Genomic DNA, 144,179 nt, shown 5'->3' with positions numbered 1-144,179 from the left:
CTATCAATTCCATTTTAAAAAATAAACCTCTTATCATCAAAAGCCCCTAATGCCTTCTTATTTATCTCTTCTGTATATAATTGATGTTTATAACTTCTTATTCCATTAATCTTTCGAAACCCTTCTTTCCTTGTTGTTAAACAGTTATAATAATCCTTAAAGTTTATTGTTTCTTTAATAACATTTTTCTTTACACCTTTTAACTTCTTATCAGTCTTTTCAATGTTATTCACAATGTATTTATAAGCATAAGCCTTTGACCTCAATCCCACAAATTCACTAATAACATATCCTCCTAATTCATCCTTGAACTTTCCAATCACCTTTTTATTTTTAGAAGAGAACAACTCACTCTCTGGACTGTAATTACTTGTATCATGGATATTAATGTCCTTTTTCATGTCTGAATAAACATCATCAGTATTAATTTTCAAAATAAAACTATCTGTATCCATATAAAGTAGATTAACAACATTTTGATATTTCTTCCTCAATTTATTGTAAAAGTAATCATGCATCAAGGACTTTGATAAATCAAGTATTGAGGTACCAATGTAAATAGGTTTGTCCATCTCAACGATTTCTCTCATCAAATGTATCGCACAAAAGTTTTCCGTAAAAACTTCTACTCTCGAGAAGCTTGGTCTGTTGATTAATTTTGATGCTTGTTTCCATGATGTTGATAGACGAATGCTTTGTCTCTTTCTAACATTCTCCATCGTTTTTCCAAATACAGCATTATTCATCAACTTATAAAAGTCTTTCTAAAAATCTAATCAAGTCTAATCTTGACTGTTCTTCTTTGTGTATTAAAATCAATGTACTCTTTCAACCAATGACTGATTAAACTTGAGAATCCTATGTATCTTTTCAACGTGGAGACCCTTTGAAAGACATTGTCTCAAATTTCTTTGATGGAGTACATAATTTTTCTTGTTGTATAGTGTTGTTAGAAGCTTCTCTGACGCTTTACCCTTTACATTAAATGATTGTTGATAATCACTTAACCACTTCTTCTTTGGAATTTCCTTTTCACAAGCAAATGGGAGATCTTTGTGTAGGTTATGGAGTTCCTCTGGATATTTCAAATCAACTTCAAAATAATAACCAACTTTTTCTTCATCTAATTCAGCTTGTGTAGAGATACATACATTTTGTAAAACCTTTTTGTAGTCTTTTTCCTTTACCCATCTAAGTTTTCCATAAGGAAGAGCCTGAGACATTGCCCAGCCATAGAGGTTGTTCGCGTCATAGTACATCAAGTAAGAACAATCTTTCGTTTTTTTTTTTTTTTGTTTTTTTTTTTTTCTGTATACTGAATCGAGGCTCGTGAAAGAGCTAACATTTATTTCACAAACAAATCAACCAGACAAACAAAATATACAAATAGAGGGAGCGGAAGACAAGATGGGGAGAGAAGGGGAAGCACACAACCACAACATTTGAGAGCAGGGAGAAGTGTGGGAGGGAGAGGGCTTGGGGGCAGGAGGCGTGGGTAGGGGGGGGGGGGTGGGAGAAGTATAAAACACAAGGGGACCGAAATTAGCGGGGGTAGAAAAGATCAAGGTTTTGGATGGGGGAGGATAAGAGATGGTGGTGAACAGCTGTTTTAAAGACCTGGAGGGTGGAGTGGGATTGAAGAGAGTGAGGGAGTTTGTTCCAGAGGTAGGAGAAAAGAGGAATGAAGGCGTGAAGGTGAGCAGAAAGTCTTGATTTTGGCAGTTTAACCATAAGAGGGTTGCAGGCAGATCGTGTGCGACCTGTAGGAATATTTGGGGGACAGAGCCCAGAGAGGGCTGGGGGGGGGGGGCAAGGCCAGAGAGGAGTCGGTAGAAGATGGAAAGACCACCAACCTGCCTGCGGTGAGTGAGTGAAAGGCCCTTGGAGTTAGCTTCATCGCGGGAGATTCCAATGATTCTGAACGCTTTGGTTTCAACAGCGTGAAGACGGGCTAGGTGTGAGGCAGGAGCACCAGACCAGAGGGGAGAGCAGTATTCCATAGAGCTGCGGATGAAAGCCTTGTATGTGGTGAGGAGCTCAGGTGTGCCAAGGAAGGACCGCACGACGGAGGATGCCCAGTCGGCGACTGGCTTTGGAGGCCAGATTTGAAATGTGGTTTTCCCAGGAAAGATCATGGCAAATAGTGAGACCCAAAAGCTTGAGTGACAGAACTTCTTGGAGAGGATTATTCAGAAAGTGGATGGGAGGGTTTTCCAGTCGGTCTTTTCGGAGAGACATCGTAAGAGTGTGAGATTTATCAGGATTGAAAGACATGGTCCATTTGTTTGCCCAGTCTCTGATTTTGTCCAGGTCTGCATAGAGTGAGGAGGCTGCAGACTGCCGAACTGAGGGATGAGGAATGGAGCGACAGAGAGTAGAGTCGTCAGCAAAGAGATAGAGAGGATTTTCAAGAGAGTCAGAGAGATCATTGATGAAGACCAGAAAAAGCACAGGGCCCAGAACACTACCTTGGGGAACTCCAGCCTGAACAGGAAGAGGAGATGAGAGAAACCCATTCAGGGCCACACGTTGACTACGACCAGAGAGGAAGTCTGCCAGCCATGCGTGGAGATTTCCATGGATACCAAAGGAGGAGGGTTTGGTGAGCAGAGCAGGGTGCCAGACCGTATCGAAGGCACGTGAAATGTCAAGGGAGACGGCTCTAATTTCCTGTTTGGCGTTGAGGACCTCCATCCATTGTTGAGAAAGCAGAAGCAGCATGTCCAGAGTAGAGTGACCAGGTCTGAAAGCTAATTGATGATCAGAGATCAAGCCATTGGAGAAGAGGAAAGATTTCATAACTGAAGCAATGATGGATTCCATGACTTTGCTGATAATTGGGAGAAGGCTGATTGGTCTGTAGTTGCTGGGATCTGTTTTTGCACCTTTTTTGTGCAAAGCGGTGATGTTGGCTGATTTCCAAGCAGATGGCAGATGACCTTGAGCAAAAGAGAGGGTCAAGAGAAAAGAAAGAGCGGAAGCACATGATTTTAGGACCCGTGGGCTGATGCCGTCAGGACCAGTTGCAGAATCAGAGTCGAGGGTTGACAGAAACTTTTTCACCTTGTCAGGAGGAAAGGACACAGAGTCCAGGAGCAGCTGGGTACGACTGGGTACGGTGGGTACAGAGAGGGATGGGTTTGGGACACAAGATTTAGAGGCAAACACAGAGTTGAGGCATTCAGCTTTTTCACGTGCGGAGTCAGCCGTTAAGCCGTTTGAGGTGAGGGAGGGGATGGAGGGGGAACAAACACCAGAAACAGATTTGACCAGACGCCACCAGGATTTGGAAGAGGGAGACAGATAAGAGAGTTCGGTCTTGTGAACGGTGAGATATTGTTTCCTGGCTCTCCTGAGGGTGGACACACACTTGTTTCGGGCTTTGTGAAAGGAAATGAGATTTCCTTCCGTTGGATTTGCTTTCCAGGAGACTAAAGCAAGTTGTTTCAGGGCAACAGCCTCACCACAAGATTCCATGTACCATGGACAGGAGGAAGGGTATGACAACTGAAGACGAGATGGGATAAATCTGTGCATGAGAGAGAGCAATTTACTTTGAAAGAATTCCCAGGATGGGTTGATGTCAGAGGCGGTAGAGATGGGAGACCAGTCCAGATGATTGATGGCTGCTTGAAGACCGTGCCAGTTGGCCTGAGTGAAATGCCAGACTCGTCGCCGCTGAGGAGGCTCTCTGAGAATGGTCAGAGAGATGTCCACTTTGACAAGCACATGATCAGATGAGCCGATTGGAGCAGAAGAAGAGCAGCAGACATTTTCAGGGAAGTTTGTCCTAACCAAATCCAGAAGAGAAGATGCTCCGTTGACTGAGATCCGGGTCGGGAAATTGACAGATTGTGTCAGTCCCAGTGAGTCGCAGAGTCCCAGTGAGTCAGACTCTGTTCTTCTTTGTGTATTAAAATCAATGTACTCTTTCAACCAATGACTCTGATTAAACTTGAGAATCCTATGTATCTTTTCAATGCGGAGACCCTTTGAAAGACATTGTCTCAAATTTCTTTGATGGAGTACATAATTTTTCTTGTTGTATAGTATCGTGTTGTTAGAAGCTTCTCTGACACTTTACCCTTTGCATTAAATGATTGCTGATAATCACTTAACCACTCCTTCTTTGGAATTTCCTTTTCACAAGCAAATGGGAGATGTTTGTGTAGGTTATGGAGTTCCTCTGGATATTTCAAATCAACTTCAAAATAATAACCAACTTTTTCTTCATCTAATTCAGCTTGTGTAAAGATACATACATGTTGTAAAACCTTTTTGTAGTCTTTTTCCTTTACCCATCTAAGTTTTCCATAAGGAAGAGCCTGAGACATTGCCCAGCCATAGAGGTTGTTCGCGTTATAGTACATCAAGTAAGAACTCTCTTTCGTTGAATCATAATTCGGAAGATATTTGTTATTTGCTTTTGCATATCTGCTCGAGCATACTTGTGAAATTCCACCTCTTTTTGCCTTTTCAATCATTAAAAGCATATCGACATCGGTTATCAAATCCAAACCTTGTTTTGTCATTTTTAACATTGCACTCCAAGCCAATCCAGGAGCAGTGTAATAGTGAGCAGGATCCAATCCATATCCAGAATGACAGATTGTTCTGAAAGCCTCAAACACATCAGCCAACAAAAGCACATCAGTTTTGAGATACAAATCGTGATACCAAGATTCTTGATGTTATATTTTTCCCAAACATTTTGTGCGTGTACATAATCTTTATCAGATATATGACTATTATTTAATTTATTATACAAATTTTCTTTTGAAGGAAGTTGTGTTTCATTGAATCTCTCAAATGAGTTCATATAGTCATAGGGGTAAATTCCCTTTTGTGTTAGTAAATCTTTGTCTGAAAAATACTCTGAAAGACATGGGAACTCTTTTAGATTTTGAACCAAGTTAGCCAATGGACTTGTCATGAATTTAAATGTATCAAGAAATCTAATATTAGTTATATCATAAGTATTTTTTTTATTTTATGTCAAATCTTGTTTTTATAAAGATTGTTTTTGTGAATGAAATGTATTTCTGATCTGTGTTTGGAATTGCTGAGATACTTCCAGAAGTCTTTGAGAGTTCCTTGATAAATAGATGAGTGTCATAATTAGCATTGTTATGAAGAAAGACAGGAATGAAAGAGGGGAGTTTATAATTAATATTACAACTTTGATGAGCCGGACCTCTATATTTACCAGTGAGATGACAATGGTCTCTAACCTTTAGACCTTCACCAATTTTCTCCTCACAAATATGACAGACATTGTTTTTTATAAATTCCCTTTTCTCTTCACTTGTCAAGGACATTGGTTTATTGGTTTCTCTCATTATCTTTCTTAACCGAACACAGTCTTTTTCTAGTCGTTTCACAAACTCCTCTGGTGTATTTGAGCCTCTATACACCTCTAATTTGTTATATTCGTCACCAACGGATGATTTGATATTGTTACGGACACGACTTATTGAGATGTTATGCTGGGCCGAGCGGAATGGCCGCCGTGTTCGCACAGTTTACCCGATTATACTCGAACGTTGGCCGAGTCGCGCTACGCTAGATCAATGAAGGAAAGGACACAACGGCTGGGTTAAATGACGCGACACCAGGGGTACAGTTCTCAAGACCTCCGGAGGAGGTTATAATATGGGTTTGCAGAATGTTTAGATAACACGGACAAGAGGTACAGCATAGAAAGGTGGGCACTTAAACACGGTCTTATCTTAGCCCCGACAGACCACAGATAAACGGGACAAGACTGACTCACACAGGGATTGATGGCAAGGAGGGGCAGGTAGTGGAGGCTCAAGGTGCACCTTGGCTCAGGGGCAGAATCGACCCGGTCCGGTCCAAAGAGGCGGGAGGTATCCAGCGCTTGGAGGTGGCGACTTCTCTCTCCAAGCTGGGGGCGCATCTGACGTCACCTCCGGTAAGTGGCTGCGTATATCCAGCGGGGAGTGACACGCCCTCGGCTCGTTAGCTCCGCCCCAGATGGAATCGGTCCGCCGCTTCTTATTGGGTGCGGGGGGGTTACCGGGCTCCGCCCTTGACGAGGAGCTGACAGTCAGCCCCTGAGTGGTAACCCCGTCGGAGCACATGGTCAATGGCGGCTAACCAAGCCGGAGTGAGGACGCGCACTCCCCGTGCCGCGGCCGCGCCGCCCCCTGCTGTTGTTGTTGGTGTTGTTGTTTCATGAGATGATGGGAGGATGCGGAGATGAGATTGTGGGGAGGTATTGGGAGGTCCTAAACTTACTACTGGTGCCATACAATCACATTCTGGTGCAACGAAGAGTCAGAATTAATGGAAACGAGTCCTTAACTGACATAGACTAAGAATAACTAGCAAGATGTCCTATAGTTGTCTACGTGAGATGCGGTGAACCAGGGCACGACATTTAATGGGGGAAAAAGGGGAAGGTCGGTTCTACAGAGTGTTGTTTACAGACAATGGGATTGGGGATAGTTGGGGAGTATTGGGGAAATAAGGGAATATTTACAAGCAGATATGGATGGAGGCCAAATCCCATATCCGCAACATTGCACCCTTCTCTACCTCGGGGCGTCCCGACCCGATAAATTTTTACCTACTTTAGTGTGGCACTCAGATGTAGTTCCCTCTACTATTAACTCTACCCTGAGTGCGACAGTTTTACAGATGTTCACAAATGAGTAAATATGTCCCCCTGCGACGTTGCACCCTTCTCCTCACAGAAACACACCCACAGGATAACCGAATCGCGGAAAGAATTCTCAAACTAAACATACAGCCGGTAGGGAGCATTATTTACACAAGACTACACTGATATTTACACTACGATCCAGGACCTGTTTTTGGAGGAACACATGCAGATGTTATGCATAGAGAGAGCACGCATGCCAGCATCGATACACCAACCCACGAGTGCTCTGTGGCCTTACGGCCTTTAATAATGTGCAGAGCACCCCTTCCAAGCACCAAAAGCACCACCCCATAATGTACAGTCAGCACCATCCGGTGCACCAATAAAGTGTTCAACAATCACCGGTGGTGTCGCAGCCGGCCGATGTTCTGCCGCTGGTCTTGCCTTCATGTGGTGCACTTGGCCTTCTTGCTTCTTTAAAAATAAAGAAAGGTGCCAACCGCGTCCATTTCTGTATTGTGGTGTCAGGGGGCCAACTATTAGTGGTTCACCTGTATGGCATAGGTGCCACGTTGACCCATAGGTCCATCCATGGGTGGTGCTTGCCCGCAAAAGAACTGCGGTCCATGGTGGGTGGCCACAAAAATTGCGGTCCATATGGTGTATCGATCCAGGCAGCAAGCAGCGAAAGTACAGGCCCACAACTGCGGAGCCAGCACCTCTCTCTCCTCTCTCTCTGCCCCAAAGCCAGATCCTCGGAGGTGGGAGACAAAAGAAAAGACAAGTGAGTAAGGTGGTAAGGGCGCAAAAGTGCACGCAATACAAGATGATGCACACTGGGGGCACATGGGAACCAGGTGAGACAGGTACGTTCCTACCGTACGCCCCCCCCCCCACCAGGTAACCTACATGGCCCCTCCCTTACCCCTTACTGTATCCACACAACACAACACTACCCATAAACATCTACTTTACAAATCAACAACCGTCCCTACTGTCTTCCCCGTTCCTCCCATAAACCAAATTCGTCTTCTCTCCCTCCTAACCAATCGAATTTGCCATTTCCAACTCTCATCACAATTTGCCATCTCCAATTCAACATCAAAATTTGCCATCACCAATTCATCATCAGTCCCTCCTAGGGAGGGAGAGATGGAATCACCCCAATGTCTCATCCACGTCGTGATGCGTCTCACAAATCCACACAGCAATTCTCCTTTCCTGCACACAGAACAAAGAAAACACAGGTGTGGAGTCATCATCACCACAGGTAAGTGGCTGCGTATGGTGCGACAGGTTCATCAATCCTAACTATTTCCTAAATGACTTTAACAACTTTACATTACCCGGGGTCTTTCTCCTGCCAAACCATTGGCCCTCTTACACTATGGGTTCTAAAAACCAATTCCCATTGACCAAACTGTGGTGCTTTTCAATTTGGGGTCTCACTCCCCCGATTCATCTCCCGGTGCCCTCGCACAATTTCAGGGCCGCGACGTGTAGCTCTCCCCGCAGGTCTACCCACCTGCACACCTCCACCACTGCAGTTGCCTCCGAGCTTACCTGCTCCTTACCCTAACCTAACTACCTGGGGAAGGCCCTCTGGCGCTCTCCCCACTCAGTGCCCTCTCTGGCACTGGGCTACCCGGGTCCGTCCTCCGGATCCTCGGGCCCCACTGACACTAACGGCTCCCAGAGCCCACCTGCGGCCTCACCTGGCCGACATCCTCACAGTGGTGGAGTGCCCAACCAACTACACACACTAACAGGCTACACGCCCAGCCATTTCCACAACACTAATGCACCCATCCACAATACCATTCTGCAACCGCACCACAAATGCCAATATCCAACCACAATTTACCTATACCCTCTACCTAACACTTACACTACCCGCCCCGGGTACTCGTGAAAGGGGTCCACTCTTCCCCCATCCACACCTTCGCACCATGCACACCACTCCGTACCACTTACTCCAACTCTCTCCACACCACTCATTCTCTGCTCCATATATTCCACACACCTGTACTTGCACACCTGTGCTCTCACACCTGGTGCCACCTGCACCCTTCTCTCCCCAAGCGCATTCGCGCTGATCCACACACTTACTACTCACACACTGCTCCACACACCTGTCCAGTTGCACACCTGTGCAATCACACCTGTTCAATTCTCAACCACACGGCATCATCTCATCTAACTACTCCCCTCTGAAACTTGCGCTTCCCAGTCGTCCCTTTAAACTATTGCGCTCCCTCGTCATTATCATCCATACTAATCTACCTGCGTCCCCTCTACAGGTATCAGTCACTAACTAATCTTAACGTTACCTACTGTCATCTTCGCTAGATCCCTATCAATATCCTAACCCACCCGGGCTAGTTTTCACTGCCATACACCCCATAAACTATAGCTCCTTTGCCCCACTATAGGAAGGGTGGCAGGGATGCCACCCTTACCCACCGGGCCCATCGCTCACTACCAATTTTGCACATCAAATTTCAACAAATCAAAAATTTGCCAATCACTACCCATCATCTGCCAATCATTACTGCCAATCCTTTGCCAATCATCAAATTTTGTTTTTCTCTAATTTTGGGGCCAAAACACTATCCTCATCACACAGTCTACTCACTAATGCCTCTCGGTGCGCCAATTCACGTCTACAGCCTGGCTTCGTACAGCCGAGCAATGAACGCGGGTTGTTTGGTGCCAGCGGCTGGATACGTCCCGCATTCGGGGCAGGGACGGGGGCTTACCCGGGCCGAGATCCCACGCACCACCTCGGCGCGGAGCCATCCAATTGCCCGATCTCGACCTGCCGGCACGTCTCAACTAAACGTGGTCGCCATGACGACCCTTCCTATCCAGCTGCCCGCTCCGCCTAGTGGAGCCCGGACGCGGCCGTTCCAAGCGAGGCCCGGCACGCACCGAGGGCCCGATTCGGCTAAAAGTCGACCTAACCTCTAACCCGGTTACCTTCGATGCCTCACCTGCATGCTTACACCCCGCAGCCCGTTCCTTGCTCACACATCCAGCCGTTTCCATGCTCCTCGTCGTACCTTCTCTAACACACCCAGGTACACTCATTCCACTCCCAGCCTTGGTCACACACCTGACCACCGAACACCTTGGCACACATTCGTCGCTCGCACACCTCACCAACACACCTCTTCGCGCCCCCTCCTCGGTCACCTCTTCTGTGACAATCACAGGTGTGCCCTCACTCGCACACCCAACCACGTGCCTCACTACCAATTCCAGCGTGCATTCCCACTCACGCTCTACCATTCCAGGTGTGCATCCTTCCATTCCAGGTGTACATCCTCGCTCACCTGTCACAACCAACTCACGCTCCTTGTCACTCTCACTACTCTCACCTCCATTCTTGACAGCGCACTCACCCTTACTCTTGACAGCACACTCTTTCCTCATGCACCTGTCCGTTACACACCTTTCTCGCGCACACTCTCCCGTCACACCCTCTGTAACACTCACCACAGGCGTGCATTCTTCCTTGCCTTTGACAGCGCACTCTTTCCCCATGCACCTGTCCATCACACACCTTTCTCGCGCACACTCTTGCGCACACTCTCCCGTCACACCCTCTGTAACACTTACCACACCGCGCTTCCATGTGCTCCCTCGCACACGCGCTACGACCGACTCACTCTCGCCAGCACCCTCACTCCTTGGCACGCACTTTTTCCTCACACACCCCAGAGTCGGACTTTCTCGCACACCTCCTTTTTCGCACACCAGACCTGTCGCACACTTCACCAACGGCCTCTCACGAACACCCGGGTCCATCTCGACCCCCAAACTCCTTAAATCCCCTGGCGCATCATACGCACGACCATATTGGTCACCACTTACACCGGGTCCTCTTCCTCTTTGCTTCTCCTCCATCACCTGCGAATCCCTCATCCGGTTAATGAGCACATCATCACGATCCAAACACAGACTTTGGACCAATTCTTTTATCTCCTCTTTTATCTCTTTCTTATCCCCTCTCCATCGCTTCTTAATTTCGCTCACCCCTTCTTCCACTTCTTCTAATTTCTGCTTCACCTCTTTTATTTCCCGGTACGTCTCCTCAAGCTCGTCCTCCAAGGCTACCTTGACCGTTTCCATGTGCGTCCTCACCTGCCGGTCCTTCGTCTCCATTACCTCTATCACCTCGTCCAACCTCGTTGTCAGTCCCTCACGTACCATCTGACATTCCCTCTTCGTCGCTACCAAGTCATTTTTTAGGTCATTTTGTGTCGCTTTTAACCCTCCTATTACCGCTGTGTTCTTCTTTACCTGGTCCGTTAGTTCTTTTTGTCCCTCTGTCAGTTGTTCTACTTCCTGCGTCAGGTCCTCTATACCCCCTTGCAATTTTACAGTCCCCTTTCTCACCTCCTTCTCCATGCGCTCCTTACAGTGCCTCACCTCCTCGCGCACTCCTCCGACCTCCTCACTCACACCTCTTCTGATCTCTTCTCCCATCACTTGCATCTCCTGCCCAGATGCCACCCTCATCTGCTCCATTTCCTCCCTGTGAGCATCCAGTTTGGTTTCTACCCCCATTCTGACCCCTCTATCTGCTGCCCCATTTGGTTAACTTCCCTTTCTGCTTGGTCCCTCATGTCCCTCAATTTGCCTTCCATACTGTTTTCTAACCCCTCTAACCCCTTTTGCATCCCTTCCATTTGATTCTCTTGAGCGGCCATTCTGTTTTCTACCCCCATTAACCCCTCCTGTATTTCCCCTAATCTATTGTCTAATCCCTCTATTCTACTCCCTAACCCTCCGATCTGGGCCCCCATGTCCTCCCTCAATTTCTCGCTATTGGACCCCATCCTTTGTTCTAACCGTTGGCTATTGGCCCCCATGTCGCCCCCCAATTCGTCCCTCATTGCCCCCATACTGTTTTTCAAACCTCCAATTTGGTCTCCCATTTGTCCCATAAGGGCCCCCATCATTCTGTTTTCCATTTCTTCATTATTCTTGTCCATAAGGGCCTTCATTTGTATAAAAAAAAGGTTCAAATCTACCAGCGGCGCCACTACGGTCGCGGGCGTGGACGCCGTGGCCATGTGCGAGGCGCCATTTTGCGCGCCCGTAACCTCGTGCGCGACGACGCTATTTTGCGACCCTGCCACCCTCACTGCTTCGCTCTCCTCATGTCCCTCATTTTGGTCCTGGATCGACCCTGCCTCACTCTCCTCTACCGGAACCCAGCCGTCTTGGTCTGCCATAGCGCGACTTTCAAAATTCGGGTTTTTATTTTTTTTGTAAAACACAATCAAATTTCGCCGTTATAATTTCGAGCGCGTGAAACGCGCTCCGGGACCGATCTCAATCCTCGACACCAATTGTTACGGACACGACTTATTGAGATGTTATGCTGGGCCGAGCGGAATGGCCGCCGTGTTCGCACAGTTTACGCGATTATACTCGAACGTTGGCCGAATTAATGGAAACGCGCTACGCTAGATCAATGAAGGAAAGGACACAACGGCTGGGTTAAATGACGCGACACCAGGGGTACAGTTCTCAAGACTTCCGGAGGAGGTTATAATATGGGTTTGCAGAATGTTTAGATTACACGGACAAGTACAGCATAGAAAGGTGGGCACTTAAACACGGTCTTATCTTAGCCCCGACAGACCACAGATAAACGGGACAAGACTGACTCACACAGGGATTGATGGCAAGGAGGGGCAGGTAGTCGAGGCTCAAGGTGCACCTTGGCTCAGGGGCAGAATCGACCCGGTCCGGTCCAAAGAGGCGGGAGGTATCCAGCGCTTGGAGGTGGCGACTTCTCTCTCCAAGCTGGGGGCGCATCTGACGTCACCTCCAGTAAGTGGCTGCGTATATCCAGCGGGGAGTGACACGCCCTCGGCTCGTTAGCTCCGCCCCAGATGGAATCGGTCCGCCGCTTCTTATTGGGTGCGGGGGTTTACTGGGCTCCGCCCTTGACGAGGAGCTGACAGTCAGCCCCTGAGTGGTAACCCCGTCGGAGCACATGGTCAATGGCGGCTAACCAATCCGGAGTGAGGACGCGCACTCCCCGCGCCGCGGCCGCGCCGCCGCCTGCTGTTGTTGTTGGTGTTGTTGTTTCATGAGATGATGGGAGGATGCGGAGATGAGATTGTGGGGAGGTATTGGGAGGTCCTAAACTTACTACTGGTGCCATACAATCACATTCTGGTGCAACGAAGAGTCAGAATTAATGGAAACGAGTCCTTAACTGACATAGACTAAGAATAACTAGCAAGATGTCCTATAGTTGTCTACGTGAGATGCGGTGAACCTGGGCACGACATTTAATGGGGGAAAAAGGGGAAGGACGGTTCTACAGAGTGTTGTTTACAGACAATGGGACTAGGGAATGGGGGATTGGGGATAGTTGGGGAGTATTGGGGAAATAGGGGAATATTTACAAGCGGATATGGATGGAGGCCAAATCCCATATCCGCAACAATATAATAACATAAACCACAAGGAGTATGTTTTTGATATTTATTTGTGTATGATTCTTCTGGATCTGGAGAAGCAGTATCAATTTTTTCTAAAATACTTTCAAAATCAGCATGTATAACAAATGGATGTTTTATTGTTTTCTTTTCATCTTTGAATGAGATCTTTGAGCCTTCTTTAGGCATGTTCATTACCGTTGATTTATGTTCACCACAATAATTTGAATGTTTATCTAATCTTTCTTGTGTATGGAAGAAGTTAAGACAACGCAAACAAATATATATTTTATTTGTTCTTTTACATACTTGTGGTTTTATTAATTTTGTAATATCTTTGATGTATGTATAATGTGAATTTTCCTCTGAATTAAAATAAAGAAGATTAATATGAGTTTGATTATAATTTTCAGAAAGCTTTAAAATCTGAATGTTGTTTGTTTCCGTCAGACCATAAACATTAACTGATAAATTATTCATCTTTTCAAATTTAGGAATATCATTAAAAGCCATTGGAAAATTTTAATCTTTTGTTTTCAACGTATTCTCATATTTTTTATAATGAGATACTCTTTCAACATGGTTATCTTGAGGATGTAGATGTGCAAGAATAGACCAGAGAAAGCATTTATTGTCTTTATTTTTGATATTGATAACTGCTTTTCTATTTTTGATAACACTGGGTAAATCAATGTAAGAAGAAGCGTTTAGAGGATCTGATTTAAGAATATGAATGTCAATAAATAGTCTCTCATCTATATTCCAACCACTTCCAGTAATAGTATGCTCAAGTTCTTGTTCTTGCTGGATAAGTTCAACATAAGTGGGATTAATCTGATTGTATGTTGTTATAAAGTGTGTGCCTGTTCTCATGTAAGCTAAGTCAGTGATGCTTTCACCAGTGAATGGATCTTCTTTTGAGATTTTTATTTTAATACCCATATAGAACTTGATTGATTTCAACTCAATAAGAGTCTTTTCAATAAAATCTTTCACAGAGGGTTTAATGATATCCACAGCCTCAACAATTGAGTTGGGGCCAGGAGGATGAAAGTCAAATATGCGTATTCTGATATGTCTTTTGAAAGCACCATCAGTGTTCTTAATAGTAAACAATTTTGACAAGTGTTTGTTTGTTTTAAGATGGGCTTTGAAACCCTTCTTTAGGATATCTCTATTACAGAGACTACAATGTTTTTTGTTCTTAGGAAGTGGTGATAATTGATTTAGAATGTTGTAAGTGTGTTTTGCGGTGAGAATATGTCGTTTATAATATTTTACTTCCTTCTCACAAGTATCACAATCAACCATATTTATAGCGTGAGAAAACGTGCTGTTTTATATATGAAACTATACTTAGAGTTATACACTTTTTGAGCTTTTCAACTCTGTTTTATATATGAAACTATACTTAAAGTAAAACACTTTTTAATCACAAAATACAACACTAAAATCATCATCATCACTATCATCAAAGTTCAATGAGAACACAGTATCATCTGTGTACACTTTTTTTTTTTGTATACTGAATCGAGGCTCGTGAAAGAGCTAACATTTATTTCACAAACAAATCAACCAAACAAACAAAATATACAAAAAGAGGGAGCGGAAGACAAGATGGGGAGAGAAGGGGAAGCACACAACCACAACATTTGAGAGCAGGGAGAAGTGTGGGAGGGAGAGGGCTTGACTGAATTATCATCACTAAAATTACTATCACTATCACTCATTGATTCACTATCATCATCAATAAAGCTACTCTCATAACTATAATTTGAGCACAAACTATTAGTATCATAATTATCATTAGATCCTAGACTCTCAGTATCACATTCAGATCCTAGACTCTCAGAGTATTGACTGTCAATATCACTCATTTACATACCATTAAACTTCCATCAATATCTATATATTTTCTTTCATTAGAACTAATAACCACAATATTTTTTACATTAAATGTTATTTTCAAATAATCTCTAATAATCAGGGTACGGAATGATAGTTCACCACTAATATTCATATTATTAATTTCACCCACATCTTTGGGTCTATTAAAGAATCTACAAATGTTTCCTCTAGAATCGTTGATGGTCTTATCATTCATTTTCAAAGCTTCTTTATCAATGACCTTTTCAAGCTTTGAGTAAATTGCCAGTAGTAGTGGAGAAACTTTTGTTAAATTTACTTTAATGGAGTTATTAATTAACATAGCTTGTCCCTGTAAATTTAATAAAAGGACACATGTTATTCTCCATTATGGGTTTAATCCAAAAATTTCCACATTTATCTTTGTTCAATTTAACATCTTTGACATATTTTTCTGCTGGTACCGAAGTAGAGATTGATTGAAATTTGTCTTTTGTGTTTTGAAACATCGTATTTATTAGCTAATAAACTTGCATTTAGTTTAAGTAAAAATTTACTATATAAATATGACAGAAGGATATTTAGAATTTCCAGACTCTCCATATGATAAATTAGAGAATTGTCTGGCTTGTGATAGAGTGGGGCTTAATGATGAGGATTCATACAAACAATGTTTATTCTGTGATTATCTTCTAATTAATGATAATAAAAAAAAAATATATATATATAACTCTTTTAAATTAGAACCAAAAATGAATTACTTTACAAGATTAATAAGAGAGATGAATGTGAAGTATTATGATGATAATACACCATTTCTTTCAAGGGAAGAGACTCTTTGTATTGAGGAAATGTATAAGGGTTTAATGATATTTATTATTCAAAATAATTTTAATGGAAATGTTAATACAAGATACTATATAAATAAAATAATGAATTATTTTGAAATTAAACCTGAACTCAGGATAAAATATAGAGTTTCTAAAATAGCTCAAAAAAAGTTAGATGACTTGTTTTCCAAATATATAAATGAATGATTTTTTACCCGTTTGGGAAAATAAGATAAAATTTAATAACCATAAAAACATTCCAAATTCATTGAGATGTCTAATAGTTGGTTCCAGCGGATGTGGAAAAACCTGTTTACTTTTAACGATGCTCCTTAGTCCTAAATTTTTTCGATTATGATCATTTAATAATTTTTACGAAGTCAAGTTTTCAACCCGAGTATCAACTACTCTCACAGGGTTTCAATGCGGGTCTTAAAAAGGAAGACATTATCAGTTTGTTTAAACTTCAAAACAAACTAAATGATTATAATATTGAAGATATAATACAATTATTTTGTGATACACAGAAGTTAAAACCGAAACTAAAACCCATAACTTGTATTCTCAGTGATAATACGGATGATATACCTTCACCTCAAGATTGAGATAAATCAAAAAAGAACCTCGTTATTTTTGATGATTGTGTTAATGAGAGAAACCAAACAGTAATGGATAGCTACTATACAAGAGGGAGACACTCTTCTTGTAATTGTATATATCTTAGTCAATCATATTTTCAACTCCCTCAACGCTCAATAAGAAACAATGCCAATACTTTTATTTTATTTAAGTTAAATTCAATAGATGTAAATAATTTTTGGAGAGATAATTGCTCTACGTTATGTAGTAAAAAAAGAATTTGAAAATTATATGAAACACACGATTGGTAAATATAAATATATTGTTGTGAAACAAGATGAGATAGTAACTGATATTTTACACACATAAATGACAACAATTATTATTAATCTTGTGGGTAAATCTGCTTCAGGAAAGAACTTTCATAAATCTAAACTCTTGAATAGTAAAAATGAAAAGATTGTAAGTTTTTTTTTAAACACCCTATGATTCGTTTTGTAGGTACTACAACCAGAGCAATGCGACCAGAAGAAGTAGAAGGGAAAGATTATTACTACATTTCAATGGAGGAACATATGTGATTGAGGAACGAAGGTCAAATATTTGAGGAGGTCTCTCTTGGTTCTACAAAATATTCACATTGTAAGAGTGAGTTAAATAAAGTAAAATCTAATGGTCTTGGGATTTTAGAAACTAATCCTGAAGGAATGAGACAAATTATTAAACATTTGCGTGGTGATGGAGTTAAGATTTTATCATTCGGTTTTGATATCAATGAGGAGACTCAATGCAAACATATGAAAAGCAGAGATACAAGTATTAGTGAAGAAGAAATAACAACTCGTATTAATACCAATAAAGAATTTGATGAAATATTTAAAGAAAAAGATTTATTTCAACACATTTACTATAATGATAAAGAAAAGGAAAATTTTCCCATTGACCTTTACAATTCATTAAATGATATTTTTCAAAAAGTAAATACAGAAAATGAATACCGAAGAAAGAGCAAGAAAGTTTAAAGAACATCAAGAGTTGGTTTCAAAAGTTGTAAAGCAACAGGAAGAGATAAAGAAGAAACGGAGACAGAAACTAACTGGTGAAGAAGCCTTTGAAAGGAAACAAAAGAAATTTTTTGAACCACTTTTAAAAACTCAACAAACGATTTCACCTACAGTTTCCACTTTAGAATTTACTCTGAAAAAACTTCAAATGCTCAAAGATTTTAGTCAAATGACAGAGCAAGAACTTGGAGAATTAGAATATGATGATGAAGGATTATTTCGTAAACTTGAGGAGGTAAATCAACCCCCTAATTATGTTGTGGAAGCTCTTCAAAACAATGAATATTTGGTGGATTCAAAAACCAGAGCAGGCCTCATTCCAACAGAAGAACCAGCACAGTTCTATCTTGTGAAAGAAAAGGTATTGATATTTAATGATAAATTGGTGTTCTTAAGTTCTGCTCAACCAAATGCTGAATTAACTCCAAGATTAATATTTCTTCTAACAAACTCCGGATTCAGCGGTTCAAAATATTTTGAGGAACCACTTGATATGGAAAGAGAGGAAGATAGGGTATATATTGATTTACTAAACTCACTTGATTATGGAGTTTCTGTTGCTGGTAAAAGTAAGAAGAATGAGAAGGAGAAACATATTATTGATGCTTTAAGTATCAATTTACCAAGTAAGCTTGGTTCGGGTGTTAGCTTTCTTCCAAATGACCCATCACAATTAGTTAATAGAATATTATTGTTGTTAGGTAGTAAGAAGGCTGGAAACAAAAATTGTTTTAATGAAACATCCGCCATTTTAGACCAGTTGATGAATATGAAAATAATCAATAAATATCAATACAAAGATATTTTATTAGATATTAAATAAGATGAGGAGCACAATTCTTAGTTTTAATTTCACAACGAGTGATTACACAGCTTCATTCCCTTACCCACTACAACATGACCCCACAAAAGAATATGAGGCTTCTTTATTGTCGATGGAAACTTATAATACACTTTTTTATATCACAGAGAAAAACAACAAGTTTAGTTATAATCCAGGAAGTGGATATAAAACTATAACCGTTTCACCCGGAGCTTACGAGATTTCTCAAATATCTTCTGAAGTCTCTCGACTTATGAAAGAACAAGGTGATGAACCAAAAAATATTGTAATAGATATTCAAAAACACACTTCAAAATCAACTATTAAACTTAAAAATAATTGTAAAGTTGATTTCACGATTGAAAATTCATTCAGAGAGTTATTGGGGTTCTCTTCTAAAAGGATTGAAACTAACGGGACGGTTTACAGTGATAATGTCATTCAAATATCCTCCGGCATAAATTCTGTATTAATTCATTGTGATTTGATTGATGGTGCTTTTAATGATGGAATAAGAACAAATGCAATATTTTCATTTAGTGCATACTCAACCCCGATTGGTTATAAATTTAATATGGAACCAAAAAATCTTGTATATTTACCTGTGTCAGGAAAAACCATATACAGAGTAAATTTTAGGATAACCGACCAAGATAATCGTATGATATCCTTTAATGATGAAATTATATCCATCAGAATTCACCTACGTGAAGTTTTTCAATAAATAAATAATGGTTATTGTGAGAAAACACGAGTTGGGAAAATATAAAATTATTACAGGGGATGGGATGTTCCTTTCACCATACTATAAGGGTGAAGGTATGTTTCTTGATAGAAGATACTATAAACCAAAGAGACAATGGGGTGTGGGACATCAATTCAGAAATAAAGGAGATGGGATAATTGATACTCTAATGGGTATTGGTTCAACCATCCTTAAACATAAAGACCTAATTCGTTCAACTGCTTCTGCCGTGGGCTCAGTTGCGGGTGCTATAAAGAGTATAAAAGATGCTCAAAAGGAGTCTCATAAATTACAAGCAATCAAAGAAATAAAAAAAGGTAAAACTCAACTATCTTCACAAGAACGACAAAAAATCATTAAAATACTTGGGTCAGGGTTTCAACAATTTTAATGCTATATAAATACAAGTATGGAAGCGATTGATAGTATCTATGATTTGGATGATACGATTATCATTTCAAACTCCACTAAAATGGAAGACTATTTTAAGGTAAATGCTATAACAGGAACAGACTGGAATTCAAACTGAACAAAAAGTTTTGAAATAAATAATCAACAAACTTACTTGAATTTAGCTGATAGTTTCTTGCTGTGTAAATTTAAATTCACTAAGGCTGCGAATAATACTAATGCTACACTCGTAAATGATTTATTCTGGAAAATGTTTGATAGTGTTCGCCTGTATATTGGAACACAAGAGGTTGAAGCAGTTGATTATGTCTCTGCTACATCTGAAATGATGAAATTTACACTATATTCGTTTAGTGATATAATTGGGTAAGGGAGCTGTTGAAGGTTTTATTCCTGATATGTCAACGGGTACAAATGCTGACCCTGGTTATAGTCAAAGGAAGTCAATGTATAATGATGATACAAAAGCAGAGAATAGTTTTACCGTAGCAGTACATCTGAAAGGTATATTTGGATTTTGTGATTATGATAAAGTTTTGTATGGGCTTAAAATTAGATTTCAACTACAAAGGAATGATAATGTAAATAGGTTGCTTTTTGTGGCTGAAAATGCTTTTGGAGACAATAATAAATTTGTTATTAATGATTTGTGTTGGTATATTAGTGAATATACTCCTAATCTTAAAACGGAAGAGATGTTAAATAGAAGACTTAACTCAAAGAAACCGCGAAATGTATCATACCTTAAAAGAAGATGTCAACACGTTAAACTGGAACACACTACTTACACATGGATTTGGGTGTTCTTCAAGGAAAGCCACGATACCTCTGGCTCATTTTTTTTAAACCAGATGGAGGGGAGGGTACTGATTAGAATAATGCACTGAGTGATAATGCCAAGGTGAAACAACTTCGGGTTTCTCTTGATGGCACATTTTATCCGCGAGATAGATTGGAAATTGATTGGGAAAAAAATGATTATGCGGAAGCCTACAAGTCTTACCAAAAGGTGTGTGAAAGCAACGGTAATAATGATCCTATTTTGGATATGGTTGCATTTCAAAAACTTTATACAATCTACGCAATTGACCTGAGTTCTCAAAAAGAAACTATAAAGTCTAATAGAGTGGATACTTCTCTATACATTGAAAGAGGAGAGAATGAAGAAGTTGACGCTTATTGTTTGCTTTTGGAGGAAACAGAATTACAGATTAATACAGATAATGGGGTTATGATTAATATCACATAGGTTTTCTCTCATAAATAAATGAGTAGGAAAGAACCAGTATATATTAATCAAATCAATCTTAATAAATTAACATCTTGTATTCAAAATCAAAAGCCTTGTATTATTAATGTTAAAAAAACAAACAAACACCGTTTAGAGGCCATTTCTCCCCGCAAAGCGGGGGTTGGCCTTTTCGGGGACCGTGGTAGTTGTTGTTTTTTGGTCCCCTTTTTGAAGCAATGTTTTACGGCCGGATGCCCTTCCTGACGCCAACCATTTTTGCCACCTTCAACGACAAACAGGGAATTACCAGTGAACTGGTACTCAATTAGCCGACCTCGGAAGGATGACAGGCTGAGTCAACCCCGAAATGTATTATTATTATTAATGTATTATTATTAGTATTATATGTATTATTAGTATTATTGTTATTAGTATTATTAGTATTATTAGTATGTGTATTATAATACCAATAAAATGTATTATTAGTATTATTAATGTTAATACAATTCAAAGAAAAGGAGCAGTAAGAATTGATGTTTTACTCACAAGAGAGCAGGTAAAAACACTAAATGATGCTGGCTCACTTCAAATTAAAATGACAAAACCTATGTTAAAGAAATATTCAATACAAGATGGAGGATTTCTCCCATTTCTAATTCCTTTATTTGCTGGTTTAAGTGCGACGGGAGCATTGACTGGTGGTATTTCAGCAGCTGTAAAAACTGCTCACGAAAGGAAGGCACAACGAAAAGCTCAAAAAGAATTGGAAAGACATAACAACGAGTTGGAGAAACAAATTAGTGGAAGTGGTGTAATTGTGGATTTTGCTCAAAAACTTGAAAGTTTACCTGTTAAAGCCAGATTGTTAGTTGGAGATATGCTTTCCTCTATCGCTCAAGCGGGTGTTAAACTAACTAAAAGGGGTAATGGGTTATATCTTTCTCATAAATAAATGGATAAATGGTTTAAACAATTTGGAAAGAATACAACGTCAAATATAGAACTTGCTAAGTATTGTAAAACACTAAAAATTGATAATGTGGTAATCGGTATGAGAGATGAATTAGCAAAGTTGTCCAAGAATACAAAGAATATTATTATGAATTTAGACACCCAGAATGGTTCTCATTGGGTTTGTATTCATAATAGTCAGGATAAATATTATTTTGATAGTTATGGTATGCCACCACCTGTTGAAGTAATACAATTCTTACAGAATGGTGTTTATCAAATGTTTCAAGTTCAAGAAATTAATTCTAAATGTTGTGGTCAATGATGTTTATATGTATTATTTCAACTCAACAATAATGAAAATTTTTATGATGTCATTTTAAATCTAATATAAATGACTTATGTTGGAAAAGATGGTTCTATCTTTGGAGAATCCTCTCAGGATATTGATTTATCAAATTATTATACAAAGGCACAGGCTGAATGACAAAAATATAGTATAAGTAAAAATATTAATATGAAGAATACTTATAAATTAATTAATTATCCAAACCCTACAGATGTGAATGACTTAATTAGATTCAGTGATTTATCACAATATATATCTTTAAATAAAACAGCACGTTTTGTTAAACAAGTAAAATTTACAACCACAACACCTGGTTATACTGACCATACACCTTTCCTCATTCAATTTAACTACCTGCTTACAATTGAATTTTATAAAGAAGGACATATAGTTAACGTGTGAATTAATAAATGGGGGTACGATATGCCTGATTTAGGGTATAATTGGTCTTTTTCAATAAACTTAGAAGACCTACATGATTTGAATCAGTCTCGTAAAGAAGAATATTATCCGCTTGGTGAGGATAAGGATTTATGTGGAAGTACAATTAGTAAACAACAAATACATGATTTTAAGAAAAGAAAAATATATGATAGTATAGCGATGGTTAGCATGACAAAGAAGGATGGTAATGAGATAAGGCTAGAAAGCCGAGGAATACAAACCAATTTGGTAGTGGGAAGATGGGGTGGTATTACCTGTCATAATATTAATCTCACATATATTTCTGATACATAAATGGCAGGAAAAAGACTACAAGAGAATTATAATTTTTGTATTCAGGGATACCTACAAGAAAAGGGTGCTCGGTATTACATACCTTATGATGTGGAGCATATACATGCGAATTTTGTCAAACAAAAACTGGCCTTATACTGATATTGCTAAACCCACAAATAGAGACTTGTTTAAAATATGAAATAAAAATGAACTTCTCAAAGTTATGAAATATAAAACTCTTTTAGAAATCATCAACAAATCTTATTGGTATCCTATTATGAGAAAAATAATTATAGATACAAGAATATCTCAAAATCCAGATGAGTATATGTATAATATTATTTGGGGCTCAAGCTCAAGGATAGCAAGGGATGAGGAAGGAGTTGAGGAGAAGGAGGAAAGAGAGGAAAGGGAGAAAAAGGAGAAGGAGGAAAGGGAGAAAAAGGAGAAGGATGAAAGGGAGAAAAGAGAGAGGGAGGAAAAATATAAAAAGATGGAAATCAGTGAGATTCGTAAAAGATTGAATGTATTACAGCAAATAAATCGATCTCAACTCACCGGTATTTAAATTAATTCTCTTATTTGTTTTGTGAACTTTTTTACCAGTTGCCTTTTCAATTATACCTATTTGATATTTTTCACATTCGTTATGTTTTCCATTTATATACCAAGGTTTATTACACCTCCACTCTTTAGTCTGGTTAATACTTGGTTCTATCATTTATTTATTTATAAAAAACAATGTCTGTCATATTTGTGAGGAGAAAATTGGTGAAGGTCTAAAGGTTAGAGATCATTGCCATCTCACTGGTAAATATAGAGGTCCGGCTCATCAAAGTTGTAATATTAATTATAAACTCCCCTCTTTCATTCCTGTCTTTCTTCTTAACAATGCTAATTATGACACTCATCTATTTATCAAGGAACTCTCAAAGACTTCTGGAAGTATTTCAGCAATTCCAAACACAGATCAGAAATACATTTCATTCACAAAAACAATCTTTATAAAAACAGGATTTGACATTTTAAAAAAAAATAATACTTATGATATAACTAATATTAGATTTCTTGATACATTTAAATTCATGACAAGTCCATTGGCTAACTTGGTTCAAAATCTAAAAGAGTTCCCATGTCTTTCAGAGTATTTTTCAGATAAAGATTTACTAACACAAAAGGGAATTTATCCCTATGACTATATGAACTCATTTGAGAGATTCAATGAAACACAACTTCCTTCAAAAGAAAATTTCTATAATAAATTAAATAATAGTCATATATCTGATAAAGATTATGTACACGCACAAAATGTTTGGGAAAAATATAACATCAACAATCTTGGTGAGTATCACGATTTGTATCTCAAAACTGATGTGCTTTTGTTGGCTGATGTGTTTGAGGCTTTCAGAACAATCTGTCATTCTGGATATGGATTGGATCCTGCTCACTATTACACTGCTCCTGGATTGGCTTGGAGTGCAATGTTAAAAATGACAAAACAAGGTTTGGATTTGATAACCGATGTTGATATGCTTTTAATGATTGAAAAGGCAAAAAGAGGTGGAATTTCACAAGTATGCTCGAGCAGCTCCGCAAAAGCAAATAACAAATATCTTCCGAATTATGATTCAACGAAAGAGAGTTCTTACTTGATGTACTATGACGCGAACAAGCTCTATGGCTGGGCAATGTGTCAGGCTCTTCCTTATGGAAAACTTAGATGGGTAAAGGAAAAAGACTACAAAAAGGTTTTACAAGATGTATGTATCTCTATACAAGCTGAATTAGATGAAGAAAAAGTTGGTTATTATTTTGAAGTTGATTTGAAATATCCAGAGGAACTCCATAACCTACACAAAGATCTCCCATTTGCTTGTGAAAAGGAAATTCCAAAGAAGAAGTGGTTAAGTGATTATCAACAATCATTTAATGTAAAGGGTAAAGCGTCAGAGAAGCTTCTAACAACACTATACAACAAGAAAAATTATGTACTCCATCAAAGAAATTTGAGACAATGTCTTTCAAAGGGTCTCCGCGTTGAAAAGACACATAGGATTCTCAAGTTTAATCAGTCATTGGTTGAAAGAGTACATTGATTTTAATACACAAAGAAGAACAGAGTCAAGATTAGACTTGATTAGATTTTTAGAAAGACTTTTATAAGTTGATGAATAATGCTGTATTTGGAAAAACGATGGAGAATGTTAGAAAGAGACAAAGCATTCGTCTATCAACATCATGGAAACAAGCATCAAAATTAATCAACAGACCAAGCTTCTCGAGAGTAGAAGTTTTTACGGAAAACTTTTGTGCGATACATTTGATGAGAGAAAGCGTTGAGATGGACAAATCTATTTACATTGGTACCTCAATACTTGATTTATCAAAGTCCTTAATGTATGATTACTTTTACAATAACTTGAGGAAGAAATATCAAAATGATGTTAATCTACTTTATATGGATACAGATAGTTTTATTTTGAAAATGAATACTGATGATGTTTATTCAGACATGAAAAAGGACATTAATATCTATGATACAAGTAATTACAGTCCAGAGAGTGAGTTGTTCTCTTCTAAAAATAAAAAGGTGATTGGAAAGTTCAAGGATGAATTAGGAGGATATGTTATGAGTGAATTTGTGGGATTGAGGTCAAAGGCTTATGCTTATAAATACATTGTGAATAACATTGAAAAGACTAATAAGAAGTTAAAAGGTGTAAAGAAAAATGTTATTGAAGAAACAATAAACTTTAAGGATTATTATAACTGTTTAACAACAAAGAAAGAAGAGTTTAGAAAGATTAATGGAATAAGAAGTTATAACCATCAATTATATACAGAAGAGATAAATAAGAAAGCATTAGGAGCTTTTGATGATAAGAGGTTTATTTTTAAAAATGGAATTGATCGTCTCCCTTATGGTTATATAAGTATATAAGTGATAATATATATAAGTGATAAGATATATAAGTTATAAGATATATAAGTGATAAGATATATAAGTGATAAGATAATGGGGTTCGGGATTTTAAGGGCTACCGCCACCTTTTTTATAAATAAATAAATGATAGAACCAAGTATTAACCAGACTAAAGGGTGGAGGTGTAATCAACCTTGGTATATAAATGGTAAACATAACGAATGTGAAAAATATCAAATAGGTATAATTGAAAAGGCAACTGGTAAAAAAGTTCACAAAACAAATAAGAGAATTAATTTAAATACCGGTGAGTTGGGTAAAAAAGATGGAAATATTTTTAAGTGGACGGAAAACTTTGATGGTTGTCAGGAAAATATATACTTTAATTTTAAAATGGTGTGTGGCACTGGAGGCGCTCAAACAAGGACATTGAGGGAGGTTTATCATTTTATCTTAGCTCAGTTAAAATATCGTAATAAAGAACCAAACTCAAACATCTTTTTTGTTAATGTATTAGATGGTGATGGTAGTGGTAAGATAATTAAATTATTTCCCACACATAAACAAATATTTGTAGGGTCATTGTTTGAGTGGTCTAATGAACAACATTGTGGATAGGTACTACAGCTTGTATGTCAAAAGGCCAAAAGGTTCGTAAGGGGGAGAGAGGGAACAAATATTTGTAGGGTCATTGTTTGAGTGGTCTAATGAAAAACATTGTGGATAGGTACTATAGCTAGTATGTTCGTAAAGAACAGGGTGGGAAAAATAGAGGTGTTTCGGGGAAATGAGGGTGAGAGAAAAATTAACATGTAAGTCAATGGGAAAATGAGGGTGGTCCAGGAACAACATTATTATCCTACTAACGTCCCACCCCTGCGGGGCAATGTCCCACCCCTGCGGGGCAACGTCCCACCCCTGCGGGGCAACGTCCCACCCCTGCGGGGCAACGTCCAAACCCCTGTGGGGCAACGTCCAAACCCCTGCGGGGCAACGTCCAAACCCCTGCGGGGCAACATCCCACCTCAGCCGGGCAACCTCCCCCCTCAGCTGGGCAACGTCCCACCTCTGCCGGTCAACGTCCCACCTCAGCCGGGCAACGTCCCACCTCAGCCGGGCAACGTCCCACCTTAGCCGGGCAACGTCCCACCTCAGCCGGGCAACGTCCCACCTCAGCCGGGCAACGTCCCTCCTCAGCCGGGCAACATCCCACCTCAGCCGGGCAACCTCCCACCTCAGCCGGGCAACCTCCACCTCAGCCGGGCAACGTCCCACCTCAGCCGGGCAACGTCCCACCTCAGCCGGGCAACGTCCCACCTCAGCCGGGCAACGTCCCACCTCAGCCGGGCAACGTCCCACCTCAGCCGGGCAACGTCCCACCTCAGCCGGGCAACGTCCCACCTCAGCCGGGCAACGTCCCACCTCAGCCGGGCAACGTCCCACCTCAGCCGGGCAACGTCCCACCTCAGCCGGGCAACGTCCCACCTCAGCCCGGCAACGTCCCACCTCAGCCGGGCAACGTCCCACCTCAGCCGGGCAACGTCGCACCTCAGCCGGGCAATGTCCCACCTCAGCCGGGCAACGTCCCACCGCAGCCGGGCAACGTCCCACCTCTACTGGCCCATGCCCCACCAATGCGAAATAAATGTCTGCATGAATGCACAATTGAGTGCCCAAATAAAATAACAAATGAAAGCACATCAGAAAGCACAAAATTAAGTCTTTTTTACTCAAGAAGAGAAACTGTATAAAACAATTGAGCACAGTTTCCACCAACGTCGTCCTCCGTTTATTGTAGATAGTGGACGACAATGTGTCGCCAATTGCTGTGTATTTGTTTTATTTGACAAAATCAAAAATGCCTCTTCCTGGGAACTCCCGATATTGACATGGTTCTTCAAACTGGAAATGAATTGTACAGACTATATTCAAGTTTCTTGAAAAATCACTCCGAGGTTCCTCTCATGTCCAAGTTACCAGAGGTAACAGAATTACTTGTTGCAAATTTTCTATTAAAATGTGGAGAGTCTTTCCCTGGACTGCTGAGTGACAGGCCAAATATTTCTGCTGACTTTCCTTTCATAATTCTTTGGATGATGCCTTGAAAATAACTTGTAGAATATCACTCGTGCTTCGTAAACTTCGTAATAAGACCACCTTTGCAGTTTTTATATGTGATGGATGATCCATATCGGTGAAATAAAGAAGTTTACAGGAAGTTTACGAAAACTTTGAGGCTAACAGCATCAATGAGCACAGCGGAGGATACACAGTTTGGAGTGACGGGAATAGATGCCATAGTTTCCCGTGAGGACACTAGGTAGAGTGAGACCCTCTGCACCAAATGAAATTGATGACGTTTTCATCCTACAAATGAACTCCACACAATACCCTTTTCATCTGCTCACTGCAGAAATTTGTACAGATTTGTGTCAAACTTGAACTGGGAAAAATATGTCAACAATATTCTTCACAAACCAATGGCAATGCTGCATTAGGTGATACCTGCAAAAGCTGGCCATGCGCTGCATCCACATAGCTGGCCATGCGCTGCACCCACATAGCTGGCCATGTGCTGCACCCACATAGCTGGCCATGCGCTACACCCACAGTCGGCATTTGCTCATCGTAGTTAACCTTCTGTCTTGCCGTGACTTTACTTTCGTTTTCCATCTGAGCTTTTTCCTTTTCCAACTCATTACCTATTTCAGCCAGTCCTTGTTCTTTGCCCTCTCAAATATCCTCCAACTAGGCCATCAATCTGGCCTCAATTTCCGGAGGATAGGCCTGTTCTTCGGCCTCTCTCCCCTGCCTTTTTAAGGGAAGGATTTTCTTCAGTTGACCAGAACATCCAGTTATCTCAAATGAAATAGGTTCAAGCATGGGCGACTGGGTTGGAAATCCTAGCTGTCTCTGATGTGCTACAACCTGACATATTTATGTTTTCTCCAAGATGGTTGAGATATTCAAGATCGCAGGTCCACCCAAATGAGTTTAATTCAAGTGGAGGTGTATGTTTGAAACGCTGTCACCAGAGCCCGTATGAAATGTCTGAATGGGTAAATCTGTCTGCAGAAAATGAGAGACATGGCACAAGTACCAATTGTGGAAGTTCTGCTCCATTGCTCAAATTTGGAACAGACATGGACAAGTGGTAATGAGATCTCATTGACATGTAACAATACGGATCAAGTATTCACAGTCGGCGTTGAAGGGGAAAAATGGAAAGAACTGCGGACAAAAAAAATCAAAGACAAAAAAATTGTCAAAAGCAGAAAAGAGCAACAAACGCTGTTAAGAAAGCGTTGAGAAACCCGTATGCTGACGACGATAATAAAGTATGAATATGACTAGGGCCGCAAGAAGTCTGTTAAGGGTAAAGAAAAGGGTAAAGAAAGTCAAACGTAGCAATGCACACAGAGAAACCGTGAAACTACGAAATGTTGAGGCTGGATGTAAAATGCAAGCCAAAAAGATGGAAATGAGAAACGTTATAGCAAATTTCAAGGAAAATGTTTCTCATGGATCAGATCATATCATGGAATTGACTTGTAGAAGAGAATCCTACGAACAAAAGGACTTCCTGTTAAAAGCAATGTCTGAAAAATGCATCACCGGGACGTATTTCCATGAGTGGTCCACAACCTGCTCTGAAGAATGGCCACTGAAAAGAACCTCGTTTGTCAAAACGATGGATTTGTTTACACCGGCCACCGGAACATTATACGTGGAGAGCCGCCAGCAGAAGCCACCTATATGAATTTACATTTGGAACCTATTCCTCAAAAACTTTGATGTCTTCATTCATTAGAGCAGCATCTCACGACATTGCATATTCCATTTGCAAAATTGAGTGGGCTTCCTAAAGGTGGACAGTATGGATTCCATGGGCCTGTTGTGTCAGTTCTCTCCAATATAGAGTACTAGCAGAAGTACCCGGCGTTGCCGGGCGGGTGAGGGGTTTGAAGGGAGGTGGAGGGGATTGGCGGGAGGGGGGAGGGAAGGGGAGGAGAGGGAGGGAGGAGGGGAGAATGGGGGAGAGGGGAGGAAGAGGAGGGGAGGGGGAGGCAGGAGAGGACGGGGGTTTACATATATGCTGGTGGGTGAATGTGGTGTTCGTCACATTTCTGAGTTAACTGTGATGCCCATCAGGAAGAAGAAGAAGCCATACTACCAACTTCATACACTTCTGGAATTGTTTGATTTATTTGTATTCAAATGTCTGGTGATTGTTTTGTATGTATTTATGGGAATGTTTACTTGTATATAGCTGCCATTAATTTTAAAAAGGCTTAGGCACTATCGAGTGATTTTTATTTTTTTTACTTCAAAAAACGACCTTTTTTTTTCCAATTTTTTTTTTTTTGGCCGAAAACACTCCCAGGCACTCACTGATGAACCTCAAAGTTTGACGAAGATCCGTTCAGCCATCTCTGAGAAAAATGGCGACACAGACAGACAGACAGACACACACACACAGACAGACAGACACAGACAGACATCTCTCTTATATTGTAGATTTACACAAGTATTTCCCCATAGCCTGAATCTCCGACAAGGGACATCATCTTTAAACATTTGTCAACTCTGCCCATGTCAAAAATGCTCTCAACTTTCTAGTTGCCGACAACAAGTGGAGTAAAAACCACTGTTTAGAGACCATTTTTCCCCGCAAAGCGGGGGTTGGCCTTTTCGGGGACCGTGGTTGTTGTTGTTTTTTTTTAGTCCTCTTTTTGAAGCAATGTTTTACGGCCGGATGCCCTTCCTGCCGCCAACCCTGTTTGTCGCCTTTTTACGATAAACAGGGAATTACCAGTGTACTGGTACGAGGTGCCGACCTCGGAAGGATGACAGGCTGAGTCAACCCCCCTGGCGTTAATTCACTGATCGACCGGGATTCGAACCCGGATCCGGATCCGGATGTTGTTAAATTCAACGAACACTGGGTTAATTCTCTCCCTGCTATTGTCGAAGAAAACCAAGACTAAATAAACGACATTGACACGGACGAAGCATTGCCAGATTAGACAGAAACCAAGATCTCTAAAAACAAAACCCGAGAACCCGACCCGGAAGACCATGGAATGCGCATTGTGCATGGACAGTTGCCTCCAACCTGTAGTTATCAGACAGGAAGTTCTTGATCACCATTTTGATGATATCCTTCGTTTTGCTGCAGCTGAAGGCAATAATCCTGTTAAGCTGTTAATAGATGAATAGTTTCCAGTTTTGTCCCCAACTGCTGGACCAACATACCATGACAATCCTAATACTAGCTGACTATTTTTTTTACAGAACACAGATGACATTTTCTACGCACAGTAGGCCTACCTATCATATGTGTACCAGATGTTGTCCAGCGTTTGTGTTGCTTTAAGGGAAAACTTATTGAATGCATTTCCTAAAGGTGGTAAAATCACAGCCCAAACATTAATACACAGAAACGCTGAGATGTGATGAACCACATTTGGAGGCCATTTCTGAGATGTGATGAACCACATTTGGAGGCCATTTCCCCCCGCTGAGCAGGGTTTGGTCCTTTTTCGGGCACCATGGTCCCCTTTTTGAAGCAACGTTTTATGGCCAGATGCCCTTCCTGCCGCCAACCCTGTTAGTCGCCTCTTGTGACACACAGGGAATTACCAGTGACCTGGCACTCAATTTGCCGACCTCGGGGGGATGACAGGCTGAGTCAACCTCCCTGGCGTTAATTCAGCGATCAATGGGGATTTAAACCCAGGATCTTAAGCCCCTGTCACACCTTGACGATTTAGCCAGCGTATGCCGACGTATCAAAATTGAGTGCTGGTGTGAGTCATACGCTGGCATACGTCGACAAATTTTGTGCATGCACGAAATTTGTCGACGAGCTCGGCGTACTACGACGTATGCCAGCGTGCTTCAGCGTGCTCTTAACGTAGCCAAATTTTTCATACGTCGGCATACGCTGGCTAAAACGTCAAGGTGTGACAGTGGCTTTAGGATCCCAAGCCGGCACCCTAACCGCTAAGCCAACACGCCCTTCTGGCAAGCATCCCAAATGATTTATTTGCAATGCTCAGACACCTGGGAATGTCGCATGGTTCTGCCCATTTTCGTCACGTGACATGAGATGGCCAGAGATTCTTGAAGCAATTCTCCAAGAAGAGGGACACTCTCGTCGTGCGAATGACTTTTACTGGCGTGAAAGATCCGTCATCCTCAGAAGGAATCCAAAAATGGCTACAAGAATGTTTGATCACAGATTCCGTAGTTTTTTGAAAGATGTCATCATGTCACCAGCCAACCCTATCGGACGATCAAAGACTATTTCTATAGGATTGAGTTTCCACAGCTTGGTTCTCCTTATACGCTGCACCCACGATCATGAGACATGATCTTTGGGAGACCTTATCTGTGGGAGACTTGATCTGTGAGAGACTTGATCTGTGGGAAACTTGATCTGTGGGAAACTTGATCTGTGGGAGACTTTATCTGTGAGAGACTTGATCTGTGGGAGACTTTATCTGTGGGAAACTTGATCTGTGGGAAACTTGATCTGTCGGAGACTTTATCTGTGAGAGACTTGATCTGTGGGAAACTTGATCTGTGGGAGACTTTATCTGTGAGAGACTTGATCTGTGGGAGACTTGATCTGTGGGAAACTTGATCTGTGGGAAACTTGATCTGTCGGAGACTTTATCTGTGAGAGACCTTATCTGTGAGAGACTTGATCTGTGGGAGACTTTATCTGTGGGAAACTTGATCTGTGGGAAACTTGATCTGTCGGAGACTTTATCTGTGAGAGACTTGATCTGTGGGAGACCTTATCTGTGGGAAACTTGATCTGTGAGAGACTTGATCTGTCGGAGACTTTATCTGTGGGAGACTATCTGTGAGAGACTTGATCTGTGGGAAACTTGATCTGTGGGAAACTTGATCTGTCGGAGACTTTATCTGTGAGAGACTTTATCTGTGGGAAACTTGATCTGTCGGAGACTTTATCTGTGAGAGACTTTATCTGTGGGAGACTTTATCTGTGGGAAACTTGATCTGTGGGAAACTTGATCTGTCAGAGACTTTATCTGTGGGAGACTATCTGTGAGAGACTTGATCTGTGGGAGACTTTATCTGTGGGAGACTATCTGTGAGAGACTTGATCTGTGGGAGACTTTATCTGTGGGAGACTATCTGTGAGAGACTTGATCTGTCGGAGACTTTATCTGTGGGAGACTATCTGTGAGAGACTTGATCTGTGGGAGACTTTATCTGTGGGAAACCTGATCTGTCGGAGACTTTATCTGTGAGAGACTTGATCTGTGAGAGACGTGATCTGTGAGAGACGTGATCTGTGAGAGACTTGATCTGTATGAGTCTTGATCTGTGGGAGACTTGATCTGTGGGAAACTTGATCTGTGGGAGACTTTATCTGTGAGAGACTTTATCTGTGGGAGACTTGATCTATATGAGTCTTGATCTGTGGGAGACTTGATCTGTGGGAAACTTGATCTGTGGGAGACTTGATCTGTGGGAGACTTGATCTGTGGGAGACTTGATCTGTGAGAAACTGATTCTCGGGGTCAGACATCCGGGCACTTTGTCGCCCCATAATGCAATGTCCACTGTAACGTATTATTCTGACTTGTATTTGCATTGTTGTTGTGGTTTATCGGACGCGCTTATTCGTCAGACACGAGTGAATCATCACCGCGTCAATAAACGCGCTTTCCGCTTCCGGCACGATGGAGTCTGCTTGAGTTCGTTACATGGTGTCAGAAGTTCGTTGATATTCACGCCATAAGCCGCCATTCGTCTCCATAAATATGGCATCTCCGAACTTTGATCATCCCTCGATCGACTGGGAGAGTCTGGATCTCTACCAGGAGTTTTGCCGGTTCAAAAATCACGTCAGTTTTGTCTTGTCAGGGCCGCTCGCAGACATAACGAAGCCTCGTCAAGCAGGATGGCTCGGAACGTGGATCGGCGAACAAGGTCGTCAAATCTACCAAACTCTATCTTGGGAGGAAGGAGAGAAAGACGACCCGCAGGAAGTGCTGAACAAATTCCAGAACTATGTGCAGCCCAGAAAGAACAAAAGAGTTGCCAGACACCGACTGAAACAAAGGCGCCAGCGGAGTGGTGAGTCTTTTGATCATTTCATAAAAGATCTGAGGATAATTCTCATGGATTGCGATTACCAAGACCCAGACGACATAATCGTCGATTGCATCATTGATGGCAGCCATGATAAGAGGGTCCAAGAGAAATTACTCGATAGGGGTGAGGAGCTCTCACTAGCTAAAGCTATAGAAATTGGCCAACAGCTAGAGCTCTCGCAGAAACATATGAGAATAGTCCGAGATGAAGATGCTCTCATCTCAGCCCTCAGATCTGAAAACGAACGAACTCAGCACCAGACTCAACGTTGTAAGAGCAAGCCTGATAGGCATACACAAGCCACCGAGCTGTTCAAAGCTGAGAATCGGTTTCGGAATGACGGTCCCTGCAGCAAATGTGGCCAGTCAGTGCACAGGCAAGCCAAGTGTCCAGCAATTAATTCTAGCTGCTCCTACTGCAAGAAGCCTGGTCACTGGTTTGCGGCGTGTCGGAAGAGACTGCGCGACCTAAAGTCCCTTGATGAGGAGACCAGTCTAGATCATGTAGATCTTCCTCAAGAACTCGTCAAGGAATCTGAAATTTTAAGGATCTCCGCTCTACAACCAAGCATCAATACGGCTACTCATGACAAGTGGGCACAGACCGTCACGTTGCTGGGTCAGCCGACTCGGTTCCGGATTGACACGGGTGCAAGGTGCAACACACTAACACTCAATGACTACCAGTTAGTCCAGCACCTCGCAGGCGATCTACAATCGTCGCATAAAGTTCTTAAAACATACTCGAACCATACTATCCATCCTGTCGGTACCGTGACACTCCCTCTCTCTCACAAAAACAAGACCGTTAGAGCCAGTTTTGAGGTCATTGACCTCGATCAGGAGAATGTAATGTCAGGCGCTACCTCGGAAGCCCTAGGCCTCATTGTCAAGCTCGATAAGTTGTCTCTTGTTCAGCCTCTAGTCAATGTGTCTCAGGAAGCAGTAATCTCTGAGTTTCCAGAAGTTGCCAAGACAACTGGAACTCTTCCCGGAACTTATCGGATCAAGCTTGTAGAAGGGTCACAGGGAGTAGTTCACGCTCCTCGCAGACAGCCTGCAGCATTGAGAGAGCAAATAGTTGACAAGCTACAAGAGATGGTCACCGAAGGTCACATCGCGAAGGTAGAACGACCGACTGAGTGGGTGAGTTCCATGGTAGTAGCTCTTCGCAACGGCAAAGTCTGCATCTGTATAGACCCCAAAGACTTAAACAAGTGCACAAAACGTGAGCACTACCCAATGAGAACTGTTCAGGAAGTTTTAGCTCAAATCCCTGGAGCCAAAGTATTTTCTGTGCTTGACGCCCGCAGTGGGTTCATGCAAATTCGCCTTGACGAGCCTTCTTCATTCTTGACCACGTTCAATACACCTGTAGGGAGATACCGCTGGCTGCGTCTCCCTTATGGATTGCGGTGCTCGCCGGAGATATTCCAGCGAATCATGGACCAGATGCTAGAAGGGATAGAATGGGCAACAGCGGTAATGGATGACATTTTAGTTGCTGGTCGTGACATCACCCACCACGACTGTGTACTGAAGCGAGTTATGCAACGAGCTACAAGTTATAACCTGCAACTAAACTTCCGAAAATGCCTCATCCGGCAAACCTCAGTCCCTTATGTAGGCCACCTGCTTACTGCAGAAGGAGTGCTACCAGATCCATTCAAGACGAAGGCAGTTGAGAAAATGCCACGTCCAACAGACAAACAAGGCGTCAAGCGTTTCCTTGGATTCGTTCAGTATTTAGGGAAGTTTATTCCCAACCTAAGTGACACAAGCAAGCCTCTCCGTGATCTCTGCAAGGCGGACGTGGAGTTCTCCTGGCAGTCAGCTCAGGAGCTGTCCTTCAAGAAGCTGAAGCAAGCATGTATTTCGGCCCCGGTCCTTCAGTACTACGATGTAAGTCAGCCAGTTGAAATACAAGCCGATGCCAGCCAAAACGCTGTAGGAGCCTGTTTGCTCCAGAATGGCAACCCTATAGCGTTCACATCACGCAGTATGACCGATACTGAGTGTCGCTACGCTATGATTGAGAAGGAAATGCTCTCAATCGTCCATGCAACAGAAGCATTTCACTACTATATCTTTGGAAAATCAGTAGTGGTATATAATGACCATAAACCCCTTGAGGAAATCTTCAAGAAGCCTCTCCTATCTTCTCCCATGCGTTTACAGCGTATGTTGCTCAAGCTTCAACGGTATGACTTGGAGGTTAACTACTGCCGTGGTTCTGAGATGGTGCTCCCCGACACATTGTCCCGTGCACCTCTACCGGACACCGACTCAGAAGCTGGGAAAGACCTTGAGCCTGTGAACATGTTCCAGTTCCTTGCGATCACGAGTGGGAAATACCTCGAAATCCAGGAAGCTACTCTGAGTCAAATGAGCCTTCTCTGCGGTGTCATTGCAAGTGGATGGCCTGACTCCCGAAAGGAAGTCCCAGCACAGGTCCGTCCGTACTTTGACTCCAGAACGCAATTGGCAGTCTCAGACAGTGTTGTCTACAAAGGCATGCGCCTTGTCATCCCGCCAAGCCTCAGACCCAGAATGCTGAGCTTGATTCATGAATCGCACCTCGGAGTGAACAAGTGTAAGCAGCGTGCTCGCGAGGTCATGTATTGGCCCTCAATGAACTCTGACATCGAAGAAACTGTACGGAATTGTTGCAAGTGTGCAGAGTATCAAAGCGCTCAGCAACGGGAGCCTCTCTTGCCGACTTACACGCCTGATCTTCCATTCATCGAAGTTGGAAGCGACGTTTTTGACTTCGAATCAAAGCAGTATTTGCTCACGGTCGATTATTACTCCAAGTTTGTGGAGGTGGATTGCCTCAAGGACATTACAGCTCGTTCTGTAATCGAAGCTCTCAAGCAGCAGTTTTGTCGACATGGTATTCCAGCGAAGCTGCGAAGCGATTCCGGAAGTCAGTACACGTCAGAGGAATTTTCTCAGTTTTGCAAAGAATATGGCATAACTCACGACATTGTGTCCCCCAAGCACCAACGTGCCAATGGAGAGGCAGAAAGAGCGATCCAGACAGTGAAAAGGCTCTGGAAGAAGTCAGCAGATAAGTACTTAGCCCTGCTAGACTACCGCACCACTCCACTTGAAGGAATAAACTTGTCCCCGGCTCAGCTCCTAATGGGAAGACGCCCCAGAAACACACTGCCTTGCAACCGCACTCTTCTCATGCCTGCGCGGTATGACCATCACCTTGTGAGATCACGCCTTGACACACAGAAGGAGAAACAAAAATACTATCATGACAAGCCATCTATGTCAGATTTGCCACCGCTCCAGCCGGGTGACAGTGTTAGGATGTTGCCAAACCCGGAGGCCAGGCATTGGATTCCGGCTGTAGTTGAGGCGCGCCACAACAGCCCCCGGTCATATTTGCTGAGGACCCCAAACAATGTGTACTGGCGTAACAGGCTCCATCTCCGCAGAGTGCCTCATTCAGCCAATGTTGGCCCGGTGGGAAGTCAGCCACTCTCTCGCTTTTACTCTTCCCAGGACATGAGGGACTTCCCTGATCCCACCACTCAACAGGACACCCCAGTGGGGAACTGCTGCAAGTCCCCAAGTCCAAGTGAGCAAGCATCTGAATCCCAAAGTCTCCCATCAGTGTCATCGCCTCGAGCCACTGCATCTCCCAGAAATACCAAGTTCATCACAAGGAGCGGCAGAGCAGTTAACCCTCCCAGACGTCTGGATCTTTAAATTTGAATCAATTGATTCACGTGATCTGAATGTGATGCTGTTTGTTAATTAATTCATTGTAAGTTTTACTTTATAGAGTTATTTGCTTTGCTGGTTTCCTTTAAAGTGGCTTCCTTGAAAGAAAGGAGGATGTAACGTATTATTCTGACTTGTATTTGCATTGTTGTTGTGGTTTATCGGACGCGCTTATTCGTCAGACACGAGTGAATCATCACCGCGTCAATAAACGCGCTTTCCGCTTCCGGCACGATGGAGTCTGCTTGAGTTCGTTACAGTGGGAGACTTGATCTGTGGGAGACTTGATCTGTGGGAGACTTGATCTGTGGGAGACTTGATCTGTGGGAGACTTGATCTGTGAGAAACTGATTCTCGGGGTCAGACATCCGGGCACTTTGTCGCCCCATAATGCAATGTCCACGTCCGGGTAATGTGTTAACACAATGCAATGTCCACCATATGACACGGTAATTGCACAGGTCCGGGTACTCCAGCCTGGGCTTTTTATTTAAGGAAGGGGGAGGGAGGAAAGGTATGAAGAGAAGGGGAAGGGGTGGGGGAATTGGCAGGGGGGAGGAGGGGGCGAAGAGAGAGGAACGGTGAGGGGAAGGAGGCGGGAGGGTGGAGGGGGCCGGGGGGGGGGGGGGGAGAGAAATGAGGCAGAAGAGAAAAAGGGAGGAGGAGAGATGAGGGGGGGGGGGGGGATTGACTTTTTCGCACAAAAATGTTCGTCGATGAAAAAATGCGTACGTGAAAACCAAAAGACAGCTCTGTCTACTGTAACGCCATGGCATGCAAAAGCAGCCTGAATAGTGTTCACCAAGTGGTGGTTCACCTTGTTAATCATATTCAAAAAGGATGTCATAACACACTCAAACACCCAGTTTTCATCCTTGCAATCTGTTGGAGGTCCAGTTGTATGCATGCAAAGTTTGGAGCTGCTTGGTTTCATGGTTTTTGGAGTTATGGAGGAGACAGACCGACGGACAGACGGACACTGCCTTTTATTTTTATAGATGTACCGTACAGAGCTTTAATGTAAAGCCTGGGTTGTCCACCCTTTGCATTCAAAGAAAGGGAGATGTGTTATTCATGCAAATATACAATGTACAATGCAAGTATACTTGATGCACGGAGCCACGGATCACGTCATGGGATGTGACGTCACTTTGGGGCGGGGATGTGCTGCAGTGAGTTCATGTGCATGGCTTTATTATCTGATATCCATGAGTCATGACTGGTTTGCTTTACACTGTAATAAACAGTTGAGCCTTTGCTGTTGTGGAATCCTTGAAAGCGCCAAACGCGACCGAGAGTCATTGCGTGTCGCAAAGAGCCTTGGTGTGGGAAAACTCGATGATGTAATAAATAAATTAGGCCTCAAATTTTTTTTTTAGTTTCCTTTGAAATATCAATTTAATAAACAAATTCGAGCATAATCTTTACGTACAAAGTGAAGTTTTTCATTTATACCTTGCTTTCCGTGTGTTTTTCAAAAAGTATTTTGGTGCACTATATGATGTCCATGTTGGTATAGTTAGTGTCAGCATCGTGAATATTTCGTTGGACCAAAACATTATCCTCACAGATATCCGAAGATGACATGGACCATAATTTCGAGATAATTGTGACCATACATGGATTTACAGAGTAAGAAAAGGATGAATCAACGAGGTTAATCTATCGGGAAATGTTTCTCTGAATTGAACCCGGAAGTGATTGTGGAGAAAGTGTGTTTTTTTTGCTGCTCTCGTTGCTGTTGTTTGTTCTGGCTTCTGAAGGTCATTTTTTGTGAAATCCACGATACCAGTTGAAGTTTCCGTGTTGTGTTTTCATTCCAGCCATGGGGGTCCCCAAGTTTTACCGCTGGATTAGCGAGAGGTATCCTTGCTTGAGCGACGTCGTCAAGGAACACAAGGTAGGTATTTATAAAATGGACAGGAAGTTGATCGAGGTGTGCAAACTTGGCTGTGGGAAGCAAGGGGAAGCTGACGTTTCTGTCGTAAACCCTTCTTTGGAGCAGAAGACAACGAATTTTAAACTTATTCCTTCTCCTCCTTCCACTTGTCCTTCTTTTCCTTCCTCTTTTCCTTCCTCTTCTCCTTCCTCTCGTCCTTCTTTTCCTTCCTCTTCTCCTTCCTCTTCTCCTTCCTCTAGTCCTTCTTTTCCTTCCTCTTCTCCTTCCTCTTCTCCTTCCTCTTCTCCTTCCTCTTCTCCTTCCTCTTCTCCTTCCTCCTCTTTCTCTTTTCATCATCCTCTTCTACTCTTGAGTCTTGTCTTCTTCCTCGTCGTCTTCCTCGTCTTCTTCCTCTTTGTCTTCCTCTTCTTCCTCTTTGTCTTCCTATTCTTCCTCGTATTTTTCCCCATCCTCTTCTTCCCCATCCTCTTCTTCCTCGTCTTCTTCTTCTTCGGCGTCTTCTTCTTCCTCGTCTTCTTATTCTTCCTCGTCCTCTCCTCCCTTGTCCTCTCCTCCCTCGTCCTCTCCTCCCTCGTCCTCCTCGTCCTCCTCGTCCTCCTCGTCCTCCTCGTCCTCCTCGTCCTCCTCGTCCTCCTCGTCCTCCTCGTCCTCCTCGTCCTCCTCGTCCTCCTCGTCCTCTTCCTCCTCTTCCTCTTTTTTAAAGCATAACCCACTTATAGTACTATGTATATAACACAACAGGCATTTTAAGGCCATTTTCCCTGCAAGAGCGGGGGTTAGCTTTGCGGTCCCCATGACAATCTTCTCCATTTTGCCCTATTTTCTGCATCTCCCCTTGTTAACCCCCTTGCCCCCATTTCTTCTTCGACCATCTTTAGCCAAGTCTTTCTTGGTCTTCCCCGTCCTCTACTTCCTTCCACATTCATTTCCATCACTCTTCTCAACCAGTCACTTCCATCCTTCCTCAACACATGACCAAACCATCTCAACCTGTTTCTCTTCACAGCATCCATCACAGGCTCTATTCCCATCATCTTTCGCAATTCATCATTTGTCTTCCTCTCTCTCAACGATACTCCACACATCCACCGAACCATTCGCATTTCCACCCTTTCCAGCCTTCGTTGCTACTCTACGTTCATTACCCATGTCTCGCTCCCATAAATCATAACACTTCTCACACATGCAGCATACACCTTTCCCTTCAGCTTCAACGACACTCCCCTCCTCGTCAGCACGCCACTCAGTTCCCGAAACCTCTTCCATGCACATCTCACTCTAGCAACCGTTGCCGAGTCTGACCCACCTTCTCCATTCAGCATGTCTCCTAGGTAACAAAATGTTTTCACACCTTCCAGCTTCACGCTGTCTCCAAGATCCAACTCAACATTTCCTCCATCTGCAGCTCCCTCTGTGCACACCTAACACTTGAATGTAGCTGCCACACTGGTTAATGACCCTCTCAAACCACTACTTTTTTGATGAACCCACTCAGCGCACATTGTACATTGAATTGAGTTCACTCCGACACCCTTCCTGCACACAGCACACGGCCACTTCCCAGTTCTTTCCACCTCACCACATGCTTTACCACTTGCCATCACCTTCGTCTTTCCGATATTCACCTTCAGACCTTTTGTCTCCATACATTCCTTCCACTTGTTCATCTTTTCCTTCAGTCCATCCATACTTTCCGCAATCAACACCAGATCATCTGCATACAACAACTCCCACGGTAAACCCTCCTTTACGTTCTGAGCCAGCACCTCCATCACAGCTACAAATAGTAGTGGACTTAGTACCAACCCCTGATGCACTCCCACCTTCACCTCAAACTCACCACTGTTCCCGTCCTTCGTCTTTACAGCTGTGCGCGCTCTTTTGTGCATTGCCATCACTGCTCTGATCAACCATTCCTCCACTCCTAACTTCCTCAATGCCCATGTCAATACTTTGCGTGGAACCCGATCAAATGCTTTCTCCAGATCAACAAACCCAAGAAACAACTTCTTCCTCTTCTCCATGTACTTCTCCTGCAACTGCCTCACAATAAAAAGCGCGTCTGTCGTTCCTCTTCCTGGCATAAATCCAAACTGCATTTCGTCGATCTTCACTTTCTTCCTTATCCTCTCCAACACCCTTTCCAATACCTTCATTCCATGCTCCAATAACTTTATCGCTCGATACGAGCCACAGTCCAGAGGGTCACCTTTCCCCTTCTTTCGCAGGACGAGGGTACTCAGTTCCCAATCCACTGGAATGCGGCCTTCTTTCACCACCAGATTGCAGATCTCTGTCATTCTCTTCACACCCCAATTTCCCGCTGCCTTCAACATATCTCCCACAACTCACGTCGGCCCTCCCGCTTTTCTACTCTTCATTGCTTTTATCGCTTCCTCAACTTCCTTCTCAGTTATCTTCTCTGCCGGTCCTAAAACTGGGTTACTCTCTATGTTGCTATCCCATTCATTCTCTGCATTCAACAGTATTTCCATTTATCTCTTCCATCTTACTTTAATTCCATCTGGGTCCACAACGATTTGTCCCACTTCATCCTTCAAGCAACTAACCCCCATCACATCACACCTCTCTGTCGCTATCTGCTTTGCAATCCTGAATACAGCTCTCTGACCCTGTTCCAAATCCAAGCGTTCTCCGAACATTTTCCTGCATGCCTCCTGCGCCTTTGCTACCTCTTTCTTTGCAGCCTTCTTGGCTGCCTTATAACTTTCATGCTCTTCCTTTTCTGCCCCCGTACCCTTCGCCTTCTGCCACTCCTTGAACTTCTTCCTCTTCTCGTCGATCTTCTTTCCAACTTCATCATCCCAGCACCATGATTCCGAGTGCCTCGGTGGTCCTTTTGTCCATCCACATACCTCACCAACGGCTCCCAACAGACTATCTTTCATTGACATCCAACCACTTTCAAGCTCAACCACATCATCCTCTGCCATACGCAGCCTCTCTTTTAATGCCTCCCTCACTGTCACCTCTTTCAACCTCCACACCTTCATTCTCGGTTGGTACTTCACCCGCCGAACTCTCCTCGCACCTTTCAACCTTATGTCGCAGACAACCAAGTGCTGCTGTGAAACAGCCTCCTCTCCTCGGGATCACCTTTGTGTCCCGAAGGTGCCCCCTATCTCGCCTACGCACCATCAGGTAGTCAACAGTTGTTGTTGATCCACCTGACGTGTATGTAACAAGCTTATTATCCTCTTTCTGGAACTGAGTATTACAAATCAACAAATCAGCTCCATCAGCAAACTCCAAAATCCTTTCACCTTCTCCATTTCTCACACCATATCCGTAACCCCCATGAACTCCCTCAAAACCGTCCATACTCCTTCCCACATGTCCATTTAGGTCTCCTCCTACCACAACAACTTCCTCATCTTTCACGTTTTCCATCAGCTTTTCTATTGCACACCAGAACCTGTCCTTCTCTTCATCGCTCCGACCAACCTGTGGAGCATATCCCGAAATGACGTTCACCAAGAGCTTTCCAATCATAATTTTCACCATCATCAACCTGTCACTCACTCTAGTCACACTCACCACACTGTCTACAAACTCCTCAGAAAACAGCACACCAACACCATTCACGCCCTCCGGGCACCCTTGCCACACAAACTTGTATTTCTGTCCCTGCCTACCCTTCACCATTCTCACACCACTTCCCTTCCATCTCGTCTCCTGTACACAACATATATCCACTCTTCTTGTGACCAATACTTCCACCACTTCTCCTGATCTCCCTGTCATTGTCCCTACATTCCATGTCCCAAACCTCAGAAACCGATCTCCAGGTCGGTATACTATAGTACTATGTATGATGTACGTAAATGGTTGTGTGCACAGATTCCACCATTTGATAACCTCTACCTGGACATGAATGGTATCATCCACGTGTGCTCCCATCCGGACGACGGACCGTGCCTCAGACTTCCTGACGAGCGAGTGTTCGGAGACATATGTCGGTACGTCGAGTTTTTGGTGCGCACGGTGCGGCCCCGACGATGCCTCTTCCTGGCTGTGGACGGGGTCGCTCCACGTGCTAAGGTCAACCAGCAACGTGCGCGTCGCTTCCGGTGAGACATGGACCCTTCATAAGTTTTAATACCCAGCGGACAACGATTATTATCAAACAAACGTCTTTTTCACCCAAAAATCACTCGAACCTTGCTTGAACCCCAGAACGGCAAAGGACATGGAGATCCAAATGAAGAAGGCCCAGCAAAAGGGAGAGTCGAAGGCCCAAGACCTGTTTGACTCGAATGCAATCACACCAGGTACGGCATGTCGGTGTGAATCTACCTTCACATCACAATGGGTACAGGTACATTGAAGTTCTATATAAAGTATGGTAAGACAACCTATTGCGTTGAGAGGAAATCGATGATTTTAACCTTTCACATCGCTTCACCTGGAGCCACGTTGCACTACAGGACTGAACAAGCACGGCACTCGGTAGAGAGCATACACACCTCCGCCAGGCTGAACAGTTAACCTTTTCTATCCTACTGACCAATAGGCTGGATCTGAACCAAAATCGAATCGGCTTGTTGTTATCACCTTCCCGACTTGTCCGCCAGGTTTTGTCCGAATCTGTCCATAGCTTTTTGAGATATCCTGTTCACAAACAAACTGCCAGGGGTGAAAACGTAACCTATGCACACCTTCGGTGGCGGAGGTAACAAGTAAGAGCATTTTTATTATTAAATGTAATAGGAGAAGCTTAAAAAAATACAAAGGAGAGGGGAAAAGATGGACAGGGGTGGAAGAATTCAAATGGATAAAACATTATTTAGGTGATTCAGGTCTGCTGGAAGGGTCTTGAGAGTGTTGGGAGGGGGTGCTGAGGTTGAGGAAGAGTAGTGAGGGTCGATGATCATGTTAATTGATGCATCTTGCTGGACTTCAGTGGTGATTGATCAGCCTTACTCGGCCTGTTATTGGTTTAACGAGTAAGTTGGCTGATTTAAGATCTTAGGGTCTTGAGTTTAAGCCCCTGTCACACCGTTAAATAACACCAGGTGGGTTGACTCAACCTGCCGTTCTTCCGAGGTCGGCAAAAATGAGGACCAGCTTACTGGAAACAGGGGGCACTGTATCAGCGGCACATCCACACTCCGAGCAATGACACAACTTTCAGCCACGGGCTGCGTACGAAACACGAATATTGAACGGCCGTTGGCACAGCGGAAGCACCCTGGGGGAGTCGGCATGACCATGCAGATCGATTCAGTCTAAATAGCCTTGAAGGCATTTAAGTGTAGTGGAGCCCTCAGGGCACCGACATCACGTAGTTTGGCACAGTGGGTCCAGGTGAGAGATCCTTGAGCACCTTGGTGTGTGTGTGTGTGTGTGTGTGTGTGTGTGTGTGTGTGTGTGTGTGTGTGTGTGTGTGTGTGTGTGTGTGTGTGTGTGTGTGTGTGTGTGTGTGTGTGTGTGTGTGTGTGTGTGTGTGTGTGTGTGTGTGTGTGTGTGTGTGCGTGTGTGTGTGTGTGTGTGTGTGCGCGCATGTTAGTGTTTGTGTTGGTTCTACAATATCCGAAAGCTCCCGTTTTGTTTCTCACCTGCAATTGGCAAGTTCACTCTACCTGTGCTGCATGTGGTGCGGTGCTTGTGGCTTTGATGTTTCGTCGCGTATTCTCCACTCTTTCGGATGATTTTCCAACAGGTGATGAAATCGGTGCGGTGGTGTGTTATCTCTGTGGCCTTGGAATTGCTTGAACCACCTTTTCCAGGTGTAAATAGTTGGGTTTTTCAGGTGTAAAAATGCCATTTGCGCTTGTATTTGGGTGCTCAATTGGAAGTTTCTCTTTAAATATGTTTGTTTTTGTCGATTATTTAGCTCTAGAGGATGTGGGATAACAAGTAAACAAAGCGTCGTGGATGCAATTCATGTTTGAATGAATCAAACGGTGAATGGCCGATTATGATTTGCTTCTTTCTCTTTTTTGCCACATTGTTGGAATCTTTCCAATAAGAGCCGTCCGTATTCAGTATTAGGAAGTGTAATCCACAGGTAGACAGGGTAGTACAGGTATGTTTGATTCTGAGGATGGATAATAAAGTAAGTTGGTCGTAAAAGCCAAGACTGAAATTGCAGTTCACAACATACCTTACCCAGCGCTTTGTTCGTGAATTTTGAATAACGGGCATGATGGTAAACACCCAAAGCCGATTGGTCAAACGAGACGGGTCCGGAGCTGACGATGCTTCACTGTGATGTTTTGTTTTGTTGTTTTTGTATGCAGAATCGAGGCTCGTGTAAGAGCTAACACATTGAACATGAAAATATGCACAGACACATAAAACATGCAATGAAGGGAGCAGGAGACAAGAGGGGGGGGGGGGGGGGAGAGGGAAGCACACAAGCACAACAACAATAGAGAACAAGGACGTCGGTAGATCTGTGGAAGGAGGAGGAGGGAGGGGTACATGGTATAAAGCAAATGAACACGACTAGGAATTTCAGGAAAGAAGTTGGGGATTTAAACAGGCAGATTTGGAGTGTTTTAACGGGGTTAGAAAATATTGTTGCGGATCTCGGGTTCGTCGACGTACTAAGGGGGGTTAAGCCCTACTCCCCCTCGAACTCCGAGTCCACGAGGCCGCCAACCACACTTCACTCGTGGTAGACGGATAGCTAAGCAATTCCAGCCGCCGAGCCCGCAGCTACGCGTGGAAGGGTTAACTGTCACGACCCGAGTACCTTCGACGCACGCAGCTGTGAGAACGGGGACTGAACCTCGCACGAGTCACGCTGGTACTGGACGCCCGAGCGGTTGTGCGTCGTGTAACTCGTGCCGTTAACACTATTGAACCCGATCGAGCGGTTTTAATTCGGGCAATGCTAGGCCAATGTTGAAAGGATGATGACGGCCAGGTTGGAAACCAACCCACAGAATTTATTTACAATGTACAGTATCCACAGAAAAAGGGACACAGCGAAGAATCTTAGCGGCCTTACCTAGGTTCCCAGACAAGGGCCCTCAGATTCGTTCGGGGAAGGGAAGGAAGAGGGTAATGCGCACAAAGCGCGGCCGCTTCGTGCCGTTTGCCTGGACGGGCTCGTTGGACGGAAACCCCCCAAGGATCGCTCCAACCTGGACACCACAGCCGGGGATGTTCGTGGTAGGGGGGTTGATCAAGGACGTACACGTCGCAGGAATCCGAGGAGTGCATCTCAGGGTCAGCGAGGCAGAGAGCGTCTCAGAGTCAGCGAGGCAGAGAGAGTTCGGAGCGCCTGCAAGAGAGCGTCAGCCAGCATCTGCAAGAGAGAGAAAGAGCGGGGGGTCCAGGCCGGGTTTTATCGCCCCCCCCGACACCCCACTCGAACGTTCCATGGGCCTTCATTGGCCGCCTGGGGTCACGTGTCGTGACAGCCCCTTACTGGTCACCCTTGGCCACTCCCTTCAGCTCCCATTGGCTGCTCGCTGCTCACCGGCCACGCCCTCCAGCTCCTCCCTCCTCCCTCGGGCCTGCAAGGCCTGGCGGAGGCCCATGACGAGGCACTTTAGGCTGCAATGAAGCCTACCATTACCCTGCCTGCCTCAACACATACTAACACTGGGAAAGAGACTATACTTCACATTTAATAGGAAATAACGAACTATGCGAGGCTACATGTTGTGGTGTAACTAACTATGGGGGGGGGGGGGGGCAGAGGTTTGCCTTTATTTACAAAACCGCAACAATATCAAGGTTTTGGATGGCGGAATACAAGACATGGTGGTGAACACCTGTTTTAAAGACCTGGAGGGAGGAGAGAGATTGAAGAGAGTGAGGGAGTTTGTTCCAGAGGTGGGAGAAAAGAGGAGTGAAGGTGAGCAGAGAGTCTTGATTTTGGCAGTTTCACCAGAAGAGGGTTGTTGGCAGATCTTGTGTGTCCTGTGGGAGTATTTGGGGGAGAGAGCACAGATAGGGCTGGGGGGATGGGGACGGGCTTGGCCGGAGAGGAGTCGCTAGAAGACAGAAAGACCACCTACCTGCCTGCGGTGAGAGAGAGAAAGGCGCTCAGAATCGGCTTCATCGCGGGAGATTCCAATGATTCTGAAAGCTTTGGTTTCAACCCTGTGAAGCCGAGCTAGGTGTGAGGCAGGAGCACCGGCCCAGAGGAGAGATCAGCATTCCATTGAGTTGCGGATGAAAGCCTTGTACGTGGTGAGCAGTTCAGAAGTGCCCAGAAAGGACTTCGCACGACGGAGGATACCCAGTTGGCCACTGACTTTGGAGGCCATCTTGGAAATGTGGTTTTCCCAGCAAAGATCATGGCAGATCGTGAGACCCAAAAGCTTGAGTGACAGAACTTCAAGAGGATTGTTGAGAAAGTTGATGGGAGGGTTTTCCAGTCGGTCTTTTTGGAGAGACATAGTAAGAGTGTGAGATTTGTCAGGATTGAAAGACATGTTCCACTTGTTTGACCAGTCTGATTTTGTCCAGGTCTGCAGAGAGTGGAGAGGCTGCTGCATGCCGATCTGAGGGATGAGGAATGGAGCGGCAGAGAGTGGAGTCATCAGCAAAGAGATAGAGAGGATTTTCCAGAGAGTCAGAGAGATCATTCATGAAGATTAGAAAAAAGCAACAGGGCCCAGAACACTGCCTGGAGGAACTCCAGCCTGAACAGGAAGGGGAGATGAGAGAAACCCATTCAGGGCCACATGTTGACCGATCAGAAAGGAAGTCTGCAAGCCATGCGTGGAGTCGCCATCGAGGCTTATCCGTGTATTTCCTCCATCACAAACCTGCCAACTCATCTCGGAGAAATTGACGATTTTGGAATGATATTTGAGAAGAAAAATGAACTAAACAGACATTTTTTTTGACGAAGTTAGCTCTCCCTTTACATCCCTGGGTGCCACCATTTTGTCTGAATCTCACGGTTACTCCACCCTCAAAATTCATGGCAAATCTGATTTGTCGGCATAAAATGTTGTCCAAGGATTGCTAAACTCGAGGTTTTTTTGGAATTGCACACGGGTCAATTCGTGTTCTCCAGTGTTGAAAATTAAAATGTATAATTAATTTGAAATAAAAGTTTTAAAGGCTGGGGGAAAAAAAAAAAAAAAATTATTTCGGAATTTACCGCCATTGATGCACAGTCTTTTACACCACCTGAAATCAACACGTTAAATTAGTTCTTCATGCCTGTTGGTTCTGGTTCGTGTTCAAAATACACAACGTTCAATTGAAATCAAGTTGTTCCTCTGTCACAAACTATCAAGACAGACAGGGTGATGGAATTTCTTAACCCCACTTTGCGTTACGTACGAGGTGTAATTATTCATACTTTTGATGTTTCTTTCCATGACAGCTATTTGCTTTTATGAACTGGTCGGCCTGATGGTCGATCGGGCCCATTGGTCGATTGGATCAAATTTTCATTGGTTTTCATAGCCTTGTAGCATACCTGCCTGCTGTAGTGCTCAAGCATGAGCTTACCTTTCACCAAGCCCAGATGTGATTGGGCTAGGGCAGAGTGGGGAGGGGGTGGGAATTAGACATTCGTTGTTATTATTGCCAAATTATACTAATATTATTATTGTGGTTAATATTGCTGAACTCGAGGACTTTTTTGGAATTGCACACCGGGCAATTTGTGTAATTATTCGTACTTTTGTACGTTCTATACCCTGATATTGTTGATTAAATAAAGCATTAAGTCTTTCAAATTTTCAAATTATACCATGACGTATTGCTTCATTGCTTTGTTACAATGTTATCCTTATTATTGGTATTTATTTTGTAATTGGAATGCCATCCCATGGAAGAACCTATTTAACTGTTCTATACACCTATACAGTCTGACATGGTGCACGTTTGGAAATGTGGGAATTCTTCCAGATTATTTGGCGTTGATTAGCCTGATCAACTCGGGAGATCATAACGATCATTTTGATGTGTCATTCCACATCAGAAAGTTTGAGTAGAACTCAACAAAAAAACATGACACACACACACACACACACACACACACACACACACACACACACACACACACACCTCGTCCATTTATAGTCGATGGGGCCCACTGGTGAGTTGAAATCTTCAGCATCTGTTCCCTTGGTGTACAAATGTGTGTTCCCTTTAGCTGTTTGCGGGAGCACCTCACATACTTCCTGCCGTTGTTACCCTATCTCCACGCTTTCCATCAGGCACGGCTTTCATGGGACGTCTGCACGATCACCTGAAGAATTTTGTACAGAAAAAGATGTCCTCGGACAAGCTGTGGCAGCAACTTGCCGTTTACCTCTCCGGTCACGAGGTGCCTAAAACCACCCCTTCTCCCACGCCCATGGTCGCTGATTGTGGTGATTTTTCAAAGAATATGCAAAACGATTATCGAGCGGTGTATAAATGCAAGTGGGGTTCATTCACGTTTGACTTGAAGGTGAAAAGCATTTTGAGTCGGATTCCTGTTCTCAATGACAATATATCGAAATGATTCCTTACATGGGCGTGTTGATGTTATGAACAATAGTTGTTTGGGTTCACCTGTTTGGAGTTCCTACCTGAAGCCATATATATATTGGTTTTTTTCAGAGCCGAGTTTCTCCGTCCATATTGCTTTATTCTAAAGAGTTCCTGTTTGTTCTATCAATAGCACTGTTGGAAAGATAATTCTGTAATCTATTTGCATGCAACCAGTTGTTTTTTTTCCCACAAACTTACCTCTTCTTTTTTAAAGCCCATCTTTCAGGTATTGAGGAAGAAGAGTGGGACCTGAAGCTTTAATGTAGCGGTTCCATCGGTAACGTTTGTTATTCTACGACAGCAGCATCCATTTTGAAGTAGAACGACTCTTGAGCACATACCTCCGGCAGGCTGAACAGTTTACGCTTTGAATCCCACTGATGGGACAAATCTGGATCCGGACATGAACCAAAAGAGGAATTGGCTTGTTGTCACCGACGGAACTCATCCATCTAATTTTGTCATAACTCGTCCACAACTCTTTTGAAATATCGTGTTAAATATCGTCTTTGGCCGCTATCTCTCAATGGTGAAGAAACACTTGAAAGTTCTAGAAACCAGATCCGTATCTTCACCTAAATCGAATCGTTTCATCCTTGTCGCACAACAAACCTGTCCACCAAATTTTGTCGGAATCCGTCCACAACTTTTTTTGAGATATCCTGCTCACAGACAAACAAACAGACAGCGGTGAAAGCACCTTTGGTGGTGGAGGTATTACAGATAGTACAGTATTTATCAAGGTAATATAAAAATAAATATATAAAAGTACATGGAAGGAGCACATAAACGACCACAGCCACGACGACAATTACTGGTCGACAGTCGTGCATGTAATAAGTGTAAAAAAAACTGTTCCGTGAAGCACGCACATATCAGGGCCGGATGCTAAACCGGTTGCTTTATACCCTGAACAATGGAGACCACACTGATGGTCCAGTTTGGTGTGCGTCTGATGGTCCAGTTTGGTGTGCGTTCGTGGAGTTAGTATGCTTCATAGTTCCTGGTTCCTGTGCGTTATGGCTTATTTATTTATTTTACTACCTGATCTCTTTTGAAAAATGTTGTGTGCAGGTGCCTGGTGAAGGAGAGCATAAAATAATGGAGTTTATCCGCGCGGAGAAAACCCGGCCAGGATACGATCCTCACACCCGCCACTGCCTGTATGGCCTTGACGCCGACCTGGTATGTCCGTCTCATTTTGGGCATTTGGTCGATAGGACTTGGAGGAGGGGAGAGGTGCTCTGAGATAATTAAACTTTAAAAACGTTTTACTCAATAATATTCCTTTCCGCTTGCCTATAATGCGTAACCATGTTATGACCAGCACAAGTATGTCTTCGTCAATTGGTGTGCTCCCACAGCAGTGAGGGAGTTCATATTTGAAGGAAAACATTATTTGGTGTATCATCTCGTGTGGGTTACAAATGCGGTCCCTCCACTCCGTGCCTCCACAGATCGTGCTCGGACTGACTACGCATGAGCCCAACTTTTCCCTGCTGCGAGAGGAGGTTCGTTTCGGCAGCAAGAACGCACGCAAAAGGTAAGGCCGCTTGTTGCGACCAATCTGTGGGTCGGCATTCTGTGGGTCGGTAGGTGTGGGTCGGCCAATCTGTGGGTCGGTAGCTGTGGGTCGGCATTACATGATGGGGAGAGGGGGAGATTACTCCTTGATTGTCCTGCTCACTGCGGAGAGATGGTATTGCCGGTACCCATAATGCACCGGGAAGATCCATCGCTTTCCTCCTCTGGTCTCATCGACAAGTCTGCATGTTCCTAAAACATCAGTATTTAATCCATTTCCGTTGCACAAACGAGTATCACCCACCAATTTTAAGGAGATGGCGGTTTCCAACGGTTTTGACATTTGCTGTCGTGATTGGTGGCTCTAAATTCAAATCCCAAATGCGTTTGCCGTTTTTCCCATCACGTATCCGTGCTATTGTAATCTGTATAAAAGTACATTGCTTTCTCCTCGTGCAATTGTTGTACCCGTTGTTCTCCAAGCGTTTGACTCTGTGTAAAAGGCGTTTGTCATGGTTGATGTGTCTGCACCTCGCCGTGCAGGGTGACCTCTCCTGAGGAGATGACCTTTCACCTCCTGCACCTCTCCCTGCTCCGTGACTACATTGGTCACGAGTTTGAATCGCTCGAGGTAAGTCCATTTGTACATTGCTTTGTATTTTGTGCTTGACTCTGGTTCTGTGATTCCATCTGTTTATCTGAACTTGTTTTACCAATCGAGGATAACTGTCTCTTTTATAAACAGGCGGTGCATTTCAAACCAGGATCTGTCCTTGTGATTTGCTCAATAATTGGAGCAGTCCTTTCCATCTTTGCACTCTGGAAGGATCGTTAAACAAACCCAGCTATTTAATAATTTGATCATCCACTTGAAGGGGTTCAGTATCTTGAATGTCTAGGCCTCACCATCGGCCATGACGTTTCCTGGGCCGACCACATAGCAAAGCGGACCTCCAGCCACAGATTGGTTGTCCTCCGTCGAGCCAAGTATTTCCTTGGGAAATTGGTCCACAAGGTCATTCTATCAGAACTAACTCTGTCTACAAGGCCTTTGTGCGTAGCTCAATGGAGTACTGCTCTCCACTGTGGGTTGGCGCAACAGCATGACATCTGTCTCTCTTTGATTCTGTGGAATCTAAAGATCTGAAAAATTATTGGAATCTCCCGTGATGAGGCTGAAGCATAAGGTTTGATGCACTTGCATTGCAGGAAGGTCTGGGGTCTCTGTTTCTACCGTCTATTCTCCAACACCGATTACTCCACTCTCTCAGTCCTCTTATCCTCCACGTCTACTCCATGATGCACGTGTTCTTCTCCAGTAACCCCCTCCTCGTTAAACTTCTCAAATCCAGGCCGACTGCATGCCTGGACTCTTTTAATCCTCACTTCTCTATATGGAGCCGCCTTCCGGAGACTGATCTCACACTCTTCACCTCAATATTTCAAGCAAGCGCTACAAAGCCATCCCACGTCATCCCAATTCGGTCCCATGATCTTTATTACCCCGTTATAATAATAATAATAATTCATTTATTTTGTATAGCGCTTTTCAAGAAGCCCAAAGGCGCTTTGACAGAGTGGAAAACATAATGCATAACAATACATGAAAACAACAATTGCAAAAAGACAAGAATCAATAGGGAAATATTTAAAGCAAAAGGAGGGAGAAGGAGAAGAGATAGTCAGGGGTTAAATGCTGTGGGTTGAATGTTGAATGCAGTGTTGAACAGGTGGGTCTTTAGTGATGTTTTGAATGTGGTGAGTGAGGAGGAGTCTCTGATGGTGTGAGGTAGTGAGTTCCAGAGGGTGGGAGCAGCGATGGAGAAGGCCCTGTCCCCCCAGGATCTGAATTTGGTCCGGATGGAGGGGGTCAGGAGGTTGGTACCAGCAGAGCGGAGGTTGCGGGTGGGAGTGTGTCTGGAGAGGAGGTCAGCCAGGTAGGATGGGGCCAGGTTATGGAGGGCTTTGTATGTCAAGAGGAGGATTTTGTACTGAATTCTCTGGGGGATGGGGAGCCAGTGAAGCTTGTAAAGGACGGGGGTGATGTGGTCACGGGTCCGGGAATGGGTGAGTAGACGGGCAGCGGAGTTCTGAATGTATTGGAGTTTATTGGTGATTTTTTAGGGTGAACCATAGAGGAGGCTATTGCAGTAGTCCAGACGGGAGGTGATGAAGGCGTGGATGAGGGTTTCTGCAGCCGTGGAGGAGAGGGATGAGCGGAGACGGGCAATGTTTTTCAGGTGAAAGAAGGCTGACTTTGTGATCTGTTTAGTGTATTTGTCGAAGGAGAGGGTTTGGTCAAAGATGACGCCAAGATTCCGGATGTGAGGGGAGGTGGATACTGGGATACCGTCGATGCTGAGGGCAAAGCTATGGGTGGATTTTGTGAGCGTTTTTGGGCCAATGATGATCATTTCAGATTTATCACAGTTAAGCTTGAGGAAGTTGATTTGAAGCCAGGATTTTATTTCAGTGATGCAGTTTGTCAGGATAGAGTGGGTGTCAGTGGAGACGGACTTGGTGGAGATGAAAAGCTGGATGTCATCGGCGAAGCAGTGGAATTGGAGACCATGACGGCGGATTAAGTGACTGAGGGGGGACAGGTAAAGGATGAAGAGGAGGGAGCCAAGAACTGAACCTTGGGGGAGGGGAGCAGTGGGGGATTTGCAGTTATTGATGGAGATGAACTGGTGTCTGTCAGAGAGGTATGATTTAATCCAAGAGAGGGCAGTGCCGGTAACGTTAAAGGTGGATTCAAGTCGGGTGAGGAGGATGGTGTGATCGATGGTGTCAAAGGCAGCGCTGAGGTCTAGGAGGACGAGAATGTTGAGGTTGCCAGCGTCAGAGGAGAGGAGAAGGTCGTTGGTGATTTTGAGGAGAGCAGTTTCAGTACTGTGGTTGGAGCGGAATCCGGATTGGAATGTTTCATACAGGTTATTGGCAGAGAGGTGATGTTTGAGTTGAGTGGCTACAGCGCGTTCCAAAACTTTTGACAGAAAGGGTAGGTTGGAGATGGGTCTGAAGTTGTTTAGGGTGTCAGGGTTTAGACCAGGTTTTTTTAGAATGGGGGTAACAGCAGCAATTTTGAGGGAAGGTGGGACGATGCCTGTAGACAGGGAGGAGTTTATTGTTGCAATGATAAGTGGAGAGAGAGCAGGGAGGGAGGCCTTGACAAAGCTGGAGGGGATGGGGTCAAGAGTGCAGGTGGCAGTTTTCATTCCTATGAGGAGTTCAGAGAGGTCAGTAGGGGAGATTGGGGAGAACCGAGACAGGGGATGGCAGGACAAGGGGGGGGCAGGTGGTTGGAGGGGGAGCGGGTGCGGCGGTGGTCAAGCTGTTGTAGATGTTGTCAATTTTGCGTTGGAAGAAAGAGAGGAAGGAGATGCAGTTGTCTACTGTGAATGACTGGGTGGTGGTGTTCAGGGGGCGGAGGAGTTTGTTTATTGTCGAGAAGAGTGCTTTTGGGTTTCCGGAGCCAGAGTGGATAATTTGAGAGTAGTAGGCAGAGTGGGCGCGGGAGAGGGCATCTTTGTAGTGTTGTAGGTGGTCCTTGTAGGCTTGGGAGTGAACTGTGAGACCTGTTTTATTGCGGAGTCTTTCAAGTTGGCGAGCACGAGTTTTCATCAGGCGGAGTTCAGGGGTAAACCAGGGAGCAGAATGGGTGAAAGAAACTGTTTTGGTTTTTACAGGTGCAAGCTGGTCAAGGCAGGAGGAGAGGGTGTGGTTGTGGTAGTCAGTGAGGTCGGAAGGGGTGTGGAGGTCAACGAAGGGAGAAGTGGACATTTTTTCAGAGAGGGTGGATGAGAATGAGGTAGGTGAAAGAGCGTTTAGCTTACGGAAGTTGATAGTGCGATAATGCCTTGGTGCTGGGGTGGGGATGTTGATGGTCATAGTGATAGCTAAGTGGTCAGAGAGGGTGAGGTCGGAGCCAGAGAGATGGTGCAAATTTAATCCAGTGGAGCAGACAAGGTCCAAAATGTGACCACGGATTTGGGTAGGAAAGTCGACATGTTGAGTGAGGTTAAAGCAGGTGAGTAAATCAGTGAAGTCAGTGGTTATTGTGGAGTCAGTGGAGTCCATGTGGATATTGAAATCACCAAGGAGGAGGATTGAGGGGGAGAGGGAACATAGCTGGGTCAGAAAGTAGGAGAAGTCAGACAGGAATGATGGGTGTGGTTTGGGAGGGCGGTAGACGACAGCCATGACTGACTGCGTGCGACCAGAGAGTTTAAAAGCCAGGTGTTCAAATGATGAGGATGAGGCGATGGGGATGAGGCTGGTCCTGATGTCTTGACGGTGGATAACGGCAATTCCACCATCTCGGCCCCCCGAGCGTGGTTTATTGACGTAGGAATATCCATTGGGTGTGGTGAGGTTGAGTGTGTAGTAGTCCAGAGGTTGTTGCCAGGTTTCGGTGAGACAGAGAAAGTCCAGTTTGTTATCCAGGATGTATTCGTTCAGGATGAGGCATTTGTTGTTGAGGGACCGGGTGTTGAACAGGGTGAGCTTGATGTTGTTTTGAACAGCAGAGATGAATTCAGGTGATTTAGCCAGGGTTCGTAGGCAGGAGGTGCGATTGTGTGCGTTGCTGTGACCAGGTGCGCTGGGACGAAGAGTGAGAGTGCGCTGAGCCGACCAGAGGACGGGGATGGAGTGACCTGATTGCAAATATACAAACTTACGACCGGAGCTACGGTGAATGTACCTGGGTCGTCGGAGGAGTCCATTTGATTTGATGGCAGAGATGCATGATGGGGTGGAGCGGGTATTGAGCAGAAGGAGCCTTGCGGCGGAGTACCGCAGAGCCATGCCAGGCAGGAGCGGAGAGACGAGACGAGGCCAAGGTTGAGGAGGTGAAACAATGGTCCCAACCCATGGGAGTGGGCCCGAGGAAACGAAGGAGCCGGGTAGGTGAAGCCAGGAGCAGAGCCGGGACCAAGCAGAGGGCAGGCAGGAGCAAAGAGATGATCACGAGGCCAAGGTTGATCACGGCAAAGCGGCAAATGCAGCGGCAATCGACCGCCGCCGCTACAAATCAAGATCACGGCGGGAAACCGCCACCAAACCGCTGTGATGGTCACAACCCACGAGAGCGTGCCTGAGGAAACAGCGAGCAGGCGAAGGAGCCGGGCAGGCGAAGCAGGGAGCAGAGCCGGGGCTATGCAGAGGGCAGACTCAATGGCCAAAAAATCCGCACGACCACCAAAAAAGCAAGCAACTGACAGTGGCCCGGTCGAAGAAGCGGCGAGCATGTGACGCCTGCGTCCTCTTCATACCGGACCGGAAGCGGAAGTGATTTCAGTCCGTTAACAGTTTCAATTCAGTCCGTTAACCTTTCATAACCCAACCATCCCACGTCATCCCCAATTCAGTCCCATGATCTTTATTACCCCGTTAACCTTTCATAACCCAACCATCCCATGTCATCCCCAATTCAGTCCCATGATCTTTATTACCCCGTTAACCTTTCATAACCCAACCATCCCACGTCATCCCCATTTCGGTACCATGATCTTTATTACCCCGTTAACCTTTCATAACCCAACCATCCCACGTCATCCTCAATTCGGTCCCATGAGCTTTATTAGCCCGTTAACCTTTCATAACCCAACCATCCCACATCATCCCCATTTCGGTCCCATGATCTTCATTACCCCGTTAACCTTTCATAACCCAACCATCCCACGTCATCCCCAATTCAGTCCCATGATCTTTATTAGCCCGTTAACCTTTCATAACCCAACCATCCCACGTCATCCCCATTTCGGTCCCATGATCTTTATTACCCCGTTAACCTTTCATAACCCAACCATCCCACGTCATCCCCAATTCGGTCCCATGATCTTTATTACCCCGTTAACCTTTCATAACCCAACCACCCCACATCATCCCCAATTCGGTCCCATGATCTTTATTACCCCATTTCCCTTTCATCACCCAACCATCCCACATCATCCCCAATTCGGTCCCATGATCTTTATTACCCCGTTAACCTTTCATAACCCAACCATCTCACATCATCCCCAATTCGGTCCCATGATCTTTATTACCCCGTTAACCTTTCATAACCCAACCACCCCACATCATCCCCAATTCGGTCCCATGATCTTTATTACCCCATTTCCCTTTCATCACCCAACCTCCCCACATCATCCCCAATTCGGTCCCATGATCTTTATTACCCCGTTAACCTTTCATAACCCAACCACCCCACATCATCTCCAATTCGGTCCCATGATCTTTATTACCCCGTTAACCTTTCATAACCCAACCACCCCACATCATCCCCAATTCGGTCCCATGATCTTTATTACCCCATTTCCCTTTCATCACCCAACCATCCCACATCATCCCCAATTCGGTCCCATGATCTTTATTACCCCGTTAACCTTTCATAACCCAACCATCTCACTTGCTTATTTAAGTGTTTCTTACCCTTTTCCCTGAGGGGCTGAAGTTTAACTTTTTTGAAAATCTTTTTACAAACTTGACGATGGTTTCATAACTTTTAAAACGTATAAACTTGTAAAGATGGATATTAAAAGGTTTATTTCCGTCCCCGCCTTTGGGATAAATACCCCTCCAAAGGCCTCCATGGATGGGTAGTTCTCTTATGTAGTATGACGACTCGTACGCTGCATCATATATTTACACGTACTTTTCTACCCTCTGCCCTCCACCTCCTCTTCCCAAAATAGACGAGCCTGAGCTTCCCATATGTCCTCGAGAGCGTGATCGACGATTGGGTTCTCATGGGTTTCCTCGTGGGAAACGACTTCATCCCACACCTCCCTAACCTGCACATCAACCAGGAGGCTCTTCCTCTGCTTTACCGCGCGTACCTCCGGGTACTTCCCACGCTCGATGGTGCGCCCATTCCCGACCGGTCGTGCTCTCCTCTCTCCTCGTTTACCCTGTCTAACCACTGGAACAATGGCCTGCACCTTGTTTCGAACTTGTACTGATGGTGCTTTGGCTCCACTAACGTGTAACATGTTGCTTACAGGATACATCAATGAAGGAGGCGTACTCAATCTTCCACGCTTTGAGAAGTACCTGCAAGAACTTTCCAAAGTTTGTGTGCCTCGGCCTCTTTCCTTTCATTTGTTTAACCGCTCTGTGAGGACATGGCAGTGTCGTGTGTTAACCTGGGATTATGCGGAATATAGTGATTGGGATTCTTGCTCACATTGAACTACTACTACTCTCTACGATTGTCCAGTCTGTGTTCCTCTATAATCAGGTGAAATGCAATCACCTTTTATTTTTTTGTATTTATGGTTGAGGCTCATGGAAGAGCTAGAGCAGAATCGAGCAGAGCAACATAGAAAGAGGGAAACACTAACAGTTGAGTAGATGGGAGAGTGAGATCAAGGGGAGGGAGGAAGGCCACGTGGGGAGTGAACAAGCTGAATGACACAGAGCAAAGAGAGGAAGAAGAAGGGGAAAATGGGGATGAAACAGAAGTGGATGATGGGGGAGGGGATGCTAAGGGGACAAAAGAAAGAGAGAGCAGAGGATGCAAGACCAAAAGAGAGGCAGGAGAATACAGAGAAGCCACCAACCTGTCTGCCATGTGAAAGTAACAGGCCGAGACACTTAGCGTTATTGTGGGAGATTCCAAAGATATTGGGGGGGCCTTGCTTTCCGTGACATCAAGAAGTGCGAGGCAGGGGCATCGGTCCAAAGGGGAGAGCAGTACTCCATCATGCTGTGAATGAAGGCCTTGTAGGTTATCAAAAGTTCAGACTGGCCAAGGAAATACACGACGGAGGATACCCACTACCCAGCCATCGGCTGACTTTGGAGGCCATCCTGGAAATATGGTCTGCTCAAGAAAGGTAGTGGCTCATGATGAGGTCCAAAGATTGATTGACTTAACCTCCTCAAGTGGTTTGTTTAGGAAGCAGATAGGGGGGGTTTCCTCTCAGAGAGACAGGGTGAGTGGGTGGGATTTGTCAGGGTTGAAAGGCCTATTCCAAATGTTGGACCAGCTCCTTATATCGAAGTCTGCAGAGGGAAGATGCTGCCTGTCTGAAGGAGGAGAAATGACACAGCACAGGTTGGAATTTTCAGGGAATCAGAAGGATCATTGATAAAGATTAGGACCAAGATTGGACCCAAGACACCGACTCAGGGAATTGCAGCCATGACGGGATTATGTTAAGAGCGACATGCTAACTACGGGAGAGGAGGAAGTCCGTGATCCATGTGAGGAGGTGTTCTTGGATGCCATAAGCAGAGAGTTTGGGATGCCAGACTGTATCAAATGCGTCCGATGTGTCCAGAGAGATTGCCCTGATAGCACGTTTGACGTTGAGGGCGTCCATCCATTGTTGGCAGAGTGGAAGCGTCATGTCCAGGGTATAACGACCAGGTCTGAAACCGAACCGATGATCTTACCATCATCGTATCCAATCTCGTTTGGACATCTCCGTATTAATGTGTTTGTTATAAATTTCGGTCATTCTGCCTTGGATGTGTTGGCTTAGCGGTTGGGGTGCCGGCTTGAGATCCTCGGGTCCTGGGTTCGAATCCCGGTCGATCGCTGAATTAACGCCAGGTGGGTTGACTCAGCCTGTCATCCTTCCGAGGTCGGCAAATTGAGTACCAGTTAACTGGTAATTGCCTGTGTGTCGCAAGAGGCGACTAACAGGGTTGGCGGCAGGAAGGGCATCCGGCCGTAAAACATTGCTTCAAAAAAAGGGGACCAAGGTGCCCGAAAAAGGCCAACCCCTGCTCTGCGGGGGAAAATGGCCTCCAAAGGTGGTTCTGCCTTGGATGTGTTGGCACTTTGACTTGGTAACTGCAGGAAGTGTTAAACTCCTTTGTCATGTTGCCTCTACCGCAGCCCTGTGTGTTATACGTCTAACATCCCTGTACATGGAGATGTCAGTAAGGAGTGACGGCTGTTTTTTTTCGTAAATCACCTTTGTGGACCAATCGGTTTGACGCACTTGCAATGATTTCTCCTCTGTTTGCTTCAGTTTGACCGTGACTACTTCAGTGAAATCTACGTGGATTTGAAGTGGTTTGCCAGCAAAACGGGACAGCGGGTGGAGTCCAAGGTGGGTGTGACAATACGTGACATGCTGCCACAGTCTACGTGATGTAATTATGACATGGAAGTCTTGTAGGATTTTTGCTGAATCCCCTGTTATATAATCACACCATCGTTTGTTTTGTGCTGAGATTGTTACCTGAGCTGTTTGATACAACTTCAATATGGCACTAGCAGCCGTCAAATTCTCAACCGAGTTGGGCTCCGTAAGGAAAGACCTAAAACCTAAAAGGATATGGAGAGACCCGATGGTTTTAGGTCTCTGAGAACCACTTGCACCATCTCAAGATTAGCCGGAAATGCAAATTTCGTGTGAGCCCATGGGGAGCACATCTTGCATACAGGTGCAGATACTGAAGAGTGTTGTCGACGTTTGCTCTAATCCTTCACTTCTTCTTCAGTATTTGATGGGTGTACATGACCTTTATCCCCTGGTGTTCAGCCGACTCAATCCACCACCCAGCTCCTCCTCCCCATGGATGCCAACCTAGAGGGATTGTCCGTGCTCTTATCCTTTAAAATGCCGAACGTCGAGCAAGGAAGCAACACGTCCCATTTTTAGCTCACCTGGAATGAAGTTCAGGGGAGCTTATGCGATGGCGTGTCAATCAGTCCGTCAGTCCGTAAACACTTGAAACTTCTTCTCTGAAACCGCTGATGGGATGATTGCGACTAAGTTTGGCACACATGATATGTGTTGTGTTGTGACGAAAGTTTTTTCACGGCATTAAAAAATCGGGGTTTCGGGGGTTTACTAGGGGGTCAAAGTGGATCCAGCTTTGACCCCCCAAATTGGTATTTTTTTATTTGTTTCTTTAAAGTCTTATGACTATGTTAGTATGATTCTACATGCTGCCCTGTCTTCTGGCAACCATTGAAATTGGTTTAAAATACCTTTAGTCGGTGCAGTATACTGTTTATTCCACCAGGTGAGCGCCAGTGGTATTGCCCCTATGTTTAAGTCTTTGAATGACTCATCCAGGGTTTGAAACATGACCTCCTAGACTGAGCAGATGCTCTAACCATTACACCAGCGAGTCTGATTAAACAACGTGGTGTGATATGGTGTGTGTGACGCGAGGAAATGAAACTAATTTCAGTGTACACTCAACACCTTTATCAGTGATAAGCATATTCCAGTATTTTAAAGGTTTATTAGCTCACTTGGAACGAAGTTCAGGGAAGTTTATGCGATAGCGCGCCGTCCGTCCGTCAGTCTGTCCATCAGTCTGTAAACACTTGAAACTTCTTCTCCGTTATCGCTGAGGGGATTGTTACCAAACTTGGCCCAAATTATATTTGTTGTGTTTTGATTTAAGTTTGTTCACGGCATTAAAGAAATTAGGCTCTACGGGGGTCTACCGGGGGTCAAGGTGGATCAAGGTTTGACCCCCACCAAAATAGGTATTTGTTTGTTTGTTTGTTTAAAGTCTTATGATTATGTCAGTATGATTCTACATGCTGCCGTCTTCTAGCAACCATTGAAATTGGTTTAAAATATCTTTATTCAGACAGAATACTGTTTATTCTACCAGTGAACGCCGGGGGTATTGCCCCCCAGGGGTATTGCCCCTATTTTAAAAAAAATTATAATAAGGTAAAACGGTAGGAACCTGTAACAATATTTCCGGCAAACAAAGGTGTTTTTTATTTTATTATTACGATTTTTAAATTTTTTTTAGGAACCCAAATCCTCTACAACTTTGCTCTACCTCTTTGGCACTTGCGTAGAGAGCACGACAATTTTTACAATACGATAAATGTTCTTCTCTTGGTCTTGTTTCACCAAACCCATTATATCCCATTTAATATGACTGATTTAATTTGCCAACGTTTCCGGATATTCTTTACCGGAAAGGCTCTCTCCGTTGGACTTGGATAGACCCATTGTCCAGCGGGAGACTATCCCAACCCAGAGAATCATAGGACCTGTACTCTCTCTCTCTCTCTTTCGCTGTTTATCTTCAACACTCACGTGGTTGTTGTCCCCTGTAGCACCGCGGAGCGAAAGGGGGACTATGGTTTTCCCCTCCGTGCGGGTGTGCGTGCGTGCGTGCATACGTACGTGCGTGCGTGCGTGCATAAGCAAAGGACCGAATTCTAATTTGGTGTGTGGGTGCAACCCACGTCAAAATCCAAGATGGCCGCCGCCATGAGTGTCTGACGCCATGTATGTCTGAACCTTGTGAGCGGAATATCTTGAAAAATAAGCGAAGTACCAACTTATAATCTGGTGTGTGGGTGTATCTTGGCATACGGAAGAACGCTATTGAAAATTGGGTCGCCACGTCAAAATCCAAGATGGCCGCCGCCATGTATGTCTGAACCTTGTGAGCGGAATATCTTGAAAAATAAACCAACTACTCACTTCTAATCTGGTGTGTGGGTGTATCTTGGCATACGGAAGAACGCTATTGAAAATTGGGTCGCCACGTCAAAATCCAAGATGGCCGCCTTGTGTCTTCCACTTTGTCAACTCATCACTTCACCGACGGGGGACCTCGGCGTAACGCTTGTTAATTTGGGGACCAAAGGTCATTATTCAGACTGCCATGTCCTGTTATGGGTTTTTTGTGTAATCTCCTTGCTTGTCATTGCGGGTTGTTGAAGGAACTCTTATTCATGTTCCTCCATTTTGACCTTTTTACATATTGTGGTAAAGTGACTAAAGCTCTGCGTTATTCATACCTGCCAAATACCACACCAAGGGAAGATCATGTTCCGTTTCCTGTAGACAGTGATTAGTATTCCATGTGCATGTGACCGTCGAAAGTAAACTCCTTCGCTGTTGTGAAGACCTAAATTTGAGTGTCACATGGGCCATTGCGTCATGGATTCTGACTAGCAGGCAATACCTGTCTCTGGTCGAAACAATAGTTTCAGAGAGCAGAGCTTGGGATAATTAAACAGGATATAAAGGACAAATTATCTGACATTAAGCAGGCCTACATAGCAGGAAGTTTTCTGATGCTGAAGGGGGTTAACCCACGATGGCCCTCTTCCTCTTGCTCTGGCTAAGGGTTAATGGCTTAAACGCCAGCTTTTCCTTGCTTCACATATCTCAATCAACGTACTGTTGATTTCACGTATTGCTTTAACCCAGAACACTGTGGCCTACTCGTATGTAATTCATGTATTAATATTATTTTTTGAGGGGGAGGGTAGGGGGGGTGGGAGGTTCATAATGTGCTGTGGGACCTTTATTGTCCACAAGCTGTTGTTAGCAGACAGGTAGGTCAGATTAATTTTGCTCCGAAAGACGGCGCATTCATCGATGCTGTTCCCTGGCTGTGCCGTGCCAATTTGATAGCTAAGAGCTGCATCGAGAATCCAACCCAAACCAGACATTTTTTAAGGAAGTGCGTTACCTCTAAATTATCCTGCAACTCCTCAGAGCATTGGAATGTATGAATATGAAAATGAATGAATGATCGTTTTAAGGCCATTTTCCCCGCTAGAGCGGGGGTTCACCTTGCGGGCCCCATGACAATCATGGTTCCCTGTTTGAGGCAATGTTTTTATGGCCGGATGTCCTTCCTGACGCCAACCCTTGGTCACGCTCTTATGATGCGCAGGGATACGGTGTACCTATTCTAAATCGGGGTACACACCGTGATCATTCATCCTAGCAAGCTGGTACTCAATTTGCCGACCTCAGAAGGATGACAGGCTGAGTCAACCCCCCTGGCGTTAATTCAGCGATCGACCGGGATTCGAACCCAGGATCCTAGGATCCCAAGCCGGCACCCTAACCGCTAAGCCAACACCAGGGATTAAATATGAATTAAATTTATATGAATAAATAGTTATCTTGCTTCTCTCTCTCGGTGTCAATAATCGAGAGACTGTGGATCGTTTTGTCGGGAATTCTCAGCGTCGATCCATGGTTCGTTCTAACCGTGTGGCACAGTGTGTACCTGCTTATCGATCCTGGTGTTTCTATCCTCTCAGGCATCACCAGATGAAGATTCCCTCGTGCCATCGAACTCTATTGAAAACGTTTCCGATGATTCAGGTTCTTATATTTTTGTTGTTGTAGTTGCTTATTTTTCAACATTTGGTGAACATTTGTTACATTGGGGACATAAATGCGCAAGTCCAAAATATCGCGCGCGTTACGGATGTGACATTCAGAGACTTTCACCCTCTCAAGACAAATAAAGAAGGACTATGAATTGAATGTTTTTTCATCTTCATGTTTGGTATTTAAGATGAATACTGTTAGTATACAGGATGACATTTGACCTTGATATACAGACTTGACATTTAATATGGAATTTTTTTTCTTTCTTGACTTGGGTTTACTTTCTGAACTCGGTATATCAATCTGGTGAGTTTCTTTTACGCTTCGGTGATTTCTTTGTTAAAAGAACCATGTCACTGATTGTCTGTCGCAGCAAGAAGTCAATAACAGGATTATATCACAGGTGGCGTGACAAAATGTACGGACAGGTACATTTGATGATTGGCTTCACAATCGGGTATATAAGGGTTGTTGTGTTCTGTATTGGTGGAAAACAACTGCTGCACGTCTACAAAAGTTATTGCCGCTTCCCCTGGAGATGGTCCGTCAACTCGACAATGCTGTTTGTCATTTAGTGGTGGCTTTACGGAATTCCGGTATGAAACAGCGTGCTATTGCTCGGCAGTATGGCATCACTCAAGGTCAGGTGTCAAAGATCCTGAAACGAAATGCTTAGAGGGGTGTCCCTACTCCAATACCGAGGTCAGGACGTCCCCGCAGAACCACAAGGAGGGATGATCGCCAGCTGCACCGGTTAGTCAGCAATGGCCGTACCAAGTCAGCAAATCGGCTTACGGCTGAGTGGCAGCAACTGACAAATGTGCCTGTATCCAGAAGGCTAGTCAACCAACGATTGGTTCAAGCAGGCTATCGTGCCAGGCGTCCCCTGAGAAAGCCACGTCTGACCAGACAACACTGCCAGTGCCGATTGCAGTGGGCCAGAGAGCACCGTCAATGGCAGCCATGACACTGGAATCACGTGATCTTCAGTGACAAGTCTAGATTTCTGGTCTCTCGTCAATATGACCGAGTCCGAGTGCGCAGACAAGTGCATGAAGCCTACAACGAAGATTGTATAGTGCCAAGAGTCCAAGCTGGAGGTGGTGGTGTGACCGTTTGGGCTGCTTTTCATGCAGAGGGCAAAACTGACCTGGTTGTTCTGAATGGAAACCTGAACCAGTTCAAGTACAGGGCCATTCTGGAAGAAACATTGCTTCCATTTGTTCGTGTAGCCTTTCGAGGAAACTTTGTCTTCCAAGATGACAATGCACGGCCTCAACGTGCTCGCATGATCCAACACTTTCTTGCTGACCGTGGTGTAGAGCATATTGAGTGGCCTGCCATGTCCCCGGATATGAATCCGATAGAGAACTTGTGGGCAGAATTAACGCGTCAAATCGACAACTTGGACCAGCAGCCTGCCTCTGTGCGTGAATTGCAGCAGGCTATTTTAACTGCATGGCAAGCGATTCCTGTCCAAACCTTGGCAAATCTTGTGAACAGCATGCCTCGACGTGTACGTGCTTTCCTGAATGCTCGTGGGGGTTACACGAAGTACTGAACTGTAATTTTACTCTCCGTAATCCCAGTCGTAATTTAATTTTTGTTTTTGTTAAAAAAAAAATTTGGGCTAATGTGCAAAATAAAGAGATACTTCTGGAAAACGCACAGAAGTTTAATACAGTACTGTCCATGAATTGAGTTCGATATCAGTTTACATCACTTTCAAGGATCAATTTATTTGCTTCAAAATGTCAAATGTGGGTTTTGTTTCTTTTAAAGGTCACATAAACAAAATCTAGAATAATTTCAACATAATTCCAATGAACTTTTGGTTCTAAGTCATCTTGAAAAGTAAGTTCATTTAAAGGTCACATTAACAAAATCTAGAATAATTTCAACATAATTCCAATGAACTTTTGGTTCTAAGTCATCTTGAAAAGTAAGTTCACCCCCACAAAAAAAAAAATACCATATTAAATGCCAAGTCTGTAATTAGTCAGATAACGAAGATGTACCCTGTTGCGTATCGGACCACCAAAAAAAAAAAATTAAGATTTTTCAACAAAATGTTGAAGTTCAAAATTCCCTGAAGATCTTTTCTTGTACAACTTGATATCCCGTGTGAAGAAAGGTTGAACACTTGAGCTTGTTTTTGCAAAATCTCATTGAAAAAAATTGCATCATATTTAATTGCGTATAATTATTTTAATTATGAAGGTGTTATGTAAGTGATACTAGTCCCCCTTGGTTTAATGTTTTTATGACGTCACACAAAGTATTGTACACAAATCGTGTGCTATTTTGGTTTCCAGGAAAACAACAACAGGTGAATCCTTAACAAAACAACTTATTCATGAAGTTTCAACAATTTCAACATCAATGACTTGGAAAGCATTTGCCTGTCAAGAAGTACGCCACACACTGATGTAGCTCAGGCACATTCATGAACATCTCACTCTATCTTCAATTTCTTCAGGAAACGTATGAATCTCTCGACTGTTTACACTCGGAGGTTTTAGTTCTTCAACCACTGATCCAACATCAACAACATATTCCAATTCATTGGCAAAACTGAATTTGGTCTTCTAAACAAGATTTTGAAATCTTTCTCATGAATTTGACAGTAATGGCGTCTTTCTCAGTGTCTGACTTGTTCATCACCTGTCCAACAAATGTTCTGATACCATGTGTCTTTCCTTGGAGATCAACTTGGACAATGACAAAGTTTCCTGTTTTCACTTCAAGTGGAGTTTTACCTTCACGTGTGTCTGTATCATTCTCTAGTTCTTGTTCTTTCGTGGGCTTCAGGCATTTCTGGAATGATGGAGTGTTCCATCATAACTACAGCAGGATCAAATGATATGTTCACCACAGTAGCGATTACACCAGGCTTCACTGGACGTACAAAGTGCAGCTCGGGAGTTTCTGGAACAGGGCAGCATTTCTCCCAGCGTTTTTTGCATTTCTCCGAGTGGGTTTTGATCTCTTCTGTCCTGACGAATAAGACGTTGATATCTTTGTGGAGGTGGGCAGCAGCACTGGCAACCTGTTCTGCATCTCTCACAACTTCCTGGTTTCTCAACACTACCAACCATACAGCCCTTTTTACAGTAGCCCCCACCCCATCGACTGCCCTGTTTCCATGGGGGGGTTTCAAAGAATGACCAATCCCTTGCTGCACCAAAGTCTGCCTCATGGAAGAGCATATTGACAAAGCAATAGCGATTCTTGAATTGGCCGCCTGCTCCATCAGACCAAGGTTAGACCATCAGAGGTGACATCATCAGACCATCCACCATTAAGCCTGGTGTTGGCTTAGCGGTTAGGGTGCCGGCTTGGGATCCTGGGTTCGAATCCTGGTCGATCGCTGAATTAACGCCAGGGGGGTTGACTCAGCCTGTCACCCTTCAAAGGTCGGCAAATTGAGTACCAGCTTGCTGGGATGAATGATCCCGGTGTGTAACCCGGTTTAGAATAGGTACACCGTATCCCCACGCATCGTAACAGGCGACCAAGGGTTAGCGTCAGGAAGGGCATCCGGCCATAAAAACATTGCCTCAAACAGGGAACCATGATTGTCATGGGACCCGCAAGGCTAACCCCTGCTCTAGCGGGGAAAAATGGCATCAAAGGGATCATTCATTAATTTGTTTTTCTCCATCAGACCAATAGCGGACACGTTGTATTTTGAATGGGAGTTTTTTTTTCTCCTGCCTCTCTTTTGGTCTTGCATCCTCTGCCCTCTCTTTCTTTTGTCCCCTTATCATCCCCTCCCCCCCACCCCCCCAAGTATCTGCAGGGCACACACAGTCTGCAACTAACCATCGACTTGTTAAACTCAAAAAACCGAGCTCACTGCTCACCTCCACCACTCATTCGTTCCTCTTTTCTCTCAGCTGTCGAACCATTTGATCCACTTCTGTTTCATCCCCATTTTTTCCCTGCAATTTTGCCCGGTTACCTATTAGTACCTTATTGAAGGCAACGACAGCATCCCTTGTGTGTGAAAGTTCATCAGACACTACGGCATAGTAAAGATGCTTCTATTCCCCTTCCTGTTGATCGTATACCATGATGGTGAAAAGAGTGCACCGTCTGTATGCCAATGTGCAGCCATGATTTCCCAAACGTACACGAATCTCTCGACTGTTTACACTCGGTGTTTTTAGCACTCCAACCATTGATCATTTTTAAAATCCGCAATCATTTTAAAATTATTTATGGAAATGAATGATAAATTACATTTGACACTTAATTACAGTAGTTAACCCTTTGAGTACGGATGACGTCCAGTGCCGCAACCCGCGAAAAAGTTTTGTGTACGGATGACGTCACTACACGTCATCGACTATACCTATAAATAGATCGTCAGTACGTGGTTGCATTCCCGTACCAAAATGCCAAATTAATCCTGCACCTGTTTTTTATCAAAAGAAATTCCCGTACTCAAAGGGTTAATACCTGTAATACATAAATTGGAGCTTCTGAAAGTCACATTAGTCAATGATTAAAACATCCAGAAAAAAACTTGTACAATGGTCGTCAAATTGTTACGTATGGGACGCCTGAAGTTAGGACAAGGCCTAATTTGCATGATTGATTCGTTGACTTTTTTTTTTCAAAAGCTATTTAAAAAACTGGAAGATGTATTATTCATGTCCACACCAGAAATAAATCAGAAATGTCTTCTTGTTATTTTTCAAAATTATTTCAAATTGTCCCATGCTTAACGCTCTATTCAAATTTATGCAAATTAAGCCACCAATTTCATTGTTAATATGCATAATTTATTATTTTCCCTGACAGAAGCATAAGCTGACTTTTTAGCTACAAAACGACAATAAACATTATACTATTACATCAAGATGGATTTTTGCCATCTGAGGAGATATTATCTTGGACTTGCCCAAATATGGATAGGTCGAACGATCGTGTTTTGCCACTTGCACAGGGGAGGAAGATTTGTTTGAGATCGAGTTCCGCCAGTACAAGGAGAAGTATTACACCAGTAAGATGGGAGTCGCGCAAGTTACTTCGTGAGTTCATTGCATTTTGGAAAATTCTTTAGTAATGATTTCACCGAGGCTTTTCAAATAAATAAACCTTTTCATTTTGCAAATAATTACGGACCGACCTTTGAGTTTATAACCAGATTTCGTGGTACTGTGGTTAAAGCATCACTCCGAGTCCTGGAGATCTGTGGCTAAAATCCCGGGCAGTCAAACCGAAGACTTTAAAATGGTGTGTGCTGCTTACTTGCTCGGCGCTTTTAGTTTAGAGGATAGAACACGTGTCCATCCGTTGGGAGGTGTGAGTGAGGTAATGCATCCGCCCGGGAGTAATACATTTGATCGTGTCCGTCCGTGTGTGTGTGTGTGCGTGTGCGTATGTGTGTTCATGTGTTTGTGAACAAGATATCTGGAAAAGTTCTGAACGGATTTGGATGAAAGTTGGTGGGATGATTGCCCTTGGGATAAGGAAGAATTGATTAGTTTTTGGTGAAGCTCAGGATATTATTCCGGATCCAGGAATTTTTTGAAGGATTTTTTTAACTTTGGAAGATAGGGCTCCAACCTTTCCCACGGCAGGAGTCTGCGCTCTACTGAGTGGCGTTCTAGTCCTCCTTCAAACAAGTAGAAAAAGACATAAAATGTCACAGTCACCGTGGTTTTAGTAATTTTGCTATACAGAGTTAAAGGCAGCCAGTCGTCCATCTTTGGTTGGATTACAAAACAAAATCTTCTGCATATGTATACTCTCATCCATTGTCTTTGTGCCAATTTCAACAAAATTAGACCATGCATTTTCAAGAAATGGTTGGGGACACGTTTAAGCAACAAAAAGGCCGCCAGTCGGCCATTTTGGATGTGGTCTCAAAAAATAAATGGCATGCATATGTAATCCATAATTTATTGTCTGTGTGCCAATTTTGAACAACATCGGTAATTGCATGTCCGAGAAATGGTTGAGGACTTGTTCAACATCGGGTGTTTTACAACTAAAATGGCCACCAGTCGGCCATCTTTGATCACATCGCAAAACAAAATTATGTGCATATGTATGTCAGCATGTTTTGTCTTTGTGCCAACCATGAACAAAATCTGTCCATACCTGTCCAATATATAATTGCGGATGGACGCACAAACGGAAGGAAGAGACCCATTCCGTAAGCCCCTAAGGGCTAATTATCTGCTTACTGCGGAGAATAACGTTATGCCACTAGATATCTTTAAGGCACCCGGAGTGCTCCACAGTTACTTCCTCCAAGGTTGAGGGCTGTTTGTCTCGTGTTGAAAGTAAGTCATGTGTCTGACTGCATGTGTGTGCATGATTTGGCTGTGACAGTTCTTCCATGAGCTTTCAACACTGGACTCGGAGGGAGGGAACCTGATTTTTATTGCAAAGACTTGGTAGTGATCCTGAATTTTTTTTTGTTGTTGTTGGTGTTTGTATTGTTTATAATCACATGAAACCGTTAGCCTTGTACTTCACTTGTGTGATTTTTTATCTCCCCACCATACAGTGGTTTCCTGCACCAGCAGACGAGGTCCTACATCGAAGCCATCCAGTGGATCTTGTCTTATTATTCTGAGGGGGTGACGTCCTGGAGCTGGTATGTCGTGGCATGCTGCACAGCACTAACTGATGATTTGACATTGGTCTCCCACATCTGTTTATTAATTACAGACTGGGGGGTGTAAGTATGTTTGAGTTGGTAGTTTCCGTTTAAAGAAGGGAAAGGTTTGTGAGATCAGGATAGACAGGTGAAAAGTTGAGGGGAGGATTATTTTTCCACCGCCGCATTTTTATAGATATTTGGCCGCTAATGATGTGGCTCTTTTATGGCTGTTTACATCTCTTGGGTGGTGTTACAACAGTCCTCCTTTCCTCGGCAGGTTCTTTCCGGCTCATTACGCGCCCTTTCTCTCTGACTTGCGTGGTGTAGCGACGCTCAATCTCAACTTCAACTACGGTGCCCCCTTCAGGCCCTTTGAGCAGCTCCTGGCTGTGCTTCCTCCGGCCAGTCGTGAGCTGCTTCCTCTCTGCTACCAGGTTTGGTATTTGCTGTGGCTGAACGTTGTGGGAAGCGTTGGGAACGGGAAGCTTTTTTTACCAGTCCTCTTTGATGGAGGATATTTTGTCCATAATGCACCGTGTCCCTCCCCCACCCCCAACTTACATTTTTCTTCAAACTGCACTTGGTGTGTGTCGTGATCATTCACACAGAATCTTATGACCGACCCAAGCTCTCCTATCCTGCAATTTTACCCGGAAGAGTTCCTTACTGACCTGAACGGCAAGCAGCAGGACTGGGAGGCCGTGGTCCTCATCCCATTTGTAAACGAGGTTTGTGCCGATCAACCGGGCACGTTGTAATCCGCAGCATGTAAAGACAAACCAAATCCATTTACCTCCTCGTGCTTAAAGAACACCAGTTTGAGCAAGTCTAACTACATTCTTGGGGAACGAACATAACGTTGGTTTGAATTTCGTTTTTTTGTTGTTTCCATCTTTCATACTCAACTTGATTTTAAATTGCTTACCATTAAATGTTTACTCTTCCACGTTGTTCGATTAAATTATTTATCATTCATTGTTTACTCTTCCACGTTGTTCTTTGAATTTATTTACCATTTAATGTTTTCTCTTCCACGTTGTTCTTTTAATTTATTTACCATTTAATGTTTACTCTTCCACGTTGTTCTTTTTATTTATTTACCACTAGTACACCCGCTAACTATGGGAGCAGCAAGAAGGGTCGTTCCTCTTTGGGGTACATATATTAGTCGATCTATGGTCTGGTCTCAAGAACATTGGGTGTGTGTTCATTTACCAAGTTTCTTGTGGAGAGATCGCTAAGAGGTTTAAGCATTCGAGCAAGCATTCCATTCAAAACCGTTAAGGAACGGCTGGCTTGGCAAGCGCTAGCTCGCTGCTTGGTAAATGAGCACACCCCGGGCTTCCTCCCTTTCTGTTTCATGTTAAACAGAAGGAGCGAGTTTCAAAAGTTCACGACGAAAATCGCCACGTTAGTGCCAGGAAGGGTCATGTTATTAACCCAACACTTATGGGGTACCTAGAGTACAGTAGATCTTCGCTCAGTTCTGCAAGTAAAACTTACCTCACGCATGTCGGGATTCCTCCAAATTTCTTCATTTAGTGTTATAAACAGCATTGGTGACTGTTTAAAAAGCTAATCATGCGTTTTTGTGGTTTATAATATTTTTACCTCTGGTAGAGGCCGTTGGGCAGTTGCTCCCACAAAAACGCCATGATAAGCTATATATAAATGTTGACTCGTTGTTTGTTCAAGGAGGAAAAATACTTTGGGGAGGTGGGATACTAATGGTGTTAATATTGTTTTGTAATAACATTAATATTATGCTATTATCGTTAGTTTTGTTATTTGAAGCGGCCTTGGAAAAAGGCTACAATAAAGCTAATTTAACATTTATATACACCTCGACGTGCAACCCATTGACGGCTCGGTGGGGGGGGGGGGGGGGGGGGGGGGGGTGGAGAGAGGGAGAAACACCCTTGGGGAGGGGCGCAAATGAATGCGCTACAACCTTCATTCTGTAACCCTTCGTCATCGTGTCAAGTTTGGTAGAGATTGGATAAGTAACGACAGAATGTATTGGTGTCAAAAATTCATCAGACAGACGGACAGACACTAAATGGCGTATTTTAGTATGATTTAATGTTTACTCTTTGACGTTGTTCTTTTAATTTATTTACCATTTCATGTTTACTCTTCCATGTCGTTCTATTAATTTATTTACAATTTAAATAATACTCTTCCATGTTGTTCTTTGAATTGATTTACCATTTAAAGTGTGCTCGTCCACATTGTTCTTTTAATTTATTTACCGTTTAATGTTTACTCTTCGACGTTGTTCTTTTAATTTATTTACCATTTAATGTTTACTCTTCCATGTTGTTCTATTAATTTATTTACCATTTAATGTTTGCTCTTCCACTTTGTTCTATTAATTTATTTACCGTTTAATGTTTACTCTTCGACGTTGTTCTTTTAATTTATTTACCATTTAATGTTTAGTCTTCCACGTTGTTTTATTCATTTATTTACCATTTAATGTTTACTCTTCCATGTTGTTCAATTCATTTATTTACCATTTAATGTTTACTCTTCCAGGTTGTTCTAGTCATTTATTTACCATTTAATGTTTACTCTTCCATGTTCTTTTAATTTACTTTCCATTTAATGTTTACTCTTCCACGTTTTCTTTTAATTTATTCACTATTTAATGTTTATTCTTCCACGTTGTTCTTTGAATTTATTTACCATTTAATGTTTACTCTTCCACATTGTTCTATTAATTTATTTTTAACATTTAATGTTGACTCTTCCACTTTTTTCTTTTAATTTATTTAATGTTTACTTTTCCATGTTGTTCTTTTAAATATTATTTACCATTTAATGTTCACTCTTCCACATTCTTCTATTAATTTATTTAACATTTAATGTTTACTCTTCCACGTTCTTCTATTAATTTATTTAACATTTAATGTTTACTCTTCCACGTTGTTCTATTAATTTATTTTACATGTAATGTTTACTCTTCCACGTTCTTCTATTAATTTATTTAACATTTAATGTTTACTCTTCCACGTTGTTCTATTAATTTATTTAACATTTCATGTTCACTCTTCCACGTTGTTCTATTGATGTATTTCCCATTTCATGTCAGAAGAAAAAGCAGGCACATAGAACTCGTGAGGCTCGAGTTGAGAGGGGGAGGTGAATTTCATGGGTTAGACGATCTCTGTTAGGATCATACGGAGCAGAAATGCTGAAACTAACCAGGGATATAAAGTCACCAAAAGCCAGAATTGAGGCTAAATGAGACTACAGCAATAAGTGACACCAACAAAGTTTTAAAAATGGTACCAACTTAGCTAAAGAAACATTAATATACACCCAAATTTGGCACCATGTTCCTATACTCGGGTGGGGGTATGGGGCCAAATTTATTTTGCCCCTCCCCCTTGCCCCCCCCCCCCCTTCCCCTCCCCTCCCCGCTCTGAACCCAAATCCCCCTGCCCCACGTTGTTCTATTAATTTATTTACCATTTCATGTTTACTCTTCTATGTTGAGCATATATATATAAAATATGGAGCATTTTTCGATCTCTATTCGGAGCCATTCATAGTAAAATGAAACATTGAACAACAAATTTGAATAATGTTTTGTTCATTTGTATAAACATTATTTCTGGATTATTTATTATTTCTGGGCAATCTGGGATTATTTGGACAGGAATAAAAATGAAAAACAACAAAAATCAAAAGAAAGAATTAATGGTACACACTGCAGAACTAATGGAAGAACATCCCAAGGAAATTTCTCCAGAAATTGCAAGAAAGCATCTGAAACGGATATCTGCTGTTTTGTATGAAAAGATTATCACACGAAATATTAAAATTTCATTCATTATTTTTATATAATTCGATATAACTTTAATAAAATATGATCATTATTAGAACGGCACTCGGTAGAGAGCATACTTCCACCAGGCTGAACAGCTTACGTTTTGTGTCCCACGGATCTGGATCCGGACCTGACCCAAAATCGAATCTGCTTGTTCTCCTCGCCGAACAAACTCATCCACAAAGTTTTGTCATAACTCGTCCACAACTTTTTGAAACATCATGCTATATAGTTTTTGGCCCTATCACTCAATGGTGAAGAATCACTTGAAGAAAATTCTCGTATACGGATCCGATTTGGATCTTCACTAAAATCGAATCAATTCGTCCTTGTCACACACCCATCCTGTCCAACAAGTTTCGTCCGAATCAATCTGCAAGTTTTTGAAATATATTGTTCACAAAAAACGGACAAACAAACAGAGACGGATGAAAACATAACCTCCATCTACCTTCCGTAGCGGAGGTAATAACACCTTTTATTTATCAAAATATGCAAAGGTGCCAATTAAAATGTTCATTTTCAAGGTGGCCTAGGACTTTTGTACAGAACGTGTGTGTGTGTGTGTGTGTGTGTGTGTGTGTGTGTGTGTGTGTGTGTGTGTGTGTGTGTGTGTGTGTGTGTGTGTGTGTGTGTGTGTGTGTGTGTGTGTGTGCGTGCGTGCGTGCGTGCGCGTGCGCATACAGTCGGCCCCCTCTTTTCGCGGTTCTGCTTTTAGCGGGTTCCGCATATTCGCGGTTGATCAAATGTGAGCTGTTTCTCTATTCCTCTATTCGCAGAAAAGTGTCCCACAAATTCGTGCTTTTTTTTTCTATTCACGGCCGTGTTATGTGAAATTGCGGGGGGGGGGGGGGGGGGGTTCCTATTCACGGCTGTGTTCCTCGAATTCGCGGTTTTTTTTGTCCCCCGTTTCACCGCGGAGCGAAAGGGGGACTATAGTTTTCCCCTCCGTGTGTGCGTGCGTGCGTTGAAACTTGTGAGCGGAATATCTTGAAAAATAAATGAACTACTAACTTCTAATCCGGTGTGTGGGTGTATCTAGGCATAAGGAAGAACTCTATTGAAAATTGTGTCGCCACGTCAAAATCCAAGATGGCCGCCGCCACATATGTCTGAACATTGTGAGCGAAATATCTTGAAAAATAAACCAACTACTCACTTCTAATCTGGTGCGCGACTGTATCTAGGCATAAGGAAGAACGCTATTGAAAATTGGGTCACCACATCAAAATCCAAGATGGCCACCACCATATATGTCTGCACCTTGTGAGCGGAATATCTTGAAAAATAAACCAACTACTCACTTCTCGTCTGGTGAGCGACTGTATCTAGGCATAAGGAAGAACGCTATTGAAAATTGGGTCGCCACGTCAAAATCCAAGATGGCCGCCACCATATATGTCTGAACCTTGTGAGCGGAATATCTTGAAAAATAAACGAACTACTAACTTCTAATCTGGTGTGTGGGTGTGTCTCCAACCCACTCGCAAATATTATCGACTCTTCCATGTTTTCTGCGTCTTCCACTTTGTCAACTCACATCACTTCACCGACGGGGGACCGAGGCGTAACGCTTGTTCTTTCCTATTTGCGGCCGTGTTCCTCAAATTCGTGGGTTTTTTTCTATTTGCGGCCGTGTTCCACGAATTCGCGGATTTTCATGAGCCGCTAGCTTGACACATTTATAAAACCCATCTTTCACCAGCCATGCATAAAGCAGCTGGACATACGCAAAAAAACATCTTCTATGAGCCGCGAACATGATGGTGTTGTGTTTTTTTTTTAAGTTTCACGGTGCAATATGGTTAAGCACGTTTCATAAGCTGAATGCACACTCCTTCAATAAATTGGAAATGGAACCTGGTGGTGGTGTTATTTAAAATTTGCAAGTATTTTTGCGACTCCTCTCCGGAGATCTCCGGGCGCCTCTCCTTGCGACTCCTAGCTCCCCCTGCTGTGTCTGTGCTCTGTCCCCCAAATATTCCTGCAGGACACACAAGATCTGCCAGCAACCCTCTTCTGGTGAAACTACCAAAATCAAGACTCTCTGCTCACCTTCATTCTTTCATTCCTCTTTTCTCCCACCTCTGGAACAAACCCCCTCACTCTCTTCAATCCCACTCCTCCCTCCAGGTCTTTAAAACAGCTGTTCACCACCATCTCTTATCTTCCCCCATCCAAAACCTTGATGTTTTCTACCCCGTGAAAACACCCCAAATCCGCCTCTTTCAATCCCCAACTTCTTTCCTGAAATGCCGAGAAGTGTCCACTTGCTTTATACGGTGTTCCCCTCCCTCCTCCCCCAGCCCTCCACCTTCCACAGATCTACTGACGTCCCTGTTCTCTACTGTTGTTGTGCTTGTGTGCTTCCCTCTCCCTCCCCCTCTTGTCTCCCGCTCCTTTCATTGTATGTTTTATGTGTCTGTGCATGTTTTCATGTTCAATGTGTTAACTCTTACACGAGCCTTGATTCTGTATGCAAAAATATATATATACTATAAATAAAATAAAAAGAAACTAATCATGTGCATTTGTGGTCAAAAACATTTTAAACCTTAAAAATTTTCCTCTATGAATCAGGAACTGCCGGGAATCTATAACGGATCCCGCTTTAACCCAATGAAACAATGCCGCTGCATACATTCGTGGGATTTTCGACCTTCGTGGATTATCATCAACATTCGCGGGATTTGCCTGACCATTTGCGGGATTATTGTCGACATTCTCGGGATTTGCCTCACCGTTTGGGGGATTATCGCCGACATTCTCGGGATTTGCCTCACCATCCGCAGATTTTGCCTCGCCATTTTCTGTTTGGTCCTCTCTATTGGCGGATTTTCACGACTTGGGAACCTATCCCCCCTTTTTCCATTGAAATAATGCCCCGCCATTTGTGGTTTCGCAATTCGTGGCATTTTCCAGGAACATATCCCGAGTGAATAGCAGGGTCCGATATATATATATATATACGGACAAATATATATTTGAGAATGATAAACATTTCCTGATATTAATTTTGATATCTTTCAGATCTAGTGTCTCTGTCATTCAAACTTGACTTGTATTTACCTTTATAAAGAAAATGATCCACCTTTTTGGAACTTCGACCATTTTATTCCTGACTCCAATTTTATCTGTCCTGGTATTGTCCACAAGGACAGGTCCTGCATCCCACCAAAAAACAGCTCAATGGGAGATTGGAATTTCTAGTTTTTGTGTACTGTACTCCTCTTAGGTGTTCATGTGGTAAACAGGCAAGTGTTAATGAAGCAGAGTGATGAACCAACTAGTTCTACGTTCTAACGACACGCTTTACCTGTGGTTTACTCAGATCGAACTGCTTGCTGCAATGAGCCCATACAACCATCACCTCACAGACGAGGAGAAACGACGCAATGAGCACGGACACTGTTTGCTCTACACATTTGACTCATTGGCCACCGTTGCCAAGCCGGAAGAGGGTGATGATCCTCGCATAAGGTGAGATCGATAATGCCATTTACAGAGTTTGGGAAAGCTTTTCATCCGGATGCTGTTGATAAAATTAATCAAATACAGTTTGGACACGGTTGTTTTTGTACCTTGGCCAAGGATCACGGTTTGACTAACGTACCATTAGTGCCTGTAGGAACAATGCAACAAAACGCGTATATGCGAGTTCAATTGAAAGGAAAGTACAAGGTGTTCCAAAACGACCTGGACAACTATAGTTGTTAATCTATTTAGTACCACAAATGATACAATGATACCCTTTGTTTTATATAGTACAGAAACTCATAAAGTTTGCTTTATTTTCAGGTGTGGTGGCTTAATGTAAAAGAAAATGGCGACTCCACAGGGGAAAGCTCAGTGCGTCGAATGGTTAATCGAGACGAGATCAGACACTCAAGTTCAGCGTAATTTCCGTACAAGGCATGGAAAGAATCCACCATCGCAGACTAGTATCAGAGAGTGGTACAAGAGGTTTAATGAGACTGGAAGTTGTTAGAAACAGAAAAGTAACGGTCGACTAAGCACAAGTGCAGCAGACGTTGAATGAGTACGTGAATCGTTTCAACAGAGTCCCAGAAAATCAATCCAACATGCATCCAGAGAACTGGGACTACCAACCACCACTAAACACAGGATTTTGTATAATAGACTGAAGCGTTTTGCCTATAAGGTGCAGATTCTGCAAGAACTCGAACCAAATGATGGAATCAACCGCAAGGTGTTTGATTTGGAAATGCTTAGTCACATAAATGACGACGAAGATAACCTGAAAAGGGTCATGTTCACAGACGAAGATTCCTTTCATGTATCAGGGAAAGTCGACCGGCACAATGTGAAATTGCGTCGTTTTTCCTCGTCTGTGAGGTGATGGTTGTATGGGCTCATGGCAGCAAGCAGTTTGACCTGAGTAAACCACAGGTAAATCCCACGTGGTCATTGAACACGTACTCGAGAGTCCAAAGGTCAATGTGTGGTGTGGCCTTCTCCATGACCACTTGGTGGGTCTATTTTTCTTTTTGCTAAGGACACAGTGTCCTCGACAATTTACATGAACATGGTGGAAGGATTCACCTTCCCACAGATTGAAGACCTGCAACCCGACATCATTTTTCAACAGAATGGCGCTCCCAGTCATTGGGCCTTAGTCTTTTGAGCCTTCCTGGATGAAAATTTTCCAGGGTGTTGGATTGGCCGAGATGGACCAACCGTCTGGCCTCCACGATCACCAGACATAACCCCCCTTGATTATTTTTTTTCTGTGGGGATTTCATAAAGATGTTGTCTACAACACGAAGGGGACAAACCTGCAGTATCTTCGTTCTCGAATCACGGCTGCATGAGCACTGGTGGACGCAAACATGCTGAGCTGAACATGGCAAGAACTCGTGTACTGCCTTGATGTCCTGCGCACGACAAAGGGAGCTCTCACATTTAAGTGTATCGATGGTTTGCACAAAACTTTTGAGTTTCTCTATCCTTTAAACTAAAGGGTGTCGTTGTATCATTTGTGGGTCTGAATATATGAACAACCAAAGTTGTCCGAGTATTTTTGGAGCACCCTGTAGATTTTCCCTCACAGTTTCTAATGGCCCATTTACATGCAGTTAGGCCGTGATAGCTTTCAAACTGAGGACCGCACTCGGTAGAGCGCATACCTCCACCAGGCTGAACAGTTTACGTCTTGTATCCCACTGATAGGCTGGATCTGCATCTGGATCTGAACCAAAATCTAATAAATTCGTCCTTGTTAATACACCCAACCTATCCACCAAGTATTGTCGGAATCCATCCGAACCTTTTGAGATGTCCTGTTCACAGAAAAACAGGGGTGAAAACATAACCTCAGTCCACCTTTGGTGGTGGAGGTAAAAGACAAAGCTGTAACAGATGACACCTGAAGGTGTTTCGTTGAGTAATGAGGTAGTAATATGGATTTGTGGACAGAAAAGCTGCAAAGTTTGAAGATGGACAGGTTGTCCAAAGTATCCGACAAAACGTTTCTCGCAGGAGCCGTTACTGATCATCCGAGTGCTAAAATACCAATGGATGGATTCAACAGATCATGGATTGACGTGTGCACACTGCCATGGGCAGCAAGGAGAAGCTGACGTTTCAGGGGTTCACAGTCATGGGGTGTGCAATTGGGGGAAAACTCAAATGTACGTATGGCATTGAAAATACTTGCATGTCAATCCTGACAAATCTCACACTCTTACGATGTCTCTCCGAAAAGACCGACTGGACAACCCTCCCATCCACTTTCTGAATAATCCTCTCCAAGAAGTTCTGTCACTCAAGCTTTTGGGTCTCACTATCTGCCATGATCTTTCCTGGGAAAACCACATTTCAAATCTGGCCTCCAAAGCCAGTCGCCGACTGGGCATCCTCCGTCGTGCGAAGTCTTTCCTTGGCACACCTGAGCTCCTCACCACATACAAGGCTTTCATCCGCAGCTCAATGGAATACTGCTCTCCCCTCTGGGCTGGTGCTCCTGCCTCACACCTAGCTCGTCTTCACGCTGTTGAAACCAAAGCGTTCAGAATCATTGGAATCTCCCGCGATGAAGCTAACTCCAAGGGCCTTTTACTCACTCACCACTGGCAGGTTGGTGGTCTTTCTGTCTTCTACCGACTCCTCTCCGGCCTTGCCCCCCCAGCTCTCTCTGGGCTCTGTCCCCCAAATATTCCTGCAGGTCGCACAAGATCTGCCTGCAACCCTCTTATGGTTAAACTGCCAAAATCAAGACTCTCTGCTCACCTTCATTCCTTCATTCCTCTTTTCTCCCACCTCTGGAGCAAACTCCCTCACTCTCTTCAATCCCACTCCCCTCCAGGTCTTTAAAACAGCTGTTCACCACCATCTCTTATCTTCCCCCATCCAAAACCTTGATATTTTCTACCCATGCTAATTTCACCCCAAATCCACTTTTTTGAAATACCAACTTCTGTCCTGGAAGTCATTGGTGTCCTCGTGTATTATACTTCTCCCACCCCCCCCCCCCCCCCTTCCCACACCTCCACCCCCCAAGCCCTCTCCCTCCCACACATCTCCCGATGTCCCTGCTCTCAAAGGTTGTGTTTGTGTGCTTCCCCTTCTCTCCCCATCTTGTCTACCGCTCCCTCTTTTTATATATTTTGTTTGGTTGATTTGTTTGTGAAATAAATGTTAGCTCTTTCACGAGCCTCGATTCTGTATCCAAAAAAAAAAAAGTGGCCTTCAAAAAAAGACGTTTTCATGCTCGTGGTGCTGTGTTAAATGGATCCTCACTCGTATGGACGTGCATTCTGGAGGGTAGTAAAATATATATTGCAGAGAGATTTGAATAGGGTGTAGTTTACCTCCACCTTTGTGTACCATTCAGTGGTTGTTGTTATTTGTGTGAATTGCAGAGTTCAGGGGTTGTCCGCTGATATTTGGCGTATTCCTTCCTCTGAATTGCTAAAAGGCCTTTCTCCAGGAGTTGACCCTGATGCCTTCCATCGGGGTTTTCCTTCTCTCCGGCACATCAAATACAAGGTATGGTCGGAACGTGCATCTCCCTTAATTGAGATGTAGATGAGCCCCCTTAAAGAAAGAGACTTATTTTTGGGTGGTAGTTCAGCGGACTGTACCTGTCCTCCCTGTCGCTGATTTATCACCCGGTGTTCAATGTGTTCCAGGTATCTCTGAAGAAAGCTGGGGTGACCGTGTTCCAGCAGAAGAGTCGAGCGGATAACATGATTCTGGAGATCCTTCCCTCTGACATTGAGCAGGTTATTGAATATTTTATCCTTTCATGAAAAATTTGATTGTAAAGTCGGGCAAAGGCTGTATCGCACACCGCCACGTCTCACTCTCGTGGCTGTTGCGACTTCGTGCGAATGTGACAAACATTCTCCAGTACCAAGTGTAAAATATGCGGGAATGTCATACTGTCATGTGTTTGGCTGTGTGAATGGCCAGGGAAAGGTAAAGGGAAAACATCTATTAAATCCCAACATCATATTGCGACTCACCGGAATCATAGTCAACAAATTTACTTTTGGAGGCCTGTGGCCAACCCCACCATCCTTCAATATGGCATACCTCTAGTATACAAAGCCCCTTGGAGGCAAAACACGTAAGAAAAGGTACATTTTGATTTATTGTTTCAAATAGATGAAAATAATTGAAACCAAGATGGTGATCTGGTTCTATTTTTTATTGGTGAAAATGTGTCCAAGTACAGTCGGACCCTGCTATTCGCGGGTTCCGCATATTCCCATAGATAAAATGCGACTTGTTTCTGTATTATCAGAAAAGTGTCCTGCAAATTTGCGGGTTTTTTTCTATTTGCGGCCGAGTCCCGTTAATTAACGGTTTTTCGGGGAGCAATTTTTTTTTTTCACGAGCTGCAAGCTTGACCCATTTATAAAACCCATCTTTCACCAGCCATGCACAAAGCAGCTGGACATTGACGTGCTTCTACATTTGCGGCGCAGTGCTTTGCGTTTTCACGGCTTTCACAGGATATGCCGCCATTCACACTGTGAACAGCTTCAAGTGATATCCCGCCGCCGTTCACAGGTAATCAATGTTTCGCGGGATATCCCACCATTCACACTGTGAACAGCTTCAAGTGATATCCTGCCGCCGTTCACAGGTAATCAATGTTTCGCGGGATATCCCACCATTCACACTGTGAACAGCTTCGTGGGATATTCTACGAGCAGCATCATAACGTCATCCCCACGAATTACTATACAGAATGAAAACACGCCATCGTATCTATTAAAGCAATAAGCTGTCCCCCTTCTCCCCAATGAAACAATGTCATGGCATACATTCGCAGATTATCATGGACATTCGTGGGATTTGCCTCACCATTTGCGGATTTTGCCTTGCCAATTGCGAATTTTAACTCGCCATTCGCGGCTTGTTCCTCGATATTCGCGGAGTTTCGCGATTGGGGAACCAATCCCCCCCTTTTCCATTGAAACAATTCCCCACCGTTTGCGGTTTCGCAATTCGGGGCATTTTCCTGGAACGTATCCCCCGCGAACAGTGGGGTCCGAATGTACAGTCACGTGAAAAAGTAAGTACACCCCATGTAAAGTTTTGACTTTTTCAACATATTTCAACATACAGCTATTTGATCTTCATTTCAACAATATTGAAAGATAATGGTGATATAATATAACAAATATCATGAAACATTTACATTTTGTAGTCCATTGTATAATTTAAATAAACATAAATGCAAATTTCGCATGTGGAAAAAGTAAGTACACCCTTGGCTCTAATAGGTGGTATTGCCCCCTTTGGCAGAAACAACCTCAAGTAGGCGTTTCTTATAACTGTCCACCAGTCTCTGACATCGACTGGGATAATTTTTTGCCCACTCCTCCATGCAGAATTCTTTCAGCTGTGCGATGTTTGAGGGGTTTCTGGCATGCAGAGCTCGTTTCAAATCCCCCCACAACATCTCGATGGGATTTAGATCCGGACTTTGACTTGGCCATTCCAGAATCCTCCATTTCTTTCTTTTCAGCCATTCCTTGGTGGATTTACTGGTATGTTTAGGGTCATTGTCATGTTCCAAGGTCGACCTTCGGTTGAGCTTCAACTTTTCGACAGATGGCCTCGCATTATCCTCAAGCACCCTCTGGTGCAATGAAGAATTCATTGTGAATTCTACGATGGTGAGCTGCCCAGGCCCTGATGCAGCAAAGCTGCCCCAAACCATAATATTTCCACCACCATGCTTTACAGTTAGTATCAGGTTCTTGTGGTCAAATGCTGTCTTTGGTTTTCGCCAAACATGTCTTCTGGTACTGTGGCCAAATAGCTCCACCTATGACTCATCTGTCCAGAGCACATTGTTCCAGAAGTGCTGGTCTTTGCCTAGGTGTTCATTGGCAAACTTTAGTCTTGCCCTGATGTTCTTTCTGGACAGCAAAGGTTTCCTCCTGGCACACCTCCCACGTTGATCAAATTTGTGCAGCCTCTTTCTAATGGTGGACTCATGCACTTTGGCATCAACAGTGGTAAGAGCTACCTGTAGGTCCCGTGAAGACATTCTGGGGTTCTTAGAGACCTCTTTCAGCATCTTGTGGTCTGCTCTCGGGCTGAACTTGCTGGGGCGGCCTGGCCTGAACAAATTGGCAGTTGTTTGGAATCTTCTCCACCTGTCGATGATCTTCCGGACAGTCGAATGATTGATTTCAAATTGTTTGGAGATCTTTTTAAATCCCTTCCCAGACTCGTAGGAATCTATAACCTTCTTTCTGAAGGCCTCAGAGAGCTCTTTTGATCTAGGCATGGTGACGCCACACACTTCAACAATAAAGAGTAAACCAAACTAAATGTCTGAGGTTTAAATCAGACAGGTTCCTCCAAGATCCTCTCTAACGATGTTCTAATCATTTGCACCTGAGCTGGTGCACCTGATTCTAATTTTAGGTATTTGATGTAGTGATAAATGTTGGGGTGTACTTACTTTTTTCCACATGCGAAATTTGCATTTATGTTTATTACCTTCGCAAAAGCGGAAGGTTATGTTTTGATCGCTGTGTATTTATTTGTATGTCTGTGTGTGTGTGTGTATGTTATTCGCATAACTCAAAAAGTATTCAACCGAATTGCATGAAATTTGGTGGGATGATTGGTTATTATACGGGACACATTTGATTAGATTTTGGGAGCAATCGGGTCAAAGGTCAAGGTCAAGGTCACGAAAAGGTCAAAATCGTATTTTTACCAAGTACAGAACAGTAGCTGCGGCGAAGGTATGCGCTCTACCGAGTGCCCGTTCTAGTTTAAATTATGCAATGGACTACAAAATGTAAATGTTTCATGATATTTGTTATATTTTATCACCGTTATCTATCAATATTGTTGAAATGAAGATCAAATAGCTGTATGTTGAAATATGTTGAAAAAGTCAAAACTTTACATCGGGTGTACTTACTTTTTCACGTGACTGTACTTCAAAACATGGCGAGTCATCATCAGTTCACCATTCGACAAATAGATGCTGATTAATCATTGTGAATACCAGCAGAGTACCCTCCCTACTAGAAAATATTGGTCCAACCATGCAATGCATTCTTCTGGCACATCCCTTTACTTGGGAGGTGTATAGGCAACAGGAAGCTGCTTCGATCGCTCCCGAAAATCAAAATCACATGGCCCCCTGTTACGTACATGAAGCAAAAGCGGGTGTCCTGCTTATGTGTATTTATAATACACCGTGATGAAATGGCTTGGATAATTCCAATTGCACCCACACTCCTCTTTGCCCTCTCCCACCTCAAAGGCAGGAAATGCCAAATGGGTGAATTTTCTTTTTTTCAAAACATGATGGAATCAAACGAAACTTGCACAGGCACAACTTCAGGGTGCCCTCATTTAAAATCGATGAAAGCTTCAGCTTCCTAGATCAGAGAAGATGATACAAACACGCTCGCTGTAGCTCCGTTATGGTAAGATTGGTCAACGTATCAGATAGCTGCGGTTCCGTGTCCTCGAATGTCAAACTCCTGGGTTTTTGTCTAACTCACCGATATGGCCCGTTCCATGCGCCATTACAGGTCGAATGTTAAATCAAAACCAAACGTATTGCTTCGACTTTTGGCAGAGGTTCTCGACACCTGTAAGGCTCTTCCGCAAACACTTCCAGTCACTGGTGTACGTCATTATGTAATGTTGCATTTATTTTTGCTACAAAAATATTTTTTTTACATCTTTATATCTGAAACTACTAAATTTGGCCTTAGTTCCATTTTTTTTTCCAATAACCCTGGAGCCTGGCGTTGGCTTAGCGGTTAGGGCGCAGGCGTGGGATCCTAGGATCCTGAGTTCGAATCCCGCTCGATCGCTGAATTAACACCAGGGGGGTTGACTCAGCCTGTCATCCTTCCGAGGTTGGAAAATTGAGTATTGGCTTGCTGGGATGAATGATCCCGGTGTGTACCCCGATTTAGAATAGGTACACCATATCCCTATGCATCGTAAGAGGCGACTAAGGGTTGGCGTCAGGTAGGGCATCCGGCCATAAAACATTGCCTGAAACAGGGAACCATGATTGTCATGGGGCCCGCAAGGCCAACCCCCACTCTAGCGGGGAACAATGGCCTTAAAACGATCATTCATTCAGTCATTCATTCATTCATTCATTCAACCCTATGGCAGTGTCCTCCACTCGTGAGCTGGTGCACTGATAAATAGGCAGTGTATGATCTTTATCTCGGTGACATTCATCATCCACTTCTGGAGTACACACAAGATAATTTTATGCCGACCAGACCGATACTCCTGCTGTCTCCACTGAACTGAGCTGCTGGGAATGTCGTGCATGGAGCCATGCAAGGTCATGCCATGTTCCATCAACAACGTTATCTTGATACTAGCTGAGTTCAAGTTTTCATCTTGTGGATGTTTACTGGGTTTTGGATTTTCAGTAATAATGCATGATATTTTAGTGACTGCAGGAGGTGGGGGCCTTTGCAGTGTCGCTGAGGCCTTGTCGTCCAGTTTCAATGGCTCAGCCACAGCCTCACATTCTGATACATTTGGAGAGATTCGGTAAATTTAAAGGGCAGTCACGTGGAACACGCTGCATCCTTCAACTGTGATGACCTTGACATCCATGTTATCAACTGAACACCTGTATGGCCTTCAGAAAGTATTCACACCCCTTGACTTTTTCACATTTTGTTGTGTTACAGACTGAATTTAAAATGGATTATATTGAGATTTTTTGTCACTGATCTACACATAATACCCTGTAATGTGAAAGTGGAATTATTTTATAGACATTTTCCCAAAATAATGAAAGATGAAAAGCTGAAATGTCTCTTGAGTCAATAAGTATTCATCCCCTTTGCTATGACACTCCAAATTGAGCTCAGGTGCATTCAATTTCCTTTGATCATCCTTGAGATGTCTTTACAACTTGATTGGAGTTAACCTGTGGCCAATTCATTTGATTAGACATGATTGGGAAAGAAACATACCTTTCTATATGAGGTCCCACAGGTTACAGTGCATGTTGGAGGAGAAACTGAACCAGGAAGTCCAAGGAACTGTCCGTAGAACTCCAAGATAGAATTGTGAGGAGGCATAGATCTGGGGAAGGGTATAAAACAATTTCTAGAGAGTTGAAAGTTCCCAAGAGCACAGTGAGCTCCATCATTAGAAAATGTGAAGAATACGGAACTACCCAGGCTCTTCCTAGAGCTGGCCGTCCGACCAAACTGGATCTTGTTCAGGGAGGTGACCAACAACCCAACAACTACAGACACTACTGACTAACTACTCCTACTAACACAACTACTACAACTACTGACAGAACTACAGAGTTCATGGGCTGAGATGGGAGAATGTGCAAACGTAAAAAAAAATTACCGCCTTCATTGGTGGTGGTAACTACGGTGAGTACCTCAATCGATTAAGTTTCTCACCTGCGCTGTTTGTTTCGAGGTAAAATGGCAAAGCACTTTAAACGGTACAAAGGAAGAAAAACTATTGTAAAAAGATGCGATACATTTTTGTGTGACATCATTTTTTTCAATCCGGAATGTCGTTGAGTGTTTTAAGTGCTGCCCCTCTTTCATAGCCACTGGAGCACCTCGCACAGAAGGTGATAAGACGAGTGCTACTCGTGAACTGGCCACATCTGGAGGAAGCTTTGGTCACTGCGGTTACCGACGGCCATATCAGGTTCGGAACGCATGGTTTTGATGGTCTACTTTGTGAAGCCTGATTGCCTAGTCTTTCCGGATCACTTCCTGCTTTTTTATATTTGGCCGTTTTAGTTGTCGGTGTTTTACCTGGACAGGTTTTCATACGAGGGAGGCTCCATCACGCGCCAATCTTTGCCGAAGGATGGCATTGCGGCCTTGTGGAAAGAAGCTCATGAAATTGCACAGATGTGAGTATGATGTCATTTCCTCAAACTTTCTTTATTTTGGTAGCTTGGGCTAATTGCACAAACGTTGTAGAAGAACTCCCTTTATTACCCCGTCCGTGTGAAGCGAAAAGCGGGGGTAATCGATTGTTTCGCTTTGTCTGGCTGTCTCTCGATCAACAAACGTCCTTTTATGATCGAGGAACAACAGGATTTCAATTGATTGTTATATTTTGAATATGAATCGAAACCGGAACCTATAGTTTCGCAGTCCGGGCACATTGGCTCTGAACTTGGGAAATTGTATGGAATCCCGTCCCGATAAGCGTATTCGCACAGGAGGAAGGTCTTCTTCTTCTTTTTATTACTCTGCCAATCTGGCAGTCCAGTTCTTCTGATTCGAGTCATACCATAGTTCTGTTGTTTTCGTTGACGAATGATACAACATGCGACCGCATTCTATCGCAGATACGAAACCCGAAAAGGTGTCCTTGTGGGTGAAATGAAGGTGCTTCTTCAAGCACGGCTTTTAATGGGTCAGCGGTTTGTGTTTTCATCAACGGGGAATGCGACCTTGGAAAAACAGTGGAGGGACAAGGAATCTGTTTTCCTCTGGCAGACAACTGTGCAGGTAGGGAATGTGAGATCTTCTCATGACTCGCATCCCGTGTCGCCGTCCTTACGAACCAGCGGCCTGAGCCTTGCGTACTGTGATGGGCATTCTCACACGCAGGAAAAATTGCCTTCGGAGCCGGAGCATGTTGATACGGTGCCGCTACAAATGGTTTTCCCACTAAAGTCTTCGGTCTTCATGCTTGGGTCACCGTATTATGGCTGCCAAGGAGACGTGAGTCTGGGAAGCCGATTTTAATGGGTTAGGAGGTAAGAGTTTTCTGGGAATGATGGCACACGAAGGCCGCGTTATTACTGAAGCCTTCAAAATCCTGGTTGAGGATGATGTTGTTATGGACTGAAGAGGAAGATTTTGTTACAATGCTTTACAATTTACATAAACTATTTTGTTTCACTGTACTTTCCCCTTCCACTTCACTGTAATGAGAAATATGATTTTACAATATAAGATGGAGGTTCTCTACGTCGTCGTTATTACATTGGTTTTTTTTCCAATTCAAAGCAAATGTTTTGTTTGAGGATGAGGTCGACGATGGTTCTTACTGGAGGTCATGTCTTCATCGGGCACCGACATGGAATGCAAAAAAAAGGAGAAACCAGCCTAGCAGATGCTGCCCATACAGACACGTCAAATGTCGCTGTTGTGCATTACACTGATTGTTATTTTTGGCATTGTTGGTGATATCTGTCAGTGCCGTGCACCTGTTAGCCTTTCCCATAAACCTTAGCGGTTTGGGTATGATTGGTTATCCACATCATCATGAGCTATTTTCAGTCCACCGCTGGACGGAAGCCTCGGCATGCTGACACCATGTTGACGCCATGTTGCTCTGTTTCTTGCTTTGTTCGTCCAATCAACTCTTCCCCAATATTTGCTTGCTTCATTTCTCCATCTTAGACGTGGCCTTTCCCTGTTCCTCTTGCCACCCCAGGTCTCCATGTTACTATTGTGTCCACCTGTTATCTGTCCTGTTAATGTGTCCTGACCATTTCTAAGATCTCCTGAATTTTTGTTTGTTCTCTCAAAGTGTGCATTGTCACTGAAACGATGATTCAAGATCAGATTATTTGTTTTGTAGTTTGTGATCTGCGTGTTGTTCGCCCGATGGGTTCCATAGGTTTTATCCACAGGAGCTGGCCGTGTTAGCGTTCTCTTCAATGATCCGTCGGAGCCGGAATTTCACAAAGTCATTCAGAACCAGCAGGTACGTACCAGCACCTTGGTTATGTTTGTTTTATACTAAGCAAAGAACAGGTGCCGAATGTTAATTTGCTTTTGTTTATCCGCATGCAGGTTTATAAGAGGTAGCAAAGGCGCAGGAGGCATGTAGGAAAATGTTCAGAGAACGCTTGGATTTGGAAGAGGGTCAGAAAGCAGTATTCAGGATTGCAAAGCAGATAGCGAAAGAGAGGTGTGATGTGATGGGGGTGAGCTGCTTGAAGGATGAAGTGGGACAAATCGTTGTTGACACAGATGGAATTTAAGGAAGATGGAAAAGATATATGGAAATGCTGTTGAATACAGAGAATGAATGGGATGGCAACATAGAGAGTAACTCAGGACCGAACTCTCTTATCTGTCTCCCTCTTCCAAATCCTGGTGGCGTCTGGTAAAATCTGTTTCTGGTGTTTGTTCCCCCTCCATCCCCTCCCTCACCTTAAATGGCCACACGGCTGACTCCGCACGTGAAAAAGCCGAATGCCTCAACTCTGTGTTTGCCTCTAAATCTTGTGTCCCAAACCCATCCCTCTCTGTACCCACCGTACCCAGTCGTACCCAGCTGCTCCTTGACTCTGTGTCCTTTCCTCCTGCCAAGGTGGAAAAGTGTCTGTCAACCCTCGACTCTGATTCTGCAACTGGACCTGACGGCATCAGCCCACGGGTCCTAAAATCCTGTTCTTCCGCTCTTTCACTCCCTCTCTCTGTTCTCTTCACCCTCTCTTTTGCTCAAGGTCATCTTCCATCTGCTTGGAAATCTGCCAACATCACCGCTTTGCACAAAAAAGGTGCAAAAACAGATCCCAGCAACTACAGACCAATCAGCCTTCTCCCAATTATCAGCAAGGTCATGGAATCCATCATTGCTTCAGATATGAAATCTTTCCTCTTCTCCAATGGCTTGATCTCTGATCATCAATTTGGTTTCAGACCTGGACACTCCACTCTGGACATGCTGCTTCTGCTTTCTCAACAATGGATGGAGGTCCTCAATGCCAAACAGGAAATTAGAGCAGTCTCCCTTGACATATCACGTGCCTTCGATACAGTCTGGCACCCCGCTCTGCTCACCAAACTCTCCTCTTTTGGTATCCATGGAAATCTCCACGCATGGCTGGCGGACTTCCTCTCTAGTCGTAGTCAACGCGTGGCCCTGAATGGGTTTCTCTCATCTCCTCTTCCTGTTCAGGCTGGAGTTCCCCAAGGCAGTGTTCTGGGCCCTGTGCTTTTTCTGGTCTTCATCAATGATCTCTCTGACTCTCTTGAAAATCCTCTCTATCTCTTTGCTGACGACACTAATCTCTGTCGCTCCATTCTTCATCCCTCAGATCGGCAGTCTGCAGCCTCCTCACTCTCTGCAGACCTTGACAAAATCACAGACTGGGCAAACAAGTGGAACATGTCTTTCAATCCTGACAAATCTCACACTCTTACGATGTCTCTCCGAAAAGACCGACTGGACAACCCTCCCATCCACTTTCTGAATAATCCTCTCCAAGAAGTTCTGTCACTCAAGCTTTTGGGTCTCACTATCTGCCATGATCTTTCCTGGAAAAACCACATTTCTAATCTGGCCTCCAAAGCCAGTCGCCGACTGTGATCGAATGCCTCCTCCGTCGAAATCCTCCGTCGTGCGAAGTCCTTCCTTGGCACACCTGAGCTCCTCGCCACATACAAGGCTTTCATCCGCAGCTCAATGGAATACTGCTCTCCCCTCTGGGCTGGTGCTCCTGCCTCACACCTAGCTCGCCTTCGCGCTGTTGAAACCAAAGCATTCAGAATCATTGGAATCTCCCGCGATGAAGCTAACTCCAAGGGCCTCTCACTCACTCACCGCAGGCAGGTTGGTGGTCTTTCCGTCTTCTACCGACTCCTCTCTGGCCTTGCCCCCCCCAGCTCTCTCTGGGCTCTGTCCCGCAAATATTCCTACAGGTCGCACAAGATCTGCCTGCAACCCTCTTTTGGTTAAACTGCCAAAATCAAGACTCTCTGCTCACCTTCACTCCTTCATTCCTCTTTTCTCCCGCCTCTGGAACAAACTCCCTCACTCTCTTCAATCCCACTCCACCCTCCAAGTCTTTAAAACAGCTGTTCACCACCATCTCTTATCTTCCCCCATCCAAAACCTTGATCTTTTCTACCCCTGCTAATTAAACCCCAATTCCCCTTTTTGAAATACCAACTTCTGTCCTGGAAGTCCTTGGTGTCCTTGTGCTTTATACTTCTCCCTCCTCCCCCCGGGCCCTCTCCCTTCCACACATCTCCCTGCTCTCGGATGTTGTGTTTGTGTGCTTCCCCTTTTCTCCCCATCTTGTCTTCCGCTCCCTCTTTTTGTGTATTTTGTTTGTCTGGTCGATTTGTTTGTGAAGTAAATGTTAGCTCTTTCACGAGCCTCGATTCAGTATACAAAAAAAAAAAAAAACCCCAGTTTTAGGACCGGCAGAGAAGATAACTGAGAAGGAAGTTGAGGAAGCGATAAAAGCAATGAAGGGTAGAAAAGCGGGAGGGCCGACGGGAGTTGTGGGAGATATGTGGAAGGCAGCAGGAAGTTGGGGTGTGAAGAGAATGACAGAGATCTGTAATCTGGTGGTGAAAGAAGGCCGCATTCCAGTGGATTGGGAACTGAGTACCCTCGTCCCTCTATACAAGGGGAAAGGTGACCCTCTGGAGTGTGGCTCGTACCGAGCGATAAAGTTATTGGAGCATGGAATGAAGGTATTGGAAAGGGTGTTGGAGAGGAGGATAAGGAAGAAAGTGAAGATCGACGAAATGCAGTTTGGATTTATGCCAGGAAGAGGAACGACAGACGCGCTTTTCATTGTGAGGCAGTTGCAGGAGAAGTACATGGAGAAGAGGAAGAAGTTGTTTCTTGGGTTTGTTGATCTGGAGAAAGCATTTGATCGGGTTCCACGCAAAGTATTGACATGGGCATTGAGGAAGTTAGGAGTGGAGGAATGGTTGATCAGAGTAGTGAATGCAATGTACAAAAGAGCACGCATAGCTGTAAGGACGAAGGACGGGAACAGTTGTTTTTTTTTTTGTTTGTTTTTTTTTGTATACAAAATCGAGGCTCGTGAAAGAGCGAACATTAATCACACAGAAAGACAAACAGACACATAAAACAAATAACATCGGGAGTGGTAGACAAGATGGGGAGAGAGGGGGAAGGACACAAACACAACATTTGAGAGCAGGGACCGAGAGACATGGAGACATGGAGAGATCTGTGGGAGGGAGAGGGCTTTGGGGGGGTGGCATGTGAAGGGGGGGGGGGGGGGTGGGAGAGGTATAAACATATGGACACTGCCAGGATTTCCAGGAAAGAAGTTGGAATTTCAAACAAGGTGGATCTGGGGTGAATTAGTGGGGGTAGAAAAGATCAAGGTTATGGATGGGGGAAGATAAGAGATGGTGGTGAACAGCTGTTTTAAAGACCTGGAGGGAGGAGAGGGATTGAAGGGAGTGTGGGAGTTTGTTCCACAGGCGGGAGAAAAGAGGAATGAAAGAGTGAAGGTGAGCAGAGAGCCGAGATTTCGGCAGTTTAACCATCAGAGGGTTGCTGGCAGATCTTGTGCGACCTGTAGGAATATTTGGGGGACAGAGCACAGAGAGAGCTGGGGGAGCAAGGCCGGAGAGGAGTCGGTAGAAGACAAAAAGACCACCTACCTGCCTGCGGTGAGTGAGGGAAAGGCCCTCAGAGATAGCTTCATCGCGGGAGATTCCAATGATTTTGAAAGCTTTGGATTCAACAGCGTGAAGCCGAGCCAGGTGTGAGGCAGGAGCACCAGCCCATAGGGGAGAACAGTATTCCATTGAGCTGCGGATGAAAGCCTTGTATGTGGTGAGGAGCTCAGGTGTGCCGAGGAAGGACTTCGCACGACGGAGGATGCCCAGTCGGCGACTGGCTTTGGAGGCCAGCTTGGAAATGTGGTTTTCCCAAGAAAGATCATGGCAGATAGTGAGACCCAAAAGCTTGAGCGACAGAACTTCTTGGAGAGGATTGTTGAGAAAGTAGATGGGAGGGTTGTCCAGTCGATCTTTTCGGAGAGACATAGTAAGAGAGTGAGATTTGTCAGGATTGAAAGACATGTTCCACTTGTTTGACCAGTCTGTGATTTTGTCCAGGTCTTCAGAGGTGAGTGGTGAGTTTGAGGTGAAGGTGGGAGTGCATCAGGGGTCGGTACTAAGTCCACTACTATTTGTAGCTGTGATGGAGGTGCTGGCTCAGAACGTAAAGGAGGGTTTACCGTGGGAGTTGTTGTATGCAGATGATCTGGTGTTGATTGCGGAAAGTATGGATGGACTGAAGGAAAAGATGAACACGTGGAAGGAATGTATGGAGACAAAAGGTCTGAAGGTGAATATCAGAAAGACGAAGGTGATGGCAAGTGGTAAAGCATGTGGTGAGGTGGAAAGAACTGGGAAGTGGCCCTGTGCTGTGTGCAGGAAGGGTGTCGGAGTGAACTCCATTCAATGTACAATGTGCGCTGAGTGGGTTCATCAAAAATGTAGTGGTCTGAGAGGGTCATTAACCAGTGTGGCAGCTACATTCAAATGTAAGGTGTGCACAGAGGGAGCTGCAGATGGAGGAAATGTTGAGTTGGATCTTGGAGACGGCGTGAAGCTGGAAGGTGTGAAAACATTTTGCTACCTCGGAGACATGCTGAATGGAGAAGGTGGATCAGACTCGGCAACGGTTGCTCGAGTGAGATGTGCATGGAAGAAGTTTCGGGAATTGAGTGGCGTGCTGATGATGAGGGGAGTGTCGTTGAAGCTGAAGGGAAAGGTGTATGCTGCATGTGTGAGAAGTGTTATGATTTATGGGAGCGAGACATGGGTAATGAACGTAGAGCAGCAACGAAGGTTGGAAAGGGTGGAAATGCGAATGGTTCGGTGGATGTGCGGAGTATCGTTGAGAGAGAGGAAGACAAATGATGAATTGCGAAAGATGATGGGAATAGAGCCTGTGATTGATGCTGTGAAGAGGAACAGGTTGAGATGGTTTGGTCATGTGTTGAGGAAGGATGAAAGTGACTGGTTGAGAAGAGTGACGGAAATGAATGTAGAAGGAAGTAGAAGACGGGGAAGACCGAGAAAGACTTGGCTAAAGATGGTGGAAGAAGAAATGCGGGCAAGGGGGTTAACAAGGAGAGATGCAGAAAATAGGGCAAAATGGAGAATATTGTCATGGGGACCGCAAGGCTAACCCCCGCTCTAGCAGGGAAAATGGCCTTTAAAATGCATGTTGTATGTTGTTGTTATCCGTATTTAATGACACGATCTTAGAAACCCAGGTTTTCTGGCTTCTTCTTCTTCTTCTATAGTATGTCGCACATGGCTGCTCGCTGCATCATTTCCTAGAAGGTGAAGCTGTGCTGCTGATGTAATGCCCCCTGTAGGTTAGAACAGGAATTTGTATTTTTTTTAAGGTGCCGGATCCACCGACAAATACTGACAGTTGGGACATCCAGGTTTAATGTCCATGAATTGTCCTGCCTGAAAAACACCAGGACGACAGTATACAGTTGGGTCGGAATTTAGACAGCTTTGACGCACTGCCTGCCCAGACTCATTTCATTGTTCAACCAAGTCATGTGATCAGCTGATTGCTCATGGGTTGGTATAGGCTTTCGGGTATGCTGGTGGCATTCCCTGGCCCTTGTTCCAATACTGGCTGCAGAAAGGGGTAATCTATTTATTATGTACACAAATGTGTGGAAGGGTTAGATTTTGGTGTGTGACGATCATGAATGGTCCGGATGCCAATCCGTAGGATACAGAATGTAAACTGTTCAGCCTGGCGGAGGCATGCGCTCTATTGAAGGCCTTTATAGTTTTTAACGTTTTTGTCCAATTTTATTTCCCACGTCCAATGGACCTTATTGTAATACAGAAATCGGGCAGAGGTGTGATGCAATAGGATAAAGTGATATCTGTATGATGTGCTTTACGAATCGGGCTGGTTGATGAAGAAGATTTTTTTTGTGTGTGTATCAGGCGCTGTCTGTGCGCTACTCACCTGGATACATCGTCGCTTCACGAATTGGAATTTCCCCCTACATGCTGTCGCGAATCACTGGTACAATATACGTTGTCCGCGGGTCCAAGAATGGGTACGTTTGTTCATTCAATGATGTCATCGTGTATAATGATGGACATCTTCTCCCACCCCCCCCCCCCCCCCTTCCCACACCTCCTCCCCCCAAGCCCTCTCCCTCCCACACATCTCCCTGCTCTCAAATGTTGTGTTTGTGTGCTTCCCTTTCTCTCCCCATCTTGTCTACCACTCCCTCTTCTTATATATTTTGTTTGTCTGGTTGATTTGTTTGTGAAGTAAATGTCAGCTCTTTCACGAGCCTCGATTCAGTATACAAAAAAAATAATAATAATAAAAAATAATAATAATAATAATAATTTAAAAAATAAAAATAACAACAAAAGTGTGGTGCTGTATTGTGAGCTTCACCCAAAACAGAAACATCATCTAGTTTTAAATTTCCCATCGTTATTGCATTCTTCCTGTATCCTCCTTTACCCAGAATGCTTTATTTTCCATTGCCCAAAAGTGGGTTTATTAATTTGTCAACAAAGCCAGGGGAAAGGGGTATGTGTTTAACGTTTTGTTGGATAGCACACAATAGAGGTGTAATAATGCTCCCTTTAGGGCTAGAGTACCACTTTGGCCTTGGTTTATTTGTAGTTATTTGCTACTTCCTGTTCCTCTGCCACCTATTTCAGTTTTATTGGCAAACATGTCACCCCCAAATACAGTAGTCGATCAGCTTGGTGTGTGGATGTGATTGATGATTTTTGGCTTAAAATGTTAAATCGGACTGTGATTGTATGACCTCAGTAGTTATCCACGTGTCACACAATCTTCTGACACCTCGTGTGTGTGTGTGTGTGTGTGTGTGTGTGTGTGTGTGTGTGTGTGTGTGTGTGTGTGTGTGTGTGTGTGTGTGTCAGTTAGTTAGTTAGTTAGTTGGTTGGTTCGTTAGTTAGTTAGTTAGTTATCCTCACGTTGTTAACACCAAAAGACCACATTGATCAAATTTTTAAGTATGGTTGCAGACGATTGTAAACGGATGTCCTCCTGTGACCTGCGCCAGGCCCAAAGGAGATCAGAGATGCAATGTGGGCCTGAACCTGAAGTTTAGCCAACGCAATGAGGAGGTGCGGGGCTACACACGCCGCGAGGGATCCGAGTGGCTCTACTCCGCAGCCACCGAGGGCCTGCTGTCAACTTACGTCCAGCGGTCAGTGGCTACCTGTGGATTAACGTTATCGCTCAGGGGAATGTAGAAACGTTTTTGTGGAGAAGATTTTGTTCTCAATTATTTGGTTTTGCACGTAGTGTGATGTGTGTATTTATCTACCCTGTCCTGTCTGTTCCATAACTTATTTTTTACCATTTGAGCTTTTGTCCTCAAATCTTCAACAAACCTTTATGAGAATATGAAGAAAATAATTAATAAAACTTACCCTTTTTAACCTGTCATTTTGTTAGTTTGAGTACAAGGCCGACATGGACGGGCTTTGCATTTTGAGATGCTTTCTCGTTTGCCTTTTATTTATTTTCAGTTTTCCTGACCTGTTTCGGTATTTGTCTCGATGGCCGAATGAATATTTGTTTTACGAAGATGACATCTGGCCGTCTGATGAGGAGAGTGGGTGAGTGATTTTTATTTTTATCCCCACATCTTTTGAAGAAAAAAAAACGTGGGGTATTGTAATATACTCCCTCTGTCCATCCGTCACGCTATCTCTTCAAAGGGTTGTGCAGAAATTCACCAATCTTGGTAGTTGTCACCACCACATGGCAAGAAGGTGCAAGAGCAGTATCAGTTTTGGCACCACCCCAGCGCAGGGTGAAAAGGTCAAATACCAAAAAATTACCTTCACTCCTTCGTTGCTCTTTTTCCTGCCTGTGGAACCAACTTCATCATTCTCTTCAATCCCATTTGTCCCTCCAGGTCTTCAAGACAGCTGTTTACCACAATCTCAGATCTTACCCAATCCAAAACCATGTCTTTTCTACCCTCGTTAACCACCCTCCCTCACCTCTACCCTTCCCCAATCCTTCCATCCCTATCCTCATTAACCCCACTCCCTCACCTCTACCCTACCCCAAGTGCCTCCCTCCCTACCCTCGTTAATCCCCTCCCTCACATCTATCCTACCCCAATCCCTCCATCCATATTGTCGTGTGACTACCCTGTGTGGTGAACACCGCAGGGTGACACGGATGACCAAACGAGCTTAATACTACAAAGCGTTCAATCCAGTGGCAGACTGGCAGACCTTTGTTACATGCGAGGGAAAGGAGGCCGAAGAGCACTTACCTGCACGAGTCCACCCAACATCTTCGACGCTGCAATAAATCGACTCACACGACACGGAATTTAAACTATACAAAATTACCGGCTTTATTAAAGAAGATGCCGGTCACAAAATAAAACACGGACAAATAAAACTATAATTCCTAATCGGAGCGCCCCCACACAGACTCGATTACAACACGAGGGATAAAAGAACTGGAAAATAAATACATGTAGTTTGTGGCGCTTATAGTCCGTCAGCTAAGCTAAATATAGCATAACAATTGTGCATTTTGTGAGGAAAGCACCAAATTTTGCACACTAGTAGACTATCATATTATGAAAAGATCTGGATATTGGGCCATCTCAGATTCAGAGATTTGATTTTTGCAAGATTTGCAGATTTTGCAGATTTGCAAGCTGAGATTGCAACGCCAGGGACGGCCGACTCCTTCCTGCGAGCTGCCCACGTCACCCGCACAAGAAGAGCTCATCAAATCACTGCAGCGGCACTGCACATCCTGCAACACCGTGCGTATGAACGCCACTGTATGACATATGCTGATGATGCAGAAGACCTGCCTGAGTTCGAAGACTGGTGTCACCAGAGAGGAGAAGACATTCCCAACTTTCAGTACTGGGCAACTGTGCTGGAACTAGATATGTTGGTACTGGTCTACGTGCGTTCTCTGTGGCAGGCTTCATTCACGATGTACCTTGATGCCCTGACGGAACTGGTCTCATGGTTCCATGCCTTAGACCACACACACTATGCCAGGTGGATCCCTGTTCACCTGAGGGACATGGTTGCACTCCCAATGAAGCACCCAGATGTAGCCAGAGAATTCAGGGCTGGCAACTTCACTGTACAGAAGACGAAGAAGGTGTTCTCTTCGATCCCAATCGAATCGAAATCTTGCAAAAATCAAATCTCTGAATCTGAGATGGCCCAATATCCAGATCTTTTCATAATATGATAGTCTACTAGTGTGCCAAATTTGGTGCTTTCCTCACAAAATGCACAATTGTTATGCTAAGTTGCCCCACTATTAGCTCAAATTGGCTGGTGTATCTCGTCAGGAATCGTCAAAGATCGTCTGAGGCCTTGGCGGGAAAATGCGCTCGCTGCACTGCCGTGGGCACGAACTAGACCTCGCGCACCCACGTTTGCCCAGCCGTGCTCATCTTCGTCGTCTGTGTGCGGGAAACCGCAGTTCTTGGTCCGCAGCTCTTCCTCCTCACGATCACTATCAATATGTCGGAACACGATCGTTCGTGATGAACCTTCCTTGCGCAAGAGCAATAGTGACCGTTCGCTATGGAATCCAGAACGAGATTCAGAAAATGTCGTCATACGACCGTTCACCACCTGATCCAAAATGAAATGGGAAAATGTCCGCCGCTCCAACTATTTTGTACTTGAGGCTCTGACGTCATCCCACGACGTGTCCGTCTCCGCTCCTATCAGCGAGTCTCATCTTAGCAGTCTCGATGCCAATCAAATCCCTGCCAATCACTGCTCTTTGAGGCGTGGCTTCACGGACCTTTTGTGCCTCTGTGCCCACCAAGTCGGTGTTATCAGCGATAGTGCTTTGCCTGGTTTCCGGTTGGTTTTTAATTAGTGTGGTTAATGGCCGATTTCTTACTAGGTGTCTGTGGTGCGGTGTCATAAGGAACACAGGAAAATATTACATAGGCAATTCCATACAGGGGATTAATTACCCATAATCCCTCACTAATTAACAAACCCCACCCATCTCATGGGGACGAAGATACACGTACACGACATCTGGTCTACACAAATGTCCTACTTATGACACATCGAGGTTTCTTATTCTTCATGACAGTCGGAGCACACTTACGTCTATACAAGAGACTAAGTACACTGATGAGCACACTCAGTCGGAGCACACATAGGTCTATACAATTCTACTTGGACTAAGGTATTGCCTACACCCTACAAATGTAACATTTTAAAATTGTTTTGAGGTACTCTGTCTCCAAGCTGTTTGTTACCATGGAAACGAAGAGACACTGGCTTATTATATCTGTTTCGAGTCAACAATGAACCAACCATACACCACTTCAATGCAGTAACGACAAAGGGATTGTAGTGTTATGATTATATTTACTATATTATTATTATTAACGTTATTATTATTATTATGAAAACGATACTTGGTGGGTTATGAAAGCTTCAAGGTAAGGCATGAAGGCATGAAGCCTAAGGCCTATATGTACTGTGTCGTTGGAAGAGCCGTACTGCCGATTCTTTCGATATTTGATGGTCACTTTAACAATCGGTTTGTTTGTGTTTCACACTGAATGAAATGAATGTAAAGTAAAGGTAGAGTGAATGAACTGAATGTAAAGGTAGAGCATGTACCTTGTGATACATGACAGGTTCGACGATATGTTCGGCCTGAACGGCATAGAAATCAAAATGGCGGTGTGTGGAGTCAGCCGTCGTACACCATAATCACATCACAGACATAATCACATCACCACTGTCATGGGACCAGATTCTCAGCACTGATTGGTGTGCATTTGTGAGGTACATACATACATACATACATACATACATACATACATACATACATACACACACACACGCACACACATACATACTGTTACGGCCTGAAGCACACCAAGCCAGGCCTTCAATCACACTGTCTTTATTTATGGATTATCACACGAAAAATCTCTCCCTTCACATAAAACCAAGAAGGGAGAAAAGAGGGAAAAACCAGAGTAGGCCAGTCCAAGAGTAGGCCGGTCCAAGAGTAGGCCGGTCCAAGAGTAGGCCGGTCCAAGAGTAGGCCGGTCCAAGAGTAGGCCGGTCCAAGAGTAGGCCGGTCCAAGAGTAGGCCGGTCCAAGAGTAGGCAGGTCCAAGAGTAGGCAGGTCCACGAGTAGGCCCCAAGGCAGGCCCAACAGTAGGCCCCAGGGCAGGCCCAGTGTTAGGCTGCAGTGCAGGCCCAGCACGAGAGGGTCGGAGTCGGCAAGTCCAAGGTAGGCCCCAGGGCAGGCCCAGTGGTAGGATGCAGTGCAGGCCCAGCACGAGAGGGTAGGAGTAGCCAAGTCCACAAGTAGGCCCCAGGGCAGGCCTAGTGGTAGGCCCCAGTGCAGGCCCAGCACGAGAGGGTCGGAGTCGGCAAGTCCACGAGTAGGCCCCAAGGCAGGCCCAACAGTAGGCCCCAGGGCAGGCCTAGTGGTAGGCCCCAGTGCAGTAGAGGTACGGCAGCAAGAGTTCGATCAACGTCACCCTTCAGGTGGAGAGGCGGCTGCAGGGGGGTTGATCCGGCATACCCTTCAGGTAGAGAGATTGCAGCTGGAAACTCTACAACCCCCGAAAAAGCATTCCGCCATGAGCCCTCCTCCAAAATGGCCACTCTCTCCTCTGAATCACCTTCCTGGCCCCTCCCCTCCCCTGCCCCTCCCCTGCCCCACCCCTGCCCCTCCCCTGCCACACCCCTGCCCCTCCCCTGCCCCACCCCTGCCCCACCATAGGCTTTATACACATGGACCAAACCACCTGGTCTAACTCACAGGGGGGTGGGGGGTAGGAAGAAGAAAAAGGTCACAGACCGTAACAATACATACATACATACATACATACATACATACATACATACATACATACATACATACATACATACATACATATACATACATATACATACAAATACATACACACATGCATACATATATACATACATATACATACACACATGCATACATACACACATGCATACATACACACATGCATACACACATGCATACACACTTTCATACAAACATGCACACATACATACATACACACACACATACATACACACATACATACACACATGTGACATACATGCAAACTGTTCTAGCCGGCTTCTCCCTACCGGCTGCGCCGTAAAAATGTAATTAGGGGCACATTTAATAAAAAATTTATGAAACTTTGTACATGCAATCAACATTGGGGGTCGCATGAAACGGGTAATGATTTTTTGGGGATTTTCCCCTCCCCATCCCCACGATTTATGCCCTTGGGAGTCGATATTTGGTCACAGGTAAAAACGGGAATTTTTTTTTAACTCAAAACCTGATATTCGATCAATCCTGGTGGAACCTTTCGCCATCTTTCAACTTTGCTTTCGTTTGGAAGTGTGGGGATTTGCGATGACGCATTTAGAGCACCCTGTCTTTGCCATCTTCTCCTTAACCTCATAATGAGTCGGATGTACTATTTTGGAGCTCACATTGCGTTGTAAGTTTCGTGTCACGATGAGTAAATCGGTTGTCTCCAAAAAAAAATTCTAAATATCCATCTCTTCTTTGCGGTTTAAGTGATGCGTCGCATAATATTGTTGCCATGGTATTTTGAATCCTCGAGGTCATCTCGTGTGTTCGATGATCGAGCATTTGTTTGAACCGATCGATCAAGTGCATTTGCTCAAACCCACCGTGGTTTCCGACGCGTCGGTAATTTGTTTGGGAGGCTGATGGTATCCTGGTGAATCGGTCCATTCAAGTAGGCCAAGGTGCGGTTATCCTCGGAGCTGTATTCCGCAAGATCACAACAAGCCATGACAGGGCCCACACGTGGCTTTGGAAGCCTCTATGGTCCTATGGCCGATAATTATCCCAATAATTTCATTGCTTCAGGAGTTTTGATCTCCATAGTAACCCCAGAGGTGAGGGTTATCTTCACAGGTTAGCCAAATGGTGTTTTGCACAAAAAACACACAGCAGTGAGAGGTAACTTGGGTGAATGTACTGTACGCATGATACCCTTTTATAAAGATGAGTCGCATCTCTCTTGTTTTTGTTGTTCTCAGTGCAGACTATATTCAGGTCATTACTCAGTGGCTTCGGTCGCTCCCGATCTCCTCCATCGCCCGCACGTCTTGTGGCCAGAATATCCTGGACCCCGGGGTGGTGGCAGCAATTTCCCATGTTGTAGACGACGCAAAGGTGCGCGATGGGTGGCACTGCATTATTTTGTTTTGCGGCACACGGGATTCTTGATCCGCTGGGCCCGTGAGGCCTGCAATGCTCGTAGCTTTCGTAAACATCATGGATTGTCCGATTGATGTGCACGGCGTGGATGTCTTTTGTTTTAGGTGAAACAAACAAACAAGAAAGTGAAGTTAAACGTGAAGCCACACCTGTTGTACAAGGTAACCTGTCAGGATGATTTATCATTTTCATCGTTATTATGCATATTGTCAGGATGAGTATTTTTATTATTATTATTATGATCATTATTATTGTCCATATTGTAACGATTGTTATTTTGTGGGATTGTATGCTTCGCAGAAGTAATTATTTCTCGACACTTTTCCTTTTTCTCACCCAGGTTGACGCTCCTTCCAATCATGCCGCCCCCGATCCCAATGCCAAATTCCACCTGTTTGACCGTGTGGTCAATGTGCGGACAGGATACCCCCCTCCGCTCGGGCTCAGGGGCACCATCATTGGCATTTGTGGGGGTGAGTTTGACCCAACCCCCCTTCCGAAACGCAGCGTGGGTGGTGACAGGTGCAGAATTTGCTCAGGCAACCTCTAAATTAGTCTTGAAAACGAATGTTTCATTCATTGAAGGATGCGTTTCAGTTATATTTGGTGGTCGTGTTGTTTCAGCCGAACACGAGGCTGAGATTGTTTACGAGGTTCTGTTTGACAGCGAGTTCTTGGGAGGACAGTCCATCAGGTGATTATCTTGTAACTTGTGGTTGCACCTATTCTGCAGCTCGACCAGCGCTCCCGATGATTTATTCAAATGTTTGCATCTTGTTGGTTTTTTAACAGACGTTTTTGATAAATTGTAGCAATTTCCACGTGTAGCATAAGGCAACTCCAACATAAATAAAATAACCGTAACTCGCGGTGTACAGTTTATTTCATTAGTAAATGCATTGCTGAAACTCCTTCCGTATAGCACGGAACTCCGTAGTTTTTGTAACGACACATACGGAACGGAGGTTTCCGTATTTTCGTCATCAGAAAGGCATGCCGCGATTTTTGGGGAATCGAGGTGCCAGTTGTGGAAAGGACGAATAAGTGGTCGTGCTGAATGAAGGCTAGTGCCGGTCTGAGTCAGCAGACAGGAAGAAAAATAGATGAAATCAACATAACATTGACTGAGGTATGATGACCGCTTTGGGAAGTAAAGAGAAGCTGACGTTTCCAGCATTAACCGCAGGTTCCGACGAGGGGGTATTGCCAAAACCTTGCTTTCCATGCGTTTAGCACACCTCCACCTGTTGATTTCATCCAAATTTGGGGTTATGTTTGTTATAGTCTGGGATCCGAGGCCTGGAAATGTGTAAAAAAGTGATTTTGAAGTGACACCCCTGCTATAAAATGTTTGACCCCTAGATCATGTCTGTGGGGGTGTTAGCCACCGGAAAAGTGACTTTAGCAAGGTAGTTTGGATTGCGCGAATTCTGTAAGGACGTTTTTAAACTTGGGGCGTCAACTGTAAAAAAGCAAGAAATTTAGGGGTAGGGGAAATTCAATTGACCATATATCCCATAATACAGGGGTGAGTGCAACAAATTACCACTCATTCTTTTTGTTATAAAGTTGGCTTTTATATGAAACATGATTCAACGTGATTGGACCATCCATGAGGTCAGCAGAGGTCAAAAGGTCACGGAAAGTGGGTTAAGCTGAAAATTTAGCTCCTTTATCAAATAATTCACATATGTATATGTCACAATATGTTCTTTGCATCCCTCTACTGTTTCTGGCCTATATTGATCGTAATAGTGATGGTTTACTGTGGTGGTTGATGCTTTTCATCTTCTGTGTGGTGCTAGGGATTATTATGCTACATTTGTTTCAGCAACTTGCTTCACTCTTGCTGATCTTTATGATTACCATCGATCTTCAGCCTCCCTAGCTGGAGCAAGCTTCCTTCTTGTCAATTATTATTTACCACTCAACCAACGACATATCGAAATTCCCGTGTGGAAGCACTGAATGACATATCGAAAGTGAAACCGGTAGCCATATTCCTTTTTCTGTCAGGAGCTGAATGGAATGCTGATTCCCGTCCAAAAACCGTAAAGTAAGAGCGAAATATGAACTTAGAATAGTTAGATAAGAACATTATATAGTTAGGAATATTTTGTACATATTTTCCTGTCATTCAAGCAATTATCGGTTCACTAGCGTTCGAGAGAAAAGTATAGGTAAATTTGACTAGTTTCCTCATTGAATCTTGAAATGTTATAACGTTGTGAAATCATGATATTTACGAATCTAATATATTTCACAGTCGACCCTGATTTACTACACGTGATGGTGTTGATTGGTTTTGTGTGGCGTGGGGAATATGTTTCATTCTGGCCTGGCACCAGGTTCGCCCGAAGATTCGCCTGATGCGAATACAACATTATTAATTTTGTTCCATTTGTAGATTGTATGAAGTCTTAGAGTGTCTTTTTATTTCTTACAGGTGCTGACCCCTGGCGTATAAAGATGGAACCTGTGGCTCTGATAGCTGGTAAAGGAAACAAATGCAAACTCTCTTCTAGTGTAAGTGACGATTCGAAATGTATCGTCTGCCAAAGTACAACAGATGATCAGGGACCTCTGTATAACCTGACGAAGAGAGGGTTCACGACATTCAAGAACGCGGTGGAAATAAGGAAGGATGACGTTTACAGCAGAGTGTGGGACGATCTGCAGAATCAGGACCAATTTCTTTCAAAAGGACCAATGTGTCATGAAAAATGCCGCAGTAGTTACACCCTCAAACGGTCTTTGGACAATCTAGTATCCGCCAAATGGTTTAAAGCCGAGCAAGGAGAAACATCAGGTGAACGGGAGGACAGGAGGAGTTTAACGGACTTTAAGGCAGTGTGTTTCCTGTGTGAAAGGGAACGCGATTCCAAAGGCGATAGGACATTAACTTTAGCCAGCACAGTTGACAGGCAGAAGTCAATCCATGATAAGGCAAAGGTGTTGAGGGATGAGGCGGTCCTTTTGAAAATTGAGGGCCATGGTGATTAATGATTATTGTCTTGACCTCATAGCTAACGATTTCCGCTATCACTTGAGGTGTATGAACAATTTCATGAACAGATGATGTAAAGCTTCGGAACAGACATGTGACAGTAAAGGTGTCACTGAATATGACAAAGGCTTCCAAATGCTTGTTTCAGAAATTTCACCTGGACTTCTTATTAACAAGCATGTCTACCACCTTGGCCAGCTGACCAATAGATTTACGGAACTTCTCTCACAACAGGATGTAGTCAGTAAGAAACCCTACAGAACTGATAGGTTGAAAAAGCGATTGTTGAAGCACTTTGAGTCTGACATTCGATCCTTCACTTGCGACAGATAAACTAATGAACATATCCACAGGTCAGATTATTGCAGCAACTACCCTGGTAGATGCCAAACGTCTAGGCTTGGAGGCAATGGATGCTGCCACGACGACGAATGCAGACAAGATTGTCCAACCAAAGATAGAAACATTCGCCACGCATCTGAAGAAAAGTAAGAAAAAGATGGACACTGTGAAAGAAGTCATCAGAGAGGAGAGTGCAGTGACAAGGGCACTTTGTTTCGCACAGGACCTGAGTGATGAGGCACGGACTGAGGCATTTAGTTACGAATGGCTTGAGTACCCTCCCTCGTTGTTTGAGCCAGAGAAGAATGGATTTTCCATGCGCAAAGGTTGCAAATCCAACTATCTATCCACTCTACAGGCAGAGGTTGCCGAGTCATGGGAACCGTTAAAAGAGTTGCCGCCTTCTGCATCTGATGCAGTTTATGTAGTCGATGCAATGGCATTCATCCAGCGGTTCAACACACTTGGTTCGAGTACATTTGACCAACTTCAGGAAAGGTACAGGAAAAAACTCTTGAACATGAACCCAGACATTGCACTGAAGTGCATTTCGTGGGCGATCAATATGATTTTGGGTTAAAGAGGCTAAAAGGGGATGAACGCCAGAGACGGGAGTCAAATACCAACTTGCCAGAGTTTGTTCCAGCGGACATCATGAAAATCCCTGATTGGAACACATTCCTGTCAAACCCTTGTAACAAGACCAATCTGCTGTCGTATCTTGCTTCACGTTGGTCCCAGGAGTCTTCCTGGCCTGATGGCTTCTGCCTGGTCCTTGGGGTCAACGCCCAGGCAACTCGTGTGACGCAGACGGAACATACCAATGTTGATGAGCTGTACTGCCCTAACCACGAGGAGGCGGACACCAGAATCTTTGCTCACATTGCTAGCTGTGACAACAGCGTAGTTGTCATTCAGGCTACAGATACAGATATCATCGTCTTGTCAATGTATCATTTCCCTCGGTTGACAAACGTTGTTGAGTTATGGGTGGAAAAGGATGATCTGTTCCTCCCCATCCATGACTTGGTGAATGAGTTGGCCAAAGCAGTTGGAAAGGCACTCACGTATTGGCACTCACAGACACACTGATCATCTCCTACATTCTGTCAGGTTGTGATTCGGTGAGCTATCCTTTCAAACGGGGTAAGAAGAGAGCAGTGAAAGTCGCATTCCAGCATGTTCACAAACAGCCAGCGTTGTCCAATTTCATCCGACATGAATCCGGACCTTCTGCACATGATCAGGTGATAACTGAAGCACGAAGCTTCTTTTGTGATCTCTACGGCAAGCCAGGGTATTCATCCCTGGATAAGCTCCGTGCCCACTTGTTTGCATCTAGCAAACTAGATCTGCGCTCCCTTCCTCCAACAGAAGATGCTTTTCACTTCCACGTTCTCACGAGCCTTTGTCAGATCAGCTTATACAAGCAAGCTTCACTCAGCAATCCAGTGCTTCTTCCACCTGAAGAGTATGGCAGGCGTGTGGATGGTGACAGGTTAATTCCTGTCATGAAGAGCGAGCCATCAAAGCCTTCTGCTGCGAAGTTGAAGTACTGCAAATGTAAGAAGAAACCGAACTGCCTGAGGAATTGCCCTTGTGCGAAAGCTGGAGTACCATGCATGCATCATTGCATGTGCCTGCAATGGCGACAGAGAAAAATGTGGACGGCTTCTGACTGATGACGGTGATGATGATGAGTAAATAGAGGTAATGACACTTTTCTAGACAGTATGTGGTATGACTTGTCGTTTTAAAACACTAGGGCATGCCCGTACTATATCTATATCTAAAATTATATCCCCCCCCCCTCTATTTACATGAAATGGTTTGGTCCAAAGCGAACGGCTTGCGAGTACGGTGACAATCCCCCCCCTCTATTTACATGAAATGGTTTGGTCCAAAGCGAACGGCTTGCGAGTACGGTGACAATCCCCCCCCCTCTATTTACATGAAATGGTTTGGTCCAAAGCGAACGGCTTGCGGAGTTTGGTAAAGAAATCGCCATAACGTGCACAAACGCGCAGGAAAGCGAAAGAATCGCAAATTAGTTTTAATTAGTTTTAAAACATAGTTTAACGCCAACATAGCGGCAACATAGTTTGCCAACGTGAAATAAATGAATACGCTCTCAAATGTGCCGTCCGAGGCAGAGTCTGTTCGGCACGTTCGGCACACGTGATAGCTCGCTGCTCTCTGATTGGTTGAATCGTTTTTTGGACATAGCTCGGTAACTACTTGTCCGATTAATATGAAACCTTGAAAAGGCACATCCTCGGGTCCCCAGCAATATACCTGGCAAGTTTCAAGTATATCGAACCCGTGGTTGTCGAGAAACAGCGGTCACAGACATACATACATACATACATACATACATACATACATACATACACACAGAGATTACTGGAATTATAGATAGATGTTGAAGAGTACCGTGCAACTAGATAGTGTGAATGCCCGATTTTGGTGATTTTTTAAAAGTTATGCAAATCTAAAGTGACATACATGCCAGTAAGTTAAGTTCAGTTGGGGCATTTCTTTCCCAAAAACATGAGGGGTACAAACAACATATTTTGGGTGTAAAAGTTTGGCTATATTGAGCTTGAAGTAGGAAAAATGTGATTTTATTTACTAAAGGAGCTAAACTTTTAGCTTAACCCACTTTCCGTGACCTTTTGACCTCTGCTGACCTCATGGATGGTCCAATCACGTTGAATCATGTTTCATATAAAAGCCAACTTTATAACAAAAAGAATGAGTGGTAATTTGTTGCACTCACCCCTGTATTATGGGATATATGGTCAATTGAATTTCCCCTACCCCTAAATTTCTTGCTTTTTTACAGTTGACGCCCCAAGTTAAAAAATGTCCCTACAGAATTCGCGCAATCCAAACTACCTTGCTAAAGTCACTTTTCTGGTGGTTAACACCCCCACAGACATGATCTAGGGGTCAAACATTTTATAGCAGGGGTGTCACTTCAAAATCAAATTTTGAGGTCTCGGATCCCAGACTATTAGGTACAAAAGAGAAACGAACTTGTTTTTCATGAATTGTTACCGTCTTGCCAGATGTGAAGGTAAGCAAGGATACCGCGTCCCACCATCAGCTGTCGTCAACCTTTCCCATGGAAACCGTATGACTTCCGATTCCTACCAAAACAGAGGGGAACTGGACAACACTCACACCATGCCTCACTCGTTTCCTGGCAAATCCCAGAGACCAATCGTCGGCCTCAATCATTCCCCACACTCTCCCTTCGTACCTCTAAGGGTATGTGATCTTGTGTAAAGCAGTATGACTGAAGTATGCCATTCGCATCATCTGTTAAACGACCCCCACTCTCCCCCGTGTGTGACCCACTCTCCCCCGTGTGTGACCCACTCTCCCCCATGTGTGTGACCCACTCTCCCCCATGTGTGTGACCCACTCTCCCCCGTGTGTGTGACCCGCTCTCCCCTAGCGTGTGTGACCCGCTCTCCCCCGCGTGTGTGACCCGCTCTCCCCCGCGTTTGTGACCCACTCTCCCCCGCGTGTGTGACCCGCTCTCCCCCGCGTGTGTGACCCGCTCTCCCCCGCGTGTGTGACCCGCTCTCCCCCGCGTGTGTGACCCGCTCTCCCCCGCGTGTGTGACCCGCTCTCCCCCGCGTGTGTGACCCGCTCTCCCCCGCGTGTGTGACCCGCTCTCCCCCGCGTGTGTGACCCGCTCTCCCCCGCGTGTGTGACCTGCTCTCCCCCGCGTGTGTGACCCGCTCTCCCCTGTGTGTGTGACCCGCTCTCCCCCGCTTGTGACGGGGAGGGGGAGGATTTGAGGTCTTGAAGTCACATTTTACATGAGACGTAATTCTACATTTCAAACTGTATTTCCCATGTGCACGCACATGCATTCACATGTTATCGGAAGTAAATACATTGTCGATAATATCATTTGTGGGTCTGATAAATTGGCAGTAACCATTTTGTAAAACTGAATGTGCAGGTGCAGCATCTAACTCAATATGTCCAAATGTCACACACGTCCATGCCCGTGGGATTCCCATGGGTGACCACACTAGTCTGTTAATAAGCCACGTGAGAGAAGCTGCGAGCACATTGTACCTGAGAAACATGCATGTGGTCACTGCAGTATGATTCATCTTTCATAATCATAAACATCTTTATCATTCAATATCCTGAAAATTCCCTCGTATTTCAGGATGCTAAACAAGAGAACGAGTTCACGTCTGCATGGGAATCTACTCAGTCGAAGGTATGCCAGGGTGTACCCCGGCAGTTTTGTACACCCAGAGCAATTGTCTTGGTACAAAGCTTTGTGAATTGGTACCTGTGCCAAGTAACTGTAACAGAAAGTTTGTTTTGACTGTTTTATACACGTGATACCTGTTGCTCTTTTCCAATGGATTTGTGTGTCTCTCGAATTTCCCACCCGTTCAGGACCAAAAACCGGCGGTGTACATACTGAAAAGGCAAGTGCCCCCAGGATCCAATGGGAATCCGGTCACACCGGCAGCACCTCGAGCAGTGGTACGCAATCATATCTAAGATGGCATCTTCTTCATCTGGATTTTGTGAATGGCAACATTTTAAATCTGGAAGTCTGAATTCTTGATCCAATTTGTTGATTTTGGTTTTGCGGAGTGGACTGCGCTGCTTCCTCCTTGCAGTTACCGTTTGGGACATTGGTTTATCAGGTGCATGTGATTGGGATTGATATGGACAGTCCAAACTTGGCTCATCACAAACCCCCATGTGTGTAGAAGATTAGTTTATGATTGGGATATAGACAGTCCTAACTTGGCTCATCAATAACCCCCATGTGTGTAGGAAATGAGTGTATGATTGGGATATAGACAGTTCTAACTTGGCTCATCACTATCCCCCATGTGTGTAGGAGATGAGTTTATGATTGGGATATAGACAGTTCTAACTTGGCTCATCACTATCCCCCATGTGTGTAGGAGATGAGTTTATGATTGGGATATAGACAGTTCTAACTTGGCTCATCACTAACCACCATGTGTGTAGGAGATGAGTTTATGATTGGGATATAGACAGTCCTAACTTGGCTCATCACTAACCCCCATGGGTGTAGGAGATGAGTGTTATGATTGGGATATAGATGGTCCTAACTTGGCTCATCACTAACCTCCATTTGTGTAGGACATGAGTGTTATGATTGGGATATAGGTCGTCCTAACTTGGGTCATCACTGACCCCCATTTGTGCAGATGAGTTTATGATTGGGATATAGATGGTCCTAACTTGGCTCATCACTAACCCCCATTTGTGTAGGACATGAGTGTTATGATTGGGATATAGACAGTCCTAACTTGGCTCATCACTAACCCCCATTTGTGTAGGACATGAGTGTTATGATTGGGATATAGATCGTCCTAACTTGGGTCATCACTATCCCCCATTTGTGTAGATGAGTTTATGATTGGGATATAGACAGTCCTAACTTGGCTCATCACTAACGCCCACGTGTGTAGGAAAGGAGTTTATGATTGGGATATAGACAGTCCTAACTTGGCTCATCACTAACCCCCATTTGTGTAGGACATGAGTGTTATGATTGGGATATAGATCGTCCTAACTTGGGTCATCAGCCATCACTATCCCCCATTTGTGTAGATGAGTTTATGATTGGGATATAGACAGTCCTAACTTGGCTCATCACTAACGCCCACGTGTGTAGGAAAGGAGTTTATGATTGGGATATAGATGGTCCTAACTTGGCTCATCACTAACCTCCATTTGTGTAGGACATGAGTGTTATGATTGGGATATAGGTCGTCCTAACTTGGGTCATCACTGATCCCCATTTGTGCAGATGAGTTTATGATTGGGATATAGATGGTCCTAACTTGGCTCATCACTAACCCCCATTTGTGTAGGACATGAGTGTTATGATTGGGATATAGACAGTCCTAACTTGGCTCATCACTAACCCCCATTTGTGTAGGACATGAGTGTTATGATTGGGATATAGATCGTCCTAACTTGGGTCATCACTATCCCCCATTTGTGTAGATGAGTTTATGATTGGGATGGAGACAGTTCTAACTTAGCTCATCACTAACCCCCATGTGTGTAGGAGATGAGTTTATGATTGGGATATGGACAGTCCTAACTTGGCTCATCACTAACCACCATGTGTGTAGGAGATGAGTTTATGATTGGGATATAGACAGTTCTAACTTGGCTCATCACTAACCACCATGTGTGTAGGAGATGAGTTTATGATTGGGATATAGACAGTTCTAAGTTGGCTCATCACTAACCACCATGTGTGTAGGAGATGAGTTTATGATTGGGATATAGACAGTTCTAAGTTGGCTCATCACTAACCACCATGTGTTTAGGAGATGAGTTTATGATTGGGATATAGATGGTCCTAACTTGGCTCATCACTAACCTCCATTTGTGTAGGACATGAGTGTTATGATTGGGATATAGGTCGTCCTAACTTGGGTCATCACTGACCCCCATTTGTGCAGATGAGTTTATGATTGGGATATAGACAGTTCTAACTTGGCTCATCAGTCATCAGCTCATCACTAACCACCATGTGTGTAGGAGATGAGTTTATGATTGGGAAATAGACAGTCCTAACTTGGCTCATCACTAACCACCATGTGTGTAGGAGATGAGTTTATGATTGGGATATAGACAGTTCTAACTTGGCTCATCACTAACCACCATGTGTGTAGGAGATGAGTTTATGATTGGGATATAGACAGTTCTAAGTTGGCTCATCACTAACCACCATGTGTTTAGGAGATGAGTTTATGATTGGGATATAGATGGTCCTAACTTGGCTCATCACTAACCTCCATTTGTGTAGGACATGAGTGTTATGATTGGGATATAGGTCGTCCTAACTTGGGTCATCACTGACCCCCATTTGTGCAGATGAGTTTATGATTGGGATATAGACAGTTCTAACTTGGCTCATCAGTCATCAGCTCATCACTAACCACCATGTGTGTAGGAGATGAGTTTATGATTGGGATATAGACAATTCTAACTTGGCTCATCACTAACCCCAATGTGTGTAGGAGATGAGTGTTATGATTGGGGTTTATGGCTCCGCCGACGAAGTCACGAGACGCATTATGTTTTCCGGTTGTCCGTACATCCGTCCTTCCATGATAAGTTTTCGTTACCATGATAACTTAAGAACGGCAAAAGGGATCCAAGTCAAACTTGGTACAAGTATGTATCATGATGTAAAGATGAACTGATTAGATTATGGGGTCAAGAGGTGTGAAGGTCAAGAGGTTCAAATGATGAAATAGGTCAAGTTCGGTCAAAAAATTATGTTACCGAGCTAACTTGTCGACCAATGATGGGATTTCGGAACAAACTTGGAATAAGTATATATTATGATGCAAAGATTAACTGATTAGATTTTGGCATGCAAGAGGTCAAAGGTCAGAGTCTATAATGGGTTTTCGTTATTGCGATAACTTGAGAACGGCTGAAGGGATCCAAGTCAAACTTGGTGCAAGTATGTATTATGCCAAGATTAACTGATTTGATTTTGGGGTCAAGAGGTAAAACGTTATAGGTCATGTTTGATAAATTTTTTGTTACTGAGCTAACTTGTGAACCAATGATAGGATTTTCACCAAACCTGGTACACGTATGTATAATGATGTAATAATGTGAGCGGAGGCATATCTGTTGATGTTGTGACATTGCAGAGTGCCGTTGTGGCTCCATTTTCCTTGCCCATGATCCTCAGGGTTCTTCCCACAATTTTCAAGTGAATATCCTGTGTGGTATAAATGAGTTCGGGGTTTTGGGGATTGAGGATTTGTGGAGCCGTGGATGGTTCGATAGCTTCACGTATCAAAGGTTCACTGTTGGCTTCACCGCAGCTACATTCAAGTGTAAGGTGTGCACAGAGGGAGCTGCAGATGGAGGAAATGTTGAGTTGGATCTTGGAGACGGCGTGAAGCTGGAAGGTGTGAAAACATTTTGTTACTTAGGAGACATGCTGAATGGAGAAGGTGGATCAGACTTTGCAACGGATGCTGGAGTGAGATGTGCATGGAAGAAGTTTCGGGAACTGAGTGGCGTGCTGACGAGGAGGGGAGTGTCGTTGAAGCTGAAGGGAAAGGTGTATGCTGCATGTGTGAGAAGTGTTATGATTTATGGGAGCGAGACATGGGTAATGAACGTAGAGCAGCAACGAAGGCTGGAAAGGGTGGAAATGCGAATGGTTCGGTGGATGTGTGGAGTATCGTTGAGAGAGAGGAAGACAAATGATGAATTGCAAAAGATGATGGGAATAGAGCCTGTGATTGATGCTGTGAAGAGGAACAGGTTGAGATGGTTTGGTCATGTGTTGAGGAAGGATGAAAGTGACTGGGTGAGAAGAGTGATGGAAATGAAGGTAGAAGGAAGTGGAGGACGGGGAAGACCGAGAAAGACTTGGCTAAAGATGGTGGAAGAAGAAATGTGGGCAAGGGGGTTAACAAGGGGAGATGCAGAAAATAGGGCAAAATGGAGAAGATTGCCATGGGGACCGCAAGGCTAACCCCCGCTCTAGCAGCGAAAATGGCCTTAAAATGCCTGTTGTTGTTGTTGTTGTTGTTGTTGTTGTTGTTGTTGTTGTGTATAAATGAGTTCTGGGTTTTGGGGATTGAGGATTTGTGGGGTCGTGGATGTTTTGATAGCCTCACGTATCAAAGGTTCACCGTTGGCTTCACCGCAGTGCGTTCGGAGAATTCCTTCCTTATGCTGCCCGGAAATCTGTCGTATCCCATACACGGCCCTGGCATAAACCCGATCAAATAACTCTGTGATGTCTTGGAACACTGTGTTGCTGGCGATGATTTTGGTGGCCATCTTTCTTTTCAGGTCTCCACCGAATTCAACAAACTGCTTGCTTCATTGAATGTCACAGATGTGGAAAAAAACAAAGAAGCAATAACATCGTCCATTACAGCAAAGAAGGGCAACGAGGCCCTCGAGCAGGCAGGTTACAAGACTCGCACAGCACAGGTGCCTGTGCCAGGTGTGTATGAGCGACGCACGTCGGCAATGGATGTTCCCCCACGTGATGTCACCAAGCAAGTGGGAGAGAAAACCGTTAACGAGCTTGCCGGGCAGCCTTCCGCTCCAGACGCATTTGCTCAGGTGAGTCGATCAACTATTCAATCCAATTTTCTTGTCTACCTGACGTTTATAACGACATTCCAGCACACGAAGCCGAAACATTTCTTGGGATCTCAGGGCTGTTATTTTATCTATCTATAATTCCAGCAATCTCTGTGTGTCTGTCTGTGTGTCTGTGTGTCTGTGACCGCTGTTTCTCGACAACCACGGGTCCGATATACTTGAAACTTGCCAGGTATATTGCTGGGGACCCGAGGATGTGCCTTTTCAAGGTTTGTAATTAATCGGACAAGTACCTACCGAGCTATGTCCAAAAAACGCTTCAACCAATCAGAGAGCAGCGAGCTATCACGTGTGCCGAACCGTTAATGCAATGCAAGCGTTAATGCGTTAATGCAAGGCTTTTCTTTTTTTCCCTCTTCTCTTTCTACTTTTCCTTGTGATTAAATTGCAAACAGCCAAAATACGTTGGCGCTAATTGAATAATTGGCCATTAACACTAAAATAATCGTAACTGCGATATGCCAACTTCCGGACAGTGCAGCCTTCCATGTTGTTGTTGTTTGCAGCAGCTGTTTGCAGCAAGGCAAGGCTTTTCTTTTTTTCCCTCTTCTCTTTCTACTTTTCCTTGCGATTAAATTGCAAAAAGCCAAAATACGTTGGCGATAATTGAATAATTGGGCATTAATAGATAGATAGATAGATATGCGATATGCGAACTTCCGGACAGTGTGCGCGTTACGAGCTGACCGCCATTACGGTACGTAATTCGATTTCTTATGCGCATTATTTCTCCCAATTCAGTCAGAGCGAAGGGCGGAAGCGAAGAGCGTTGTTATTTTTTGTTTACGGGCGTACGGGCGGGGTAGAGCGTACGGGTAGCGTTTTTTTTTTTTTTTGGCAAGGAACGGGCACCCACGTACGGGCAATGCCCTAGTTTTGTACAATTATGGAACACAGTTATTCCTTTTTGTGAAGGTTGATGTATAATTGTCTCTATTGCTTTGAATTTATTACCAGAGAGGGAGAGAGATGCTCATGCAGATGTTGAAGATCGATAGCTCTGCAGAGAAACATGCAGGTAACGAACTATTCTTCATCACTTCATCTTGCAACCTCTTGTTGTACCTGCTCCATGGGGTGGGCAGTCTGTTGTCTCTGTGTGTCTCATCTCCTCTTCCCCTTCCTTGCTCTTCCCATCCCTTGCTCTTCCCATCCCTTGCTCTTCCCCTTCCTTGCTCTTTCCCTCCTTTACTCTTTCCCTTCCTTGCTCTTCCCATCCCTTTCTCTTCCCCTCCTTTGCTCTTCCCCTCACTTTCTCTTCCCCTCTCCTTCTCTTCCCCTTCCTTACTCTTCCCCTTCCTTACTCTTACCCTCCTTTGCTCTTCCCCCTCCTTTGCTCTTCCCCCTCCTTTGCTCTTCCCCTCCTTTGCTCTTCCCCTCCCTTTCTCTTCCCCTCCCTTTCTCTTCCATTCCCTTGCTCTTCCCATCCCTTTCTCTTCCCCTCCTTTGCTCTTCCCCTCACTTTCTCTTCCCCTCTCCTTCTCTTCCCCTTCCTTACTCTTCCCCTTCCTTACTCTTACCCTCCTTTGCTCTTCCCCCTCCTTTGCTCTTCCCCCTCCTTTGCTCTTCCCCCTCCTTTGCTCTTCCCCTCACTTTCTCTTCCCCTCCCCTTCTCTTCCCCTTCCTTACTCTTCCCCTCCTTTGCTCTTCCCCTCCTTTGCTCTTCCCCTCCTTTCTCTTCCCCTCCCTTTCTCTTCCCCTCCCTTTCTGTTCCATTCCCTTGCTCTTCCCCCCCTTTCTCTTCACCTTCCTTTTCTTTTCCTTCAAGATTTTAAACAGCGTTTTGCATAACCCTCGTACATAATGCTTCTCTTCCCTCCAATAATTGTTTAACATGCTGAACATTTGGACATTTCCCCAGTTATTTTATTGTGTTATCATGTGATCCATTCTTTACTTTGTCTTGAATATTTAAGTGGTATTTTCAGGGATGAAGCCCACACAGCCACACGACGTGCACAACAGAAGGCAACCGGTCCCACCTCCCTATTGCCAAGCCAATCAGGGTCCATACTTTCCCAGCAACTCCCCGTTTCCTTTTCCTCCTGTCGGGGTCCAACCCCATGGGCCACAAGCTCCTCTTCCTGCCCGTAAGTGACTCCGCCTATTAAACCATATGGTAATTCGTTCGATTATTTACTTAGTGTATTTTGGATTTGACTTCTTCTTCTTCCAGTTTGTTATTTCTGTGTTAACTTCATCGTAACATTCACCATTTGGATCTACAAACCTCGTTTATTTATCTTGTTGTTTTTTTTTACAGTGTCTAAGGCTCATGAAGGAGCTTGTCCACAAATCACCTTCGTTGGACAGGGACACGTTACTATAAAATCTTCCTGTAGACACGAGTTGAAGCAATCCCCACAAAGACTGGCAGTCCACTTGTCATCCTCACAAACTGTCTAAATGTCACATTCATCCTGATTTGCCTTTTCACCATTTCCTCATTTTTGTTTTTTTTCCTTGAAGGTTACATGATGAATCCACGACAGGCCATGTTTGCCATGCCGTGGTATCCAAACGTCCCCGGGAATGCAGGAGCTCTTCCCCAGTACTACCGTGCTCCCGGACCGGCGGTCCACCCCAAGCACGGGTCGTTTCACCCGGCGCGTGCGGACCAGCCCTGTGCCATGGACGGGCAGCAGCATTACCAGCGAGCGTGGGCCGGTCATCCGAACGCGCAGATGAGACCGGGCCTGCTGCACACCGGCCCGAACATGCCGCACAGTGGTCAAGCACAGGGTCCTCTTTTGGACACACGGAACCCGGAGAGCTTTGTTCCACTCCAGGTGACTTTTTCCTCTGTAATAGTGGAGCATTGTTTGTATAAAATCGGGATGCTGAAACGAAATTGTGCGTGCGTGCGCTTGGTGGGGTAACCGAGGGATCAGTACTAGGCCCATTAAGGTTTTATACGTAGTGTGAGATAATGTGTGGGGATAAAGGGGTACGGAAATGGGAGGCAAGTCGGTGCGGATCGGTGATGGCATACTCGTGTCGTGATTGTGATATCGGTCTGTTTTCGCGGCAAAAGGTGAATGAGCCATCTGTATTTGTTCATTCCTCACCCTATAACTGTGTTGACCCATCACCCACCCCTCCTTCAAATATTTTTTTTATGCCTCTGCTCCCGAAGGTGGCCGGAGGTATTATGTTTTCAGGTTGTCCGTCGGGAACTCGGTGCCTTCTATGTTTAGCACTGACTCATCATTTCCGGTTTTTAAATCTCTTTAAAATGCCATCATGTTGCTTTTGGAATACTCCAGGAAATGGCCAACCACAGCGAGCTTCTCTTGTCGATACTTTGTGTAATCCTTTGGGAAAACAGGTTTCTATTATTATCTTGTAAGAGTATATCAGTGTTATTTGGGATTGTAAGTTGGTATTTGGGATTGTAAGTTGGTATTTGGGATTGTAAGTTGGTATTTGGGATTGTAAGTTGGTATTTGGGATTGCAAGTTGGTATTTGGGATTGTAAGTTGGTATTTGGGATTGCAAGTTTGTGTTTGGGATTGCAAGTTGGTGTTTTGGATTGCAAGTTTGTGTTTGGGATTGCAAGTTGGTGTTTTGGATTGCAAGTTTGTGTTTGGGATTACAAGTTGGTATTTGGGATTGCAAGTTTGTGTTTGGGATTGCAAGTTTGTGTTTGGGATTGCAAGTTTGTGTTTGGGATTGCAAGTTGGTGATTTGGATTGCAGGTTTGTGTTTGGGATTGCAAGTTGGTGTTTTGGATTGCAAGTTTGTGTTTGGGATTGCAAGTTGGTATTTGGGATTGCAAGTTGGTATTTGGGATTGCAAGTTGGTATTTGGGATTGTGAGTTGGTATTTGGGATTGTAAGTTGGTCTTTGGGATTGCAAGTTGGTATTTGGAATTGTAAGTTGGTATTTGGGATTGCAAGTTTGTGTTTGGGATTGCAAGTTAGTGTTTTGGATTGCAAGTTTGTGTTTGGGATTGCAAGTTGGTATTTGGGATTGCAAGTTTGTGTTTGGGATTGCAAGTTGGTATTTGGGATTGCAAGTTGGTATTTGGGATTGCAAGTTGGTATTTGGGATTGTAAGTTGGTATTTGGGATTGTAAGTTGGTCTTTGGGATTGCAAGTTTGTGTTTGGGATTGCAAGTTGGTATTTGGGATTGCAAGTTTGTGTTTGGGATTGCAAGTTTGTGTTTGGGATTGCAAGTTTGTGTTTGGGATTGCAAGTTTGTGTTTGGGATTGCAAGTTGGTGTTTTGGATTGCAAGTTTGTGTTTGGGATTGCAAGTTTGTGTTTGGGATTGCAAGTTTGTGTTTGGGATTGCAAGTTGGTGTTTTGGATTGCAAGTTTGTGTTTGGGATTGCGAGTTGGTATTTCGGATTGCAAGTTTGTGTTTGGGATTGCAAGTTTGTGTTTGGGATTGCATGTTTGTGTTTGGGATTGCAAGTTGGTGTTTTGGATTGCAAGTTTGTGTTTGGGATTGCAAGTTGGTATTTGGGATTGTAAGTTGGTATTTGGGATTGTAAGTTGGTCTTTGGGATTGTAAGTTGGTCTTTGGGATTGTAAGTTGGTCTTTGGGGTTGCAAGTTGGTATTTGGGATTGCAAGTTGGTATTTGGGGTTGCAAGTTGGTATTTGGGGTTGCAAGTTGGTATTTGGAATTGCAAGTTGGTATTTGAAATTGCAAGTTGGTATTTGGAATTGTAAGTTGGTATTTGGAATTGTAACTTGGTACTTGGGATTGCAAGTTTGTGTTTGTGATTGCAAGTTGGTATTTGGGATTGCAAGTTTGTGTTTGGGATTGCAAGTTGGTATTTGGGATTGCAAGTTGGTATTTGGGATTGCAAGTTGGTATTTGGGATTGCAAGTTGGTATTTGGGATTGCAAGTTGGTATTTGGGATTGCAAGTTGGTATTTGGGATTGCAAGTTGGTATTTGGGATTGTAAGTTGGTATTTGGGATTGTAAGTTGGTCTTTGGGATTGTAAGTTGGTATTTGGGATTGCAAGTTGGTATTTGGGATTGCAAGTTGGTATTTGGGGTTGCAAGTTGGTATTTGGAATTGCAAGTTGGTATTTGGAATTGCAAGTTGGTATTTGAAATTGCAAGTTGGTATTTGGAATTGTAAGTTGGTATTTGGAATTGTAACTTGGTATTTGGAATTGTAACTTGGTATTTGGGATTGTAAGTTGGTATTTGGAATTGTAACTTGGTATTTGGGATTGTAAGTTGGTATTTGGGATTGCAAGTTGGTATTTGGGATAGCAAGTTGGTATTTGGGATTGCAAGTTGGAATTTGGGATAGCAAGTTGGTATTTGGGATTGCAAGAACTTTGGTATTTGGGATTGCAAGTTGGTATTTGGGATTGCAAGTTGGTATTTGGGATTGCAAGTTGGTATTTGGGATCGCAAGTTAGTATTTGGGATTGCAAGAACTTTGGTATTTGGGATTGCAAGTTGGTATTTGGGATTGCAAGTTGGTATTTGGGATTGCAAGTTGGTATTTGGGATTGCAAGTTGGTATTTGGGATTGCAAGTTGGTATTTGGGATTGCAAGTTGGTATTTGGGATTGCAGGTTGGTAATTGGGATTGCAAGTTGGTAATTGGGATTGCAAGTTGGTATTTGGGATTGCAAGTTGGTATTTGGGATAGCAAGTTTGTATTTGGGATTGCAAGTTGGTATTTGGGATTGCAAGTTGGTATTTGGGATTGCAAGTTGGTATTTGGGATTGCAAGTTGGTATTTGGGATAGCAAGTTGGTATTTGGGATTGCAAGTTTGTATTTGGGATAGCAAGTTTGTATTTGGGGGGTTGCAAGTTGGTATTTGGGATTGCAAGTTGGTATTTGGGATTGCAAGTTGGTATTTGGGATTGCAAGTTGGTATTTGGGATTGCAAGTTGGTATTTGGGATTGCAAGTTGGTAATTGGGATTACAAGTTGGTATTTGGGATTGCAAGTTGGTATTTGGCATTGCAAGTTGGTCTTTTGGATTGCAAGTTTTTTGTGTTTGGGATTGCAAGTTGGTATTTGGGATTGCAAGTTTGTGTTTGGGATTGCAAGTTGGTATTTGGGATTGCAAGTTGGTATTTGGGATTGCAAGTTGGTATTTGGGATTGCAAGTTGGTATTTGGGATTGCAAGTTGGTATTTGGGATTGCAAGTTGGTATTTGGGATTGCAAGTTGGTATTTGGGATTGCAAGTTGGTAATTGGGATTACAAGTTGGTATTTGGGATTGCAAGTTGGTATTTGGCATTGCAAGTTGGTCTTTTGGATTGCAAGTTTTTTGTGTTTGGGATTGCAAGTTGGTATTTGGGATTGCAAGTTTGTGTTTGGGATTGCAAGTTGGTATTTGGGATTGCAAGTTGGTATTTGGGATTGCAAGTTGGTATTTGGGATTGTAAGTTGGTATTTGGGATTGTAAGTTGGTCTTTGGGATTGTAAGTTGGTATTTGGGATTGCAAGTTGGTATTTGGCATTGCAAGTTGGTATTTGGGGTTGCAAGTTGGTATTTGGAATTGCAAATTGGTATTTGAAATTGCAAGTTGGTATTTGGAATTGTAAGTTGGTATTTGGAATTGTAATTTGGTATTTGGGATTGTAAGTTGGTATTTGGGATTGCAAGTTGGTATTTGGGATTGCAAGTTGGTATTTGGGATTGCAAGTTGGTATTTGGGATTGCAAGTTGGTATTTGGGATTGCAAGTTGGTATTTGGGATTGCAAGTTGGTATTTGGGATTGCAAGTTGGTATTTGGGATAGCAAGTTGGTATTTGGGATAGCAAGTTGGTATTTGGGATTGCAAGAACTTTGGTATTTGGGATTGCAAGTTGGTATTTGGGATTGCAAGTTGGTATTTGGGATTGCAAGTTGGTATTTGGGATTGCAAGTTGGTATTTGGGATTGAAAGTTGGTATTTGGGATTGAAAGTTAGTATTTGGGATTGCAAGTTGGTATTTGGGATTGCAAGTTGGTATTTGGGATTGCAAGTTGGTATTTGGGATTGCAAGTTGGTATTTGGGATTGCAAGTTGGTATTTGGGATTGCAAGTTGGTATTTGGGATTGCAGGTTGGTAATTGGGATTGCAAGTTGGTATTTGGGATTGCAAGTTGGCATTTGGCATTGCAAGTTGGTGTTTTGGATTGCAAGTTTTTTGTGTTTGGGATTGCAAGTTTGTGTTTGGGATTGCAAGTTGGTATTTGGGATTGCAAGTTGGTATTTGGGATTGCAAGTTGGTATTTGGGATTGCAAGTTGGTATTTGGGATTGTAAGTTGGTATTTGGGATTGTAAGTTGGTCTTTGGGATTGTAAGTTGGTCTTTGGGATTGTAAGTTGGTATTTGGATTGCAAGTTGGTATTTGGCATTGCAAGTTGGTATTTGGGGTTGCAAGTTGGTATTTGGAATTGCAAGTTGGTATTTGGAATTGTAAGTTGGTATTTGGAATTGTAACTTGGTATTTGGGATTGTAAGTTGGTATTTGGGATTGCAAGTTGGTATTTGGGATTGCAAGTTGGTATTTGGGATTGCAAGTTGGTATTTGGGATTGTAAGTTGGTATTTGGGATTGCAAGTTGGTATTTGGGATTGCAAGTTGGTATTTGGGATTGCAAGTTGGTATTTGGGATAGCAAGTTGGTATTTGGGATTGCAAGTTGGTATTTGGGATTGCAAGTTGGTATTTGGGATTGCAAGTTGGTATTTGGGATAGCAAGTTGGTATTTGGGATTGCAAGTTGGTATTTGGGATTGCAAGTTGGTATTTGGGATTGCAAGTTGGTATTTGGGATTGCAAGTTGGTATTTGGGATTGCAAGTTGGTATTTGGGATAGCAAGTTGGTATTTGGGATTGCAAGTTGGTATTTGGGATTGCAAGTTGGTATTTGGGATTGCAAGTTGGTATTTGGGGTTGCAAGTTGGTATTTGGGATTGCAGGTTGGTAATTGGGATTGCAAGTTGGTAATTGGGATTGCAAGTTGGTAATTGGGATTGCAAGTTGGTATTTGGGATTGCAAGTTGGCATTTGGCATTGCAAGTTGGTGTTTTGGATTGCAAGTTTTTTGTGTTTGGGATTGCAAGTTGGTATTTGGGATTGCAAGTTTGTGTTTGGGATTGCAAGTTGGTATTTGGGATTGCAAGTTGGTATTTGGGATTGTAAGTTGGTATTTGGATTGCAAGTTGATATTTGGCATTGCAAGTTGGTATTTGGGGTTGCAAGTTGGTATTTGGAATTGCAAGTTGGTATTTGGAATTGTAAGTTGGTATTTGGAATTGTAACTTGGTATTTGGGATTGTAAGTTGGTATTTGGGATTGCAAGTTGGTATTTGGGATTGCAATTTGGTATTTGGGATTCCAAGTTGGTATTTCGGATTGCAAGCTGGTATTTGGGATTGCAAGTTGGTAATTTTTTTTTTTTTTTTTTTTTTTGTATACAAGATCGAGGCTCGTGAAAGAGCTAACATTAATCACACAAAAAGACAAACCGACACACAAAACACAAAAAACAAGCGGGAGCGGCAGACAAGATGGGGAGAGAGGGGGAAGGACACAAACACAACATTTGAGAGCAGGGACATCGGGAGGACTTGGGGGGAGGTGGGAGAGGAATAAAACATATGAACACTGCAAGGACTCTGGGGTGAATTACCGGGGGTAGAAAAGATCAAGGTTTTCGATGGGGGAAGATAAGAGATGGTGGTGAACAGCTGTTTTAAAGACCTGGAGGGAGGAGTGGGATTGAAGGGAGTGGGGAGTTTGTTCCAGAGGCGCGAGAAAAGGGGAATGAAAGAGTGAAGGTGAGCAGAGAGCCTAGACTTTGGCAGTTTAACCATAAGAGGGTTGCAAGCAGATCTTGTGCGACCTGAAGGAATATTGCTGGGACAGAGCACAGAGAGAGCTGGGGGAGCAAGGCCGGAGTGGAGTCGGTAGAAGACAGAAAGACCACCAACCTGCCTGCGGTGAGTGAGTGAAAGGCCCTCGGAGTTGACTACATCGCAGGAGATTCCAATGATTCTGAAAGCTTTGGCCTCAACAGCGTGAAGCCGAGCAAGGTGTGAGGCAGGAGCACCAGCCCAGAGGGGGGAACAGTATTCCATTGAGCTGCGGATGAAAGCCTTGTATGTGGTGAGGAGCTCAGGTGTGCCAAGGAAGGACTTCGCACGACGGAGGATGCCCAGTCGGCGACTGGCTTTGGAGGCCAGCTTGGAAATGTGGTTTTCCCAAGAAAGATCATGACAGATAGTGAGACCCAAAAGCTTCAGCGACAGAACTTCTTGGAGAGGATTGTTGAGAAAGTCGATGGGAGGGTTGTCCAGTCGGTCCTTTCGGAGAGACATTGTAAGAGTGTGAGATTTGTCAGGCTTGAAAGACATGTTCCACTTGTTTGACCAGTCTGTGATTTTGTCCAGGTCTGCAGAGAGTGAGGAGGCTGCAGACTGCCGATCTGAGGGATGAGGAATGGAGCGGCAGATAGTGGAGTCATCAGCAAAGAGATAGAGAGGATTTTCCAGAGAGTCAGAGAGGTCATTGATGAAGACCAGAAATAGCACAGGGCCCAGAACACTACCTTGGGGAACTCCAGCCAGAACGGGAAGGGAAGATGAGAGAAATCCATTCAGGGCCACACGTTGCCTACGACCAGAGAGGAAATCCGCAAGCCATGAGTGGAGATTTTCCTGAATACCATAGGAGGTGAGTTTGGTGAGCAGAGCTGGGTGCCAGACCGTATCGAAGGCACGTGATATGTCAAGTGAGACAGCTCTGATTTCCTGTTTGGCATTGAGGACCTCCATCCATTGTTGAGACAGCAGAAGCAACATGTCCAGAGTAGAATGACCTGGTCTGAATGCAAATTGATGATCAGAGATCAAGCCATTGGAGAACAGGAAGGATTTGATATCTGAAGCAATGATGGATTCCATGACTTTGCTGATAATTGGGAGCAGGCTGATTGGTCTGTAGTTGCAAGGATCTGTTTTTGCACCTTTTTTGTGTAAAGCGGTAATGTTTGCTGATTTCCAAGATGCTGGCAGATGACCTTGAGCAAAAGAGAGGCTGAAAAGAACAGGGAGAGGGTGAGATAGAGCGGCAGAGCAGGATTTTAGGACCCGAGGGCTGATGCCATCTGGTCCAGTTGCAGAATCAGAGTCGAGGTTTGATAAAAACTTCTCCACCTTGTCAGGAGAGAAGGACACAGAGTCCAGGAGCAGTTGGGTTCGACTGGGAAAGGTGGGAACAGAGAGAGATGGGTTTGGGACACAAGATTTTGAGGCATTCGGCTTTGTCACGTGCGGTGTCAACTGTGTAGCCATTTGAGGTAAGGGAGGGGATGGAGGGGGAACAAACACCAGAAACGGATTTGACCAGACGCCCCCAGGATTTGGAGGAAGGAGACAGGTTTGAGAGTTCAATCTTGAGTGTGGAGAGATGCTTCCTGGCATTTCCTGGCTCTCCACACTCAAGAGTGCTTCCTGGCACTCCTGAGGGTAGAAACACACTTGTTTCGAGCTTGGTGGAAGGAACTGAGATTGCCTTCAGTTGGATTTGCCTTCCAAGACGCAAAGGCAAGTTGTTTCAAGGCAACTGCCTCACCACAAGATTCAGTGTACCATGGACGGGAGGAAGGGTTAGACAATTGAAGACGAGATGGGATAAATCTGTGCATGAGAGAGAGCAGTTTGCTTTGGAAGAATTCCCAGGAAGAATTGATGTCAGAGGCATTAGAGATGGGAGACCAGTCCAGTTGATTGATGGCTGCTTGCAGACCGTGCCAGTCGGCCTGAGTGAAATGCCAGACTCGTCGGCGCTGAGGAGGCTCTCTGAGAATGGCCAGTGAGATGTCCACTTTAACAAGCACATGATCAGAAGAACCGATTGGAGCAGAAGAAGAGCAGCAGACATTTGCAGGGAAGTTAGTCATAACCAAGTCCAGAAGAGAAGATACTCCATTGACTGAGATCCGGGTCGGGAAATTGACAGATTGTGTCAGTCCCAATGAGTCGCAGAAGTCCTTTGCTGAGGTGCCATGGCTGGTGAGAGATGAACCCACACCCAGCCAGCTGGCATGATGACAGTTGAAGTCGCCACATATGAGGTAGAGAGAGTTTGGATGAGTTGATAGAAGTTGGTCCATGTTGTCCGACAGAGAAATGTAAATGGAGTCATCACTGTTTGGAGGACGGTACAGAACACATATGAACAAAAGGTGGGAGCGGAGAGGAAGCTGGAGCCAGAGGTACTCCTGTGGGTGGGGTGGAGAGAGGGCAGTGCAGTGAGAGTGAGGAAGAGAGTTTTTGATAAAGATAGCCACCCCACCACCAGGACGAGGATCAGGTCTATCGTACCGGAGGAGGTAGTAACCAGGAAGAGATATTAAGGAATCAGATATCTTGAAGGAGGAAAGTTTCTGTTAAGCAGATCAAGTCTGGATTTTCAGAAGCAACCTGAATGGAGATATCAATCAGGTTTGAGCGAAGGCCCCGGATGTTTGAGGTCCATACCGTTAGTGAGGAGAGAGGGGGAGCATCGGGTGCAGGACAGGGGAGGGGTCGGGTCAGATGAAGGGTGAGAGGGGGATGTAGGAAGAGCAGTTGATAGTGTGTCAGAGATTACAGAAGAGTTACAAGAAAGGGAAGGATGAGGAGGACGAAAGGTTTGATGGTGATGGAATGAGGCACAGTGAGAGTTTGTTTGAGGGGGGGGCAGAGGAAAGTAGAAGGTTGGGGGAGGTGGAGGTATGACATAGGAGGGAGAGGAAGTGGGGAGGAGGCAGCTTTGAGAAGGAGGTGGGAGGAGGGACAATTTGGGAGGGATGGTTGGGGGGAGATTTGAAGGGGAGGGGCAAGGGGGGAGTTTAGAAAGTGGATGATTAATGAAAGATGAACATATATAACAAATTGGGTTTGTTGTGATTTTCAAGTTAGCGATTCGTTTAAGAACGATGGAGGAGGGATGGAATGAATGAGAATTTAGAGCATGGAGTGATTTGGAATCATAAGAGATTGAATATTTTTTTGAAATGGAATGAGTTGAAGAGGAAATTGAAAGGAGCCTTTTAAATAAGAAGAAAAACAGCGTGTTGTAATAAAGCACTGAATAAAACACTGAAGGGGATAGTTGAAACATATTTAAACAGAACTGTGAAGAACAATCTTATATTCACAAAAATACCAATGGGGAGAGGAAGCCTAGAGCGACGACCACGAGTCACTTGAACAAGGCAAAAGGTGGAAGGCAAGGGGAAAATGGGGGCGGGGCGAGACAGCGCACGTGGGCAGAGGCAAAAGCACACGAGGAGAAAGGGAAATAAAAGTTTTTTTTGTTTGTTTTTGGGGGGGGGGAGGTGTGGGGCTTATAACGTTCGACAAATAGTAGATGTTTGGTGAAGCTTGGTGGAGAAGGGGAAATCAAAAAAGCTAGCAAAACAGCGAAGGAAGGAACAACCTTCGACGGCGGAAGCCTGAGGCTGCAAGGCCTTGCTCGCGACGCGGCAAACAAACGATTAATTTATGAAAGATAAACACCGAGAAACTTCCAAGGGGGACACTATAAGTTCACACACCGAACGATAAATACAGTTTCGACAAAATAAAATTGTGAACAGACTTAACTTTGAAAAACGTGGAGACCGTGTGGACCGTCGAAAACCCCCTTTGGGATTGCAAGTTGGTATTTGGGATTGCAAGTTGGTATTTGGGATTGCAAGTTGGTATTTGGGATAGCAAGTTGGTATTTGGGATTGCAAGAACTTTGGTATTTGGGATTGCAAGTCGGTATTTGGGATTGCAAGTCGGTATTTGGGATTGCAAGTCGGTATTTGGGATTGCAAGTCGGTATTTGGGATTGCAAGTCGGTATTTGGGATTGCAAGTCGGTATTTGGGATTGCAAGTCGGTATTTGGGATTGCAAGTCGGTATTTGGGATTGCAAGTCGGTATTTGGGATTGAACAGTATTCGAGCACTTTCTAGTTGTATTTCGATTTGTTTTCCAGGTATACCGACACCAGTTTGGTGCCAAAATGGACAAATCGGGCTCTTCGGTCGGAACACCTGCCGGCCAAAAAAAGCCTACCCAGCAGTATTGTGATGTCACCCGTAGCGGAAGTTTGGCCTCCGGCAGGACCGACATTCGGGCACCTCAATCGCAGGCTGCGCATTTGCCAAAGCAAACAGAAACCTTTCAGGGAGAGCAGCCGGGGAAGGTATTGCAGCCTCCGGGACAAGCATCCCAGCATTTGGATTCTCAGCAAGTACAGAAATCAGGTCGTCGAAAACCTCGGCGCAAAGCCAAGCTCGCGGCCAACTTCGGCAAGAAAAACGATGCTTGAACACACCTTGTTTTATTCGTTTTTGTATTCCTTCAGGTGTTTTAATAACGAAACACAAAAACCCACCTCTTTGGTCTGCTCGTAGGTTTTTGCGCTAATGCTCGAAGCGTTTTATTGTTCCTCTTTTTAATCGTGAAAGGATTTCCATTGTGCTATTAAACCTCATTTCGCACAGCACGTGGTACACTGCTCTTCATGCCTCTCTGCTCACCTGTTTGTAGGGAAACCACAACCCGATTCTCGAGATGCAATTTTGTAAACCCGAGACGCCATCACGTGATGCACCGGCACGTGAGCATTTTCGAATCTGCGATCTCTTTGCCGTTTGATTTCGACCATATATGTGGGGAAGGTTTCCACCGTTTTTACCTGTTTACACGTGTGCGTTTTTGAGGAGGTGCCTCGAGCACCTCTTCCCACGCCCCGATTATAAGTTACACTAAACATGAGCGTGTTCCCGGGCGGTGATTGAATCACGTGATTATCCCTGCAGAGCAAGAAGGGAGACAACATATTGACGGCATCATCGCCGTGGCCTCTCATTATCGGATTGAGAACCGCTCCTCATGCCATTTCTGAAGTTATTCCTTTTATGAATCTGAACTCTAAAGGGTTCACTGATCTCTAAAGATGATGATAATAATAATAATAAAGTGAATTATAACAAAGATTGATGGTCCAATGCTTCTTGCTTTGTCATTCATCCTCAAAGTATTTCCTCGGTTATTTTCGTTGATGAAAAAGTGCCTCACACCTGGCTCGGCCTCCTGGTGTGGAAACCAAAGCTTTCATCCGCAGCCCAATGGAGTACTGCTCTCCACTCTGGGCTGGTGCACCTGCCTCACACCTAGCTCGGCTTCCTGCTGTGCAAACCAAAGCTTTCATCCACAGCTCAATGGAGTACTGCTCTCCACTCTGGGCTGGTGCACCTGCCTCACACCTAGCTCGGCTTCCTGCTGTGCAAACCAAAGCTTTCATCCACAGCTCAATGGAGTACTGCTCTCCCCTATGGGCCGGTGCTCCTGCCTCACACCTAGCTCGTCTTCACGCTGTTGAAACCAAAGCTTTCAGAATCATTGGAATCTCCCGCGATGAAGCTAACTCCGAGGGCCTCTCATTTACTCACCGCAGGCAGGTTAGTGGTCTTTCTGTCTTCTACCGACTCCTCTCCGTCCTTGCACCCCCAGCTCTCTCTGTGCTCCGTCCCCCAAATATTCCTACAGGTCGCACAAGATCTGCCAGCAACCCTCTGATGGTTAAACTGCCGAAATCTCGGCTCTCTGCTCACCTTCACTCCTTCATTCCTCTTTTCTCCCACCTCTGGAACAAACTCCCTCACTCTCTTCAATCCCACTCCTCCCTCCAGGTCTTCAAAACGGCTGTTCACCACCATCTCTTATCTTCCCCCATCCAAAACCTTGATCTTTTCTACCGCTCCCCTCAACCCCCCTTCCCTCCCCCCAGGTTAATCTACCCCAGATCCACCTCCTTGAAATTTGTTCTTGACAGTCATTGAGTGTCCATCTCGTTTATCCCATGTACTCCGTCCCAGCCTTCTCCCTTCCACAGATCTCCTGACGTCGCTGTGCTCCTTCTCTCTCTCTCTCCCTCTTGTCTCCTGCTCCCTTTATTATATGTTTTATTTTTATGTGTTAGCTCTTGCATGAGCCTCGACTTAGTGTACAAAATAAATAAATAAAAGTAAAAGTGAACTTCGGCGGGTACTGAAGATAAAAATCAGATTGTGATGAAATTTTACATTTCTTTCTTTGCACCTTTGCACCTGTGTACACCTTTACAGGGAACAGCGTGTCGATGCGAATCGTTTTCATTCGAGCGAGGTTCAAGTTTGACTTGCACTCGAGTTTATAACCAAGCGTTTCCCTGTGTGTTACATACACTACACTTGCTTCACCTGTCAAGGTATTCTCAAGCGTGGACACCTTTGGTCGGTCAAATTGAAATTGTCAACTCACGTGGTTTCGGCATTCAAGATCGAGGCCTGTGGCGACTGCTGAACGGGTTAGCGTCCACCGTCGATTGGTTTGCACCTGTCAAGTACGGATATCCATCGCAGGCCGCCATCACCGGTCTGTGCAGCCAATCACGTGAAATTTGACCAGGTTTGATGTTTTCATTGACCAAACATTGGTCATTATTTCATCATTACAATTACAATTCAAGGTCATTACAATTTTAAACCGATCTTCACGAAACTTCACCAAATGGTATAGTTCGTGATCCGACAAAATCCTATATGTATTTGAGGTCAAAAGGTCAACATAGGCCAAAGGTCAACCACTTTTTTCACATATCTAAAATCCTCAATTTTCATCCGATTGACTTGGAATTTGAATGGGATTTTCATATCGGCCAACTGAATTCAACTACCAACTATTTTTGAGATCAACATAGGCCAATAGGTCAACATAGGCCAAAGGTCAACCACTTTTTCACATATCTAAAATCCTCAATTTTCATCCGATTGACTTGAAATTTGAAAAGGATTTACATATCGGCTAACTGAATTGAACCACCATTTTTGAGATCAGTATAGGCCAAAAGGTCAACATAGGCCAAAAGGTCAACAACAATTTCAATTTTTCTAAAATCCTCAATTTTCATCCGATTGACTTGAAATTTGAAGAGGATTTACATATCGGCGAACTGAATTCAACCACCAACTATTTTTGAGATCAGCATAGGCAAATAGGTCAACAAAGGCTAAAGGACAACCACTTTTTCACATATCTAAAATCCTCAATTTTCATCCGATTGACTTGGAATTTGAATGGGATTTACATATCGGCTAACTGAATTGAACCACCATTTTTGAGATCAACATAGGCCAATAGGTCAACATAGGCCAAAGGTCAACCACTTTTTCACATATCTAAAATCCTCAATTTTCATCCGATTGACTTGAAATTTGAAAATGATTTACATATCGGCTAACTGAATTGAACCACCATTTTTGAGATCAGTATAGGCCAAAAGGTCAACAACAATTTCAATTTTTCTAAAATCCTCAATTTTCATCCGATTGACTTGAAATTTGAAGAGGATTTACATATCGGCGAACTGAATTCAACCACCAACTATTTTTGAGATCAGCATAGGCAAATAGGTCAACAAAGGCTAAAGGACAACCACTTTTTCACATATCTAAAATCCTCAATTTTCATCCGATTGACTTGGAATTTGAATGGGATTTACATATCGGCTAACTGAATTGAACCACCATTTTTGAGATCAACATAGGCCAATAGGTCAACATAGGCCAAAGGTCAACCACTTTTTCACATATCTAAAATCCTCAATTTTCATCCGATTGACTTGAAATTTGAAAATGATTTACATATCGGCTAACTGAATTGAACCACCATTTTTGAGATCAGTATAGGCCAAAAGGTCAACAACAATTTCAATTTTTCTAAAATCCTCAATTTTCATCCGATTGACTTGAAATTTGAAGAGGATTTACATATCGGCGAACTGAATTCAACCACCAACTATTTTTGAGATCAGCATAGGCAAATAGGTCAACAAAGGCTAAAGGACAACCACTTTTTCACATATCTAAAATCCTCAATTTTCATCCGATTGACTTGGAATTTGAATGGGATTTGCACATCAGGTCACTGAATTCAAGCACTAATTATTTTTGAGGTCAAAAGGATGCCCTCCTGAGTGCCATTCTACTTTGTTCTGTTTTTGCCAAGTGTCGCTCTACGAGTGATTTTTCATTTGTTTGTCCGCACGGAATAAATATGATTTTCTCTGCAACCGTTGTTCCGATTGACAGGAAATTTTCACCAAAGGTGCAACTCCACCTGGAGATTTTTTTTTAGTGATACTTATGACGTCATAGGTCACGTGGTTCGGCCGTCATCTCTGAAAACTCGAAAAAATTTGCATCTCTATATCTCCGAAAGCGCTGAATATTTTAAAAATGAGACATGGCTCATTGTAAAGAACTCTCCATGGGGAATAAAATATGTTAATGATGTCATAGGTGCCTCCATTATGATGTCATAATTCGACAGATACAAAACTTCATCCGATCAAGATGAAATTTATTGAGCGTGAGACCTGATGATGGGTGATTACATAAGACCTGGTGATGGGTGCTTATGTGAGACCTGATGATGGGTGCTTATGTGAGACCTGATTATGGGTGCTTATGTGAGACCTGATGATGTGTGCTTATGTGAGACCTGATGGGTGCTTATGTGATATCTGATGATGGGTGCTTATGTGAGACCTGATGATGGGTGCTTCTGTGTGACCTGATGATGGGTGCTTATGTGAGACCTGATGATGGGTGCTTATGTGAGACCTGATGATGGGTGCTTTTGTGAGACCTGATGATGGGTGTTTATGTGAGACCTGATGATGGGTGCTGATTTGAGACATGATGATGGGTGCTGATTTGAGATATGATGATGGATGCTTATATAAGGCCTGATGATGGGTGCTTATGTGAGACCTGATGGGTGCTTATGTGATATCTGATGATGGGTGCTTATGTGATATCTGATGATGGGTGCTTATGTGAGACCTGATAATGTGTGCTTCTGTGAGACCTGATCATGTGTGCTTATGTGAGACCTGATGGGTGCTTATGTGATATCTGATGATGGGTGCTTATGTGAGACCTGATGATGGGTGCTTCTGTGTGACCTGATGATGGGTGCTTATGTGAGACCTGATGATGGGTGCTTATGTGAGACCTGATGATGGGTGCTTATGTGAGACCTGATGATGGGTGCTTATGTGAGACCTGATGATGGGTGCTTTTGTGAGACCTGATGATGGGTGCTGATTTGAGATCTGATGATGGGTGCTTATGTAAGGCCTGATGATGGGTGCTTATGTGAGACCAAGCTGACTGAGAGAACTTGCAATGTGACTGGCCTGGTCGGACTTCACCTGTACACGCAGCTGGACCAGATAGTTTGAAGGTGTGAAGCGCCGACTCTTAACATCTGTAACCCGCTGAAGTCTTATGTATTACGAACTGGTTACCGGAGATGAGTTGCCAATCATGAAAGTTTGAATCATTGCTTGACTGCATACAAATGTGTGAAATGTGTGTTTCATAATCTGGGGGATTTTAATCTTTGAAGGTTTCTTTTCATCAGTATTAATTAGCTTAAGTGTGATAAAGGTAGATAGTAGTGATTAATAAATATGGTTTATTAAAGCACCTTCTGCCTCGTGCCATATGTTGGTTTCACCTGAAATTTCACCTCGCATTTGGTGCTTCGAGGCAGTATGTAACAGTGTGCATACATCTAGGCCATCCTCCCAGGCCAAAAATGTGCTAAAAGGGGTCTTGAACCATTGTTTTTGGGAGATGCGTTCCTGACAGCGTTATTTGTTACTCAGGTGTGGTATACGAGGCTTCATTATGGTATCATGAATAACGCTGGTGATAGACATATCACCAGTACAAAAAGACATAAAATGTCATTGCCCCCCGGGTTTTAGTAATTTTGCTGTACGGAGTTAAAGGCCGTCAGTCGGCCATCTTTGGTCAGATTACAAAACAAAATCATCTGCATATGTATACTCATGTATTGTCTTTGTGCCAAGTTTGAACAAAATCAGTCCATGGATGTCCGAGAAATGGTTTGGGACACTTTTAAGTAACAAAATGGCCGCCAGTCGGCCATCTTTGATTGCATCGTGGAGCATAATGATGTGCATATGTATACCATCTATCGTGTGTTGTCTTTATACGAAGTATGAACAAAATTGGTCTATACAGTGCGTATCAAAAAAAAGGTCATCCAAATTCAAGGGGTTAAAATGCAAAATGCCAACGGAAGGAAATCTCATTTCCTTTCACAAAGCCCGAAACAAGTGTGTCCCTCAGGAGACAAACCCTCAGGAGAGCCAGGAAACAATATCTCACCGTTCTCAAGACCGAACTCTCTTATTTGTCTCCCTCTTCCAAATCCTGGTGGCGTCTGGTCAAATCTGTTTCTGGTGTTTGTTCCCCCTCCATCCCCTCCCTCACCTCAAACGGCTTAACGGCTGACTCCGCACGTGAAAAAGCTGAATGCCTCAACTCTGTGTTTGCCTCTAAATCTTGTGTCCCAAACCCATCCCTCTCTGTACCCACCGTACCCAGTCGTACCCAGCTGCTCCTGGACTCTGTGTCCTTTCCTCCTGACAAGGTGGAAAAGTTTCTGTCAACCATCGACTCTGATTCTGCAACTGGTCCTGACGGCATCAGCCCACGGGTCCTAAAATCATGTGCTTCCGCTCTTTCACTCCCTCTTTCTGTTCTCTTCACCCTCTCCTTTGCTCAAGGTCATCTGCCATCTGCTTGGAAATCAGCCAACATCACCGCTTTGCACAAAAAAGGTGCAAAAACAGATCCCAGCAACTACAGACCAATCAGCCTTCTCCCAATTATCAGCAAAGTCATGGAATCCATCATTGCTTCAGATATGAAATCTTTCCTCTTCTCCAATGGCTTGATCTCTGATCATCAATTTGGTTTCAGACCTGGTCACTCTACTCTGGACATGCTGCTTCTGCTTTCTCAACAATGGATGGAGGTCCTCAACGCCAAACAGGAAATTACAGCCGTCTCCCTTGACATTTCACGTGCCTTCGATACGGTCTGGCACCCTGCTCTGCTCACCAAACTCTCCTCCTTTGGTATCCATGGAAATCTCCACGCATGGCTGGCGGACTTCCTCTCTGGTCGTAGTCAACGTGTGGCCCTGAATGGGTTTCTCTCATCTCCTCTTCCTGTTCAGGCTGGAGTTCCCCAAGGTAGTGTTCTGGGCCCTGTGCTTTTTCTGGTCTTCATCAATGATCTCTCTGACTCTCTTGAAAATCCTCTATCTCTTTGCTGACGACTCTACTCTCTGTCGCTCCATTCCTCATCCCTCAGATCGGCAGTCTGCAGCCTCCTCACTCTGTGCAGACCTGGACAAAATCACAGACTGGGCAAACAAATGGAACATGTCTTTCAATCCTGATAAATCTCACACTCTTACGATGTCTCTCCGAAAAGACCGACTGGAAAACCCTCCCATCCACTTTCTGAATAATCCTCTCCAAGAAGTTCTGTCACTCAAGCTTTTGGGTCTCACTATTTGCCATGATCTTTCCTGGGAAAACCACATTTCAAATCTGGCCTCCAAAGCCAGTCGCCGACTGGGCATCCTCCGTCGTGCGAAGTCCTTCCTTGGCACACCTGAGCTCCTCACCACATACAAGGCTTTCATCCGCAGCTCTATGGAATACTGCTCTCCCCTCTGGTCTGGTGCTCCTGCCTCACACCTAGCCCGTCTTCACGCTGTTGAAACCAAAGCGTTCAGAATCATTGGAATCTCCCGCGATGAAGCTAACTCCAAGGGCCTTTCACTCACTCACCGCAGGCAGGTTGGTGGTCTTTCCGTCTTCTACCGACTCCTCTCTGGCCTTGCCCCCCCCAGCCCTCTCTGGGCTCTGTCCCCCAAATATTCCTACAGGTCGCACAAGATCTGCCTGCAACCCTCTTATGGTTAAACTGCCAAAATCAAGACTTTCTGCTCACCTTCACTCCTTCATTCCTATTTTCTCCCGCCTCTGGAACAAACTCCCTCACTCTCTTCAATCCCACTCCACCCTCCAGGTCTTTAAAACAGCTGTTCACCACCATCTCTTATCCTCCCCCATCCAAAACCTTGATCTTTTCTACCCCCGCTAATTTCGGTCCCCTTGTGTTTTATACTTCTCCCACCCCCCCCCCCCCCTTCCCACGCCTCCTGCCCCCAAGCCCTCTCCCTCCCACACTTCTCCCTGCTCTCAAATGTTGTGGTTGTGTGCTTCCCCTTCTCTCCCCATCTTGTCTTCCGCTCCCTCTTTTTGTATATTTTGTTTGTCTGGTTGATTTGTTTGTGAAATAAATGTTAGCTCTTTCACGAGCCTCGATTCAGTATACAAAAAAAAAAAAAAAGGTTATTTAGTTTGACAATTTACATGTGGTTTGCCAATTATGAGGAGATCCTCAGCTTTCCATTGATACCTTCCATGCATCATTGCTGTCACACATGACCGAGTACATGTTCATTGAAAATGACAAGTTCAAATCGCATTTTTACAAGTTTGGCTAATTGATGCAAGTCAGGATAATTGGTGCAAAATGAACGTCAGATGTGAACTTTTCTCAGGAATGATTGGCCTTTATGCACCCACACCTTCAACATGTCCACCTCCCCTTTCAACACAAAGCTCACAGCGGCGGAGCATGCCCTGAACTGCTTGTCTCACCATAGCCGGGTCATTGCGCAAAGCATCCACTTCATGTCGAATACGGCCCTGCAATTCGTCAAGATCACGGGGAGGAGTTAAGAACACCTTGTTCTTTAAATGTCCCCAAAGGAAATAATCACATGGTGTGAGGTCCGGTGATCTTGGCGGCCATTTCACTGCATGGTTGAGGGCGATGACTCGGTCTCCAAAGAGTTCCCTCGGTCGATCTCGGACAGCGATAAGACGATGTGCTGGGGCGCCATCTTGGGCCCACCAGAGATATCTGAAGACACCATGAACCTGTCGCTCAAAGTTCTCCTCCAGCTGTGGTAAAACTTCATCATTGATCATCTGCAGATACCTGTTACCATTGACATTCCTTTGAAAGAAAAATGGTCCGATCACCTGACCACTTCCACAAAGTCCCAACCAAACAGTCCACTTTTGTTGATTCATGTTGGTGTCAAAATTAAATTCCAGGGGTTGTCTTGTCGGTGCATATTCAAGAACATTATGGGTATTGACCTTGCCGTCCATGGCGAAAGCAGCTTCGTCGCCGATAACGAGATACCACAGGAAATTGACATCTGCTTCGCAACGTGCTATCAACCATCCGGCAAGCACCAGCCTCCTGGCAAAATCCCCTGGCGTAAGTTGATACCAGATGTGAATCCGATGTGGATGTTGGTGGAGGTCCAGTCTTGTGATTCGGTTGAATGTTGCCGTAGGCAATCCCGTCCCATTTCGTCTTGCGCTGGTATCCCTAGGATGCTCCAAAACTTGCTGCCTTACTGCTGCAATGTTCATTTCTGATCGCCCAGTGCACCTCCTACCAGAATTCCCCTTGTTGCGGTTGAGGCTAGTGCCATGCTCTTGGTATTTTCTAACATTTGCCCAGATGGTTTTGGCTGCTGGAGGCTCCGATTCTGGGAAACATTCCCTGAACCATCACGAGTTCGCTGCAAACTTCCAGTTTGGTGAAAGGTTATAGCCACGAAGGTCCGCTGTTCAGTCGTAAGTTGAACCATCTTTTCAATGACTCAGACTGTCTCTAAACCCATACACTGTAGGCCCATCTTAAATACCCATCTTAAACAAAGGATGACACAACCGACGATTACCAGACCAGCTCAACAATTTTACATAATCAACTTGGCAGTCGACAAGTAATGCGTCCATTTCAAACTGTCTTGCACTGATTAGCCAAACTTGTAAAAATGCGATTTGAACTTGTCATTTTCAATGAACATGTACTCGGTCATGTGTGACAGCAATGATGCATGAAAGGCATCAATGGAAAGCTGAGGATCTCCTCATAATTGGTAAACCACATGTAAATTGTCAAACTAAATAACCTTTGCATATTAACCCCTTGAATTCGGATTACCTTTTTTTTTAAATACACTGTACATGTCCGAGATATGGTTGGGGACACGTTTAAGTAACAAAATGACCGCCAGTCGGCCATCTTTGATTGCATTGTGAATCATAATGATGTGTATGTGTATACCATCTATCGTGTATTGTTTTTATCTGAAGTATGAACAAAATTGGTCCATAAATATCCAAGATATGGTTGCGCATGGACAAACAAACAAACAGACAGACGGACGGATGGACGGACTAACAAGCCCCAATCCAAAAGCCCCCGTTTCAGACCACGTCCAACAGGGGCTAATCATACAGATGATAAATATATATATATATAACTGTGAGAAATAGTAGAAACTCCACAGTACGAGCAGGGCGTCTCATTTGCATTAAATAAATTAATCGGGAGATTAAATCAGACGCGGACGTAGCTTCAGGACGTCGATCTTTAATTTTCGACAAGCTTTCGACCAACAAAGGTCTTCTTCTTAGTCGTCCCCAAGTTCAACGGAAGTGAAGCACAGCAAGTGTGTGTGTGTATGTATATATATATATATATAAGCACTTTATTTTCAGTCAGAGGAAGTGACGTGCTTGCTTTCACCCCATTGGTTAGACAACTACGCCCGCAATCAAAATCGTGCGCCACCATTTTGGGAAGCACCATCGGCCTCGTGGGTCAGTCCAAGGCCCAGTGCAATTGGAATTGTCCCAGGTAAATAACCACGATGTTATTATTTATGCACATAAGCAGTACGCACGTTTTTGCTTCATGAATGTACACCAGGTTATTTCTATTATTTTCGGGACCGATCGTGAAACCGATCTGTGGTATTATACACCTCCCAAATGAAGAGATGAGAAATTGGCTCGATTTATTTAATTTTATTGATATTGCCATTGTATTTGTTGTTGTTTGTTTGAGATTGCTTCAGTTGAGGTCATTTATGTATGTTTAAGTTATTAGGGTCTTGAGTTCGATCCCCGGTCATACTGTTAAAATAACATCAGGTGGGTTGATTCAGGCCTGTCATCCTGCCGAGGTCCGCAAAATGAGTACCTTAGAGTAAAAAGGAGGCACCGCATCAGCAGTAGTCTCACTCCCACCAATTATGCAAACCGCAACCACAGGCTGCAGACGGGATATAACAGTGTGTGAGTGTCTTTACCTTCTCCACACATGAGTGCATTTCAGAAGGTGGAACGGTGCCCGCCCAGGTCTCAAAGTGTGTCCACGCCGATATATTTTCACTTTAAAAATTTTTTTCTCTCCAACCACTTGTCCGATTGATGCGAAACTAATTTAAACACAGGAGACACTCTCCATGGACAATATTTTATTGATAGCTCTGACATCATAGGTCACATGGTATGGCAGCCATATTGAATTCAAGGAAATTGGATTTCTCTTCCTGGAAGGCAATCTCTGTGCATTCCGAAAAATCCACAACAAGCGTTTGTCCACTCAGGTGAGCCAAAAAAACACCTGTGCAACCTCAAAAAATGAACTTCCCAACTTGTTGTCTTCTCCAAAACCTGGTGGCACCTTGTTAATTAACATTTCATCCGATTGACTTGAAATTTGAAGAGGGTTTACATATCGGCAAAATGAATTCGACCACCAACTATTTTTGAGATCAACATAGGCCAAAGGTCAACAACAATTTAAAATTTCTAAAATCCTCAATTTTCATCCGCATGTATCTGCGAAGTGCCAAAACAGGATGCTGAGGACCCTCGACTGAGGAGGACCCGGTCAGTGAGGCACACTTGTGACCGGTTGTGTTTTGAAATAAAAAAAATATGGCCGCAAATACATGCGGATCCGATTTCATCCGAAATATATATATATATATATATATACACAAAGAATTAAGTTAAGCACCCCCCCCGTTTTTTTACAACCTCGCACATTACAAGTTTGTTGTCGTCAAAACAGTGTAATATACCCATGATATTGCTATATTTTCTGGAGAAGTGATATTATGGTCACATAAAAACATAACAATCATGCCGTTTTCAATATTTTATTCTGAATAATTTAAGGTGAAATTTTTGGGAATTTTAGGCATATTTTCACCTCAATTTAAGTATGGAGCTATAGGTCCATCACGGACAGTGTGGATGACGTTTATGTTTTCTAACGTACAGTCATTGTTCTGAGAAGACCTCTAGCGATCTTTGCGTCAATAACGTGTGTAGGACCCACGTGATCGGATCACTGACTCAACCAATCACTTTTTTTCACTTTGATCACTCAATTTCATCAATGGATAATTGCTAATGTCATACCAATCATTATTTGATCTCACATACCTTAGAATATATGCCAATGTATACATATACACAAAGAATATATATTAGGGGGTGCTTACCTTAATTCGTTGTGTAGGGGTGCTTAACTTAATTCTTTGTATATATATATATATATATATATATATATATATATATATATATATATATATATATATATATATATATATATATACAGACTTGGCATTTAATATGGAATTTTTTTAGCCGCGTCGCAAGACGCTGGTCATAGAGTGCCCTCTGCTGTTGTTCTTGTTCTTGTTCTTCTTCTTGTTCTTCTTGTTGTTCTTGCAGAGAAGACAAAACCTCAAAGCTCCACCCATTCTGGGAACCATAGCTCCACCCATTGTGGGAGAGGCTTCATAAAAACAAATATCCACCATTTTATGAACTCGCATAGCTTTGAGGCCTGTTTTGTAGGCCCGTGGTGTCTTCCTCTCTCACACAGTTTTATTTCAAATCAAATTCGATATATCATTTCATTTTTCACAGTCGCTAACATAGTTTTAGACTCGGTTGAAAAAAAACGGGAATAAAATCCGATGAAAGTTGCCCTTTATAGAACGAAATGAATTCTCAAAGGTCTGTAACTTCAAGTCCATTGAGATTTTTTTTTTTTTAATCGCGGCATGGTCAGTCATACACCGCCCGAAATAACAGACGGGAAAATGCCGAGATATATTAAAAATTCGTCCATTTGATGACAATCGTCACGATGAAATATTTATTTTATACGTCGTCACAATAATGTGGAGAGAGGAGCATAGCTTCGTTCACGTGTCACCACATATGGGAAATTGCCGAGATATATTATTTTTAAATCGCGGCATGGTCAGTCATACACCGCCTGAAATAACAGACGGGAAAATGCCGAGATATATTAAAACTTCGTCCATTTGATGACAATCGTCACGATGAAATATTTAATTTATACGTCGTCACAATAATGTGGAGAGAGGAGCATAGCTTCGTTCACGTGTCGCCACACACGGGAAATTGCCGAGATTTTTTTTTTTTAAATCGCGGCATGGTCAGTCATACACCGCCTGAAATAACAGACGGGAAAATGCCGAGATATATTAAAAATTCGTCGCCACACACGGGAAATTGCCGAGATATATTTTCACTTTGCACAAAAATAACATCAAGTAATCGAATCAATAGGAATGTCCTGTGCCTATAACATCAACGTTATAGGCACAGCTGCATCTAGGCATTGTGTAACATCGAAGCGGCTTTTGTTTTAATTAAAACTTTTTGTACTTGTTTTTTCTTGACTTGGGTTTACTTTCTTAACTCAGTATATCAATCTGGTGAGTTTCTTTTACACTTTGGTGATTTATTTGTTAAAAGAACCATGTCACTGATTGTCTGTCGCAGCAAGAAGTCAACAACAGGATTATATGACAGGTGGCGTGGCAAAATGTACGGACAGGTGCATTTGATGATTGGCTTCACAGTCGGGTATACAAGGGTTGTTGCATTCTGTATTAGTGGAAAACAACTGCTGCACGTCTCCAAAAGTTATTGCCGCTTCCTCTGGAGATGGTCCATCAACTCGACAATGCTGTTTGTCATGGAGTGGTGGCTTTACGAAATTACGGCATGAAACAGCGTGCTAGTGCTTGGCAGTATGGCATCACTCAAGGTCAGGTGTCAAAGATCCTGAAATGAAATGTTCAGAGGGGTGTCCCTACTCCAATACCGAGGCCAGGACGTCCCCGCAGAACCACAAGGAGGGATGATCGCCAGCTGCACCGGTTAGTCCGCAATGGCCGTACCAAGTCAGCTAATCGGCTTAGGGCTGAGTGGCAGCAACTGACAAATGTGCCTTTATCCAGAAGGCTAGTCAACCAATGACTGGTTCAAGCAGGCTATCGTGTCAGGCATCCCCTGAGAATGCCACGCCTGACCAGACAACACCGCCAGCGCCGATTGCAGTGGGCCAGAGAGCACCGTCAATGGCAGCCAGGACACTGGAATCACGTCATCTTCAGTGACGAGTCTAGATTTCTGGTCTATCGTCAAGATGGCCACGTCCGAGTGGGCAGACAAATGCATGAAGCCGACAACAAAGATTGTATAGTGCCACGAGTCCAAGCTGGAGGTGGTGGGGTGACCGTTTGGGCTGCTTTTCATGCAGGGGGCAAAACTGACCTGGTTGTTCTGAATGGAAACCTGAACCAGTTCAAGTACAGGGCCATTCTGGAAGAAACATTGCTTCCATTTGCTCGTGCAGACTTTCGAGGAAACATTGTCTTCCAAGATGACAATGCACGGCCTCATCGTGCTCGCATGATCCAACACTTTCTTGCTGACCGTGGTGTAGAGCATATGGAGTGGCCTGCCATGTCCCCGGATATGAATCCGAGAGAGAACTTGTGGGCAGAATTAACGCGTCAAATCGACCACTTGGACCAGCAGCCGACCTCTGTGCGTGAATTGCAGCAGGCTATTGTCACTGCATGGCAAGCGATTCCTGTCCAAACCTTGGCAAATCTCGTGAACAGCATGCCTCGACGTGTACGTGCTCTCCTGAATGCTGGTGGAGGTTACACGAAGTACTGAACTGTAATTTTACTGTCCGTAATTCAAGTCGTAATTTAACTTTTGATTTTGTTTAAAAAAAAATTGGCTAATGTGCAAAATAAAGAGATACTTCTGGAAAACGTACAGAAGTTTAACACAGTACTGTCCATGAATTGAGTTCGATATCAGTTTACATCACTTTCAAGGATCAATTTATTTGTTTCGAAATGTCAAATGTGGTTTTTGTTTCTTTTAAAGGTCACATTAACAAAATCTAGAATAATTTCAACATAATTCCGATGAACTTTGGTTCTAAGACATCTTGAAAAGGAAGTTCACCCCCACAAAAAAAAATATTCCATATTAAATGCCAAGTCTATGTATATATATATATATATATATATATATATATATATATATATATATATATA

The 144,179-nt window shown here is 44.0% G+C and overlaps 1 protein-coding gene across 1 annotated transcript; it reads left to right on the top strand.

Moving 5' to 3' along the window:
* Positions 1–39,145: 39,145 nt before the first annotated feature.
* On the top strand, positions 39,146–129,946 carry LOC137417610 (5'-3' exoribonuclease 1). The gene is made up of 39 exons (XM_078770497.1): positions 39,146–39,169; positions 39,281–39,357; positions 43,219–43,448; positions 43,555–43,649; positions 49,521–49,630; positions 50,914–51,024; positions 51,297–51,382; positions 51,907–51,994; positions 58,062–58,230; positions 58,370–58,437; positions 60,351–60,431; positions 64,376–64,439; positions 69,403–69,487; positions 70,975–71,064; positions 71,348–71,504; positions 71,679–71,798; positions 78,237–78,385; positions 81,787–81,913; positions 82,057–82,149; positions 87,975–88,078; positions 88,197–88,289; positions 88,734–88,896; positions 88,999–89,112; positions 90,017–90,103; positions 96,115–96,230; positions 97,227–97,373; positions 97,699–97,788; positions 103,264–103,399; positions 103,549–103,605; positions 103,785–103,917; positions 104,069–104,138; positions 109,865–110,066; positions 110,989–111,042; positions 111,228–111,317; positions 115,665–115,943; positions 116,943–117,003; positions 117,914–118,075; positions 118,455–118,774; positions 128,941–129,946. Exons 2-39 carry the CDS (start codon positions 39,283–39,285, stop codon positions 129,274–129,276), a joined length of 4,812 nt encoding a protein of 1,603 aa, XP_078626623.1. The 5' UTR covers positions 39,146–39,169; positions 39,281–39,282; the 3' UTR covers positions 129,277–129,946.
* The last annotated feature ends 14,233 nt before the right edge of the window (positions 129,947–144,179 follow it).

This window comes from Myxine glutinosa, chromosome 1 (assembly GCF_964187855.1).
Source record: "Myxine glutinosa chromosome 1, kmMyxGlut1.1, whole genome shotgun sequence".
NCBI lineage: Eukaryota > Metazoa > Chordata > Myxini > Myxiniformes > Myxinidae > Myxine > Myxine glutinosa.
This window is presented reverse-complemented; position numbering and strand designations above follow the sequence as displayed.

Excerpts from the sequence above, each read along its gene's own strand:
- LOC137417610 (XM_078770497.1), top strand. The coding sequence starts at position 39,283 with ATGGGGGTCCCCAAGTTTTACCGCTGGATTAGCGAGAGGTATCCTTGC. Across the intron at positions 71,799-78,236 it reads TCATCCCATTTGTAAACGAG|ATCGAACTGCTTGCTGCAAT; the intron begins GTTTGTGCCGAT and ends TGGTTTACTCAG. Across the intron at positions 117,004-117,913 it reads CTCTGCAGAGAAACATGCAG|GGATGAAGCCCACACAGCCA; the intron begins GTAACGAACTAT and ends TGGTATTTTCAG.